Source organism: Crotalus tigris, unplaced genomic scaffold, assembly GCF_016545835.1.
Source record: "Crotalus tigris isolate CLP2741 ecotype Arizona unplaced genomic scaffold, ASM1654583v1 scf7180000018684.1183181, whole genome shotgun sequence".
NCBI classification, from domain to species: Eukaryota; Metazoa; Chordata; class Lepidosauria; order Squamata; family Viperidae; genus Crotalus; species Crotalus tigris.
In genome coordinates, this window is record NW_024097145.1 from 273,859 (window position 1) to 395,754 (window position 121,896).

The following is a 121,896-nucleotide window of genomic DNA, read 5'->3' on the forward strand; positions in this document are numbered from 1 at the left end:
GAGGAGCTATACTATCTCAGACAAGTGACTAGGACAGTGGTTCTCAACCTATGGGTCGGGACCCCATTTGGGGTCGAACGACCATTTCACAGGGGTCGCCAAACGCAGTCCGCCATTTTCTTTTCCCCTTTTCTTTAGCTGTGCTACTCCCTTTTATTCTATTGGCTTTTGAAAGCCAATAGAATAGACTCTCTTGAATAGAGTCTAATTCTATTGGCTTTCAAAAGCCAATAGGAATTGTCCAGGCTGTCTCTGCCCTGCTGAGCCCGCCAAAAGTCCCATTCTGCAAATGGTGCTGCACCAGTTGAGTAGTCCTCAACTTACGACGGTTGAGTGGTCCTCGACTTACGACGGGTTGGGGTCGTGGCATTAAAAAGGTTGAGAACCACTGGACTAGGATCTCCTGCCTGAGCAAGGGGTTGAACTAGAAGACATCTGAGGTTCCTTCCAACTCTTGATATTCTGTTAATCAGTGGAACGGTCTGCCTCCAGAAGTCATGGGTGCTCAAACACTGGACGTTGAACTAGAAGACCTCCAAGGTCCCTTCCAGCTCTGTTCTTCCGCGATCCTGTTCTTCTGTGTTTGCTCTAGAAATTGGGGTTTTTCTACAAAGGAAGCCCTCCTGGTGATTTTTTTTGGTCTTGCACAAAGGCTGGTGCACGGATGTTGTCTGCATGATCCTTTAATGACTGGGAGGAAACATGCAATTATGCATGACAAGAGTCTTCTCTAGGGGGCATCCGTTTTCTCAAATGAATGGCTGTGCCTTCCCACGCATTGTGGCCTTTTGCTTAGGCAGACTTTTAGTAGCACTTCACGTCTACCAAACGGCAAAGTGTAACGGCACCCGGTTTGCACTTAAGAACTTCCCTTCAGAGATGTTTTATTTTTTCATTTCAGCTAACGGTGGCACTCCGTTTTTGTCGTGCGTTTGGCAAGAATGGTTTATTCGTCTTTCCATTATTAATTCCCCTGTTGTTCTGTCCTGTCTGTCGTTTTGGTTTTACCAAAGACATTTTAATTGGCTGTAGGATCTGGAGTCCTGGAAATTGTTACCATCAGTTTTGGACTTGGAGGTATACCCAAAGGAAGGGATGGAGGCTAGAAGAGAATGGGATTGTACTCGGCTGTACATCACGATCCCAGCCTGGAGATGCTGTCAAAATCTTGCCCTGATGCCTGGAGGCTGTGGGGATTAGATCTGTGATGAGCCAGGGCACAGCACAGAGGCAATGCAGTCCGCTGGCAATTCAAACAGTTCTTTTATCGCTCCCAATTTTCCCCAAATACTCCCACCTTGGCTGGCAAGCCTCCAACAAAAGATCACACACACATCCCTTCAGCTGACTCTGGTTGAAAGTAGATTCAAATACAGGCTGATTAGCATAAGAAAGCACTCGGGGCCATAGAGAGAACAGTTTCCAAAAGAGAGAATCCGAAATACAGTCCGATAGTCAAGGTTTCCAGGTTTCCAAACAGAAGGCACAGAACCGGAGCAATAATACACAACACTCCAACGAATCAGCATTTGTTCCCGACAAATGCCCCATCCCACAGCGTCTCCTTAAATCTCAATCCCCAGGTGTGCCTTGTGGAGAGGGGCAGGACGCTCTCCTCCTGAATAGTTGAGCCTACCTGCGTTGTTCCCTCCTCTCCACTCTCCCTGCTCTAGGATCAGGAGGGGGGGGGCTTGCTCCTCGCCTGAACTCTGTCTCCCCTGTTCCAATCCTGATGGGCCCTGGCCTGCCTCAGCCTGCTCTTCCTCACAGTCCTCTGAAGCCACAGACACCTCTCCCTCGGCCTCCATAGGGTCCTGTTCCAGCTCCATTTCCTCCTCAGATTCAGGCCCAGATGGAGGCATGATAGGGTCAAAACCAGCAGCCTTAACCTAAACACTGGCAAGAACAAGACACCGTGTATATACACTGAGGTTCCTCAGTGTGTTCTGTTTTGTGTCTGGATGGTGCTGCACTGCCTTGGAAAAAACAGACCCGTGTCTTGGAGATCCTCCTGGACTCGCTCCATCCATCCATCCGTCCGTCCATTCGTCCATCCATCCACCCACCCACCCATCCATCCACCCATCCACTTACCCACTCTATCTATCCATCTACAGAAGAGATGGCAAAAGCTGGAGATGGAGTAAAAAGAGGAATCAGCCTAGAATCCCTACATAGTCACAAGTAAACTAAATACAATCCCCCCTCTTGAGTGCCGTTGACCTTTATCTAACTCTTAGCAGGTGCTGATCGTTAGATGATGATGATGATGATGATGATGATGATGATGATGATGATGTTGTTGTTGTTGTGAGGGACCTTGGAGGTCATCTAGTCCAACCCCCTGCTCAAGCAGGAAACCCTATACCATTTCAGACAAATGGCTGTCCAGTCTCTTTTTTAAAACTTCCAGTGTGGGAGCATTCACTGCTTCTGGAGGCAGGTTGTTCCATTGATCAATTGTTCTAACTATCAGGAAGTTTCTCCTTAGTTCTAGTTCTTGCTTCTCTCCTTGATTAGTTTCCATCCGTTGCTTCTTGTCCTGCCTTCTGGCGCTTTGGAGAATAGCTTGACTCCCTCTTCTTTGTGGCAGCCCCTGAGATACTGGAACTCTGCTATCATGTCATCCCTGGTCCTTCTCTTCATTAGACTAGATATACCCAATTCCAGCAACCGTTCCTTATATGTTTCAGCCTCCAGTCCCCTAATCATCTGTGTTGCTCTTCTCTGCACTCTTTCTAAGAGTCTCAACATCTTTTTTTATATCGTGGTGACCAAAACTGAATTCAGTATTCCAAGCGTGGCCTTACCAAGGCCTTGCAAAGCGGTATTAGTACGTCACGTGAACTTGTTGAGAAGATTCCTGTGCATAGGCTTTTAGCAATAAAACTGAACTTTCACTTATGGACTCGGTCTTTTGGGCCTGACGGGAGCTACTTCCCTCCTTGTCCTTATGATATGGTCCAGTTGCAGCTGAAGACCCCTTGCGTTTTGGCATTGTTAGTCTTCCTCGCCTACCGACGAGAACCCTCTGGACTTGCATTCTGTGACCGTTCTGGAAGGTCATTCAAGGCCATGGCACAAAAGGACATCGGACAGGGAATGGGGGGGGGTAAAAAAACGAGAGTGCCAAATTTGAGACCGCCGAAAAGCAGCTAGAAGACGCTTCCAGTCGTGAGGGACAGATGGATTCATTTCTTCCGCTCGTCTATCATAAAAGAAATTTTTGCTGTGGAAAAAAAAATCAGGGAAGGCCACTTGGATGGAATGAATATTCCTAGCTTTGGGACAGCTGGGGAAAAGACCTAGCTACAGGTTAAAATTGCATCAAGACATTGAAACTGTAATTCAGTTATAATTGAATGGTAAATTATGAAAAAGTGGGGCAGATGGAAATATTAACACCAGCGGGAAAAAAAAATCTTGATCCAGCCAACTCAGCAACTGACATTCTCCACAGGGCTGGTCCAGTAACCTGCTGGGCAAAAATGTTTCTGCCCAGTTTTGGTTTGCCCTGAACATCCTAAGACCCAATTTGCAAGTAAAGAGCAGAGGATGAGCGTTGAAGCTCTTCCCTTCATTTGCCAGTTTTCTTGTTTTCCTGTCTGCTTTGATAGCAACCCTGGTCAATGCGGGTGCAGGTAGCCCTCAGTTTACAACCGTTCCTTTAGTGACCGTTTGAAGTTACAACGGCACTAAAAAGAGACGTATGACTGTTTTTCACACTTACAACCGTTGGAGCATCCCCGTGTTCGCGTGATCAAAACTGGGACACTTGGCAACTGATTCACATTTATGATGGCTGTCCCCGGGTCATGTGATTCTCCTTTTGCGACATTCTGACAAGCAAAGGGGGAGCCAGCTCCACTTAACGACTGTATTACTAACTTAACAACTGCAACGATTCACTTAACAGCGGTGGTAAGAAAGGTTGTAAAATGGGGCAAAATTCACTTAACCACTATCTCGCTTAGCAACAGAAATTGTGGTCATAAATCAAGGACTACCTGTATATCTTCTTAACAGCGAGGACAATTAACTAGTGCAGTGGTTCTCAACCTGTGGGTCGGGACCCCATTTGGGGTCGAACGACCATTTCACGGGGGTCGCCGAACAATGCAGTCCGCCATTTTTCCCCCTCTTCCTTAGCTGTGCTACTCCCTTTTATTCTATTGGCTTTTGAAAGCCAATAGAATAGACTCTCTTGAATAGCGTCTAATTCTATTGGCTTTCAAAAGCCAATAGGAATTGTCCAGGCTGTCTCTGCCCTGCTGAGCCTGCCAAAAGTCCCATTCTACAAACGGTGCTGCACCAGTTGAGTAGTCCTCGACTTACAACCGGTTGAGTAGTCCTCGACTTACGACCGGTGGGGGGTCGCGGCATTAAAAAGGTTGAGAACCACTGAACTAGTGGAACAACTTTGCCTTCAGATATTGTGCATTGATTCATCTCTGGAAGTTTTTTTAAAAAAGACTGGACAGCCATCTATCTGAAATAGTATAAGGCCCCCTGCTTGAGCAGCGGGTTGGTCCAAGGTCCCTTCCAGCTCTATTCTGAATGATCGATTGACCTCTGCCTATCAAAGAGAAGGATTGGGGGGGGGGAGACATGATAACTGCCTTCCAGTATTTGATGGGCTGTCACAGAGAAGACAGAGTTGATTTATTCTCCAAAGGGCAGGACAAGAAGTAATAGATGGAAGCTTGTTAAAGAGAGATCCAACCTAGAAGAAAGGAAATTTTTTTTGACAATGCAGAAAATTAATGGATGGTATAGAGCAGTGATGGCGAACCTTTTAGAGACCGAGTGCCCCAAAACCGCCCCCAGCCCCTGCTCCGCCTCCCACCCTGCCTGTTGTGATTCCGTGCCAGCCTGTGCTCCCAACAGCGGAGTCTGAGGAATCTGAGGAGGAGGTGGAGAAGGCGTTTGAAGGGCCATCAGGGGCAGAGGGAGGCTCTGATGAATTACAGGACTCACGGTTTGATGCAGAGCCTGGGCCCTCCAGTCGTGTTCCTGATGAAGCTCAGCTGTGAGGAGAATGAGTCAGACTCGGAGGACTCACACCTGATGGACATGCTAATTGATGCTCACACACGTCGTCAATTAGCAAGAGTAAATCAGCAGCAGTCAATACGGCAACTCCAGGGTAAAAGGAGAAGGCACTGAGAGGCAACGCCTTGAGACTGCTGTATAAAAAGAGGAGGTGTGGGCGGTGCTGGTTGCTGAAGGCAACCGTTTGCAAAGTGTTTCTTGGAATCCTGGTCTGTTCGTCTTGCTTGTGACTACTCTTCTGTTTGCATAGTGTTTCCTGTGGACTATTTCCTTCATTTGGACTTGAGTTTTGCTGTTTGTGTTTTGGACTATTTGACAGGTTTGTCATCCATATTAAAAGGGGTTGGTTTTGTTTTAAAGTCTCCAGCCTATTTTATCAACAGGGGTTTGGTCCTTGTGCCTTTAACAAGGACGGCAATAGGCTGGGATAGAACACTGCCTGCTCCGCCCCTGCCCGCCCCACCCACCCACAGGGCCACTCACCGCGTCCGTGGCCCACTGCAGATCACCCAGGCAGCCCTGCAGCACCATGGCAGCCACGCCCTCCGCCCACACCCCTCAGCATCATCTGCACGCTATGGGATGTGAGGGTGGAGTCTTGTCCCTGTTGCCCAGCTATGTATTTGGCTGTGCTGCTCTGTGCGGGCCGTGCCCGGGAGTGATTCTCCTCCAGGGGGGCTGCTGGTGAGGAGAGAGCCGCAGGGGAAGGTGGGGCTGGGACAACAGCGCGTGTGCCCAAAGAGAGGGCTTGGGCCACCTCTGGCACGCGTGCCATAGGTTCGCCACCACTGGTATAGAGTCTCCTGCCTGGGCAGGGGGTTGGACTAGAAGACCTCCAAGGTCCGTTCCAGCCCTAGGGTTCTTTGATTCTATGAACAGAAGCAAGAAACCTTCAGGGCATTGAGTTGATTCTGGCTCCTTGTGCCAGTCCATCTGAGCTGCAGTCAAGGAAGAGTGTTAGCAATCTAATCTGCCTGCTTCCGAAGAAGAGCCACAGCTTAATTGTGCATTATCCTAAAATTATCTTCCTTGGAGTAGATCAGGATAATTCTAACTTCACCTGTCAAGGGGGTCAACGAGCATCCTTCAGAGTGATTAGCTGGAGCAATGCGATTCTTAACTCTATTTTGCCAACAGCTCTCTGAGCAATTTGCCACAGTTCTTCTTGCAGAGATTTATATTGCTCCTATAACCCCAGTTCGTTCTCCTCTGACTCACCACATCATCACACCACAATCAAAAAGCTATAAATATAATGAGCAACAGTGAATAGCCCTAAGACTACCTTTGATTGCAAACTGGGTTGTTTGGAGACTGCAGGGGTGAACCAAATCAAGGAAGCTTGACCTGAAGAGTCAGGTTGACCTGTCCATCAGGACAATGCATGATAGTGGGTTCCTGGTCATTTCTTAATAGAATAGAATAGAATAGAATAGAATAGAATAGAATAGAATAGAATAGAATAGAATAGAATAGAATAGAATAGAATAGAATAGAATAGAATAGAAAAATAGGATAGGATAGGATAGGATAGGATAGGATAGGATAGGATAGGATAGGATAGGATAGAATAGAATAGAATAGAATAGAATAGAATAGAAAAATAGGATAGGATAGGATAGGATAGGATAGGATAGGATAGGATAGGACAGGACAGGACAGAACAGAACAGAACAGAACAGAATAGAATAGAAAAATAGGATAGGATAGGATAGAATAGAATAGAATAGAATAGAATAGAATAGAATAGAATAGAATAGAATAGAAAAATAGGATAGGATAGGATAGAATAGAATAGAATAGAATAGAATAGAATAGAATAGAAAAATAGGATAGGATAGGATAGGATAGGATAGGATAGGATAGGACAGGACAGAACAGAACAGAACAGAATAGAATAGAAAAATAGGATAGGATAGGATAGGATAGAATAGAATAGAATAGAATAGAATAGAATAGAATAGAATAGAATAGAATAGAACCTTGGAGGTCTTCTAGTCCAGACCCCTGCGCGAACAGGAGAACCTATACCATTTCAGATAGGTAACTGTCTAGTCTCCTCTTAAAAATCTCCAGTGATGGAACACCCACGATTTCTGGGGGTAAGCTGTTCCACTTGTTAATTGTCCTCACTGATAGGAAGTTTCCCCTTAATTCCAGGTTGCTTCTCTCTTTGGTCGTTTCCCAGCCTTTGATTCAGAGTCTAGAATTGTTTCTCAGCACAGACCGGGTTCTCTAGTCAAATTCACATGAGGGAGTTTGCCCCTAAGTCTGTTTAATGTGGGATCCTTGGTCATCTCTGAGTTTAGTGGTTTTCTTGCAAACATTTCATGACCTAACTAGGCAACATCATTGGTGCTAGAAGGGAGAGGACTTTGTGGAGAGGAGGAAGAGGAGGAAGAGGAGGAGGACTGTGGGGTCCTTGGTGCTCTCTGAGCTTGGTGGTTTTCTTGCAGATGTTTCATGACCCAACTAGGTAACATCATCAGTGCTAGAAGGAAGTGGTATTTGGGAGGAGGAGGAAGAGGAGAAAAAAGAGGAGGAGGAGGAGTACTGTGGGGTCCTTGGTGCTCTCTGAGCTTGGTGGTTTTCTTGCAGATGTTTCATTACCCAACTAGGTAACATCATCAGTGCTAGAAAGGAGTGGGATTTGTTCTCTGTATATATACTTGCAGCTTGCCCTGCCAATATTCATGGGACTGTGGATTTCTTCTTGGTGGTTCCTTGATAAGGATATTGTTTTCTGCTTGGTCGTTTATCTGGAGTTAATCCCTGCTTATCTGGGTCTTGGCTCCTGGAGATGATGTATTATAAGACCAAAAGAATAGAGAGCAAACCCCACTCCCTTGTAGCACTGATGACATTAGCAGATTTAGTGATTTTTCAGTGAGGAATGGTGCCACTGGAGCTTCTGGGGCATTGCAGAAGACTCTCTGGGAAGGAGTCATCATTAAGGAGAGGATGTCTTCTGCCTGTCCTTCAGTAGTTCTCCTCTTGTAAAGCAGGAGCTGCTGGTAGAAGGGAATCCAGCAACTGTCTAGAGCAGGGGTAGGCAACCCAAAACACTCAAAGAGCCACTTGGACCCGTTTCCCACCAAAAACAAAACACCGGGAGCCGCAAAACCCTTTTGATATCTAAAATGAAGATAACACTGCATATATCCTTTTTTACCTTTATTATAGGTGTGTGTGTTTGTGTGTGTGTGTGCATGTATGTGTGTGTGTATATGTATGTATCTGTATACACACACACACACACACACACACACTAAAAATAAAAGTAAAAATATGACTCTTGGGAATATCTATACTATTAAAACAATGATCACCAAGAGAATGCTTTAAGAGAATAAAATTACATACACACACAGGTTAAAAAAAGGATACATGCAGTGTTATCTTCATTTTAGATGTCAAAAGGGTCTCTTTCTCTCTGTCTCTCTCCCTCCCTCTCTCTCTATCTGCCCTTGGTCTGCCCCCCACTCTCTTTCTTTCTCTCTCTCTTTTCTCTCTCTCTCTCTCTCTCTCTCTCCCTCCCTCCCTCCCTTTCTCTTTCCCTCTTTCTCCCCCCCCCTCCTATCTCTGCTCACCTAGCAAGCTTCAAGCTGTTGTCCAACAAGCTCAGGGGTAAGCAACCTCGGCTCTTTTATGACTCATGGACTTCAATTCCCAGAATTCCTGAGTCAGCCTAGCTGGGCTAGCTAGCTCTCTCCTGCCCTTCCTGCTTCTTGCTTCCTGCAGAGACGCAGCAAAGGGAGGAGATCCGCCCAGTAAGCTTTTCAGGTCCTCGGAGAACACTGTGAGTGCACTCTCTTTTACACATACACACACACACACACACAAAAACACAAACACACACACACACACACACACACACACAGAGAGAGAGAGAGAGAGAGAGAGAGAGAGAGAGAGAGAGAGAGAAGCAGGGAAGCGCACGTGCCTCTCTCTGTCTCTGTCTCTCTCTGCAAAGGCAGAGGAGGCTGGGAGCCACAGGGGAAGGCTCAAAGAGCCGCATGCGGCTCCGGAGCCGCAGGTTGCCGACCTGTGGTCTAGAGAAAAGAAGTCCTAGAGGTGACATGATAGCACTATTCCAGTATTTGAGGGGCTGCCACAAAGAAGAGATAAACTTATTATCCGAAGCACCAGAAAGCAGGACAAGAAATGATGGAAACCAATCAAGGAGAGAAGCAACCTGGAATTAAGGAGAAACTTCCTAACAGTGAGGACAATTAACCAGTAGAACAGCTTCCCTTCAGAAGTTGTGGGTGCTCCAACCCTGGAGATTTTTAAGAAGAGACTGGATAGCCATTTGTACGGACTGGTTGAGGGCTTCCTGCTTCAGCAGGGGGTTGGACTAGAAGGCCTCCAAGGTCCCCTCCAACTTTGTTATTCTGTTAATTAATCAGTGGGATGGTTTGCCTTCAGAAGTTGTGGGTGCTCCATCACTGGAGGTTTTTCAAGACGAGATTAAACAGCCACTTGTCTGAAATGGTATAGGGTCTCCTGGTTGAGCAGGGGGTTGGACTAGAAGACCTCCAGAGTCCCTTCCAGCTCTATTCTATTCTGAAATCCGCTTTCTTACAAAGAAACAGGGCTTGTGATGGTTTTGCACATTTTAACTGCCATCTCCTTACAAATGTTTGCCTGCTGGAGTCAGTCTCCAGGCTTCGGGGAATCAAGTATGTTTTGGCCTAGGGCGAAGAGAGCTGCTGCTCTTGTCTGAAACCCTGTTGTGTTTATGTGTGTTTGCGTGTCTGTGTGTGTTCATTCTGCCACCTCAGGCCAAATCTGCCTCGAGAAGTATGAATGAAGCCCTTTCTTGTGGGCTCTGCTAACATTTCCTTCAAAACAACAGGCCCCGTGGGCAGGAAAGTTCCAGTCACACATTCAAAAGCTAACTTTTAAGTTTTAAAATATTTACCCCTTGCTGCTCTGAGCAAATAGCTCTCTACACGGAGACTTGCGTCTCAAACCGAATTTAAAATGTCAACTACATCAGGGTTTCTCAACCTGGGCAACTTTAAGACGAGGGAGACTTCAACTCCCAGAAGTCCCCAGCCAGAATGGACAGCGTGGAATTCTGGGTGTTGAAGTCCCCCCCCCCCATCTTCAAGTTGCCAAGGTTGAGAAACACTGAACTCCATGATTCAACTGTTTTGTTGCTTTATCCCACTTTACCACACTTACCACAATTGAAGCAAATCCTTTGTAGTTTACACAAGATAGACAAAATTATAGCGTCCAAGGTAAAAAAAAATATATACGATGAAACAATTGAAGGATGATGTTATCTAGTTGGGTCATGAAATATCTGCAAGAAAACAACTAAGGTCAGAGGGCACCAAAGACCGTATAGTTCTCCTCCTCCTCCTCCCCCTCCTCCTCCTCCTCCTCCTCCTCCTCCTCTTTCTCCCCCTCCTCCTCCTCCTCCTCTTCCCAAACTCCACTCCCTTCTAGCACTGAGGATGTTACCCAGTTGAGTTATGAAACGTCTGCTAGAAAACCATCAAACTCAGAAACCACAAAGGACCCCACAACTTAATCCTCACGTGCAAATATTCTTTTCCATTGATGTTCAAGTTTAATATCTTTCATATGTTTATTTCTTAGTTCCTTTTCTGGGCTATCTCTGAACCAAGAGCAAGGCCTCTGGCATTCTCGCTTCCCCCATGGCTGCTAGAAAGCCGAGTTTTAGCCTTTTTATATCTATCTATATAAAGCTTCTCTGTGATTTTTTTTCTACTTTGTCTCCAATAATTGGATAAGTGTAATTAGTCGAGATGAGCAAATGGCAAATTTGCATTCCAGAGCTTGTTAAGTGAGCAACAGGATGAATGGCTGGCAGATCCTTTAATGATCACAGTCAGTTTCTCGCTGGGCCCATTCATCTGTCATTGTTTTGAATTTCTGGTCCTCTGAAAACAGGCTGATCCCTACAACCTGGTTGAGCAAAGTTCTTCTGCCAAGCACCACTCATGGTGCTCAGCATTCTTCTCACGGAGTCAGAGGCCCATTGAGGTCATGTAATCCTACCCCTGCTCAATGCAGGAACCCCAAGTTGGTGAGTTCTAGTCCCAGTTTAGGCATGAAAGCCAGCTTGGGGCCAATCATTCTCTCTCTCTCAGCCCAGTCCTCCTCACAGGGCTAGTATAAATGTGTGCATTTGTGTATGTAAGAAAGAAATATTTTGCCTTGTATCAGCTCAAACTAGAGCCATCCATAGGCATGTCAGTCACAACTGCGACATCGTATACATTCTAAAATTTGGATTGCTAGCAAAGAATTAAAGGAGAACTGGAATAGCTATTTTGAACTCTTTAGTTCTTATCAACCAGACATACCTTTTCTGAGATTTGAACCTGGGCTGTCTGCATGTTAAGCAGCTATGTTTAACCTATAGGCCACAGGCTCTTTCTCACTTTGCCAGCTGTATTAGGGAGGGAAGAGACAGGGGAGGAAAATTATCTTGAGTGCTATTTGATACACCCTGTCGACCCATGCCTGTGGATGGCTCTAGTTTGAGCTGATACAAGGCAAAAGATTTCTTTCTCCCATGTTTGGGTGAAAGTGAGAAAGAGCCTGTGGCCTAGAGGTTAAACACAGCTGCTTAACATGCAGACAGCCCAGGTTCGAATCTCAGAAAAGTATGTCTGGTTGATAAGAACTAAAGAGTTCGAAATAGCTATTCCAGTTCTCCTTTAATTCTTTGCTAGCAATCCAAATTTTAGAATTTGGACGGACAGACAGACAGACAGACTCTGTAGGTAGATAGGTATGTAGGTAAGTAAGTAGGTCGGTAGATAGATAAGTAAGACTGGGAGTGAGAGTGTGTGTGTGTGTGTGTGTGTGTGTGAGAGAGAGAGAGAGAGAGAGAGAGAGCTTACAAAGAACCAGCAGAGACTTGGGTAATTGCTGCCTTTTTGGGAAGCAAACTCTGGCCAAAACAGGAGATTCGCCCCTCCATTCTGCATTGTCTCCTTTCTGAAAATCACCTGGATTCTGACTCAGCACCTGCTTGATGACCCCTTTTTGTCCCTCTCAGCCTCTCTCTGGCAGGAGGAGAACGAATATGTAGGTCAGGCAGGCCACCAAAGGTCCATGTTATTTGCCTGCGAGGGAACGTTCCCTCTTGCTCTCTCCTGCCAAAGTGAATCTGCTGAAAATGAACATTCAACTTTAAACAATAAAACAGGAGGGCACGTTCGTCAGATAAAATGGGCTTGATTTAACAAAGAAGCTGCCCATCGGAGTGTAAATAAGTTGTTGTTTTTTTGGTACACTCCTGGGGCTACAATACACAGGAAGAATTAGGACACCGTTCTAATATGCTCCTGGAGTTGCTTCCTCCAAAAAAACACGTTCTTAAGCGTGTGACGGGAACCCGGTACACACAGGAAAAGCGTCTGACTTAGAATAGTTCATTTAGTGACTGTTCAAAGTATGATCTTTTTCACACTTACGACTGTTGCAGCATCCTCATGGTCATGTGATCAAAATTCAGACACTTGGCAACTGGCTCACATTTACAGCAGCTGCAGCGTCCCGGGGTTCCCAAAGATTCCTGAGACCTGTTCTGCCATCCTTTCCACTTTTGGCATTGTGATCCTTCTTGGAGACTTGCACTTGTTTCAAGTAGCTAAATCCTCTCTTGCCCTCCCCTTGCCCTCCCTAAGAAGCGATGCAAAACAGGAGTTAAATATTTCTGCCATCACGACCACCCATTCCTAATTCGCCCCTTTCTCCTAGCAACGGACTGACATTCTGTCTTCTGTTTGATTTCTAACCTCTCCAAATGGCTTTTTTTTTGTGTTTGTACGTAGATCTTTGGTTGTTTGGGTTTTCTCCCGCGTAAAATTGGAAGTGTCTTAGCGACGTTTCGACGAAGTCCCATTCGTCATCTTCTGGCTGGTGTTTTCAGCTTTGTGCTTCGAGGAGCAATGTGTGGTCTTAGCTGTTTCTTCCTTTTAACTGCCAGTGGGGGTATGAACTGATTGGGTGGGAGCTTGGCTGTGTTCTGATTGGGTGGAGGTGTGTTCTGATTGGTTAGGGGCTTATAACAGCTAAGACCACACATTGCTCCTCGAAGCACGAAGCTGAAAACACCAGCCTGAAGATGACGAATGGGACTTCGTCGAAACGTGGCCAAGACACTTCCAATTTTATATGTTTTTATTGAGTTTTATGGGGTTAGGGAAGGGATAGGACTAGGATAGGGATTAAGGTTCAGGGTGGGGTTAGGATCGGGATTGGGACAGGATTGGGAACAACATTGGGGTTGCCCCCCAATAACATTTTCACACTTTAGCAAACAGACTATTGCCCAGATACATATGCTCAGTTTACACTAATTAATACAATAGTAAATAGCTGTAGTGAATATGATAAACAGTAATCATAAACAATATCAGTTGGACAATACATATCATTCTTCTTGCTAATATATATTCAAAATAACATATCACATTCATTTCTCACCAGTTCGTTTTCCTAACCATTGGTAAAATTTATCCTACATTTTAAAATAAACCGAATCTTCTTTCTCTTTAATCTCTAAAGTTAGTCTATCCATTTCTGCACATTCTAAAATTTTCTTAATTAAAATCTCTTCAGTTGGTAAGTTTTCATTTTTCCAGTATTGGGCAAACGCTATCCTCGCTGCTGTCAAAACATGCAATATTAAATACTCATTCTCTCCTTCTCCCTGACCTCTAATATTTCTAACAAAAACAGTTCTGGTTTAAATTCTATCTGCATTTTAGTCATCTTTTCCATATCTCTTTTAAGCATCGGTTCCTTCCAAGTTCCAACTGTTTCTGCTCAGCTAGACGATATTTAAGAAAAACTCAAAAAAGGCTCCATGGAGGATTGTTAACCTCTCACTGCCAGAATAACTAAACCAAACCTCTAATTTCAGATAAAAGTCCTTGCAGCCTAGAATTTTGGGGGTGAGTGGACCAGAGGCAAGTAGGAAGAAAATTGCATAGTTCCCAGGGAATTCATTCAGATCAGCTGAAAATTCACATCAATTGACCTGAAATGTTCCTAACACACTTCTAGGCATCGTTCTTCAAACACAAATATCATGTACCTATCATATCCTCAGCTTATGGCCACAATTAAGCCCGGAATTTCTGTTGTCAGTGAGAAATGTCTTAAGTGAGCTTTGCCCCATTTCTTGTACTTTTTTGCCAGATTTGTTAAGCGAATCACCGCAGTTGTTAAAGTAATTAACACGGATGATAAGTGAATCCGGCTTTCCCATTGACTTTGGGGTCAGAAGGTCACAAAAGAGGATCACCTGAGCCCGGGACCCTGTGACCGTCATAAATGTGAGTCAGCTGTCAAGCATCTGAATGTAAATCACTTGACCATGGGGATGCTGCAGCGGCTGTCAGCGTGAAAATGGTCATGTCACTTTTTTTTAGGGCTGGCGTAAAACGCGGCAAACCTCACTTGACAAATTTCTCACTTAGCAACACAATTGGGGCTCAGTTGTGGCGGTAAGTTGAGGACTACCTGTAGTTCCTTGCTCTTTTGTGGCACTTGAGGACCATGTTTGTTGGCCTCAGTAACTAGGCTTAAAACAGATTTTTCAAAAGGGATCTCCAAAAAATGACGAACAAAAGGAAAGTTGTTTTCTAAAATGTTAAGATGAAGTCCTCTAGATCAATGTTGCCCAGTGGTGGGATTCAGCCAGAGATAGAGATAGAGATAGAAGTAGAGGTAGAGATAGAGAGAGAGAGACAGACAGACAGACAGACAGACATAAATAGAAAGACATAGATAAATAGATAAAGAGATAAGATAGATAAAGAGATGAGATAGATTAGATAGGGATAGGGATAGAGACAGAGAGAGAGAGACAGACAGACAGACAGACAGATAGATAGATAGATATTAGATAGAGGGATGGGGATAGGGATAGGGATAGGGATAGATAGATAGATAGATAGATAGATAGATAGATAGATAGATAGATAGATAGATAGATAGATAGATAGATAGATAGATACGGTGGTGGGATTCAGCCAGTTCGCACCAGTTTGGCAGAACCGGTAGCTAATTTTTTGTTGCCCAGGCCCAGAATGGACTTCCAGAAGTGGCGTCCACACAGAGAACCGGTTCACATATTTGAATCTTACCACTGGTGTTCCTCAATCTTCCAGGTGCCAGGGACCAGTTCCATGGAGGGTGGGATTTTGTGGACCGGATTGATAAGATTAAGATTAGATAAAATAACCTATTGTCATTTTTTTACTGTAGGCACCTTAGCACACGTTAAAAATGAAATTTAGTTGCTTGCTCTCAAGAGCGTACACATACATAACAGACATTTAAACATGCTATGTACAACGTATGTATAAACCTTCACCCTTACATATAAGTAACATATAAATATTAGTCACTGAGCATCTTGAATACGTTGCGGAAAGAGGAAGCTTTAGAGTTCACAAAGTTAACACTGTATGGAATGAAACTATGACTGAATCTCGATTGCATGCTCCGGTTTTAGGCAGGAAATAATATCTTGCTTAAATAAAAGAGAATCTCAATTGCGCAGGAACGAAATCTAAGTGTCAGGACAGAGAAACCATTGAGGGGGGCATAAACTTGGAAGAGAACCCTCCCTAGTTATTTTCTGTCTTTCTTTGATAAAATGTGTTCCCATCCCATGTTTTCCAGGACGATGAGACACTTTTGAAAGACTAGCTTCTTGTTCAAAACATTGGCAGGCCTTTAGGTTGAAGATTGAAAAGGATTTGGGCCCCTCCAAGAATGCCACTGACAGCACCATAGAAACTTAGAAAAGTGACAGCCAAAAAAGACCCCGTGGGTCCGTCAAGTCTGCCCTTTGAGTTTTTTGTTCGTTTGCTTTTTAATTTAATTTTGATCGACTTACGACCCCCAAATTGAGGCAAAAATTTCTGTTGCTGAGCAAGTCAGTTCAGGGTTAAGTGAATTTTGTTCCATTCTACAACCTTCCTTGCCCCGGTTCTTAAATGAATCCCTGCAGTTCTTAAATTAGTCCTACAGTCATTAAGTGAATCTGGCTTCCCCATTGATTTTAATAATGATGATGATGATGATGATAATGATAATAATAATAGTAAAGTTGGAAGGGACCTTGGAGGTCATCTAGTCCAACCCCCTGCTCAGGCAGGAACCCTGCACCATTTCGGACAAATGGCTGTCCAGTCTTTTCCTAAAAACTTCCAGTGTTGAGGCATTCACAGCTTCTGGAGGCAGGTTGTTCCACTGGTTAATTGTTCTAACTGTCAGGAAGTTTTGCTGGCCAATGGATTGCAAAAAGGGATCACCTGACCCCGGGACACTACAACCGTCATAAATACGAGTCAGTTGCCAGGGGTCCGCATTTTGATCACGTGACCCTGGGGGATACTGCAATGGTCATAAGTGTGATAAACGATGTTAAGTCATTTTTTTCCCCAGTGCTGTTGTAACTTGGAATGGTCACTAAACAAATTGCTGTAATTCCAGGATGACCTGTAAAGTATTCTAGTCTATCCGAATAAAGCATTCTAGTGTCATCCAGGACAATCCCAAGACTGGGAAAGGACAGCAGTGGATGTCTTAAGCTTAATTAACCCAGTTTCCCCCTCTTTTTCCCAATTCCAAAGCCTCTAATCCAGAGCAAGGCGTTACCCGGGCATCTGCTTCTACCCTTCCTGGATCCAAATTGTCAGATGGCATTTGTGAAGGGAAGTTGTGGGCTTAGGCAGCTTAACCTGATTAAATATATACAGCACCAGCAAGGCCCAAAGCAGATGGCGGCGGGGGGTGGGTGGGGGGTGTTTGGCAGGATGGCACTCCGAGATAATAAATCCGATCATACAGTTTGCAGAGCCTGCCCTACGGCCAATCTGGACGAAGTGCTGCACTGAGAGATGGCAGAAGGGGAGGAGGATCACCTCTTTGCACCTCTTCCTGTTTACTGCAGAAGTGAGTTAATGCAAACATTAATGCCACTCAGCTCAGCCTGGCGCACCTGAGGATACGGCCGCTTTTCCACAGGTGAAGCACCGCCTCTTTTGCTCCCGGGGGGCCTGTAGACAGCCGGACGCCCTCAGTCCCGATTCGGATGCAGGCTGCCATGTCTGACCCATCTCACCTCCGACGATCCCTATCGCGTTTATCTAGCACCTTGCACAGACCCAGTACAGCTGATCCTCGACTTAAGACGGTTTATTTAGTAACCGTTCAAAGGAACAACTGCACTGAAAAAAAAAGTGACTAAGCGCCCTTTTTCACACTTATGACTTCTTCAGCATCCCCATGGTCATGTAATTTACATTCCGATGCTTGACAACTGACTCACATTTATGATAGCTGCAGTGTCCTGGGGGGTCAGGTGATTCCCTTTTGTGACTTTCTGACCAGCAAAATCAGTGGGGAAGCCAGATTCACATAATAATAATAATAATAATAATAATAATAATAATAATAATAATAATAACAACAACAACAACAACAACAACAACAACAACATCCACATCTGCCTATCCCAGGTCCTGGGTAAGGACTCAATAGGTAGACAAAATGCCAAATCCGGTCTGAACATCTGGCTGACTGTACGATGATCCATAATAATAATAATAAAGTTGGAAGGGACATTGGAGGTCGTCTAGTCCAACCCCCTGCTCAGGCAGGAAATCCTATACCATTTCGGACAAATGGCTGTCCAGTCTCTTCTTAAAAACTTCCAGTGTTGGAGCATTCACCACTTCTGGAGGCAGGTTGTTCCACTGGTTAATTGTTCTAACTGTCAGGAAGTTTCTCCTTAGTTCTAGGTTGCTTCTCTCCTTGATTAGTTTCCATCCGTTGCTTCTTGTCCTGCCTTCAGGCGCTTTGGAGAATAGCTTGACTCCCTCTTCTTTGGGGCAGCCCCTGAGATATTGGAAGACTGCTATCATGTCCCTCCTATTTCTTTTCTTCGTTAAATTAGACATACCCAATTCCAGCAACCATTCCTTATATGCTTTAGCCTCCAGTCCCCTAATCATCTTTGTTGCTCTTCTCTGCACTCTTTCTTAACGACCATATGCCTAACTTTACAACTTTACAGTGATACCCTTAACAACCGGGCGAGAGTGGTCGTAAAATGGGGCCAAACTGACTTAACAAATGTCTCGCTTAGCAATGGAAATGTAGAGGTACAATTGTGGTCGTAAATTGAGGATTTACCTGAAAAACCCACCAGGGGAGAATTTAATGCCATTAGCCATCCTGACCCCCAAAATTGTGCTCTGGGGTGCATAATGTTCTTGCCGTTGTATTTGTTTTGCTGGCCCTTCCAAGCCGTCGGCGAGAGGGGGCGTTGGGGACTTTGCCTTTACTTGGAGAACAATCGGGGGGGGGGGCTTTTAGGAAATTAAAAAGGGGTATTACGCTACTCAGAAATGTGGTGTTAATCCTCTGCTTATCTGGGTGTTAATTACTAGGAAGAAATTTTTTCTGGCATTTTAGATTTCTGATTATCTGCTTTGAATGGAGTGTAGATGTTCTTTATTTCAGTGTGCCTGTTGATGGCCGATTTGTCTGACTGCTAGGCTTCCAGGAATTCTCTAGCATTTTTAGATTTAGCTTGGTCTAGGACAGTGGTGGCGAACCTATGGCACGGGTGCCAGAGGCAACATACCGTTGCCCCAGCCTTGCCTCCCCCGTGACCCCCTCCTCTCCAGCAGCCCCCCTGAAGGAGAGTCGCCCCCGAGCGTGTCCCACAGGGAGCAGCGCAACCAAGGACATGGCAGCCAGGCAGCGTAGACAAGACTCTGCTGTCACGCCCCATCATGCAGTTGATGCTGCAGGGTGCGGGCAGAGGGTGTGGCTGCCATAGTACTGCTGGGCTGCCTGGGCGATCTGTGGCAGGCCCTGGAGGCGGTGAGTGGCCCTGTGAGCAGGTGGGGCAGGGCAAGGGGATGGAGTGGGGGTGGAGCCAGTTTTTGGGTACTCGATCTCTAAAAGGTTCGCCATCACTGGTCTAGGATGCTCACAAGTTTCCCAGTTGAAACTATGGTGAAGTCTGTCCATGTGCTGTGCAATTAAGGAGGTTTTAAACCACTTGAATGTAAGTGAGCAAACCCCACTCCCTTCTAGCAGTGAAGATGTTACCTTGTTGGGTCATGAAACTTCTGCAAGAAAACAACCCAGCGCAGAGAGCACTAAGGACCCCACAGTCGTCCTCCTCCTCCCCTCCACAATCCCCCTTGCCTTCCAGCACTGATGATGTTACCTAGTTGGGTCATGAAATTTCTGCAAGAAAACAACCCAGCGCAGAGAGCACCAAGGACCCCACAGTCCTCCACCTCCTCCTCCTCCTCCTCCTTCTCCTCCTCCTCCTCCTCCTCCTCCTGCTCTCCACAAACCCCCTTGCCTTCCAGCACTGATGATGTTACCTAGTTGGGTCATGAAATTTCTGCAAGAAAACAACCCAGCGCAGAGAGCACCAAGGACCCCACAGTCCTCCACCTCCTCCTCCTCCTCCTCCTCCTCCTCTCCACAAACCCCCTTGCCTTCCAGCACTGATGATGTTACCTATGTTCATATTGTTCATATGTTCATATTAGTAAAGTTGGAAGGGATCTTGGAGGTCATCTAGTCCAACCCCCTGCTCGGGCAGGAAACCCTACACCATTTCGGACAAGTGGCTGTCCAGTCTCTTCTTAAAAACTTCCAGTGTTGGAGCATTTACTGCTTCTGGAGGCAAGCTGTTCCACTGATTAATTGTTCTCACTGTCAGGAAGTTTCTCCTTAGTTCTAGGTTGCTTCTCTCCTTGATTAGTTTCCACCCGTTGCTTCTTGTCCTGCCTTCAGGTGCTTTGGAAAATAGCTTAATTCCCTCTTCTTTATGGCAGCCCCTGAGATATTGGAACACTGCTTTCATGTCCCCCCTTGTCCTTCTCTTCGTTAAACTAGACATACCCAATTCTAGCAACCGTTCCTTATATGTTTTAGCCTCCAGTCCCCTAATCATCTTTGTTGCTCTTCTCTGTACTCTTTCTAGAGTCTCAGCATCTTTTTTGCATCGTGGTGACCAAAACTGGATGCAGTATTCCAAGTGTGGCCTTACCAAGGCATTGAAGAGTGGTATTAATACTTCACGTGATCTTGATTCTATCCCTCTGTTAATGCAGCCTAGCACTGTGTTGGCCTTTTTGGCAGCTGCAGCACACTGCTGGCTCATATTTAGGTGATTGTCTACTAGGACTCCGAGGTCCCTCTCACAGTTACTACTATTGAGCATGGTGCCACCTATGCTGTACTTGTGCATTTGGTTTTTCTTGCCTAAATGTAGAACCTTGCTTTTTTCACCATTGAATTTCATTTTGTTAGTTAGTGCCCAGTGTTCAAGTCTGTCCGGATCCTTCTGTATCTTAAGCCTGTCTTCTGGAGTGTTGGCTATTCCTGCCAGCTTGGTGTCGTCTGCAAATTTGATGAGTTCCCCATCTATCCCTTCATCCAAATCGTTGATGAAGATGTTGGAGAGTACTGGGCCCAGAACAGAGCCCTGGGGCACCCCACTACACACTTCCCTCCATATAGTTGGGTCATGAAACGTCTGCAAGAAAACAACCCAGCGCAGAGAGCACCAAGGACCCCACAGTCCTCCACCACCTCCTCCTCCTCCTCCTGCTCTCCACAATCCCCCTTGCCTTCCAGCACTGATGATGTTACCTAGTTGGGTCATGAAACGTCTGCAAGAAAACAACCCAGTGCAGAGAGCACCAAGGACCCCACAGTCCTCCTCCTCCTCCTCCTCCTCAAGCAACGGATGGAAACTAACCAAGGAGAGAAGCAACCTAGAACTAAGGAGAAACTTCCTGACAGTGAGAACAATTAACCAGTGGAACAACCTGCCTCCAGAAGCAGTGAATGCTCCAACACTGGAAGTTTTTAAGAAGAGACTGGACAGCCATTTGTCTGAAATGGTATAGGGTTTCTTTTCCTTCATTAAAACGGTTAATTTTGCCCTCTCTGCCAGCTCCATCACTTTTTCCATCTGTTCTTCCACTGTGGGAATTGACATACTTTCCCATTTTTGGCAAAAAAAAAAAAAAAAAAAAGTCTCGCTGCCATCAGCATACATAATAAGAAAGATCCTTTTTTTTTTTTTAATCCAGCAGTCCTAAAAGAAAAACCTCTGGTTTCACTTGTACATTTGTTTTGAAGATCTTCTGAATTGGGCCCAGCAGTTCCTGACTTTATCACAAGTCTACCACATATGGTTTTAAAAAAAAAAATACCTTCTTTATAATTATATTTCCACAAGGACTGGTCATGGAAGGGTCATTGTGGGGGACATGAAGGCCTGGGAGGGGAGGGACCCTGGTTCTAAAACAATTGGGGGGAGGGGGTCTTTCAGTCCAAGCTTGGGTGGGGAGTTGCTTGGAGGGAAATAAGGGAAGAGGGAACACTACACAGACTGGCCTGGGCTCTTGGGACAAAGGTAGGACAGAAATATTACACATCAAATATATAGCAGGAGTTGGGGGTGGTTTTCATAATGAGAGAAAGAGAGAAAGAGAAAGAATGTGAAAGAGAGAAAGAGAGAGAAAACAAGAAAGAGACAACAAAAGGGAGAAAGAGAGAGAACCAGAGAATGACAGCAAAAGGATGAGAAACAGAGAGATAGAACAAGAAAGAATGAGAAAAAGGAAAGAGAGACAGAAAGAATGCGAAGGAGAGGGAGAATGACAGAGAGAATGAGGAAGAATGAGAAACAGAGAGGAGAGAAAGAACATGAAAGAGAATGAGAGAGAGAGAGAGAGAACAGGGAGAAAGAGACTGAGCCGAGGTGGCGCAGCAGTTAGAGTGCAGTACTGCAGGCCACTTTAGCTGACTGTGTTCAGCAGGTCAGCGGTTCAAATCTCACCGGCTCAAGGTTGACTCAGCCTTCCATCCTTCCGAGGTAGGTAAAATGAGGACCCAGATTGTTGGGGGCAATGTAAATATATATATATACATTGCTTACTGGTGTACACCGCTTAGAGAGTGCTTGCACTTAAAGCGGTATATAAGTCTCATAAATAATAAATAAATAAATAAACAGTGGAAAGAATATGAAAGAGAGAATGAAAGAGAGAGAAAAACAGGAAGAAAGAGAAACAGAAAGAGAAAGAAAGAATGAGAGAGAGAAAAAATGAGAAAGAGAATGGTGGACAGATGGACAGACGGACGAACTAGAGGATCAGGGCCTGAGCTGAGTGATCAGCCCAGCATTTCCCCACCTGCCCCTCGTTCAGACGTGCCAGGAAAAAAAAGCAATTTTGGGATTCACAGTTTGGCAGCCCTAAGTTAAAAGAGCCTTTCCAATCATCCAGAGAATCCCAGACTCGGTCACGCTCTCCTCTGTCCGTGCTAAGAAACAGATCCTTAGGAAAGGATGAGAAGAAAGCAGTTGGGACTCTGTGTCCATGTGTCTGTTGTACGTGTGTGTTCTCATCCAAGCCTCAGAAATCCGGTCCGCCCTCTTGGCTGCCAAACCCCCACTGGAACAAATAAGTGGCCCCAGATGTTTAATAGCTGCTCCATTAAGGCGGATGAAAAGCAGAGGCTGGATTACAGCCTGCATCTTAATGGGATTGCCGATTCACTCGGTGGTTCATTACATGCATCTCAATCAACCAATCAACTAATCAAAATAGAGCTGCAAGGGACCCCCTGCTCATACAGGAGACCCTGTACCATTTTAGGTAAATGGCTGTCCAGCCTCTTCTTAAAAACCTCCAGTGATGGAGCATCCACAGCTTCTGAAGGCAAGCCATTCCGCTGGTTAATTGTTTCCACTGTTGGGAGGTTTCTCCATAACTTCAGGTTGCTTCTCTCCTTGATTAGTTTCCATCCGTTGATTCTTGTCTTGCCTTCCGGTGCTTTGGAGAATAGAGTATTGAACCCCCTCCCTTCTTTGTGGCAACCCCTCAAATATAGGAAGACTGTGTGGGAAATCAGCCCCCCAGAGAAGGAAATATTAAAAGGGCAGGAAAATATATTTCCTCAAAGGATCTTAAAGAGAAAGAAAAGCATGCCCAGTTTTTCTTAATAGCCCCAGGTCTCCCTCCCCCAAGCAGAAACCAGCTCTGTAGAAATGCCAATGGAGCCCCAGCTAGAAGATCAAGAAGACCTTGGCCGAGGTGGCGCAGCAGTTAGAGTGGAGTACTGCAGGCCACTTTAGCTGACGGGACTTTGTTAGAAGGGACTTTGAAGATCTTCTAGTCCAACCCCCTGCTCATACCATTTCAGACAAATGATTGTCCAATCTCTTCTTGAAAATTTCCTGTCTTGGAGCATTCACAACTTCTGGAGGCAGGTTGTTCCACTGGTTAATTGTACTCACTATCAGGAAATTTCTCCTTAGTTTTTGATTGCTCCTCTCCTTGATTAGTTTGCTTCTTGTCCTGCCTTCAGATGCTTTGGAGAATAGCTTGACTCCCTCTTCTTTGGGGCAGACCCTGAGATATTGGAAGGTTGCTATCATGTCCCCCCTCGTCCTTCTCTTCGTTAAACTAAACATACCCAATTCCTGCAACTGTTCTTTATATGTTTTAGCCTCTAGTCCCCTGATCATCTTTGTTGCTCTTCTCTGCACTCTTTCTAGAGTCTCAACATCTTTTTTATATCATGGCAGCCCAAACTGGTTGTATCACTTCTCATGATCCTGATGCTTTCTCTCTCTTGAGGTAGCTTAGGAAGCCATCGACCTTTTTCGAAATATCTTGGAAAGCTGGAGGGCGGGCTCCCTGCTGATACGAGCATCCCTCCTGCAGTTGTTGCCCAGAAGACAACACAATGCAAATCCTTCTAGTAATCAGGACTCAAGAATTCTCTGCCTTTCCTTGATTGCAGTCGAAAGCACATCACAGGATGCTGGCCATTTTGTCTTGAATTCCGAGGATGGAGAGCCTCTCCTTTTGGCATTTCATTACAGCAGTTCATTCGTTCATGAAGCTCTCGGCCTTGGAGACGATTGGCTGCAGAGAAACCTCCGTTCATCTCACACCTTAACAGAATAACAAGAGTCGGAAGGGACCATGGAGGTCTTCTAGTCCAACCCCCTGCTCAAGCAGGAGACCGTATATCATTTCTGACAAATGGACATCCAGTCTCTTCTTAAAAACCTCCAGTGATGGAGCACCCCGAACTCCTGGAGGCAAGCTGTTCCACTGGTTAGTTATCCTCACCGTTCTCCTTATTTCTAGCTTGCTTCTCTCCTTGTTGAGTTTCCATCCTTTGCTTCTTGTCTTGCCTTCTGGTGCTTTGGAGAATAAGTTGACCCCCTCTTCTTTGTGGTAGCCCCTCAAATATCGGAAAATTGCTACCATGTTACCCCCAGTTCTTCTCTTTGCTAGACTAGACATACCTAATTCTTGCAACCGTTCTTCGTATGTTTAAGCCTCCAGTCCCCTAATCATCTTTTACATTCTAGAAACCATGTTCCCCGTTTGTTTGCCTGGTGGTGGAACTGCTCCCAGGAACCTGGTTTTTTTTTCTTCTAAACTGACTTTCTGCAGAAAGCATATAACTGTGAGGCCTGGGGGGGAAACACCTGCAAAGGGTTACAGGCAGAGATGATATGATATGCAGCTCTACTGTCGATAAGGTCTCTGATGGAGGCAGATGGTTTTACTCACAGGCTGTATTCACCAAACCCCAAAGAATAACCCCACCTTTCAGCATTCAAGACCTTTGCAACCAAAATTTCTGCTTATTTAAAGGATCATACACAAGAAAGATATATTACTGTATGGAGAAGATGATAGATTATATTCAAAAAAAGTATGGAACTAAAAAGTTTCATTTATTTTATGAATGAATATTATAGTAAATATTATAGAGAATTGTCTTATAGGTTATTGGAGTTAAAGGTTAAGTATGATATTTTCTTTTTTCTTTTTTTCTTTTTCTTTTCTTTTTTCTTATTATTATAATTTTTTTATTATTATTAACCCTGTATTCTGCTCTGGGAAGTGAAGGGAGGGGGGTTGGGGGTGGGAGGGAGGAAATGTGTGTGTCGGGGTAAGTGTAATATAGATAATGGTTGCTTATAGGGGAGCGGCCTGGGCACTCCCCTTATGCTGCGGTCATGGGTTTGATAGGGATGAGAGGTGAGCAAGTGTAGAGAGGAGGGGGAGGGGAAGAGAGTAGGATGGGAGGTGAGAAAGAGGAGGGAAGTAGGGAATGTTTTAAGAGAGGGTGGACGCGGCCGGGGGGGGGGGAGTGGGCAGGTCGTACCAATGGTTATGAATTTATTTTATTTCAAAATTGTATTGTACTTTCTTTTTTTTATATAATGTTTATATGGAAAAAATAAAAAACTTTTAATAAAAAAAAAAGACCTTTGCAACCAATGCTGAGGTCATTTCCTTCTGGGAACGCCAGTGAAACTGAGAACCACCCATTAATTTAAGGATAGCCTGCGGCCTGAACCCAGAACTGAAGAATGTTTCCCACCTGGAATCTTGGTGGTGCCAGATTTTCCCTTCCCTCTGCACTTCTCACCACGCAGGTGAGAAACACGCTGCACACACACAGGCGAGCTCTCTGGAATGGAACCATTTCAACAGGAAAAAAATAATAATTAAAGGTTTCCTTGTTGTCTCTGCACCTCCTCTTCAGTGACGTGGAATTAAATTATACGCTCCGGTAAATCAGAGTAGCACATTCCCCCCCCCCCCGAACGGGGTGCCCTCGGGATGGAACGTTGCAAATATGGAAAAAGAAAAAAAAAATGGATGGCAAAAGGGGAGAATTACTCTCCTCTCTCAGACGGTGCTGAATGCAGTTTCTGGCTGTTGAATTTCAAAAACTGACCGTTGGATATGGCTTGGTAGGAGGAAGAGGGAAGGAAGATGGCAGATGGAGGAGGAGGAAGAGGAAGAGAGAAAGAGAAAAGGAAAGAAAAAGGAAGAGGATGAGGAAGAAGAAGACAGAAAGGGAAGAAGAGAAAGAGAAAGGAGGAGGAAGAAGGAGGAGGAGGAGAGGAGGAGGAGGAAGACAGTGAAAGAGAAAGGAGGGAGGAGGGTGGAGGGTGGAAGAGGAGGAGGAGGAGAGGAAGAGGAGGAGGAGGAAGACAGTGAAAGAGAAAGGAGGGAGGAGGGTGGAAGAGGAGGAGGACGACGACGAGGTAGTAGTGTCTGAAAGGACTGTGTTGTAGACTGGAGATAGACGATGTTGTATCCCTCCCCCTCTTTCTACAACACCATCCTTTCAACAGTTCCAAGAAGGCTCTACATCCATTTGCACCACTCAGGTGACCTTGAGGATACAGATAAGCCTCCAGGTAGCATTAACAACTCTCCAAAAGAATGCAAATGACCAGCTGTCTGCAAGGGATATAAATCCTTCCATTCCCCCACCATCCAGTCAGAGCTGAAAAAGCTTCTTGGATAAGAAATGAAATATCTTCAAAGAAAAACAAACTCTGGTTGCCTCATGAAAAAAAAGCACTTTGGGGATAATTTCAGCAAAGGAGCACCCACAACTTCTGGAGGGAAGCAGTTCCACTGGTTAATTGTTCTCACTGTCAGGAAGTTTCTCCTTAGTTCCAGGTTGCTTCTCTCTTTGGTTAGTTTCCATCCGTTGCTTCTTGTCTTGCCTCCAGGTGCTTTGGAGAATAGCTTGACTCCCTCTTCTTTGTGGGCAGTCCCTGCGATATTGGAACACTTCTATCATGTCCCCCCTCATCCTTCTCTTCATTAAACTAGACTAGTGGTGGCGAACCTATGGCACGGGTGCCAGAGGTGGCACTCAGAGCCCTATCTGTGAGTACACGTGCCCTCGCCCCAGTCCTAGGCCTTCAGCTGGGTTTTATAAAACCTTTTCGCTTTAGGCCTCCGCCGCCGTGTACAAAAAAAAAAAAAAGGTTCAATCAGTCAATTTCAACTTCTCGCGGGAAAAAAAAAGATCTTGCAAAATTGGAATTGATTGATCGAACTTTTTAATCCCACCCAGTTTGCAGTTACCACCGCAGCCATGCCCACCCAATGGGCCACACCCACCCGGCACCCGACGATGCATAAGTGGGTTTTGGGTTGCAGTTTGGGCACTTGGTCTCTAAAAGGTTCGCCATCACTGAACTAAACATACCCAATTCCAGCAACAGTTCCTTGTATCTTTTAGCCTCCAGTCCCCTGATCATCTTTGTTGCTCTTCTCTGCACTCTTTCTAGAGTCTCAACCTCTTTTTTTTATATCATGGCAGTCCACAAGTCTTAAAGTGGCCCAGTTTGAAGACCCCTGCTCTAAGGGTACAACGCCGAGTTAAGCGCCCCTTGAGTTAGCTCCAAAGCTCCCCGAGCAAAGTTGGCAGGCAGGTCTTTGAAAAATTCTCCCGGCTGAGCCAATGGCAATGAAAGAGAACGTGTCCCCAAGAAGGAAGGCCAAAGGGACACAGATGGGCATCAGTTTTCACCATTCTAATTTATACGCCTGGCGGTGCATTTAAAAATTATTGCCTTTGATGCAAAATAGAAACCCTGTCCAAATACATAGCGGCGTGTATATATATATATATATATATATATATATATATATATATATATATATATATACACACACACACACCTTCTAGCACTGATGATGTTGCCTAGTTGGGTCATGAAATGTCTGCAAGAAAACAATCAAGCTCAGAGAGCATCAAAGATTCCACAGTCGTCCTCCTCCTCCTCCTCCTCTTCTTCCTCCTCCTCCTCCTCCTCCCGCTGTCTGTAAATCCCCTTCCTTCTACCACTGATGATGTTCCCTAGTTGGGTCATGAAACAACTGCAAGAAAACAACCAAGCCCAGAGAGCACCAAGGAGCAACACAGTTCAGCTCAGAGCTACAAATATTCCTTTCTAGCGGTATTTCAGCTTTGACCTGATTTGCGACTTCGGCTTGCTTTGCACATAAAACCTAGGTGGAACTTCATGGTGGCCCCATCTTGGACTTTTTTTGGACCATGCCCTGCAGGCCGCCTGCCTGTGTGTGTTTCTGCCCAATTCCCGAAGGAGCCCAGCAGCTCCACTCTCCTGGCAGAACTACAGAAGTCAAGCTCCTTGCCAGAGAAGAAAGAGGGGTCAGGCAGGGCGCGAAACCCGCCTGCAGCTTCCCTCCAGTCTCTGCATCCAAGGGGGTGCTGCAGTTCACCCCTTTCCTGGGGCAAATGGGCGTTTTCCACACCTTGGTGTCTTCTGCACCAAGCATATCCTTTGGCTGCCCCAAACCAAGATTAGCCTAGCCTGGTCTGGCTTGCTGCAAGCTGCTGCCGCAGTGAAAATCGCTGGCATCAGCAACATGGTTAGCCATGGTTAGCTCCTGACTAGCTTCTCTTCTGCAAGTTAAACAAGTCGTGGAGCAGGCAGGCTGCCTGTTTCGCAAAGGGCAGGAGCCGAGGTGGCTTGGATCCCCACGTAGCTTCACGAGTTGCCCCCGACAACCAATAAAGCACTGCTGTCTCATGGCCACGTATAGTTTTGCAGGCGTTGCAATTTGGAGTACAACAGCCAGCAATTCTCTGGCCCCGGCTCAGGTTTCTGCTGCCTGTTTGTATAACGGAAGAAAGCAAAAATGGTGTTTAAAAATAGTTATTCAGCTTCCAGAAGGTAGTTAAAGGCCCCCTTGCCATGAAACTGCAGGGTTTGGAGGGGGGGAGGGAGCTGATGTCCCCATCCTTCAGAGAGATTCAGAATAACAGAATGAGATAGTCGGAAGGGATCTGGGAGGTCTTCTAGTCCAACCCCTTGCTCAGGCAGGAGACCCTATACCAGGGGTAGGCAACCTGGGCTCTTTTATGACTCGTGGACTTCAACTCCCAGAATTCCTGAGCCAGCCCTGCTGAGGGGAAAGGGAGAGGTTTCCAAGCTGAGCCAAGCTGGCTCAGGAATTCTGGGAGTTGAAGTCCACAAGTCCTAAAAGAGCCAAGGTTGCCTACCCCTGCCCTATACCATTTCAGACAAATGGTTGTCCAATCATTTCTTTAAAATCTCCCATGATGGAGCACCCACAACCTCTGAGGGCAAGCCATTCCCCTGGTTAATTGTTCTCACTGTCAGGAAATTCCTCCTTAGTTCTAGGTTTATTGTCTCCTTGATTAGTTTCCATCCATTTGTGTGGATGATTCTTGTGTGGGTGAACAAGCCCTCTTGATGTGGAGCCACATGCTGTGGCTTCTGGTGGGGGGGCAGGTAGGAATGAAAGAGGGGGAAGCTGAACTTGTTTTAACTTTTATTGTGGTTTGCAATAGCTTTACGTATAGTCCAGGCCATGGCTTTCCCAGTCACAATGTATGGCTGTGAAAGTTGGACCATAAGAAAGGCTGAGCGCAAAAGAATTGAGGCCTTTGAACTCTGGTGCTGGAGAAGACTCCTGCGAGTCCCTTGGACTGCAAGGCGTTCAAACCGGTCAGTCCTAGAAGAGATCAACCCCGACTGCTCTTTAGAAGGCCAGATCCTGAAGTTGAAACTCAAGTACTTTGGCCACCTAATGAGAAGGAAGGATTCACTGGAGAAGAGCCTAATGCTGGGAAAGATTGAGGGCAATAGAAGAAGGGGACGACAGAGAATGAGATGGCTGGATGGAGTCACTGAAGCAGTAGGCGTGAATTTAAATGGACTCCAGAGGATGGTGGAGGACGGGAGGACCTGGAGGAATGTTGTCCATGGGGTCGCGATGGGTCGGACACGACTTCGCAATTAACAATAGCTTTAGCTCAGGTGGAGAAGGAGGGTGAAGGAGAAGGTGGGTTGGTTTCTGAACATTTCGCTACCAGATTAGATAACGTCTTCAGTGGAGTTTAGGGGACGTCAGCATTTTGCTGCTTGTAAGAGTTTTGTGTGGTCAGTGATGGGTCTTGTGATGGGTCAGGTGTGGATCTAATGAGGGTTTTGTGATGGGTCAGGTATGGGTCTTGTGATGAGTCAGGTGTGGATCAAATGAGGGTTTTGTGATGGGTCAGGTGTGGGTCTTGTGATGGGTCAGATGAAGATCTAGTGATGGGTCAGGTGTGGGTCATGTCAGGTGAGGGTCTTGTGAGGGGTCTTGTGATGGGTCAGGTAAGGGTCTTATGATGGGCAGTCACATCAGGGGAGGGTCACTGGTGGGGAACTGTTAGTGGGGGTGAAGGGGGCTTGCATGGGATGGTTGAGGATCGGTCCATCGCTGGTTTGGATCCTGAGGGGTCCGTAGGCTGTTTGTGGGTCGATGTGCTGGTTGATGGAATTGTTTGTGGAGTGCCAGGCTTCGATCAACTCACGAGCGTGGCGGGTAGTAGCGCGGGCGATGACTTTAGTGTTGCTCCAATTGAACTGGTGTTGTCAGTGTGGATCGAGATAAGGATTTGGGATCGTGGGACTGCCAGCCGGGGTTCGTGGATCCTGGTTTTCAGTCGAGATGAAGTTTGTCCCAAGTAGAATCAGTTGCAGCTGATTTTGTAAATTACATTGGTTCTTTCATCCTTCTTTGGTTCTGGATAATTCCTGGCAGAGTACAGCTGTGGCTATTGGTATTGTTAAATGTGTGGCTATTGGTATTCCTAGAGGTTGGGAGAGTTTTGGCTGTCATTTTTGTTTGTGTGTATCCTTTATTGTGGTTTCACCGACTGTGGCAACCTAGCCCAATTTATCACTTGGCAGTCTTGTGCAAAGCGAACCTCATAGTTAGTTCCCTAACCAGATGAACCACACTGAACAAACAGCAGTCTTGTCCTCCTCACTGGGGTGCCTCCTCTTCAGCCCTCTCCAACAACCAACACACACACACAGAAACACACACACAAACGCACTGTGATTCCAGTTTTGCACCGTGGTCTCATGTTTTCTTTGCAAAAGGGGAAAGAAACGCTGACAACTTCCTGCTTCTCTCCTTGCAGGAGAAAAAGGGTCAAGAGGTCCAGAAAGGGCCCGAAGTGGAAATCACAAAACTGGACAAACTCTTGAATTTGGTGAGAGAACCGGCAGCCAAAACCAGCAAGTGAGCCACGTCCAACCTGCCCTTCTCCCCACGGAAGGGAAGCACCCCCCGAGTCCGGACGCGAGAACGCTTTGTCCAGGGGGTGGTGTGTGCGGCTGCGTGAAAGTGGCCTTTATTTCCAACACAAAAAGGTGGTGGGTTTTTTTTTTGTTGTTGTTGTTCAAATGCAGAAAAATAAAAGTGGAGATTTGACACCATCCAGCTGCACAAATAGTCTCCTTGCCCCCGAGGCCCCGTTTTGCACAAAGAGCCAGTGTGCAGCAGGCCTCAATCCTCCGTGCTTTGCCAACACTTCCCCCCACTCGCTTTGGTGAAAAGCGATTCGAAAACTCAGGGAGACATTCCTCTTTTTCTCGCGCTCGCCATCCGGGTCCTGGTGGTCCCGAAGCTGCTTTTTCCAAAAGGCACCTGGGCTCTCTGGGTTTTACTTCTTGGAAAATGTTTCTCTTCTCCCCCAAGAAGCTGCGTCAGAACTTCAGTCAGAACCAAAGAAGCTTCTTCCACCAGAGGTGGAACATTTTTGAGGGGGAAAAAAAAAACCTCTCAAAAAATGTCCAGTTGCCTTTTGCAGGAAGCACTTTGGGGGCAGCTTTGAGTCAAAGGACTTGGTGGCCACCTCCCTGTTTTGCTCTGCTGGCCATCATCCTGCTTTTTTTCCAGCTTCCTTTTGGGCTGACTTTTCCCCTTTCGCGGTCTCTCCCACAGCCCTGTAATTTGTTTTTCTACCTGGCCTAACTCAGATGTGGGCAACTTTACGACCTGTGGACTTCAACTCCCAGAATTCCCCAGCCAGCATGGCTGGCTGGGGAATTCTGGGAGTTGAAGTCCACAGGTCGTAAAGTTGCTGTGCTTGCTACCCCTGGCTTAAAACGCCGCCGTGTAAGCTTGGAGGAGAATCGCCCAAAGTCTGGTGGGGGTGCAACAGAGACCCCCCTCCCCTTAAATGAAAGCCAGATAACCTGTCCCCTGCCCCATTGCTCCTCCCCACCAGCCCCTCCCCCTCTGTAAAGGCACAGGTGTGTCTGCAAGATGGAAGAGCAGAAAGCAAAGCCTGCCCCTTGCTTTGGGGGAGACCCTCCCATAGCTCCCCATTGCCTCGAGAGGGGGCCAGAGGGGGTGGGTTGCAGCAGCCTTTATACACACATAAACACAGTGTGGGTGCCGGCTTTTTTACAGGCAGTCCTTGACTTATGAACCACAACAGCCGAGGTGGCGCAGCAGTTAGAGTGCAGTACTGCAGGCCACTTTAGCTGACTGTGTTCAGCAGGTCAGCGGTTCAAATCTCACCAGCTCAAGGTTGACTCAGCCTTCCATCCTTCCGGGGTAGGTAAAATGAGGACCCAGATTGTTGGGGGCAATGTAAATATATATATATATATATATATATATATATATATATATATATATATATATATATATATATATATATATATATATATATATACACATACATACATACATACATACATACATACATTGCTTACTGGTGTATACCGCTTAGAGAGTGTGCTTGCACTTAAAGCGGTATATAAGTCTCATAAATAAATAAATAAATAAAAACAGAGCCCCAAATTTCTGTCGCTAAACAAGACCACTGTTAAATGGGTTTTGCCCCATTGTTCGACCTTGCTAGCCAGTTATTAAGTGAATCACAATTGTTCAGTGAATAATAATAATAATAATGTTGGAAGGGACCTCGGAGGTCATCTAGTCCAACCCAGTCACTGCAGCTGTTAAGTTAGCAACACGGTTCTGGAGTGAATCTGGCTTCCCCATTTGACTTTGCTTGTCAGAAGGTTCGCGAAAGGGGATCAGGTGACCCTGGGGCACTGCGACCATCATAAATGTGAACCGGTCGCCAATTGTCCGGTTCCTATAACCGTAGAGATGCTGCAATGGTTGTAAATGTGAAAAACGGTGATGACTCATTTCCCCCCCCCCGGCCATTATAACTTTGAATCGTCACTAAATGAACTGGGGTAACTCGAGGACTCCCGTATACCCTCAGTATGCCAAGACCCTTTCACAGCCAGAGGAGCCGCTGGAAGTCCCTTTTAAAATAAATAATAAAAAGCACTCCTGTTTTGGAAAATCCAGATTTATTTTATTTTGGAGCCCAGATCCAAGGCAGCTTTGAATGTTTCCAGTTAGAAATGGTGCTGTCCTTTATTAGCCGGGAAAGTCAGTCTCGAGCAAGGAGGCTTTACTTCCGTTGAGCAGGAGAAGAGGAAAAAAACGCTTCTGTCTTTGCATCGGAGGAAACCCCGAGCTCTCTGGTCCAGGGAGACCCCCCCCCTCAGGCCCCCACCAAAGGCGGGACAAAAATACGAGAGCCCATCCCAAGCCTTCGACAGGGTCCTACTGAACATTGACAGGGTCAACTACTTGTATATAAACAGGAGGCAAAAGCCACTCCCTTCCAGCCCTGATGATGCTACCTAGTTGGGTCATGAAATGTCTGCAAGAAAACCACCAAGATCAGAGAGCACCCAGGACCCCAAGGACCCCACAGTCCTCCTCCTCCTCCTCCTCCTCCTCCCTGCCAACCCCACTCCCTTCTAGCCTTGATGATGTTACCTAGTTGGGTCATGAAACGTCTGCAAGAAAACCACCAAGCTCAGAGAGCACCCACGACCCCAAGGACCCCACAGTTCTCCTCCTCCTCCTCCTCCTCCTCCTCCTCCTCCTCCTCCTCCTCCTCCTCCTCCTCCTCCCTGCCAACCCCACTCCCTTCTAGCCTTGATGATGTTACCTAGTTGGGTCATGAAACGTCTGCAAGAAAACCACCAAGCTCAGAGAGCACCCAGGACCCCAAGGACCCCACAGTTCTCCTCCTCCCTGCCAACCCCACTCCCTTCTAGCCTTGATGATGTTACCTAGTTGGGTCATGAAACGTCTGCAAGCAAACTACCAAGCTCAGAGAGCACCAAGGACCCCACAGTTCTCCTCCTCCTCCTCCTCCTCCTCCTCCCTGCCAACCCCACTCCCTTCTAGCCTTGATGATGTTACCTAGTTGGGTCATGAAACGTCTGCAAGAAAACCACCAAGCTCAGAGAGCACCCACGACCCCAAGGACCCCACAGTTCTCCTCCTCCTCCTCCTCCTCCTCCTCCTCCTCCCTGCCAATCCCACTCCCTTCTAGCCTTGATGAGGCTACCTAGTTGGGTCATGAAACGTCTGCAAGAAAACCACCAAGCTCAGTAAGCACCAAGGACCCCACAGTTCTTCTCCTTGCCAACCCCACTCCCTTCTAGCCCTGATGAGGCTACCTAGTTGGGTCATGAAACGTCTGCAAGAAAACCACCCAGCTCGGAGAACACCAAGGGCCCCATAATCAGCCCCTTCCCCGTGCCCCATCCTAAACACACACAGACCCCACTTTGGCATGCTAAATGGGTCTTGTTTCTTGGGATCCTTAGAGCTGCCAGCAACTCTGCTCCCTGCCATGTGGGGAAGACGATGGAAGGGGCTCTCGTTGATTTGCTGTCCCCCCCTTCCCTCCGCACTCATCCCCTGCCTCTCTCAAAGCTGACCCCGGGCTTCAAGTTAGTGAGCCCCGGGCCCCGACTCAGCCCCCCCTGGGGAATTATCACCTGGAGATGAAAACAAAAGTCCAGTGAAGAGGTGGGAGACCACCTGCCCTCCCCCTGGGGGGCAACCGAGCGAGGTTTCTTTGCCAGAGTGCACCCCTCTTCTCTTCTCCACCCCCAAAGCATCTCCTGCGCCCAAGTCTTCCGAGTTCCCATCCTTGGACCACCTCTGTCCTGCTGCTATTGCTGGTTGCCTTCAGGTCTCTCTCAGCCAGCTGGGAGAAGACAAGGAGAACCTCTTTGGGGCTGGCGTCAGAGGAAGGACTCCAAGTTGCTCTTCCACGGCTGGGCTAGCCTTCTGCTTCGGAGATGGCCATGGCTATGAATCCTTGAACGCTGGCCGATCGGTTCCAGCTGGCTGGTCCTCTCGGTTCCCGAGCCTCACTGCAGTCCCCCGCCTCCATGGTACCGAGATGCCACCAGTCCACCCAAGGCGAGGTGAAGGCGGCAGAACCAACGCAAGCCCAGTCCTGGGCTAAGTCAGGGCTGCAGCAGGTACCTGTCTTCGTTGCCTCTCTCATCCGATTCGGAAGGCGGACTCTGATCGGGACAGGATGGCGTCCGGCAGGCCTTGCAAAGGATGAGCAGCAGTGCCAGGACAAGGAAGGCAATGAGGCAGTTGAAGGCGATGGCAATCACGGCCCCGGTGGAGAGGCCTGCCCCCATGCTGGGTCCACGGCAGGGCTGGAGGAAGAGGATGGCCGGGATGAAGATCCCTGTCCAGGCGGGTCCTTCTGAGCAGGGCCACAAAATAGCGGCCTCCTTGGTGGCAGGTCCTCTTCCGAGGCCAGGATGGTTGCCAACCTCTCAAGCCATCCAGAATTACAGAATAAGAATTGGAAGGGACCTCGGGAGGTCCTCTAGCCCAACCCCCTGCTCAAGGCAGGAGATCCTAGGCCATCCCGGAACAAACGGCTGCCCAATCACTTCTTAAAATCCTTAAAAGTATGACAGGTTCGCCTGGGGCACTGAGGCAGTTCGAAGGAGGAGCAGAAACGGATCAGGAGGATGGACTACGGAGTAGTTCTTCTGGGCCTCCTTCATCCCCAGGGGTAGCTAGACTCACCTGCAAGAAAAGAAAGGCTGAATTCCGAAGGATTCCCCACCTGAGCCAGTTAGATTAGTGTTCCTCAAGCTTGGGCACCTTTAAGCTTTGCTGGCTGGGGAATTCTGGGAGTTGAAGTCCACGCCGCTTGAAAGTGCCCAAGTTTGAGAAACATTGCATTAGATCAGGGGTGTCAAACTCAATTTCATTGAGGGCTGCATCACCATTGCAGTTGCCCTTGGGGGCGGGGGGCAGGTGTGGCCTACTGGGTGGGCGTGGCGAGCTCTACATCATTCGTGTCAAGGTGCCTGTGGGGGCCTGGGCAGGAGTGGGACAGATCTGAGGGTCTCTGGCAGAAGGGGGTGGGACCAGAGCAGAGCCCATCAAGCCAGATATGTGAAGTAGGCGAGGGCCATTTGCTGGCCACTTCCAGGCGATGATGCATTTCTTCATTCCTCACAAAGGGTGACCCCTCCCCAGCATGCACCCAAGAGGCGGGGCGGACACGGCAGGGGCTGGTTCCTCGCTGTTTCCAGACGGCCTTTTGGAGCTAAGACTGGATGCGTTTCATCATAGATGGCCACCACAAAATTGTACATTGGCTCTTGACTGGCTTGGGCCAGGGCAAAGGCAGCAGGGGCCGTTCCCTCATTGTTTCCAGGATAGCTTCGCGGGCCACATGAAACCACTTTGCGGGCCGCATCTGGCCCCTGGGCCTTGTGTTTGACAGGTCTGCATTAGATACAGCAGCAATTTGCATCACATCAGCTTTGGATACGCTGGCATTTTCATCTGGGTTAAATAAACCTCAACCTACTCAATTCCAGCTACTGGTTCTCCAGATCTGGCTTTGCGGTTTGCGCATGTTCCCAGGCATGTGGCCCCATATTCACAGCACCATGCCCTGAAATGAAACTCATTTTACACCCCACACCTGTAAACTAAATCTCAGACACTCCCCAGTAGAGGAAGAGACACCGGTACATGGGTTGACCATGTAGAGAATAATAGGATAACAACATTGGAAGGGAACTTGGAGGTCTTCTAGTCCAACCCCCTGCTCAGGCAGGAAACCCTATATCATTTCAGACAAATGGTTGTCCAGATGCTTCTTAAAACCTCAAGTGATGGAGCACCCACAACTTCTGAAGGAAAATCATTCCGCGGATTAATTACCAGAATAACAAAATAACGGAGTTGGAAGGGACCTTGGAGGTCTTCTAGCCCAACCTCCTGCTTGCGCAGGAAACCCTTTCCCAATTCAACCAAGAGTTTGGTTGTCAAAATTTCTTCTTAAAAGCCCCCAGTGATGGAGCACCCACAACTTCTGGAGGCAAATCATTCCACTGGTTAATTGTTTTCACTGTCAGGAAATTTCTCCTTAATTCCAGGTTGCTTCTGTCCGTGATTAGTTTCCATCTATTGTTTCTTGCCCTGCCTCCAGGTGCTTTGGAGAATAGGTTGATCCCCCCCCCCTTCTTTGTAGCAGCCCCTCAAATACTGGAACACGGCTATTATGTCCCCCCTCATCCTTCTCTTCGTTAAACTAGACATACCCAATTCCAGCAACCGGTCCATATATGTTTTAGCCTCCAGCCCCCTAATCATCTTTGTTGCTGTCCTCTGCAGTTTTTTTAGAGTTTCAACTTTTTTTTATTTAGTGGCAATGACACCTGGATATAATATTCCAAGTGTGGTTTTACCATGAGGACCCAGATTGGGGGGGGCACTACTGACACTCTAAAAACCACCCGGAGGGGGCTGTAAAGCACTATGGGGTGCTGTATAATTGCTATTATAAAGTGGTATTAACACTGCACGTGATCTTGAGTCTAACCCTCTTGTTAGTGCAGCCTAGGACTGCTTGACAAATGAACCCAGGGCTCTCTGGCACCGGTGTGTGTGTTTTTAAGGAGGGTGAGCGCTGTTCGTGCCAACCGCCTCTGCCATGTGACCCCCAGGGGCCCATCTGAGTCATGCCAGGCCCTCCAAATACTTGTCAAGAGAGAAGATCTCCCTGGAAACATCAACATCAATGGGGTCATTCATAAGCCACAATGCAGCTTTTGTTCCAGTAACCAAGAGGGATTCACAACACAAGGCCATCCCTTCGAACCCCCATCCCCCTCACCACACACACACACACACACACACACACACACACATTCCTTCTTTAATCCAATCCGCTCATTTGAGGAATTTTTGGCCTGGACCACCGGCTCTCAACCTTGGCCACTTGAAGTTGTGTAATCTTCAAATCCCAGAATTCCCTAGCCAGCCAGAGAGGGACTCCCTCAAAGACACCCGGACAGCTTTCATGCCCAAGGCAGGACTAGAATTCAGGCAGGACTAGAACTCACTGTCTCCTGGTGATTGGCCCAAAGTCACCCAGCTAGCTTTCATGCCTAAGGTGGGACTAGAACTCAGAACCTCCTGGTGACTGGCTCAAAGTCACCCAGCTGTCTTTCATGCCTAAGGCAGGACTAGAACTCAGAACCTCCTGATGATTGGCTCAAAGTCATCCAGCTAGCTTTCATGCCTAAGGTGGGACTAGAACTCAGAACCTCCTGGTGACTGGCTCAAAGTCATCCAGCTGTCTTTCATGCCCAAGGCAAGATTAGAACTCAGAGTCTCCTGGCTTCTAGCCTGGTGTCTTCGCCACTAGGCCAAACTGGCTTCTACATCACTTCCAGAGGCCTCTGTGAAAGTACCAGGAGTCAAACTGGGATGAAGGAGGCAGACAGAATTCCTGTCCTTTCCAAGCCACAAGAAGCTCACATCCCAAGGAAAGAGTGCCAGGGGCTAACCCTAAGTGCCACAGCCCTGAGAACGCCCTCTGCTTGGGCACTTTCGTCTTGGGGCTGTCGGGAAGAACTGCTCACAAATACAAAAAAACTAGACACGTAAGACATTTTTTATAAAAAGTGTGCAGTTTTTATATGTTACTTATATGTTAAGGGTGTAGGTCTATACATACGTTGTATACGGTATGTTTTAAACGTGTGTTATGTGTACACTTGGAGAGGAAGCAACTACATTTCATTTTTAATGTGTGCCATTGTGCCCGCGGGGGAAAAAAAAATGACAATCAAGGTTATCTAATCTAATCTCATCAGTTAAAAAACACCATTATTTTGTAAAAAAAAAAATAAATCTTTTTGGGCCTTTTCTTTGGCAGTTTTTTTATTTTAACTTTTTGAATAAAAATAAAAAGTTGGGGGGTGGGAAGGAAAGAATTCCTCACAAGATAGCGGGGTGGGCATAGGTGCCAATTCTCCAGCTCCCAAGAGCCCCTTCGGCTTGGATCGCTTGATCCCTGGGCAACATCAACACCGAATTCTGAGATTCTCAAGCTGAGCCAATTTGGGGTGGCTGATATTTTTCCTCTCTGGGGGGCTTGGCCTCAAATTCAAATCCAGAGACCCAGAGATGTCACCAGACGGACAAACAGATTCCAAAAACAGGGACAGGAGGTTAATTATAATGATGATGATGATGATGATGATGATAATAATAATAATAAAGTTGGAAGGGACCTTGGAGGTCCTCTAGTCCAACCCCCTGCTCAGGCAGGAAACCCTATACCATTTCAGACAAATTGCTGTCCAGTCTCTTCCTAAAACTTCCAGTGTTGGAGCATTCACCGCTTCTGGAGGCAGGTTGTTCCACTGGTTAATTGTTCTAACTGTCAGGAAGTTTCTCCTTAGTTCTAGGTTGCTTCTCTCCTTGATCAGTTTCCATCTGTTGCTTCTTGTCCTGCCTTCTGGCGCTTTGGAGAATAGCTTGACTCCCTCTTCTTTGGGGCAGCCCCTGAGATATTGGAACTCTGCTATCATGTCACCCCTCATCCTTCTCTTCATTAAACTAGACATACCCAATTCCAGCAACTGTTCCTTGTATGTTTTAGCCTCTCATCTTTGTTGCTCTTCTCTGTACTCTTTCTAGAGTCAATGCCATTATAGAGCCATGCCCACAAAAGTTCTGTCTACAGGTGTCCTCGGTTTACTACCGTTCAAAGTTACAAGGCCACTGAAAAAAAGAGAGTTTAGTTTACTGCAGTCCTCACCCTGCAGTAACCCCACAGTCACATGATCAAAATTGGGACACTAGCAACTGGCACGTATTTACCACCATTGCTACGTCCCAGGTTTTCACCTTCGCCATTGGTGACCGTCCCAGCTGTCTTCTGACAAGCAGAGTCAATGGAGGGAGCTGGATTCGTTTAATGACCGTGTGATTCACTGAACTGCATTGATTTGCTTAACAGCCACGGCAAAAAGGTCGTAAAATTGGGCACGAATCTTTTCACCACCTTGCTTAGCAATGTTTTGCTGGATGGGGAATTTTGGGAATCAAAGTCCACACCAAACGAAATTTAAGGGGGGGAAAAACAAGGTTTTACACCTGGGCAGGAAAAACTAGAGGTACAAGTACAGATTAGGCGAAACCTGGCTCAAAACCAATAACTGTGAAAGGGACCTTGGAGTCCTAGTAGATGATCACTTAAACATAAGCCAGCCGTGTGCGGAAGCAGCCAAAAAAGCTAATACAATCCTGGGTTGTATAAACAGAGGCAAAGAATCAAGATCACGCGAAGTATTATTACCGCTTTATAAAGCCTTAGTAAGGCCACACCTGGAATACTGCATCCAGTTTCGGTCACCACATTACGAACAAGACCTTGAGACTTTGGAAAAAGTGCAGAGAAGAGCAACTAAGATGATTAAAGGCCTGGAGACTAAAACATACGAAGAACGATTGCAGGATTTGGGTATGGCCAGTCTAAAAAAGGACTAGGGGTGACATGAGAGCAGTATTCGAGTATTTGAAGGGCTACCCCAAAGAAGAGGCAGTCAAGGTATTCTCCAAAACACCTGAAGGCAGGACAAGAAGCAAGGGATAGAAACTAATCAAGGAGAGAAGCAACCTGGAATTAAAGAGAAATTTCCTGACAGAACAATTAACCAGTGGAACAGTTTGCCTTCAGAAGTTGTGGGTGCTGCATCACTGGATAGTCAAAAAGTGACTATCATTTGTCTGAAATGATATAGGATCTTCTGCTTGAGCAGGGGGTTGGACTAGAAGACCTCTAAGGTCCCTTCCAACTCTCTTATTCTATTATTCTCCAGAGGGCATTGGGTTGCAAAGCCCAGAAATAAATATATTTTTAATTTGTTGGCTTACGGTGGCCTTTTGATGCTTGACTTTATTGCATGTGTAAGCCATTGAGAGATCCTAGATTCCACAGGATTTTTTACGTGGTTGGGTCTTGGAGCTATGATTTGATATTTTTCAATTGCCTGGACTGTTGCAAGGTTGAGTAGGCAGCGGGATCAACTCGAACTCACTACCTCCCACGAGCTGGAAAAACAACTCTGAAGCTTATTTCCAAGGGAAAGGCACTCCTAATCTGGAGCATCAATAGATGTCAGATCTAATCTTCCAACAAGGATTGTGTTGGTTTGATTTCTGGTCCATCTCAACCCAGAAAACCCCGCAAATAAATTCTAGTCTTCAACTTACGGCCACAATTGAGCCCAAAATTTCTGATAACAATTGTTAGGTGAGTTTTAACCCTTTTTACGACCTTTCTTGCCACAGGTTAAGCGAATCATTGCAGTTGTTAAGCCGGTAACACAATTTTTAAGTGAGTCTGGCTTCCCCTTTCTTTGCTTGTCAGATGGGGATCACATGACCCCGGGACACTGCAACCGTCGTAAGTACATGCCAGTTGCCAAGTGTCTGAATTTTGATTACGTGACCACGGTCATAAGTCACTTTTTTCAGTGCTGTTGTGACTGAATGGTCACTAAACGAATGATTGTTACGTGGAAGACTAGCTATTATTTCCAGTAAAACTGCACAGACTTTCTACTAAGCTGCTCCAGCAGAAGATCTCACAAAGCACATACACAAACACACACACACAGAGTGGCACTTGTGGCATCCACCAAGGATAGTTCAGCCCCTCCCCCATCGCAGGACAACTTCACCCAGGATGCAACCTATAACTTTAAGGAAACAAAAAATGTGTATGCGTGTGTGTGTGGGGGGGGGCGGAAGATGTAGGAAGATTGCTTGTGGACTAGTAACTTCAAGAGGAGTTCTAGAAAAGCCTAAAGCCCCCAAAGGCCCCTTTGCCATCTCTGCTATACCTGCAAGTCTTCTTCTGCATGTGTGAAGTCCTGACAGGGGGACTCCTTCGAGGGTGCAATTTGGGGCAGAGTTTCCTAAATGTTTCTGGGGCGGGCGGCGCCCCATGGCGCCCGGATCAGAAGGACTGTGCCACCCCCCACCACCCGCGTCCTCATCTCCCAGCCTCGGGCCAGTGAGGGATGGGAGACCACGAGGAAATCCCAGCTGGAAGCCTTCTGGAAGAAGCCGCTGACCCCTCCCCTCTCCAAAGGGTCCCGAGGAAACAACCCGTTGGGGGGGGGGTGTCCCGAAATCTCAGAGTGGATCTTGGCGCAAAGAGGAATCACCCCTCTTTTCTTTCTTTCTTTCTTTTTTTACAGCTGAGAAACTTGGCACAACTTTGAGCCCCGACTCGCTTTCCGGCCCGAAGCGAAGCGGCCCGGCCCGGCCTTGCAGGAGGGTCACCCCGAGGTCCAGAAGTCGTGCCCCGCCAGGGCATCGGGGGCACCGGGACCCTCCCGCAGTCGCGACTGCAATGCGAGCCCCACTCCACGCCGAGCCTTCCCAGCCAACACCTCCCCACCCCACCCCACCAGGTCCCCGGGCAGGGGCCGAGCGAGCCTCCAGCAGCAGGGACAGTCTACCTGCGAGGCTCCCCCGGGAAAGACCGCCGCTTCGGTGCTCGGCAGGTGGGGGTTCCGGGCCGAGAAAGGGCCCGATCCTCCGCCCCGCGCCCTCTGCACTGGCTCAGAGGCACGCTCGCCACTCCCCGCGTCCCCGCCCCGCCTACTTACGGGAACCACCGACCGTCGCCTCTGGAAGTCGCCGCCGCCGTCTCGGCTCGCCCGGCCAGGCTGGGCCGGGTCTGTGGCGCCGCCGCTGATCCCCGCCCCTGCGTGTCATTGGCTGCGGGCGAGCCCGGGGAGCGGTGATTGGCCGCCCGCGCCGGCGCCTGCCCCCCCGGCTCCCTCTCTCTGCACGTGAGCCGCCGCTGGTCGTGTGAACGCGCAAGGGAAGCCGCCCCGCGCCGGGGATGCGATTGCAGGCGAGCCTTCCGACCCAGGTCGGCCCGAGCCGGAGGATGCGTGGCGCAGCGGTGTCCGCTTCGCCGCACATGTCCCCCGGGAGCTGGCTTTGCAGGGCAGGGTGTTTCTGAGCATGTGCAGAGCTCTGGCGGGCCCGGAGGAGGAGGGAGAGAGGGAAGAGGAGGAGGAGGAGAACTATGGGTGCTCTCTGAGCTGGGCTGCAGATGTTTCATGACCCAACTAGGTAACATCATCAACGGTAGAAGGAAGTGGGGTTGGCTAAGGAGGAGGAGGAGAAGAGGAGGAGGAGGAAGAGAGGAGGAGGAGGAGGAAGAGAGGAGGAAGAGAAGAGACGGAGCGTCCAGGTCTCTTGGCCCCTTTGCCTGCGAAGGGGCCCAGCTGTGGAACATGGGTTGCCTTTGCCCAGCCCTGCAAAGAGGCCACTTGGCCCTGGAGGTCCCCCTTGAGCGAAACCCCCGCGGAGCCTGCTCAGCCCTCTGGGGATCCGCTGTAAGTCCAGGGGAAGGGAGCGGCCATCTTGACTTCTTTGACCCCAGGAGGCAGGAGTAGGGCATGCCTTGGGACGGGGAAAAGCTGGCTGGAGGAGGAAGGGCCAGTTGGGTCCAGCGAGCCAGTTCTGAAAGAGGCTAACCCGGTTACAGAACGAACCCCTTTTCTGGGTCTGGGCCAGACCTTGAACCCCGGACTATCGATGGTTGCAGCCTTCACTAGGCACTCAGGCTAAGCCCTGACATGGGTAGGAGGGCAAGGTAGCTGGCTGTTGGGTGAAGAAGTCTGGGGGGGGGGGGAAGGCCAGATGCCAGGTGCTTCCTGAGTGGTCCAGCTGAAGATGGATGACCTTTGACTCTAGATCAGTGTTTCTCAACCTTGACAATTTTAAGGCATGTGGACTTCAACTCCCAGAATTCCACAGCCAGCATTGCTGGCTGTGGAATTCTGGGAGTTGAAGTCCACATGCCTTAAAATTGTCAAGGTTGAGAAACACTGCTCTAGATGGAGATGCCAAAAGGCAGCCAGGAACTGTTGACCCAGTTGAGTGCCAGGGCTGGGGTCATCCCAAGAGGAGTAGGATGGAAGGATCTCTGCTGGCCAAGAATAAAATAAATTCCAAATTTGATAGTAGTCCGTGTCTTCTTTGTTTTTCAGCCTCATAGTTAGTCTGTCCATCTCTGCACATTCCAATGTTTTCGTGATTATTTCTTCCTCTGAGGGCAGTCCTTCATTCTTCCAGTATTGTGCAAAAATTATTCTCGCTGCTGTGGCAATAGGTAGAATTAAATATAATTTCTGCGTATTAGTCTTTTCAGACATAATTTTATTCTTGGTTAGAGGAAAGAATGAAGGATTAGGAACTGAACATGTATTAGCTTAGCAAACTCCAGACAACTTGTTGATTGGAAAAATTAACATAGGTTGATGGGAAAAAATTAATAAAAAAGATTGATATCATAAGGATCTCTGCTGGGAGGTGCCAGGTAGTGCCTCATAAAAGTGGGTGCCAAAAAAGATACTGCCCCCCCTCCTCCTGAAGTCCTCCCTCTCTCCTAGCACTGATATTACCTAATGAGATATGTCTGCAAAGAAACAGCCAAGCTCAGCACTAAGGATCTTCCCTTCCCTTTCCCAGTGGAACAGCTTGCCTTGAGAAATTGTGGGTGCTCCGTCACTGGAGGTTTTTAAGAAAAGACTAGCAGTCATTTGTCTGAAAGGGTATGTATTCTCCTACTTGAGCAGGGGGCTGGACTAGAAGACCTCCAAGGTCCCTTCCAAATTCCATTCCATTTCCTTCCTTTCATCTCCTTTCCCTTCTCTTTCTTTCTTTCTTTCTTTCTTTCTTTCTTTCTTTCTTTCTTTCTTTCTTTCTTTCTTTCTTTCTTTCCTTCCTTCCTTCCTTCCTTCCTCTGTCCTTCTTTCCTTTCTTTCTTTCTTTCTTTCTTTCTTTCTTTTCCTTCCTTCTCCCTCCCTCCTTCCTTCCTTCCTCTTATTCCTTCCTTCCTTTCTTTCTTTTCCTTCTCCCTCCCTCCCTTTTATTCCTATCTCTTTCCTTCCTTCCTTCCTTCCTTCCTTCTTTCCTCCCTCCCTCCCTCCCTTCTTTCTTTCTTTTTTTTCCTTCCTTCCTTCCTTCCTTCCTTCCTTCCTTCCTTCCTTCCTTCCTTCCTTCCTTCCTTCCTCACACCACCTTCAGAGCAGATGAGGGTCCCAGACCACAGACCCGGCAAGGACAGCCACTCTCTCTGACTCTCACCATTCTTTATGGCAAGATTCTGAACATGTTGGAAGTCTCTGATTCTCAGTCTCTTAGCAGGGTGTTTGTGTCAGAGGAGTAGCCTTCGGGACACGTAGTATCGTCTGTCTGCCTGTAGGAAGGGAGTCAGAAAGTCACGATGGTCAAGAAGGAACCAACCTGGAACTAAGGAGAAATTTCCTGACAGTGAGAACAATTAATCAGTGAAATGACTTGCCTTCAAAAACCTGGAGGTTTTTAAGAAGAAATTAGCCATTTGTCTGAAATGGCATGGAGTCTCCTGCTCAAGCAGGGAGTTGGACTAGACTAGAGGACCTCCAAGGTCCCTTCCAACTGTTATTCTGTTTTTCTGACATGAATACAAAATTAAATAAAATGGCATTTGTCCTCTTTCCCAAACATCTCCCTAAAATGAAAGGCTCTGCTAACCAGGAAATGTTAGAAAAACAAGGGAAAAACATGAGCAGGAGACTTTGGTCTTTTTTTCTTATTTTAATTTATTTATCCCATTTTTAAACTGGCCATCTCCCTCCCTCCCTCCCTCCCTCCCTCCCTCCCTCCCTCCCTCTTCCTTTAAAAGCTTTGGATAATAAGATTGGACAAGGATTATCCTAACTCCACTGCCTGCCTTCTTCGCTCACCCTCCAGGAGCTGTATAAAAATGAGGAATTCAATTAATAAAGTGCAAAATAGAGGGTTTTCCTGAAAAAAGTCCTTGGCTTTCCAGGCCACGGGAAAAACTTTGATGGCCAAGGCATCTGGAAGACATCTCTGACTAGGGGGAAAAACCATGGGATAAAATGCCAGCAAGTCCCCTGTCAATAATTCGATGTGACACTGGCCTACATTTTCCCGCATGCGCATGTCGACGCAAGCATCGCTCGGCCTGGGACCGCTTGGCTCCCCCGTGGAGGAACTCAGCAGTCACCAGAGCTGTGAATTGCACCTTCACCCTGTCCCCCAAAGGCAGATTTTGAAGGCTATAGGAAACGTGGATAATCTGAATTAATGAAACAGAAATCTTAATAAATAGACTGACGTGCCCGGGTTCTCAGCCTAGATCAGTGATTCTCAACCTTTCTAATGTCGTGACCCCATAATACAGTTCCCCATGTTGTGGTGACCCCCAACCACTTATACATCACCAGGTGCCAGGGGTGTGGCCAAAGAAAAGGGGGGAAAAATGGCAGACAGCCTTGTTTGGCGACCCCCGTGAAATGGTCGTTCGACCCCAAATGGGGTCCCGACCCACAGGTTGAGAACCACTGGCCTAGATTCAGGCAAAGCAAACAAAGGGACTTTGGGTGTCTTGCATGGAAGAAATTTAGCCATTGTTTCCAGGTATTTCCTGAAGGCCAGATGGGTGGATGTGGATCCCACCTTGGGGGGGTGGGAGATATTCCAAAGGGCGGGGGCCATGGCAGAAAAGGCACTTCTGGACCCCACCAGCAGCAATTCCTCCACTCACAGCATTTGGAACATGTTCCCTGTGCAAGTAGGGCAGGCCAGTCCCACTGGGCAAAACGGGTCCTTGGGTAACCTGGCCCCATGCCATGAAGGGCTTTAAAGATAATCCCAAAGTGCTTTTTCACGAAGCAACTGGACTTTCTTGTTTTTCTTTGAAGACGTTTCGCTTCTCATCCAAGAAGCTTCTTCAGCTCTGACTGACTCACAATCTGGTTTGGAAGGATCCCTGCTTCAGACAGGAAGGCGGTGCAGAGAGTGGTGAAGATGGCCGAAAAGATCATTGGCAGCTCCCTCCCTCCCATCCAGGACATAGCACAGAAGTGCTGCTTGAGCAGGGTCCGCAACATTGTCTGGGACACTACACATCCTCTTCACGACCTGTTTTCCTTGCTACCTTTTGGGAGGAGGGGGCTTCGTGGTATCCATAGCAGAACATCCACATTCAGCCACAGTTTCATTCCATACAACATCAACCTTGTGAACTCTCAAGCTTCCTCCTTCCATTATATATTCAAGATGGACAGTGTTTAATATTTATTGCTACGTATATGTAGGGATGTGGGTCTATACATATGTTGTACATAGTATGTTTAGGTGTGTGTCATGTACGTGTTTCACTTTGAGAGCGGGCAACTAAATTTCAGTTTTGATGCGTGCTGTTATGCCCACAGTAAAAAAATGACAATAAAGGTTATCTTATCTATAATGGGGGAAATGGAAGGATTTATACTCCTTGCAGACAGCTGGTCCTTTGCATTCTTTCAACCTTGACAATTTTAAGGCATGTGGACTGCAACTCCCAGAATTCCACAGCCAGCAATGCTGGCTGTGGAATTCTGGGAGTTGAAGTCCACATGCCTTAAAATTGTCAAGGTTGAGAAACACTGGTGAGTTTAGAGAATCATTGAGGCCACTCAGATTCTCTAAAAGAAGGCAAATGACCGGCTGTCTGCAAGGAGTATAAATCCTTCCATTCCCCACCATCCAGTCAGAGCTGAAGAAGCCTCTTGGATGAGAAGCGAAACGTCTTCAAAGAAAAAACAAGAAAGTCCATTTGCCTCTTGAAAAAAGCACCTTTGGGACAACCATGACCTGGATGACGAAGAATCTCCATAGGCTTTAAAGGGAAGGTCCAACGCTTTGAAATGAACCCGGAAGCAGATCGGCAGCAGGGCAAGCTCACCCAACAGTGATGGGGTCTGGGTCAACCAGGGGGCCTCTATGGAAGCCAAAGTCAGATTCTTTTTTTTTTTTTTTGGGTAAAAATTTTTATTTTCAACTTTACAATACATAACAATCTTACAAATACTTCAGATAAAAAATAAAACAAATTGATATACACCACTTTCGGTCTTGCCCGCCCATTTCCCCCCAAACCGTATCCCACCTCAAACCAACTTACTTCTTTCCCTCTTTTTCTTCACTCACCCCCTCTCCCCCTTCACCTCCACCTTCCTACTTACTTCTCACCCTCTTCTCCTCCCTCTTGATGCGGTCCAGGGGAAATGCCCGAGCAGTTCCTCTCTCAAAATTAAAACATTAATATTATATACAATAAGACTATTTCTACTTTATCTGAACTACTTAAACTTCAACCCATCCACCCCCACCCCCTCCCCCCACCCCTTCCCCCCAACTTCCCAGAGCAAAATACAGGATTATGCAAACATATTAAACATAATCTATTTAAGTTTACTAATTATACAATGAACAAAATCATAAAAACCCCTAACTCTCTTCAAACTTTGACATCATAAGTTTATAAACAAAATCATTTCTCATAGAATAAGTGAAACTTTGTAGTTCCATATTTCTTCTGAACATATTCTATCCATCTTCTCCATACATTAAAATATCTCTTTTGTGATTGGTCCTTTAAATAAGCAGAAATTTTCGCCATTTCTGCTAAATTAGAAACCTTAAACACCCATTCTTCTAAAGAAGGCAGAGTATCCTTCTTCCAATATTGACCCACCAGTAATCAGATTCTGAAGATGTAGGAGAGGAAGAGCGTCTATGTATGGAGACTCTCAAATCGGTCCAGGTCATGGTTGTCCCAAAGATGTCCCCCCCCCCAAAAGGCACTGGACTTTCTTGGCTTTTTTCCCTTGAAAATGTTTCACTTCACTCATCCAAGAAGCTGAGCCGAACGTTTTGGGGGGGGGGGGAGGCAAAATCCAGTTGTCTTTTGGAAAAAAGCACCTTCGGGATAGGATAGGAAAGAGTATTGATGTCCTGGACATTGATGTTGGAAAAAACACCTGAGAAGACTTCAGACAGCCACGAAAACAAACCGATGGATTATCGAACAGATCAAACCAGAGTTCTCCCACAAAGCACAAAAGTCCAAGCCGAAATGACCCTACAGGTAATCCTTGATTTAAAACTGTTCATTTAATCAGGGCTGTTCAACCTTTTCACCCATTGGGCCACTTTTAGGATATGGCAATATCCGAGTACCAGCAGTCGCCTAGCAAGGTGTCACAAACTTGATGACCCAAAAAAAAAAAAAGTGATGAAGTACAGGTAGTCCTCGAGTTACAACAGTTTGCTTAGTGACTGTTCGAAGTTACAATGGCACTGAAAAAAGTGCCCCCCAAGTCACAGCCGTGGAGCAAGACACCTGCCTGCCCACCCAGCGGCGCTCTTCCTCCTGTCCGAGGTTTTCATTGTTGTAATAGTAGTAAAGTTGGAAGGGACCTTGGAGGTCATCTAGTCCAACCCCCTGCTCAGGGAGGAAACCCTACACCATTTCTGACAAATGGCTGTTCAGTCTCTTCTTAAAAACTTCCAGTGTTGGAGCATTTACTGCTTCTGGAGGCAGGCTGTTCCACTGATTAATTGTTCTCACTGTCAGGAAGTTTCTCCTTAGTTCCAGGTTGCTTTCTCTCCTTGATGAGTTTCCACCCGTTGCTTCTTGTCCTGCCTTCAGGCGCTTTGGAAAATAGCTTGACTCCCTCTTCTTTGTGGCAGCCCCTGAGATACTGGAATACTGTTATCATGTCCCCCCTTGTCCTTCTCTTCGTTAAACTAGACATACCCAATTCTAGCAACCGTTCCTTATATGCTTTAGCCTCCAGTCCCCTAATCATCTTTGTTGCTCTTCTTGTGAGCATTTCTGTTGAGGATTGGCAGTGGGGGTGGGGTGGGGAGGTGTTTGGTTTTTATTCCCCCCGTCTGCTGGGTGGTTGCAGCAGGTTTTGGTCACTTCACATGACCCTGGGACACTGTTGCCGTCATAAATATGAATCAGTTGCCAAGCATCTGAATGTAAATCACAAGACCCTGGAGATGCTGCAACATTCCAGCTGATCGGCGCTTCTTCTGGGCTCAGCAGAAGCGCCAGAATCAGCGCCGAGCTCCAGCTGGAGCCTGGCGCTCAGCCCTGACAGCCCTGCAGCTCCAGCCATCACTCAGGCTTGTGCAGTGCTGCCACTGGTTCAGCTCATTCCCCTCCCCCACTACTTTTCTAGGATAGTCGCGTACCACCTGCCAGGTGCCAATGTACCACAGGTGGTACCCGTACCACTGGTTGAAAAGCCCTGGTGTAGCTAACTTAACAACTGCAGTGATTCACTTAACATCTGTGGCAAGAAAGGTTGTAAAATGGGGCAAAATTCACTTAACATCTGTCTCGCTTAGCAACACAAATTTTGGGCTCAATTGTGGTCGTATGTTGAGGGCCACCTTTACTTCAGACACATATGGTGAAGGTCCATTTTTTGGAAAAGGCTTTCTTACCAGGAAAAGGAGAAAGAAGACAACCAGCATCAAGAAGGAGGGACTCGGTTATGGCCACGTGAATTGTTAAGAGATTAAAAGGGGCTGTAGGAAGAATGTTCTGAAACAGATAAATAGGGCTAAACTTTTATCTGTTTCTGAGGCTTTGGCAGTTCCTGTTTGCAAAACATGTCTCAGCCGGCAGATCTGACTCTGTATCCAAAACTTGGCATTTTCCAAACTGGATCCAGAAGAAAAAAACATATCAGTGAGATGTGTGGGACCAACATTTCCCACCCCCCAAAAAAACCTCCAAAAGAGAACCAAGGAGACTGAGTGCCATCAAACTGCACCCAGCTGCGGAATAATTTGTTAAGTGGATTCCAGAACATTCTGCTTGGCTGAGATGTTTCCCTGTTTTAATTAGCCTGCAATTTTAGGAAAGTGTTTTGTGTTTAGCCATTTTATCAAAAACTGCCAAGATCTAATACCCTCTCAAGAGGAACGTGGCTGCCGGATAGCAAAACTGAAAAGCCGCCAATTACTTATTGTGTACTCAAGACTATCTGCAACCCACAAGGGCGTCATCTGAGCACGTCGTCTTGTCTTTTTGCGTGACGGGCAGGCAAACACAGATTTACTCAATTATTGAGTAAAAAGGGTGCAATTAATTGACTGGGCTGGCTGGCAGGATTCATCTGTATAGCAGGCTGAAATAAATTAGGGATGCTCGGCTTCTATTTCCTGGACCAGAAACGGCCTCTGAGGAATCCTTTCAGGAACCCAAAGCTCTGATTGGCCAATTGGTCAGCAGCAACGCAGCAGCAGCCGTGGATGCCTCCGAGCTATTTATGTGTCCTGCACATGGGTCTCGTGACTAATTAGTGCCATGTGGTGGATTGCGAAGTTGCTTGAAACGTTGTGTTCCTCCCCAAGATCTGGAGCTGCTATTCTGCACGGGGGAAGAGGACTATGATGTTCTGAAATTTCTCCATCACTGTCGCTGGAAGCGCCACCTGATTGGATTTTGGCAAACTCGTTTTAGGAATATTGCTGGGGTGTGTGTTTTCCACTAAGGACAAAAATGGTGCAGCTTATGAGGAAGCAGCCCAGAAGTAGGATGAGGAAAGATGCATGTGCCCTGTTGCAGTTGTCTGGCTGATGCAGCACAACACATTCAGGTGTCTGTTATCATTTCTGCAAAATCTGGAAAAAGCAGGGCTGTTTGTGAAGTCTTGTAAGACACCAAGGGGACGTGGCGGTCATCTCCCCAGACATCCACCAAATAGGCTGGAGAAGGCCAGTTGGTTTAGTTTCAGAAGCTTCCCCACCACCAACCAGATCAGGGGTTTTCAAACTTGGCCCTTTTATGACTTGTGGACTTCAACTCCCAGAATTCCTCAGCCAGCGTGCCTGGCTGAGGAATTCTGGGAGTTGAAGTCCACAAGTCATAAAAGGGCCAAGTTTGAAGACCCCTGGCCTAGATGTTCAGCCTAGACTAGTGATGGCGAACCTTTTAGAGACCGAGTGCCCAAACTGCAACCCAAAACCCACTTATTTATCGCCGGGTGCCTGGTGGGCATGGCTGTGGTGGTCATGGCAGACTGGGTGGATGTGGCCAAGGTGGGCATGGTCAAAGGGACGCCTGTGGGGGCTGGGCAGGGTTGGGAGAGATCCAGGGGGTCTCTGGCAGGTGGGGCGATGGCCAGGAGGCTCCTCCTGCGGGGTGAGGCAAGGCAAGGCGAGGCAGGGCTGGGGTGCCACTGTTGCAGGGCAAGGCGATGCAGGGGCCGGGGCAGTTGCTGCCTGACACCATCGGCCCCCGCACATAGAGGCCAAAGAGTGCGTGGGGGCCGACAGTGTTCGTCCACAGCCACAGCCTGCCGACTCCTCGACCAGCGCACTCTGGGGCTCCGCAGCCCGGCTCCAGTAGTTCAGAGAAACCGCCTCTGAGCTGGACTGACAGCTGAGGAGGCGATGCAGTGGGTTGTGCCCGGGAAAAGGAGAGCATGCGAGGCCAGGAGCGCTGGGACGGGGGGGGGGAGGGAAACCAGCCGTGCTGAAATGCATCCAGACACATGGGACCTCGGCGAGTTAGCGGGCAGCTAGTTGAAGAGGGACAGTTGCCATCTCCGGGGCATGGCGTGCGTGCCCACAGAGAGGGCTCTGATTGCCGCCTCTGGCACACGTGCCATAGGTTCGCCACCACTGGCCAAGATCTTGATGGCCTCCATCCAGCGTGACCTGAGGAAATCAGAAAGAGGAGGTGCTACTTTTGGCCTGCTAAAACCTTGCTTCATGTTCAGGGGGATCCCAAGGACACCCCCCCAGGCACACCCAGAAAGTAGCCAGTCTTAGCAAGGGCCATCGGGACTCAGGAGCCTCCCAAATGGACAATGGACCTCAACAAGGTGCCTGATCAAGAGCCATCTTGAAACAACTGGTATTGTCTGAACTCAATTTGTATTCCTGGATTTGCACAAGGCGTAGAAAAAAGGGGGACGGAAGGAAATTGCTTTGAATGGAATGCTGAAACTCCCCAAAACTATACAGCCTTGTTTTGGGTAACACGTTGAGCAAAAGTTGCTGTCAAGTTTGAAACCGACTTGTGGAGTTGGTTGGGGCTCTCTGGATTGATGGGCTTATTGTTGACGTTTCATAACCCAACCAGGTCACATCCTTCGTACCCTTCAGATGCACTGATGCTGCTACGTAGTTGGGTGGTGAAATGTCTGCAGGAAAAAAAGCCAAGCTCACAGCGCACTGAGGACCACACAGTCGTCTCCGTCTGTTCCTCACAAACTCCTTTCCTTCTAACACTGATGATGCTATATAGTTGGGTCATGAAACATGCAAAAAAACAACCAACTCAGAGAGCGCCAAGGATCCCCAGTCCGCCTCCTCTTCCTTCCCTTCCTCCTCCCCTTCTCTCTCTCTCTCCTCCTCCCTTCTCCTCTACTCTGCAAACCCCACTCCCTTCTAGCACTGATGATGTTACCCTAGTTGGGTCATGAAACATCTCCAAGAAAGCAACCAAGCTCAGAGAGCACCCAGGACTCCTCATTTCAACCCTGAACTACATTCTCTTCCTTTGTAACTGACGTGGTTAAATTATTGTATGGATCCTCCATTGGGAAGAAAAAGTGGGCAAAAGGGTTGGAACCAGAGCTTGCTGGTTGCGCTCCCCTCCCCAGGCAATTTGCAAAGCCCTTTTTTCCACCACCACCTGCCCTGTGAGGTGGTCCAGTGGGCCTCCTTAGCTGATGCAGATTTTTTTTTTTAAAAAAAGTTGCGTCTTGATGCCAGCTGCCTCAGAAGGATTTTTATTTTGAAAGGCGGATCTAAAAATAACAGTTGAAGAACAAAATCATACCGGCGGAACAAATATCTGAGCATTCTTCAAAGAATGAACACTGTCTGGATTTACTGGGATCCAACTGTTTCTCTTCCCGTTGCTTTGCCTTTTTAGTGAGAGAAGCAGCCAGGAAGGAAGAGGAATAAAAAGGACCCAGAACAATGGGAATAACACACACAGACACACAGTCCTCTGTTCTGGATCCCTTCCAAGCTCATTGTTGAAATTCAGCAGCAAATGTGTGCTTTTCCAGAGTCTTTGTGTGCGAGGTGCGTGCAAGTATGTGCGTAGCTTTTTAAAAAGGAGATTAAGTTGCAAAGAGGTGTGTTGAAAGCTTTGTTAGGCTTGACACCCCTATTCTGAATTTAAAATCATCCTGGTTCCTCTTGACACAAACAGGGCGACGATAGGCTCGCCCCATTTCTGTGATATTCTTACTCTCCTTTGGAGGGCACAATTAAAAATAATAATAAAGCTTCACCTCCTTGCCTTTCCTCAGGAGCAACCTGCGTACACTCGGTCTAGTGTCGGTTTGAAACTTCTTTTATATTTTAATTGAAAACCTGTTTGGCTAGAGAGGCGTTTTTTGCTTTATCTCACTTTTATTGTTGTGTTGGAATTACATTCGATTTTTGTAAATACTGCCTGGAGATGCCCTTTGGAACAAAAGGGCAGCTTCTAAATTCTCAAAATATAATCGTTAATCAATGGACAGACTGGAAATCTTTCCCACGGGAAGTGTGGATGTTTTCAGACAGATCTATCCAGGAGGTGAATGATTGTTTGTGGTTAGTTGGCCAAAAACCTGGTTGGCCCTTGGAGTCTGAGCTGATGGACAGTAAGAAACACAGGGATCCCTTCTGCTTGTCCCTGATACTTTCCATCAGCTGTTTCACCAGAAGTGTCCCAGGAACACAACACAGGAGGAAAAGCAAAGACCTTTCAGATGGAACCAAAGAACTCAGCAAGGTTGACCAAGCCTTAATGCTCTTTTGCAAACCAAACAAGGAGTCATCTTAATGTGGTGTTTCAGGTACTCTATAGGTAGTCCTTGATTTACAACACTTTTGTTTTGTCATAACATAGGCACGTATTATCATTATTTGGTGGATATGTGGGAAGGCAAAGGCCTATTGGAAAAACATACATATGGGGTTAGAAAAAATATTGGGCGAACAAGTGGATTTTAAACCTGAACTTTTCTTACTAGGCATTATGTCTGAAAAGACCAATAAGCAGAAATTATATTTAATTCTACACATTACCACAGCAGCGAGAATAATTTCTGCACAATACTGGAAGAATGAAGGACTGCCATCAGAGGAAGAAATAATCAGGAAGATATTGGAATGTGCAGAGATGGACAGACTAATTATGAGGCTGAAAGACAAAGAAGATACAGACTACTATCAAATTTGGAACTTATTTTATTCTTGGTTAGAGAAAAGAATGAAGGATTAGGAATTGAACATGTATTAGCTTAGCAAACTCCAGACAACTTGTTGATTGGAAAAATTAACATATGTTGATGAAAATAAATTAATAAAAAAATAAATATAGACAACAGTTTTGTTTTGTGACCGTCTGAAGTTAGAACAGCACTAAAAAAGTGATTTATGACCACTTTTCACACTTAGCAACCGTTGCAGCATCCCCAGGGTCACGTGATCAAAATTCAGCCACTTGGCAACGGGCTCATATTTATGACAGCTGCCGCATCCTGGGTAATATGATCCTCTTTTGCGACCTTCTGACAAGCAAAGTTAATGGAGAAGCTAGATTCATTTAGCAACCATGATAGTAACACTGCAGTGATTGACTTAACTGTGGGAAGAAAGTATAATGGGGTGAAACTCACTGAAAAACTGTCTTGCTTAACAATGGGATTTTGGACTCAATTGTGGTCGTAAGTCAAGGACTATCCGGTATTAAATTCCAGCATTCAGTTCCAGAGGAGGGACTGAAAGTAGCCTGAATGCTTTTTCAATTGTTTTCTGTAATCATCTGGGCTGCGACAACCTTACTTTTTTAAGAGACATAATTCAGACCCCAGGTGTGAAATTTCCCTGTGTGAGCTTCCAACGAATGACATTTATTTTTATGCACTCCCCTTAAATCACCTGGGAGTTTTAAGATTTCAATCATGACCCCCTTTTCCCTTCTGTCCTTCAAGCTGTCCATATTCATGTTTTATCTGACCTTGCATCATTTTTGTTGCCCGTCTCTGGACTTGCCGCTCAATCTTATCAATATCTCTTTTTAAGTGAGGTCTCCAGAACTGGACACAGGACTCCAAGTGGGGTCTGACTAAATCCCCAGAGTCCCTTTTCCTGCTGGTGATTCTTTTAGTGATATATCCCAGGATTTTGGTTGCCTTCACAGCTGCCTGGCCATACCGATTGCTCATTCTGCAGTCATCCAGAAGGATAGAATCAAGATCACGTGAAGGGTTAATACCACTCTACAATGCCTTGGTAAGACCACACTTGGAATCCTGCATCCAGTGTTGGTCACCACGATGTAAAAAAGATGTTGAGACTCTAGAAAGAGTACAGAGAAGAGCAACAAAGATGATTAGGGGACTGGAGGCTAAAACATATGAAGAACTGTCTAGTTTAATGAAAAGTAGGACTAGGGGGGTGACATAATAGCAGTCTTCCAATATTTGAGGGGTTGCCACAGAGAAGAGGGGGTCAAGCTATTCTCCAAAGCACCTGAAGGCAGGACAAGAAGCAGTGGATGGAAACCTATCAAGGAGAGAAGCAACCTGGAATTATGGAAAAAAATTTCTGAGAGTGAGAACAATTAACTGGTGCAATAGCTTCCCTCCAGTTGTGGATGTTCTACCACTGGAGGTTTTTAAGAAAAGACTGGGCAGCCATTTGTCCAGAATTGTGTAAGGTCTCCTGGGGGTTGGACTAGAAAACCTCCAAGGTTCATTCCAACTGTTATTCTGTTATCTGCAATGAGTGCTTCTAAATCTTTTATTATTCTAACGCTGCACCCCCAGTGCTTGTTTTTCCCCAGTTGTGTGATCTTACATTTAGAAACAATGAACTACAATTTCCACATTTCTGACCAATTTTTCAGCGATGCCAAATCATTTTCCATGTTATGAATACCCCATCGACTCTATTACACACTTTTGTGTCATCAGCGAAAAACAAACAAGCAAATCTTACCTAGCAATCCTTCTTTATATCACTTATAGACACACTGAACAGGACGTAGGACTGAGCCTTGTGGTACCTCACTTGTGACTGGTCTCTGTACAGACACTGACCCATTAACAATCACACGCTGGGATTTATCCCTGAGCCAATTTCTTATCGATTGAAACACACGCTGGCTAAAAGCTAGCCTGTACAACTTTTTAATGGGCTTGTTAGGTGGAACTGTATCAAATGCTTTGCTAACATTCTTATCAAGATTTACTAAAATTCTTCATGAGTTCACTCAAGGGCCGAATGCTTTTGCATCTGTGCATACCGTTACAGCAAATAGCCTCCCTCTGATCTCTCCTGCACTTTCAGCCTGAATTCAAGCCCAGTCTCAAACTATGATTGTAGAAGCAGAAATAAACGTTCCCAATTCTGCAATTGGATTGCACTAAATCCAAACCTACTAGATTCAAGAAAGCATCAAGTTCAGCAAGAGATAGAGCAAGCAATGAACTGGACTTTTTTTTAAAAAAAAAAATCAGATAATCCATCAGGCCATTCATAATTTCAGTGGAGAGGAAATGTTAGATGTCGGGGGGCACTGGGGGATTGAGAACAATTATTGTGGGCAAAGACTAGCTTGGCAATTGGCATGTCCTTTTGATGTCATGTGATCCCCTTTGAGACCTTCCAACGGAGAAGCCAGATTCCACTTTACAACTGTGATACTAATGCCTGAGTAATTTACTTAACAATGGTGGTAAGAAAGGTTGTAAAATGAGGAAAAACTCACTTAACTGTCTTGCTTAGCAACATACAATTTTTGGCTCAAGTGTGGTCGTTAAGTCAAGAAATACCTGTCATTCTTATTTCTCAATTCTTTCTGTTCCCTTAGTTTTTAGCTACGTGTTGTCAACCTATGACTGCTAAATCTTTGGGACAGTATATTTGAAAATTCAACGTCATGAACTATAGAACATTATTAAGAAAATCTAGAAAAAGAAGAGCAAGACTGTTTCATTTAGCAGAGATTACCTATAGCAGTGGTTCTCAACCTGTGGGTTGGGACCCCATTTGGGGTCGAACGACCATTTCACGGGGGTCGCCAAACAACGCAATCCGCCATTTTTTTCCCCTTTTCCTTAGCTGTGCTACTCCCTTTTATTCTATTGACTCTCTTGAATAGAGTCTAATTCTATTGGCTTTCAAAAGCCAATAGGAATTGTCCAGGCTGTCTCTGCCCTGCTGAGCCCGCCAAAAGTCCCATTCTGCAAACGGTGCTGCACCAGTTGAGTAGTCCTCGACTTACGACCGGTTGAGTAGTCCTTGACTTACAACTGGTTGGGGGTTGCGGCATTAAAAAGGTTGAGAACCACTGACCTATAGGCTGGATTCTAATAATTGAAGTATTTACTGTTTGGGCATTCAAGAACATTCACATTGACAGAATTTTACAACATGCTTAATTAACTAGGTCAAATCTGCAGTTCCACCACCATCCTAAGCTTGCTAAGTAGACTTACTATTATTGTTTTGTGCCACTCATAATGTTCTGGAAACAGGCAAACTGGGTTTTTTTTTTCTTTCAGCAGCAACCTCCCAACTCTTATCTGAAATTTGTTTCAGTTGTGAAATTTTATCTCAGAACCGTGAGAGAAAAGTCACTTTTTGAGCAGAGATGACATTACAAACTCAGCTTTCTTAGCTCAATCTATTAGCTGCTCTGACTGATCTTGAAACAGTTAAGCAGCAAACTGTTTGGAAAGTGAATGGAAGACCGCTAGAATATTCCAGGAGGGCTGTAGGCTAAACTGGAAACTTGGAACACACATCCTACAAATTATTTTTGAGTGGTGGCCAAGAAAAGAAGATCAAATCTCCTTGTTTCAACTCAGAAAATTGTGGTTGGACACTGAGAACAGAATGCTAGACAGCTAAAGCTTTAGGCTTCGAGGTTTTTGTAATGTTGTTAATAACAAGATGCGAGCCTCGAAAGTACTAAGAATGTGATTTTTTTTTAATGGTTTGATTGAATACAAATAATTCATCAGTATTGTCAATGCAGTCAAACAGATAAAATTCCTGCCCCATGTAGGATCTCTGGAGCATCAGTGCTTTCAGAGATACATGAAGTTATATCAGCTAAAAAGGGGAAAGGCTCTCCATAACATCTTACATTTCCTCAGGCAACACTCAGGCACCACTTATGGAGGGAAACAGAATTACTGGAGATAAGTATCAGCAAGTAGCAACAACTCTTTCATAGACCAAAGCAGCCTTTTCAAATGTTGAAAAAAAAATTAACTAAAAATAAAAAAAACTAACAACAGTATTGTTGTGCAATCTTATGTTTTTTAACAATCAAATAACCTCAGCATTTTTCCAACTGTCTTTAGACATACTAAGCTGCACCCTCTGCACGTCTGGCAATCACAATAATCTTGACTATACAGGTAGGCAGATGCTTATGTTACAACGGGGAGGTCTCCAAACTTGACAACTTGTGGACTTCAACTCCCAGAATCTCCCAGCCAGCGTGCGCCCTGGGAATTGAAATCCACTAGTCTTACAGTCGCCAAGTTTGGAGAGCCCTGTGTTAAAGCCAAAGAATACCACAAAAAACAGGGCCTCCTTCCTGTTACCATCAAATTTTGGAACCAGAAAATACCTGCCCTTTCACAGTATTAGATCCAAAGGTAACATCCAAGTCATCCACTGAGGAAATCAGGCAAACGTCATAGCTACCTTCTTGGTAAACAGGCACAGATTTTCCACCACATCTCCCCCAACCAGAAGGCTCTTTTTAATCACTATTGTTTCGACCACTAGAACAATCCACCAGAGCATTTGTTTCCTTCTGAAAGGAAAAAAAGAGCCCTTTTACCAGATACCGATGATCAACCTGACCCAGGCAGTTCTGAAATCTCAGCCTCTTTTCTTCCGCTTCCTTTAAATCAGCCTCTTTCCATTCCAAGATTCTCCATTTTCCTCTCTCATCACGAAAACGGTCCGGCTTTCTTTTGCTCTGTAGGTTAAGTAATTCAGTCAGCTTATTTTGGGATTATCAAAAGGCAGAGGAAGGGTGCTTTCCTGCATGGCCTGCCCCTCTCCCGCCCCCCTTCTTCCTTTTCGGCTGACTTTGGGACTCCGAATTCAGCGTTTCCAACCAGAAAGCATCGAAGGATCCCGGAGCCTGATAACCTGGCTCCTGATGATCTAGGGGGTCTTTGCTCAGCAAAACACAAATGGCAGGGATATTTCGTTTCACAGTCAAGGGATCTAGACCGGCCTCTGGCACAATCGGTTCCCAGATCTCCTCTATTTGCTGAAAGAACACTTTTGTGATCTGATGAAGATCTTTGAGCCGCCGCTTCATAATCTCCACGCACGTGATGGTCTTGTTGATGGCTTTGCCAACTCCGCTGAAGAGCATCTGTCTCGTCGTCTCTTGCTCCATCTTGCCAATGGCATAGCCCATCAGGTTCCGGATTTTGCTTCCATCCTTCACTTTCATTTCAATGATGTCTGAGGGCAAGCTGGTGAAAGGGAGAGGAGAAGGCTTCTCCACTGCCTTGGACTTCTGGTAATTCTCCATGGTTTGCAGTGCTGTAAGGAACAAATAGCATTTCAGGATCTAATTATGCTATAGGATTACAGATGCAAAGTCTTAGAACAGGGCTTTTCAACCGGTGGTACGGGTACCACCTGTGGTACATTGGTACCTGGCAGGTAGTACATGACCATCCTAGAAAAGTGGTAGCGGGGGAGGGGAATGAGCTGAACCGGTGGCAGCACCGCACAAGCCTGAGCGAGAGATGGCTGGAGCTGCAGGGCTGACAGGGCTCAGTGGAAGTGCCAGGATCAGCACCAGGCTCCAGCTGGAGCTCGGTGCTGATCCTGGCGCTTCCACTGAGCCCAGAAGAAGCGCCGATCAGCTGGAATGTTGCAGCATCTCCAGGGTCTTCTGATTTACATTCAGATGCTTGGCAACTGATTCATATTTATGACGGTCACAGTGTCCCAGGGTCATGTGAAGTGACCAAAACCTGCTGCAACCACCCAGCAGATGGGGGGGAATAAAAACCAAACACCCCCCCACCCCACCTCCCCACCCAACAGAAATGCTCACAACAAAGGAAGAGCGCCGCCGGGTGGGCAGGCAGGTGTCTTGCTGTGTGGCTGTGGCTTGGGGGGCACTTTTTTCAGTGCCATTGTAACTTTGAACAGTCACTAAGCAAATTGTTGTAAGTCAAGGACTACCTGTACTATATCACTTTTTTCCTTTTGGGGGGGGGGGGTCATCAAGTTTTTGACACCTTGCTAGGTGACTGGTGGTACTCGGATATTGCCATATCCTAAAAGTGGCCCAATGGGTGAAAAGGTTGAAAAGCCCTATCTTAGAAATCTGGGAATTTACCCTGCTGAACAAATCAAGGTCTATCCCCAGTCCCTTGTTCCATCTTCAAGGGTGATAAAAACCCTTCAGGCATGGGCCCAGGTTTGTGCTAGCAGAAGGGGTCTGCTGTAGACCATAGTAGTCAAGACATTCCAGCTGGTGGGGTCCAGGAGAAGAGCGTTTTCTGCTGTGGCTTCTGCCCTTTGAAATATCATCCACCACCCCCACCACCCTGTAGGTGAGATTTGCACACGTCCTGAAAGGGCCTGAAGATCTGGCTCTGCCAACTGGCCTGAAGCCTCAATTGGGGCATCTCACTCTGGAGGTGGCTAACGTGCTAAGACCCCCCCCCACCTCCTCCTTTTGTGCATTTTCTTCCCTTCCTTCCCAGCTTGCAATTTTAACTTAATTCCAGTGTTAATATGTATGGTTGTTATGCTTAAACGTTTTATCTTGTGCTTTTTATTGTAAGCTGCTTAGGGTCAGCTCTAGATTAGAGGGGTGGCATTTAAGCCCAATAAATAATAAAAATAAAAGAAAAAAAGGGAAGAAGATAACTGTACAATGAAACAATAATTATCGAAAACACTGTTTAGCAAAGATCAACGTTGTAACTCACTCTAAGGTCCCTTCATCACATTAAAGCATCCTTACTCCTGCCCTTATTCACACCCTTGTTAATAATGCATAAGGGGAAGCTTCAGTCACCCATATATAACTAATGCTTTTGGCTTGCTTTCAAATGTTGTGGGTGTCGCATCACTGGAGGCTTTCAAGAAGAGACTGAACAGCCATTTGTCTGATATGAGCCGAGGTGGCGCAGCAGTTAGAGTGCAGTACTGCAGGCCACTTTAGCTGACTGTTCAGCAGGTCAGCGGTTCAAATCTCACCGGCTCAAGGTTGACTCAGCCTTCCATCCTTCTGAGGTAGGTAAAATGAGGACCCAGATTGTTGGGGGCAATGTAAATATATATATATATGTTGCTTACTGGTGTACACCGCTTAGAGAGTGCTTGCACTTAAAGCGGTATATAAGTCTCATAAATAAATAAATAAATATGCTATAGGGTCCCCTGCTCAAGCAATGGGTTAGACTAGAAACAGATCATTGGGACTTTGAGAGTCCCAGTGGACGATCACTTAAACATGAGCCAGCCGTATGTAGCAGCAGCCAAAAAAGCTAATACAATCCTGGGCTGTATAAACAGAGGTATAGAATCAAAATCACATGAAATATTAGCACTGCTTTATAAAGTCTTAGTACGGCCACACAGCATCCAGTCTTGATCAGCACATTACAAAAAAGAGCAACTAAGAGGATTAAAGGCCTGGAGACTAAAACATATGAAGAATGGTTGCAGGAATTGGGTATGGCCAGTTTAGAGAAAAGAAGGACCAGGGGTGACATGAGAGCAGTATTCCAGGATTTGAGCGACTGCCACAAAAAAGAGGGGGGTCAACCTATTCTCCAAAGGACCTGAAGGCAAAACAGGAAACAATGGATGGAAACTAATCAAGAAGCGAAGCAACCTGGAATTAAGGAGAAACTTACTAACAGTGAGAACAGTCAATCAATGGAACAACTTGCCACCAGAAGTTGTGGGTGTTCCAACACTGGAGGCTTTTAAGAAGAGACTGGACAGTCACTTGTCTGAAATGATATAAGTCAGGGGTCCCGAACCCCTGGTCCGTGGACCAGTACCAGACCGCGGCATGCCAGCAACCGGTCCACACAAACAAGCAAAGCCTCATCCGAGGGATGCAGGCAGCACACAAAACCACACACCCTCCGGTCCGTGGAAAAACCTTTCTCCGTGGAACCGGTCCCTGGTGCCCAAAAGGTGAGGACCTCTGGTATAAGTGCTAGAAGACCTCCAAAATCCCTTCCAACTCTGTGATTCTATGTAATGTTGCTTATGTGCAGCAAGTGAATTTTAATTTTAAGCCACCCACAGACACTTTGCAGATTGAGATGGGGCAGAATATAAATGTAATAAAAATAAATGTTTTATTAAGCAGAGCAGGCAAACAAGTGTGTGCTGGTTTACCTTTAAGCCTTCTTCATTAATATCTCATGTTCAACAATCAGTGCTATGCAAATCTAGAAGAAAATGTTCTGTCATTTAAACCATCAATTTTAATCAGTTGATGCAATCAGTATTCAATTAATCACACAACTCCATCCTGCTCTCATTTCCTTTGAAAGAGAGGAAGAGTTGCTGATGTATTTTTAAAGGTAATATTAGGGAAAGCTTTGTAGCGCAGGTAATCTTTGACTTACAATCATTTATTCAGTGATCATTTGAAGTTACAAGAGCAGTGGAGAAAAAAATTGACAAAATCATTTTTCACACTGCAGTCTCCCCAAGATCACCTGATCAAAATCCAGGCACTTGGCAACTGTCTCACATTTATGACAGTTGCAGGACCACGTGATCCTTTTGTAACCTTCTGACAAGCAAAGTCAATGGGGAAGCCAGAGTCACTTAGCGACCGGGTGACTAATTTGCCACTGTTTTGCTTAACAACAGTGGCAAGAAAGGTTGTAAAATGGGACAAAGCTCACAACAGCTGTCTTGCTTAGCAATGGGAATTTGGGGCTCAATCGTGGTCGTTAAGTCGAGGCTTACCTATATTAGTAAATTATGATTGTGAAATATTAATTGGATTGCTACCTTTTACACATATTATCTGGATTGCAGTGAAACAATTCACTAATATTCCTGAATTACTGTAGTGAAATAATATTACTTAAGACTGTCACTCTGTGCATATTATCTGGATTGCAATGAGAACCATTCACTAATATTCCTGAATATATTCGCGAATTATTGTGGTGAAGTAAACTCACCAATATTAGTCAATTGCTGATAATGAAATAATATCTCAGATTATTATTTGTTTGAATTGGATCCCCATCTTTTGCAGTGTATTGTATAAATGGTCTTCATGGGGGGGGGAATTTTGGCTCGGTCTTTCAGGTCAGGCAGGCCCACCTCACAGGGTTGTTGTGGGGAAAATAGGATCAGGCAAATTTGCTACCTTGAGCTATCCCAAATATATAAAAAGCAGGATAAAAATACCATAAAGGCGAAATAAAAATTAATAAATTAAATAAAAACGCACCTCACGGCAACGCGCCGAGCCGCGGATTCCCCTCAGAACTGCTGAGGGAATAACCCGGGTTGACCCAGAAACATGTGAACGCGGTCCAGGACCTTCTTTGCCCCACCACTGGTCTCCCTAGGCCTCGGGCACTCACTCCCATCATCCCCAGCCCACACCTTCCTCCGCTCACCAATTGCCGCCGCCACCGGGCCGCAACCAAAATGGCGTCCTCCCGGCTTCCTCAGCGCGAATGAAGGACCACGCATGCGCCACAACGCAGAGTGCGGGAAAGACTCGCGCCTGCGTAAAGAGGGAGGGCCGCCCTTTTCTTCTTATTGGCCAGAATTGCTGTGGGTGGGACTCGCTCCTCCGGAACGCCTCCGTCACGTGGCTTTAGAAACTTGTAAAAACTATGCAAGGTTTGTTTCCTCCTTAACCAAGAAACGTGGTTTAGCGTGACTCAGGTTTTTCCTATAGTTCAGCTTTTGTATAAATCTGCTTGGGGATTGATCTTACTGCGGTGATCGCTTTCATCAATATTTTGAATTGTTTGCAGTCAAGGCTCTTGCAATTGTATTTGGGTATATTGGAGGTGGTTATCTTTTGAGAGCTGTATGCATTTTAATGTATGCTGATTAGTGTACATTTAAAGTACACATTTAAAGTCACGATGGTTTGGATACGGCTTCGCAACTAACAATAACAAAAGTACAATAAAATTATTATTCTATTTTCTTTAAACATAAAAGGGTGCAACTTGGACTTCAGTAAGACATTTGATAAAGTAGACCACAACCTACTTCTTGATAAGATAGAAAACTGGGCTAGCTGTTAGCATCACCACCAGATGGATTTGTAGCTGGCTGACCGGCTGGCGGTACTCAGCCTGTGGTCCTCAATGGAATTACATCTACATCAGTGGTTCTCAACCTGTGGGTTGTGACCCCATTTGGGGTCGAACGACCATTTCACGGGGGTTGCCAAATAATGCAGTCCACCATTTTTTTTGAATAGAGTCTAATTCTATTGGCTTTCAAAAGCCAATAGGAATTGTCCAGGCTGTCTCTTCCCTGCTGAGCCCGTCAAAGTCCCATTCTGCAAACGGTGCTGCAGGTTGTCTGCAGCGAAGGCAAGCTGTCTGGAAGTTTCCACCCCTCCCTGCTAAGCAACTACTAATGGGGGCGGCAGGGGGCGGCACCATGCATGTGCAGCGCCCCCGGGCAGGGAAAGTCCTCGATTTACGACCGGTTGGGTAGTCCTCGACTTACGACCAGTTGGGTAGTCCTTGACTTACGACCGGTTGGGGTCACGGCATTAAAAAGGTTGAGAACCACTGGGCTAAAGCATATAAGGAACGGTTGCTGGAATGCTTAATGAAAAGGACGGGGTGGGGTGGGGGTAACATGATAACCAGTGTTCCAATATCTCAGGGGTTGCCACAAAGAAGAGGCAGTCAAGTTATTCTCCAAAGTATCTGAAGGCAAGATGAGAAGCAATGGATGGAAACTAATCAAAGAGAGAAGCAACCTAGATCTAAGGAGAAATTTCCTGACAATTAGACTATCAGTGGAACAATCTGCCACGAGAAGTTGTGAATGAGATTTGACTCGATTTACCAGATGGAGTACTATATGATTAAACACTTGTTTGAATATGGTTAAAAGAATAGATAAATTTTGGATATAAAGGAGCTCTACAGTAAGAGGGATAAGATATATAAGTAGTATAGTATCTTTTATAATATATGAAATGTAAAAATAATTGGGATGGTGTATGTGAATGAAAAGTTTAGATATTTAAAGGTAATTAACTTTGAGAAAATCATGACTGATAAAAAGTGGTTTGAACACTGAGGGGAAACTAAGCTTTAATAAGAATCTTGAAAACAGGACACATAGTGACTCACTAAGATGACCTTTATAAATACAATTGAAACATAAGCCAATTAGAAAAGATGTTTTATGTTGATCTTATTGTTATTTGTACAAACACAAGAAAAATGTTTATATTCAACCTTGTATTGGAAGGTATTGAAAGTATTAAGAACTGTATTTGTTTAATGTTGACAAAAGGAGAATACTACTGGAAGAAGATCAAGGAAACATATCATTAACTAATATATTGACTATGGAATTATAGAAATTAATTATTGTTTTTAAATATATGAACCAGACAACACGCTGTTTGCTAAGCATTAAAGATTGTTATTGTTAAAAATCAATAAAATATATTAAAAAAAGAAGAAGAGGGGGGGTCAATCTACTCTCCAAGGCAGAACAAAAAGCAACATGGAAACTAATGAAGCAGAAAAGCAGCCTGAAATTAAGGAGAAACTTCCTAACTGTGGGAACAATTAACCAGTGGAACAGCCTGCCTCCAGAAGCAGTAGGTGCTCCAACACTGGAAGTTTTTAAGAAGAGACTGGACAGCCATTTGTCCGAAATGGTATAGGGTTTCCTGCCTGAGCAGGGGGTTGGACTAGATGACCTCCAAGATCCCTTCCAGCTCTATTCTGATTTTCTAAGATGATAAACTCCAGAAGATAAATGTATAGACATGAGGGTGGAGCACCATGAATTCTAGCAAGTACATGAGGGGTTTTCTATGTGACAATTTCCAGGAAGAGGATAATGAGGGACTTGTGAGATGGGACTGGCATAGTGTAGCGTGGCGACCTTTATGATGCGCTCAGAACACATCATACTAAGACCCTCTTCGTATTTAAAACCAGCCCAGGACTTTAGCTATCGGGGTTTTCTTCCAATATGGAACTGGCAGCTCCATGTGGTGGCAGTTTTGCCCTTCAGAAATTTATTCTACTTCTCGGCAAAAATGCCCCTTTGATCTTAGTTTTCTTTATTATCTGGAAAATCTTGAAAACCTTCACGGTGTGGCATGTGGCTTTTGAGCTGCTCCAAAGAAGCTTAAAATTCCTCTTTGACCCTCGTAAATGCTTCTCCAAGGCAGAATCCGTAAGTTTTTGAGACACCTATGCCATAGGAAAGAAGTCATAGGGAGGAAATTGTGACTTTTATTTATTTATTTATTTATGAGACTTATATACCGCTTTAAGTGCAAGCACTCTCTAAGCAGTGTACACCAGTAAGCAATGTATATATATATATATTTACATTGCCCCCAACAATCTGGGTCCTCATTTTACCTACCTTGGAAGGATGGAAGGCTGAGTCAACCTTGAGCCGGTGAGATTTGAACCGCTGACCTGCTGAACACCGTCAGCTAAAGTGGCCTGCAGTACTGCACTCTAACTGCTGCGCCACCTCGGCTCCTCCTTTATGTCTGTAGTTGAGTATGCTGAAGAAACCTGGTGTATAACAGAATAACAGACTTGGAAGGGACCTTGGAGGTCCTCTAGTCCAACCCCCTGCTCAGGCAGAAGACCCTATACCAGTGATGGCGAACCTTTTAGAGACCGAGTGCCCAAACTGCAACCCAAAACCCACTTATGTATCGTCGGGTGCTGGGTGGGCGGGGCCCAATGGGTGGGTGTGGCCCATTGGGTGGGTGTGGCTGCAATGGTAACGGCAGACTGGGTGGGACTAAAAAGTTCAATCAATCAATTCCAACTTTGCAAGATCTTTTTTTTTTCCCATGAGAAGTTGAAATTGACTGATTGAACCTTTTTTTTTTTTTTTTTTGCACACAGCAGCGGAGGCCTAAAGCGAAAAGGTTTTATAAAACCCAGCTGAAGGCCTAGGACTGGGGCGATGGTGCGCGTGCCCACAGAGAGGGCTCTGAGTGCCGCCTCTGACATTCGTGCCATAGGTTCGCCACCACTGCCCTATACATTTCAGACAAGTGGCTGTCCACTCTCGTCTTAAAAACTTCCAGTGCTGGAGCATTCACAACTTCTGGAGGCAGGTTGTTCCACTGGTTAATTATTCTAACAGTCAGGAAATTTCTTCTTAGTTCCAGATTGCTTCTCTTCTTGATGAGTTTCCATCCGTTGCTTCTTCTTCTGCCTCCAGGTGCTTTGGAGAATAGCTTGACCCTTCCACTCTTCTTTGTGGCAGCCTCTCAAATGCTGGAAGACTGATCATGTTCCCCCTAGTTTTCATTAAACTAAACATACCCAATTCCAGCAACCATTTTTTTATATAGTTTAGCCTTTAATGTATGTGGCGCTCTCTCTATCATCTATATACATCTCTATCAATCATCTATCATCTGTCAAATATCAATCGTATATCAATCCTATCTATCCATCTACAGTAGCTATCAATCATCTATCTATAAACTATATCATTTATCTGATAAGGACAGACATGGCCCACAGAATTGCCAAGAGTCGGACAGGAATGAATGGTTATTATTAACCATTTATCAATCAATAATCTACTGACAGTCCTCGATTTACAGCACATTTGGGCCTAAAATTTCCACTGCTAAGCAAGACAGTTGTTCAGTGTGAATTTTGCCCCATTTTACAACCTTTCTTGCCACAGTTGTTAAGTGAATTACTCCCAACATTGGATAATTAGGAGAAAAATTACATTTCCAATTTGGCTTATTTGTTTTCAAAGGGAGAATTTAACATCAAGAAAGAGAAGGGTCCTTGGTGCTCTCTGAGCTTGGTTGGTTTTTTTGCAGACGTTTCGTTATCCAACTAGGTAATACCATCAGTGCTAGAAGGGAGTGGGGTTTGCAGAGAGGAAGGGGGGAGGAAAAGGAGGGAGAGAAAGGAAGTGGGAGTGGGGGGGAAGAGGAAGAGGAGCAGAAATTTAGGGTCCTTGCTGCTCTCTGAGCTTGGTTGGTTTTTTTGCAGACGTTTCGTTATCCAACTAGGTCAGTGGTTCTCAACCTGTGGGTCGGGACCCCATTTGGGGTCGAACGACCATTTCACGGGGGTCGCCAAACAACGCAGTCCGCCATTTTTTCCCCTTTTCCTTAGCTGTGCTACTCCCTTTTATTCTATTGGCTTTTGAAAGCCAATAGAATAGACTATCTTGAATAGAGTCTAATTCTATTGGCTTTCAAAAGCCAATAGGAATTGTCCAGGCTGTCTCTGCCCTGCTGAGCCCGCCAAAAGTCCCATTCTGCCAACGGTGCTGCACCAGTTGCGTAGTCCTCGACTTACAACCGGTTGAGTAGTCCTCGACTTACAACTGGTTGGGGGGGTCGCGGCATTAAAAAGGTTGAGAACCACTGAACTAGGTAATACCATCAGTGCTTAGAAGGGAGTGGGGTTTGCAGAGAGGAAGGGGGGGAGGAAATGGAGGAGGAGAGAGGGAGTAGGAGTGGGGGGGGAAGAGGAAGAGGAGCAGAAATTTAGGGTCCTTGATGCTCTCTAAGGTTGGTTGTTTTCTTTCAGACATTTCATGACCCAATTAGGTAACACCATCAGTGCTAGAAGGGAGTGGGGTTTGCTCTCTATTTGAATACTAGTTGCTTGCCCCATCAGTCTTGGAAGGAGTGATGTTTTCTTCTTGGTGGTTCCTTAATTAGACTGTTGTTTACTGTTGGATTGTTTGTCTCAGTTGGGTTTCTCTAGATTGGGGTACCGTTTAATTATTGATTGTTGGTCTAGTGTTAATTTTGGTGTTAGTCTCTAGTTATCTGGGTGTTGATTGCTAGCCAGGAGGTGTTTTGCTCTTTTTGATCATCTCTTTGGAATAGTGAATGGAATGGAATGGAATAGAATGGAATAGAATAGAATGGAATAGAATGGAATGGAATGGAATGGAATGGAATAATAGAATAGAATGAGGCCACTTGGATCCTGAGAACACACATTCTTTTTTCTTTTTTCTGTCTCTTTGCAGGTTCAGCAGAAAATTGAGGCCAGCCTGCAGGAAACTAAAACCGTCGGAAAAGGTTTTAAGTTTTTCCAAGCATTTAATCCACCAGTTTGTTGCAGTACTTTTTCTATCTATTATATCTATCTATCTATCTCTACCTATATCTATCTATCTATCTATCTATCTATCTATCTATCTATCTATCTATCTCTATCTATCTATCTATCTATCTATTTATCTATCTCTATCTCTCTCTCTATCTCTATCTATCTCTATCTATCTATCTATTTCTATATCTGTCTATCTATCTATCTATCTATCTATCTATCTATCTATCTATCTATCATCTCTATATCTTTATTTCTCTATCTCTCTATCTCCCTAGCTAGCTATCATCTTCTCCTTTCCGCTCTCTCTCTCTCTCTCTCTGTCTCTTTCTTCTGTTCCCTTGTGTCCGCTTCTGGACAAGGCCCTGTAGTTTTCTCGCCAAGGTTTTTCATAAGTGGTTTGCTATTCCCTGCTTCCAAGGGCTGAGAGGAAGTGTCTGGCCCAAGGCCACTCAGTTGGCTTTGTGCCCAAGGCAGCATTAGAACTCAAGATCCCTGATTCTAGCCTGGTGCTATCATCATGATACCAAACTGGCTCTCAAAATATGAACCACTTCACCAATGGACCTGTCATCCTTGTCGAGGGGCGATCCTTTCTGTTTCGTTCCAATTTTGCTTTTCTCTAAAAACGCTACCCAGGACAGCTTACCTTGTATTAATCAAGGCATATCTATCAAAAACAATCAACAGGACCTTACTCCAGGACTAACCATTTAAAATGGACGAGAGGCACCATTTGACTTAAAACAAAGGCAGTAGAACTGGGCATACAACTACTCCTCAAGCTATAACCATACTCAAAACTGCGATTATGGCCGGAAGTCATTGTGCTTGTCAGTCAAGGCATCACAAGACTGGATACGCTTTTCTAACATTTTATGCGGCAGTTGTTAAGTGAATGCTGTGTTCGTTAAGCGGAGTCCACAATTTTAAGTGAATTAGTTTTTCTCAGTGTGGAAGTCAGATTCACTTGACAAGTGTGTGACCAACTTTACAACTGCAGTGCTTCATTTAATAACTGTAGCAAGAAAGCTCATAAATTGGGGCAAAAATCACTCAACCAATGTCTTAGCAACAGAAATTTTGGACACAATGGTAGATGTAACCTGAGGACTACCTGTAATCAATGTAAGGGTTTGGCTCCCAGAGTTTTCAAGAAAAGACGGGACAATCATTTGTTCAGGATGGTATAAGGTCTCCTGCCTTGAGCAGGGGGTTGAACTAGCGGATCTCAAAGGTCCCTCCCAGTCCTAAGATTCCTTGATTCAGCTGAAACATTCATCCCCTGCCCTCTTAGAGAAATAGCTTGCAAGCAGTCCTCTTCAACTGAGCATGGAGCAGAATAACAGAAGAGATCTTGGAGGTCTTCTAGTCCAACCCCCTGCTCAAGCAGGAGACTTCATCCTGCACAAATAGTTGTCCAATCTCTTCTTAAAAACCTCCAGTAATGGAGCACCCACAACTTCTGGAGGCAAGCCATTCTACTGGTTAATTAATTAATAGAATAACAGACCTGGAAGGAACCTTGGAGGTCTTCTAGTCCAACCTCCTGCTCACGCAGGAGACTGTATACCAGTGATGGCGAACCTTTTAGACACTGAGTGCCCATACTGCAACCCCAAACCCACTTATGCATCGTCAGGTGCCGGGTAGGTGTGGCCCATTGGCTGGGCATGGCCCATTGGCTGGGCGTGGCTGCGGTGGTAACGGCAGACTGGGTGGGACTAAAATCAATCAATTCCAACTTTGCAAGATTGTTTTTCCCCGCAAGAAGTTGAAATTGACTGAATCTTTTTTTTTTTTTTTGCACACGGCGGTGGAGGCCTAAAGCAAAAAGGTTTTATAAAACCCAGCTGAAGGCCTAGGACTGGGGCAACGGCACGCGTGCCCACAGAGAGGGCTCTGAGTGCCGCCTCTGGCACCCGTGCCATAGGTTCGCCACCACTGCTGTATACCATTCTGGACAATTGTTTGTCCTTAAAAGCCTCCGGTGATGGAGCACCCACAACGTCTGAAGGCCAGCTGTTCCACTGATTAATTGTTCTAACTGCCAGGAAATTTCTCCTTAGTTCTAGGTTGCTTCATGTAGCACCATCTGGGCCATTTTACGTTTAGATGGGGCAGGCAAAGGTGTTCCCCAAAGAGATCCAATGTTGGGACAATTCTTCTCCTCTGCAGGGACCACCGAAGACGGTGTCCATCAGACGCCCTACCAGCGTCTCCGTCAATTGCTCTGCAAAGAACTGGCCTGCCAGGTGTGCCTGCGGGTAGCTCAGGAGGCATGGCAGCTCATTTATTGGCAACGCACAGAGCATTGTGGCTACGCCAAATCCAGATTCCGGCTTTCTCCCAGGCCTTGCAAGGAAGCCAAAGTCTCCACTGCCACCTCAGTAGAGGAAGAACAGGAGTCCTGCATTTGGACCTCCAGTGTGACTTCTGCCTGCGTGGGACCTGTTTCCTTTGGCCCAGAGGGCACAGCATCCACTGATACAACACAGCATGTGGCAAGTGTCGCAGCGGGGAAGAAGGCCTCGAAACGTAGCCTCCAGGATCAAAAGACACAGGGCAGTGTCTCTGGGGAGCTGGATGTTTATATGGAGGACCTCTCGAGCTTGTCCTCCAGCACTTATGAGACCTCCTCCATCAGTAGCTGGACAGATTCTTCTGGCCACTCTACCCTCATCTTCAGCAGACTGAAGAGCTGCAGGTCCCGTAAGCACCACAAAAGTGTCCTTCAAAAGCAGAAGAGTAGCAGAAGCTCACCCAAGCAAGCTTCTCCTGAGGCTGCCAAGGGAGAGGAGATACACTTTCCATCTGTGCCCGTCTCCTTCATGAAAGAAGCTATGATTCAGAGCTTAGAGTCTCATTGGGTAGCCAAGAGGCTCCAGCATCTGCTGGGGATGTCCTGGATTCTCCTCAGGTCCCTCCGGAGCTTCATGCCCTCGGCTCCAGCTTCCTCCTCGGAGAGGCCCCTGGGGGTCAGGGTTGTGGTGAGAAGGCCTCGGGTCCTCGCCTTTGTGGCCGCCAAGACCAAAAAGAAGCTGGAGCTTCATCTCAAGAAGAGAGTCCAGCTGAAGCTTTGGCAGCTGCCCAGGAGGGTCCAAGAGGCTCTCAGGCACATGAAGCCACTTCCTCTGCCCAAGAGTGAAACTTCTCTAGTACAGAAACCGGGCAAGAAGGCCAAAAGGTCAGTGGTCACAGGTCCACCATTGCTCCAGAGATCGTTGGATGTAATTCAGATGAAGGTGAAACTCCACCTGGCTAAGAAGTGTGTCGAAATACAAGCAGAGGTGTTTCCAGATGTGGCCCTTCGCTCCTGGAGGCTCTTGGTGTGTTCGAACGTGCAACCTCTGCCCAAGCTGGTATCTCGTGCGGACAAACCCTTGCAAGCTCGCCTGGTCTTCCTCCCCTTTGTGCTCCCCCAGGATGCTAAGAAGATGGAGATGGTTGTGCAGAGATGGCGCCTGAGTTCCTGTTGGGACCTGGGAAAGCGGTACGTAGAGTCCCTGGTTGCAATGGCCCCTCCTCCATCTTCCTCCAAGCCCTTCCCATGCAGAAGGGAAGCTTCTGAATTCTCAGGGGCGCAGACCCCATTTCTCCAGCAGGGGGGGCGAGAAACCTTGGAAGCCCATGTGAGAAAAAAGAGGCTGCAGCATGAGTGGGGTCTCCCGAGTGTGATCAGGAGATCTCTGAAGGCTTTCATGCCGAGTATAGTCCCACGTTTTTCCGTCCTCCACAAGACCAGGAACCGCATCGAAACTCTGCCACAGAAACTTGCCTTTCTTCCCGAGGACACCTGCATCCTCCTGGAGTTCCATCTTCAAAGATTGAAGCTCCAGCAGAGGTGGGGCTTGCCCAGAAGAGTCCTGGAAACCTGTCGACGGCTGTTTCCAGAACTTCTTTATAAAGAGAAGAGAGTGGCAGCAAAGCCCTTTTCTCAGCAGCCCAGATTGGGGATAAGAACACCACCAGGGCACCTTGTAAGGCCCAAGAAGGAAGAGGAGAAAGTTAGAAAAAATCAGGGTCTTCCATTATGTCCAGCTCAGCCACTCCTCATGTTAAAAACGAAAGTCTTGAAGAAACTACAGGTCCACCTGACGAAGAAACATTTGGAGGTGCGCTTGGAAAGCTTTCCTGCTGCCCCACAAATCTCCTGGAAACGTTGTTGGTGGTCTCAAAGGCAACCTCTCCCCAAGCTTATCCTTCCGGGTCTGAAGACTCCCCAAATCCGTATCTTCTGCTCCTCCTGTGGCTTGGCAGCCATGAGTCGGATTGAATCGGCGTTGCAACGGGGCCACCTGGCCTCTCTCTGGGGGCTCGGTCTCAAGTACATGGAAGCTGTTACTGAAATGGCCACCATCATCCAGCAGGATGCAGAGAGGCCACATCCATCTGATGGGACCAGGGAGTTTGGCTTTCAATTTGCAGAAGGGAAGACCCCGTTCTTCCAACCATCAGCCAGGGAGGTCTTGGAGATGCACCTTAGGAAGAAAAGGATACAGCACCAGTGGGGTCTTCCTTTCATGGTCCAGAGATCCCTGAGGAACTTCAGTGGCCACATGTCCCCACTGCGTCCTTCAAAGGCTGTCACTCAAGCCTCCATCTTCCCTCAAGAGCTACTTTTCCTTCCTCCAAAAGTCACCAACTTCCTAGAGTTCCACCTTCAGAGGATGAAGCTCCAGCAGAGATGGGGTTTGCCCAGAAGAGTTCTCCAGTCATGCAGATGCCTGTTCCCAGAACTTTTCTACAAAGAGAAGACCAAGCTGTTGGTGAAACACTATTCACGGAAGCCCGGTCTAGGGATAAAAACACGGGCAGGGGGCCTTGTAAAACCTCAACTGGACATTCAAAAGATGCAAGGAGTTGGATTATGTCCAGCTCAGTCACTTCGGAAGTTAAGCCTTCAGGCCCTGAAGAAGCTGGAGGTCCACCTGACTAAGAAACATTTAGAGGTGCGCTTGGAAACCTTTCCTGCTCTCTCACGAATCTCATGGCGCTGTGTGTGGTTGTCTGCAAGCCAACCCCTTCCCAAACTGATCCTTCCTGGTCTCAAGACCCCACAGACTCGTAGCCCCTGCCTCTTCTTTGACTTGGCAGCCATGGGTCGGATCGAAGTAGCTTTGCAACGGGGTCGCTTGGTATCCCTCTGGGGCCTGGGGCTGAAGTATGTGGAGATATTGGCAGCTATGTGTCCTGGAGGACCTTTGTCTTCAGTCAAGTTTAAAGAGATCCCCGTTGAATTTTCAGAAGTAAAGTCCCTGTTTTTCAAAAATGCAGTCAGAGAAAACTTAGAAATGCATGTTAAGAAGAAGAGACTACAACACGAGTGGGGATATTCTACCCTGGTCCAGAGGTCACTTAGAAGCTTAATTGGAGAAGCACCCAACTGGCATCGTGATCTTCCAAAGGAGGTGACTCAGATCTCCTTGCTTCATCTAGAGTTGCATTTCCTTTCTGAGACGGTCAAACAAAACCTGGAGCTCCACCTTCAACGGCTAAAGTTACAGCGAAGGTGGGACATCCCTCAGAAAGTCCATCGGTCTGTAAAGTTTTTTCACTCCCTCGTTCCAGAGGAGAAACCTCAAGCCACATTTGGAGAAACTCAGGTGGACAGTGGAAGGTGGGAAGAAACCAATGCTCTCCTCCCAAAGAACAAGGGATGTCTAGAAGATCTGCTTAGATATACTCTGGAGACTCACCTCAAGAAAAAATCTCTGGAGATTAAGTTCCAGTTAATAGGATATAAGAAGTTTTCTGGTCCCATCAAACATGCTTTCCTTCCTAAATGTTCCCTTGTGTCCTCAGAAATCAAACCCAGACCATCTTGCTTGTATTTTGTGGAACAGGATGTTGTGGAAAAGATGAACTTGAACATTAAACACAAGCAATTAATGCATCTTTGGGGTCTTCCCAGTATCTACACTAAATCCTTGAACAAGATGTTTGGCAATGTTATTGTAGGAAGCCCACTACTAGAGATGTCCAAGCTCAGGAGATGGACTCTGGAGAAGAATGTTGGCCAGGAGAATCAAACAGTCAATGCAATGGGTTCCAGAACAAAAGAATTGAGATTCTCAAGGAAAGGTCCATGTTTTGTCCAAACAGAGATTTTGGACCTTCTGGAGATGCACGTTCGGCGCAAGAAGTTACAACATGAATGGGGATTACCATCCATGGTTCAAAAATCTCTTCAGGCCTTTGCTTTAGAACCAGAACAGCTTTTGGAGGGATTTGGCATTGCCATTACCGGTTCATGGGGTGTATTAAAAGTGACAATTAAAATAACCACGAGCTTGTTTTTCGTGGCTCTTGCGACGCAGAAGCTACTGGAGGCTCACATGAAGAACCGAACTGCAGCCCATCGATGGGGTCTTCCCAAACGGGTCCAGGAATCATTGAAAATGTTTCTGCCCCCTGCTTCTCATTCCCAAGTTGAGGGCGACCAGGGTCAAGCCAAAACCCCATGGCATGCCTACAACCGACTCTTCCAGACTGCCTCAAAGCAACGGCACAAAGCAGAAAACATACATCATGTAACCACAGTCAAGAGGGCTCTCCCCAAAGCTGATTTTCTAGGAAAAATGTCCCAAGAAAAAGTCTCAAGGTCTGGGAGAGAAAAGATGGCACTTGACAAACAGACCACCCCCATGTCCCTTAAACAGGAAGACCTGGAATTTATGGGATTACATGTACAATACAAGAGGATCCAGCATGAATGGGGATTACCTGCTCTTGTACACAAATCTCTACAGGCTTTTGCACCGGTCCCACCTGAGCCTCAGAAGAGGTCCTTCAGAGGTCTGCAGAGATTGGGAGATGGAAGAAAAACACATAGGGGGGTACAAGTGCCATCGTCTCTGAGTAAAGTGCTGGTCGCTCCCCGTTGTTTGCATTTTTTTAGTCAAGATGCAAAAGATCGCCTGGAATCCCATGTGAAGTGTTGGACCAGGGAACATAAATGGGGCCTTCCTCAACTGATCCAAGATTCATTGAGAGCAATGGTTCCTCCTCCACAGGTCACTGATGAAAAACCCCACTGTGAACGTCATTTGGGATTCCACCTGCAAGAGGCAGCTCATACTTCCCATTCCAGAAGAGAAGGATCTCCATCCTGGAAAGAAGCCACCATAAAGCCTATGAAGAACATCCACCAGAGGAAACCAGATGCAAGAACTAGTTCCAGCTTTCCAGTGGCTGCCATCAGATCCCCTGAGGTGAGGCTGCTTTTCTACATCCATACGTCCTGGGATCTTTTGGAGTTTCATGTCACCCACAAGAAGATCCAGCACGCATGGGGACTGCCATCCGCCATCTTGAAATCTCTGCGAATATTTGCTCCTTTTCCGCTTGACCTACAGAAGCACACCAGAAAGAGAACCCAGAGGAGTCCAAGAGACAAGGCAGATTTGGAAACGAAGGCCCAGCAGCTTTGGTTCCTCAACACAAATACACAGGAACATCTGGAGACCAGCGTGAGGACCATGGCCATAAAGCATAAGTGGGAGATTCCAAAAAGGATTCAACATTCATTTCATCCATTCCTTCCTCCTCTCCCCTCTTCCCAGGTTCCAGGACAGTCTGTCTGGCCTTGCAAGCATAGACCATTTCAAGACATATCATCTGCTCCCCAAATTTCAGTGCCATTGCAAAAGGCAAAGCACCATTTGGGGGTGATGAAGACACCTCCAAAAGCATTACCAGTTAAGACAGGAGGGGCTACTGAAGGAATGAGGCGCTTATGTCCCAAAATAGTGCTCTCTTTCCTCCCCATTGAGGAGAGGGACCTCCTGGAATTCCACATCCAACGAAAGAAAATCCAACATGCATGGGGCCTACCATTGATGGTGCTTAGATCTCTCCACGTCTTTGCCCCGTATCTTCTTCAATCAGAGAGGACTATTGGGAAGACCACATCTAGGACACCCAGAAGGGAGATAAGAGACTTGCAAATCCTTAGCCAAGAACTCAATTTCCTCAGCATTGAGGTAAAGCAACGCTTGGAGGCCCACCTGAGACATCGCACATCAGCGCACAGATGGGGCCTTCCGGAAAGGGTTCAGCAATCTCTGAGGGCATTCCTTCCACCCGGATCTCCTTCTCGTCCTGAGGTGACTGGATCCCAGCCTCATTTGCTTTTACCACCCAAATCCTTACAGACAACTGAAGACATCTACGAACTGGTGATTTTTAAGCCAGAGGCCAAGACGAAGAGGACTCTAGGAAAGCCCAAGAGCAAAATTGGCAATAAGAGACAAAGAGCAACAGGTAGGCCTAGCCAAACTAAAGCCCAGACTTGCTTTGGTACCAAAATGGTGCTCTCTTTCCTCGCAGAGAGTAGCCGGAACCTTCTGGAATTCCACATCCAACGAAAGAAAATCCAGCATGCATGGGGCCTACCATCGATGGTGCTTAGATCTCTCCATGTCTTTGCCCCGTATCTTCTTCAATCAGAGAGGACTACTGGGAAAATCACATCTAGGAAACCCAGAAGGGAAAAAATAGACGTGCAGATCCTTAGTCAAGACCTTCTTTTCCTCAGCATTGAGGTGAAAGAACGCTTGGAGGCCCATCTGAGACATCGTACATCAGAGCACAGATGGGGCCTTCCAGAAAGAGTTTGGCAATCTCTGAGGGCCTTCCTACCACCCGGATCTCCTTCTCATCCCGGGATGACTGGATTCCAGCCTCTCTTGCCTTTACCACCCAAATCCTTACAGAAAAGTGGACCTGATTTGCAAGCCGCAGACATCTATGAACCGGTATTGTTTAAGCCAGAGCTCAAGCAGAAGACCTTAGAAAAGCCCAAGAGCAAAGTTGCCAATAAGAGACAGAGGGCAACAGGCAAGTCTAGGCAAACTAAAGTCCAGATTTGCTCTGGTACCGAGCTCTCTTTCCTCCCAGAGAGCAGCCGGAACCTTCTGGAATTCCACATCCAGTGGAAGAGAATCCAGCATGCGTGGGGCTTGCCATCAACAGTGCTAAAATCGTTGCAAGCTTTTGCCCCACATCTCTTTAAAGCAGAGAAGATCACCGCAGAAACTGTGGGCAAGTTTCGCCCACGTGATAGAGGAGAAGTGCAAATCCTTAGTCAAGACCTCGATTTTCTCAGCGTTGATGTAAAGGAACTCTTGGAGGCCCACCTGAGACATCTTACGTCAGAGCATCGATGGGGACTTCCAGAAAGGGTTCAGCGATCTCTGAGCGTGCTCTTGCCACCTAGATCTCCTTCTTGCTTTGAGATGACTGGATCCCAGCCTCTCTTGCCATATCTACCCCTAGCCACCTCTGTGCAGCCTTCAAGGATTTCTAACGGGACAGAAGATCCTCAGATCCTGCCACCTTCCTCTCCTTCTGCATACACCACCAGGGATTACATGTCCAGTGTTGAAAATATAGCCAGCTTCCAAAAAGTGAAGATTGGAAGTGGAAGGACCACACCAAGGGTGAAGAACAAGATGCCTCTCCCAGGCTTTAAGGCAAAGATGGTCACCTGGCAAATGGAAGACGGTTCTCAGAGGACAACCAAACAGAGAGGCACTCCTGTGAAACCTTCAGCTCCTAGCAGGGAACTGAAAAAGTCTCCTAAGATATCCAGCTGTCTTTCCTGTCATTCATCAGCCCCCAAGAAAGCCTCAATCTCCTCGTCAAAGTCTGATAGACAACCAAAATGGCCAGAAAAAAAGAAGAAAAAGAAGCAAGTCTTAGGGAAGAGAGGGGAAGCTGTAGTAGACGATTCCTCTCTACTAGCAGAAGACAACGAAGCTCAGGATTCTCCTTGGTCCTCAGGAGACAACATGGCAGAGTTGGAAGAGTCCTCAGGAGACAACATGACAGAGTTGGAAGGGTCCTCAGGAGACAACATGAGTCGTTCTTCTCTTCAAGAGTCAGAAGCTGCCAAGATGTATTACAGGCCTTGGGAGGCACACGTTCAACCGTATCATGCTCCTATTTCTCAACAAGTCTCATATTTTTTCCCACACCATGTTCTTGTTCCCAATTCCTGCTATGAGGATGTTGTAGCCAGATGTTACAGGCACATCAGGAGGGGGCATCATGCCAGACAGAGCAGTAGACTACAAAGGAGAGGAAGTAGGCTTACGTGGAGAGAGTTCCTTGACCATTCTCTGGAACAAGCAACCAGGTGCCAAACATTTTTTAGAACCCAACTGCTGGACCGTTGGTTCTCCGACTGCGAGAGATTCCTCTACCTGCAACATCCTTCATCCTCTAGAGGAAAGAGGTCCTCCACAGAAGACCAAGATGTTCAACCTCCCAAGGAGAGTAGAAAGGGCCTCCATCAAAATCAAGACTTTGTAAGGACAGATGTTGAACTTCAGGTCCATCATGAAAGTTGTAGCTTGACCCTGAAGACAGATAGTAAGGAAGAGGGGAGAAAGGAGAGAGTCACCTTTTCCATCGCTAAGGAGCAGAGCCTTTTGTCCCTAAAGACCCTGTCCCAAGGCAGCACAGAATGTAAAGTCATGAGGGAAGATGACTGGGACCAAGGAAGAAGGCTGGAAGTGAAGTGGGAAGATCAGAACAAGGGAGCAGAAGAGTCCTTCAGAGAAGAGATGGGCAGCTGGACATGGGCTAATTCCTCAGTAGTGAGACAACCCCCTTTAGCTGAGGACTCTGCCCCATCCTTGGTGGCTCTCTCAGAAGAAGCAAGAGTCATCACCGGTGATCGGCTTTGCAGCGGACTAGCAAAAGTAGTTGTGGGATCACCTAAAGATCATGGTGTCCTAAAACCAAGTGAAATTCCAGAGGGTAAGGATGTGGTCATCTGGCAGAAAAGGCAGATTCCAGTAGACCTCATGCAAGCAGGAACTGTGGGGCAGAAGAGTGGGGTCCAATGTCCTCTCCCTAGAAGGATGAGGCCTATCAGCTGTTCACCTGGAAGGCCCCCAAAAGCTGGGAAGAAGAAACAGGTGAAGGTAAACTGGTCTTCCAAGGAAACACACCAAGAACGTCTTGTCATCAGAAGGCTGGCCTTTGACCCAAAGCTCAGCCAGACCTTGGAGGTTCCTAGACAAGGAGCCCACAAGAGACCTCAAGAACAGAGGTCTTCGGGTAGTGAAAAGATGACCATTTTGGGTAACATCCTGGAGAAGAAATTGAACTTGCAACAGGGACTGTCCATTTGGAGGCAGAGCCCCAGACCGAAGGAAGAGGATGGAAGAGGCCGAAAGAGAGACAAAAGGGAAGGCAGAGGAGGACAGGGAGGGAGACCACCACAACCACCATACGCTTCCGTGGACAAGCAGAGCTCCACCCTCAGCAGCATCCTGCAGGGGAAACTGCATCTCTGCAGGAACATCCTAAAAGGGAAGCTCTGCTTCTGGAAGAAAAGCCAGGAACTTTCCAAAACCAGGAGAACTGGGAAATACGGTGGGGTGCAGGGAAAAAAATTGGGGGCGGCTAAGTAGATGGGCTCTATTCTGCAGTACCTTTTCACCAATAAATCTTCATTTTTGGCAGTGTTGTGTTTAGGGTCTGCAGTGCCTGAAAGAACATAGAATAATGTTGGAAGGGACCTTGGGAGGTCCTCAAGCAGGAGACCCTATAGTATTCTGGACAAATAGCTGTCTAGTTTCTTCTTGAAAGACTCCAGGGATGGAGCACCCACAATTTCTGGAGGCAAGCTTCCCGCTGATTAATTAAGAGAGAAACAGAGCTGGAAGGGACCTTGGAGGTCTTCTAGTCCAACCTCCTGCTCAAGCAGAACTCATACTATTCCTAACCAATGGCTGTCCAATCTTTCCTTAAAAACCTCCAGGGATGGAGCACCCACTAACTTCTGAAGGCAAGCCTTTCCACTGAATAACAGACTTGGAAGGGACTTGGAAGGTCCTCTAGTCCAAAGATCCCCAAATCCAGGCTACAGCCCACTACTAGGCTGTGGCTTATTTGGAACTGAGCCATGTGAGCAGTGGGCTGGCATGCGCATGCAGCTCAGCTCATGCAAGCAGCAGGCTAGTGCACACTTGCAGTCAAATTGCACTGTGCACATGCATCGGCCTATTGCTCGTATGGCCTGGTTCCTGTCTCCCCCACCCGTAGCCGTGCCACCAAGCCGCAAAGGTAGGGGACCGTTTGTCAACTGTCCAGTTGGCATTTATTTATTTATTTATTTATGAGACTTATATACCGCTTTAAGTGCAAGCACTCTCTAAGCGGTGTACACCAGTAAGCAATGTATATATATATTTACATTGCCCCCAACAATCTGGGTCCTCATTTTACCTACCCTGGAAGGATGGAAGGCTGAGTCAACCTTGAGCCGGTGAGATTTGAACCGCTGACCTGCTGAACACAGTTAGCTAAAGTGGCCTGCAGTACTGCACTCTAACTGCTGTGCCACCTCGGCTCTTTTTCCAGAAAAAGAAATTCCTCGGACATGATTTTACCAAGAGTCTAATACTTTACTGAAAATTTACATTGGCACAGAAGAAGCAAAACCAGCTCTGATTTTCCGGCTCGAAGGCTTGCTTAGTTAAACAATAAACTCCCTCATCCCCACCCACCAGGTGTTCATATTGTCCAATAGTAACATTTGTTCTTGTTATGGAAACAGTCCACTTCTCTGCTGAGCAGCTGCATTAGTGACCTTGACTCTCAGAAGCCTCGATTGCCTAGATACCACTCCTTCCGGTGCTGCATCCCATCCCACCCGTAAAGCTATGAGCGAGGGTAAAAGGGTGAATCAATCTGGACACTACTGCTCTAGTCCAACCCCCTGCTCAAGCAGAAGACCTTATACCAGTGATGGTGAACCTTTTAGACACCGAGTGCCCCAAAACCACCCCGCCTGCCCCCACTCTGCCCCTGCCACGCCCATGCCCCCATACGTCTGCAGGGCCACCTACCGCCTCCACGGCCTGCTGCAGATCACCCAGGCAGCCCTGCAGTGCTATGGCAGCCATGTCCTTTGTCCGCACTCCACAGGATCATCTGCAAGCTGTCCAGCTGCCATGTCCTTGGCTGCACTGCTCTGTTTGGGCCGTGCCTGGGGGCAACTCTCCTCCGGGGGGCTGCTGGTGAGGAGGGGTCCATGGGGGGAGGCGGGACTGGGACGATGGTGCGCGTGCCCACAGAGAGGGCTCTGCATGCTGCCTCTGGCACACGTGCCATAGGTTCGCCACTACTGCCTTATACTATTCTGGGCCACTGGCTGTCCATCTGTTCTTGAAAGCCTCCAGTGATGAAGCTCCACAGACTGGTCACTCGTCTGCTCCTCGAAGGGGAGGGGTCATTTTTTACCGCTGGTTAAGTCCTCGATTTATGACCACAATTGGATCCAGAATTTAGCTGCTAAGCAAGTTGGCAGTTAAGGGAGTTGCACCCAATGGTTAAGTGAACCATTGCGGTTGTTAAACGAATCGGCTCCTCCCCGTTGACTTTGCTTGTTCGAAGCCAGCTGGGAAGGTTGCAAATGGGGTTCTCAGTTGTGGTTGTAAGTCGAGGACTATCTGCACAACAATCCTGCAAGTCATGAGTAGCACCAATTTGGTTGCTGGTCAGCATCCCAGTCCAGTTCAGAACGCTGGCCATTCCCCCTGAAGCTCTTTATGCTTGTTGAAATAATTTTACAACTCGGAGTAATTTTATTCTTCCACTCCCTGTGAACTTTGTTAATCATATACGTGCCTGTAGCCAGAAGACAGTATATTAATAAGTATTAATAAAGGAGAATATTTGTAGCTCAGGGTTGAAGTGTAGGGGGTCCTTGGTGCTCTCTGAGCTTGGTTGTTTTCTTGCAGATGTTTCAGGACCCAACTAGGTAACATCATCAGTCCTAGGAGGGAGAGAGGTGTGCAGTATGGAGGAGGAGGAAGAGGAGGAGGAGAACTGTGGGGTTCTTGGTGCTCTCCAAGCTTGGTTGTTTTCTTGCAGACGTTTCAGGACCCAACTAGGTAACATCATCAGTGCGAGGAGGAGGAGGAGATGGAGGAGGAGGAATATCGGGTCCTTGATGCTTGCTGAAGTGGGTAGTTTTCTTACAGACATTTCAGGACCCAACTAGGTAACATCATCAATGCTAGAAGGAAGGAGGAGGAGGAGGAATGTGGGGTCTTTGGTGCTTTCTGAAGTGGGTTATTTTCTTGCAAATGTTTCATGACCCAACTAGGTAACATCATCAGTGGTAATCCTAGTCTGGGTTGTGAAACATCTGCAAGAAAACAACCTCAGAAACTATTTTGCAAAGACAATATAAGGTTGCAAATACTCTTCAACTAGTTTTAGCCGATAATTGACAGCCAGGCTGAAATTGATTAAATCAAGCAAATAATAATAATTGTATTATCAGGAAAATCCCTGATAATACAAACTTCCCTGAGCGTATAGATGTGGCATTCCAGAATCAGCACATAGACACACGTCAAAGAAAAGATCAACACACTCAGCAAAATAAAATAAGGCCATCCCTACTGCAGCTGCATGTCCACCAAATTAAACATTACAAAGGGCACATTCACACACACATCTCACAAAGGATCATCATTACCAGCCTCTATATCCAAAATTGTAGCTACCTCAAGGGCTGCTTCTATGCTCTTGAAAAACAGAATAACAGAATTGGAAGGGACCTTGGAGGCCTTCTAGTCCAACCCCCTAGTCAAGCAGGAAACACTATACTATTCAGGACAAATGGCTGTCCAATCTTTTCTTGAAAACTTCCAGTGGTGGAGTAACCAGAACTTCTGCAGGCAAGTCGTTCCACTGATTAATTGTTCTCACTGTCAAGAAATTCATCTTTAGTTTTAGGTTGAATCTCTCCTTGATTGGTTTCCATCCATTGGTTTTGCCTTGCCTTCTGGTGCTTTGGGGAACAGGTTGAACCTCTCATCTTCGTGGCAACCTCTCAAATACTGGAATATTGCTATCATGTTGCTCCAGGTCCTTCTTTTCATTAAACTAGGTCAGGGGTAGGCAACCTTGGCTCTTTTATGACTCGTGGAACTCCCAGAATTCCTGAGTCAGCCATGCTGAGGGGAAAGGGAGAGGTTTCCAAGCTGAGCCATGCTGGCTCAGGAATTCTGGGAGTTGAAGTTGCTAGAAGTAAAGTCTTCATCCTGGTTCATCCAAGCCGGGAATAAATAAGCAAGCATGGTGATTGCTTTGGGAAGAAGGTTACAGTTTATTGCAGAAAGATGGTTCTTCAGGAAAGTGCAGAGGAGAGAGAAGGGCAGAGAGCACAGAGAGAGAGCACATGGGGCAGTAGGCTTTTATACCCCCTCTAGCCTTGTTTGGAATAGTTTCCTGTTCCTGTGGCATGAACCTTGAGGCTGTTTCTGAGTGTTTGTCTAGGCCTTGATATCTGTGGTTTAATTCTATTATCATATCCTGCTTCCCAGGTGATGGGGCTGACTCCTAGAGTTTGGGTGGGGTATGCAGATCTTCTCTTTTGTCTTCTTGATTGCTCTGGCTCCAACTTTCTGATGGTTTTACATTTGCATTTGTATGGGCCTGGCTCTTGCTTGGGGCAGAGAGATAGATTTGGGGCCAAGTTTGGTTTTAAAAAGTCCTTTTGAAGAAAAATATATTTTTCTGCCCTTTTTAATATTTCCTTCTGAGCTAACTTTCATCAATCCCCCGCTTTGTGCCTTAAGTGTATATTTATGACACACTTATTGGCACAACATTAAAATTGATCTGGTCAGGGAGACTTGGTAGACAAGCTTTTAAACTGTTAAGCAAAAAAAAAAAAAAGAAAAATAAGACATTAATGGAGGCAGCAGAAAAAGATCCCTTTAGTGGCTCCCAAAAGGGGAGCTTGCACCTATAAAGTTCTAAAAGTCAGGGCAAAATTTTGTTAGGTGGAAAAGAAATTTATAGTATCCAATATTCTGTGCCAATCATTTTCAAATGTTGGATGTCACCTTTAGCTTCCAGTCAGGTTTGCATACCTCCCAAAATTCTTCACAGCCATGGTTTTCCTTAGTACATGACCACTGGCTGCCCAATTTCAAGGGTTGTTTCCTGCCTTAGCTCTTAATTCAGTGCATCCAGGTTTGTAATGTCCAATATGCCAGGCTATTAAATTTTTCTTTAAATTGCACATAATGAGCTCTAGGAATCCCAATCTGAGCCCAACAGTGCAAGATATTCAGGGCTGAAGTTTGGGATTTTTCCTGTTGCTTCCTTAGTCAGGGCATATGAATTGCAAATCACCTGAGGGGGCCTAGTTCCCTCCCCCTTGGAATCTGTTGGAAGTTGGTCCCACAAAGCTTTGGTGCAATAGAGCAAAAATCAGCCTGGGGGGAACTTTACTAAAGGTAGGTGGAGGGGATAGACTCAAGTATGATTCTGAATGGTGTGTGTGTGTGCACTTTTACAAAATAGTCAATACAAACATTCTGGATAAATTTTCCCTCCCACCAGATAGAAGTCCAAGGTGTTCAGTACTTGTTCTGCCACCTATTCCTAAATGCCATCTCTCCATTAATACATTCAACTGGCTTGTTACAATACAAATGGGGCAAGAAAGAAAAGTTTACAATGAGTTTCCACCCTCCCCCCATAGTCTAATTTTCTCTTCTGAGGCTTCACATGGCACCACCTTCCTTCTGCAGCTCTCACAGGCATCTGGGTAAATGGTAGGACTTGGGAAGATGTTCCCCTTTAGATTGCATGGTGGCTTTTTAGTGGATGGCTGGATTCAAAACTCAATTCCATGGCTCACACGGATGGAGGCAGCATCTGGGTCTGTGTGTTCTGCTTCCAAAGGCTTGCGAGAGGGTTTCAGGGCTGAAAGATACAAGAACAAGGTCTCCCCCCCCCCCGCTTTCTGGGTGGACTCTACCAGGAAAGGCAGACAAAAGGTATGGAGAACAAAGGGCAGGAAAAGAATTGGAAGGGGGGTAGCTTGCAGGCAGTTTGAAAATGCTGAAAACTCCTAATAATTTTAAAAGCCTAATATTTTAAGGTGTGCAACTTGCCAAGGGTAGGAGAACATTTATTCTAAAATAGACCACATTATTTTAGAGATTAGAAAATGCTTATTTGTTTCAGAAAAGTTTCATAGTAGTTTCACCAGTAAGTTTTAGGATATGAAAAGTAACTTAGGAAAATTATTTCCCCACACAAGCAGACTTGAGCTTCAAAAGGCTCTTGTAGATAGACACACATTTTTCAGGGAAAGGATAGATAAAACACATACAGTAAATGCAAGTGAAACTTTTCCAACAGATAAACTTAAAAAACAATCCCTCCTGGTAACTTAAGGCTGTTCTTGAGCGTACACAGAGAAAGAGGAAAACAAACAAACAAACAAACACAATTCTTTTTCTTCACTCTGTTTGTTGGCCAGACAAACAGAGTGAGGTATTTCCTTTTTGTGGCTTATTTTAAGCAGAATTTCTAGCAGAATTTAAAATTCTTTTTCCTTTGGATTTGAAACAGTTAACAGTCACATTTACCTCTCACACACAGACTTTGACAAACATATATACACAAATACAAGAGAACAGAAGTCTTAATTTTACACATCCTAGTCATTCCCACCATAAATTTCAGATAACTCAAGTTAGGGAAGGCACACATTTTAAACATACCACGTGGTTGCATAGAGAAGAGAGGGATAGAGATAGAGAGAGGGAGAATAACTATTTCTTATTTTCCCTTTTTAGTACCTTTATTTAGCCAAATTGGTTTCCCAGCAAAGCCCTAAGCAAAGTCTATTTTTTTCTATACACTACACAGTCAAAGTCTCCTTGTGAGACTTCTTCCTAACACAATCGAAGTCTCCTTGTGAGACTTCTTTCCTAACAGTCGAAGTCTCCTTGTGAGACTTCTTTCCAAACACAGTCGAAGTCTCCTTGTGAGACTTCTTTCCTAACACAGTCGAAGTCTCCTTGTGAGACTTCTTTCCAAACCTAAAGGGCACTACACAGTCGAAGTCTCCTTGCAAGACTTCTTTCCTAACTTTGCTTTGCTTACAGGGCCTTACCAGCTAGTTGCCCAAATCCATTTTTTTTTCATTCACTCATTCCATTTCATTTTCACACACTCTCCCTTTTCCCTAACAAAAGGTTCTGTGCTCTGGCCAACCCCCATGCTGTCCAGGTTCTGCCAATCAAACAGATCCTTTCTGTGGCTAGGAAAGACCAGAAGCAGCAAAATCCAACTGTGATTGGGAAAAAAAGATCTTCTCACTCACACAAACAGAAATACACACATTTTCTTTGTTCCCCTGGGCTTTTAACTTAAAATTTAGAGGTACTCACCTTCACCTTCTTTCCAAAGCAGCCCTTGAGCTCAAACTCTCAAAACTCCCTTTACTACCCTAGCTCCACATGGGCAAGGCCTGGGAAACCCATCCACAGACACAAGGGGGTCTGCTGCCGGCAAGATGGGGCTTACCAGTCTCAGTCCATTGGAGAGGTTAGCTTGGAGTCCCATCTGGGGTGCCAAATTGCTAGAAGTAAAGTCTTCATCCTGGTTCATCCAAGCCGGGAATAAATAAGCAAGCATGGTGATTGCTTTGGGAAGAAGGTTACAGTTTATTGCAGAAAGATGGTTCTTCAGGAAAGTGCAGAGGAGAGAGAAGGGCAGAGAGCACAGAGAGAGAGCACATGGGGCAGTAGGCTTTTATACCCCCTCTAGCCTTGTTTGGAATAGTTTCCTGTTCCTGTGGCATGAACCTTGAGGCTGTTTCTGAGTGTTTGTCTAGGCCTTGATATCTGTGGTTTAATTCTATTATCATATCCTGCTTCCCAGGTGATGGGGCTGACTCCTAGAGTTTGGGTGGGGTATGCAGATCTTCTCTTTTGTCTTCTTGATTGCTCTGGCTCCAACTTTCTGATGGTTTTACATTTGCATTTGTATGGGCCTGGCTCTTGCTTGGGGCAGAGAGATAGATTTGGGGCCAAGTTTGGTTTTAAAAAGTCCTTTTGAAGAAAAATATATTTTTCTGCCCTTTTTAATATTTCCTTCTGAGCTAACTTTCATCAAAGTCCACGAGTCATAAAAGAGCCAAGGGCAGGCCTACCCCTGAACTAGGCATCCCCAATTCCCGCAACTGTTCTTCATATGTTTTAGCTCCAGTTCGCTAATCATCTTTGTTGAATATACTTCTTCCTCTTCAAGCAGTGACTCCAGTATCATTCTTATGCCAATCCCGGTTCAAACCGGAGCAGGATATTCTTCTGACATGCTAGTTGGGGATTATCCCCCCTTTGGGGATCCCAGTTGAAAAAATCTTCCACATGGCCAAGTCCCACTTGCTCTAAGTCCAGAGGGCAATCATAAGCCTCATAGCCAGGCATGTGAATCAGATATATGACTGCGATGCAACAGGTAATGCAAAAGGTGAGCTGAGCTGAGCTGGCCTTTGAAGGTTTCCCGATCTACCACCCACCTCACCAACCTTCCAATCCTTGAGGGGGCCCAAGGAAAGCAGGTGTGAACTCCACCTTTACTCTTCATCACCTGGGAAGCGGGGGAAATCCGGAGGATAGTAGGGAGTCAGAACTAAGCCAGGATGCCTCGCACAAGCTGCCCGCAATTTCCACTTCGTGTTTTGGTTTAACGATTTCATTGTAAGTCTGGAAGGAGGAGAAACAAAACAAAGCAAAGCATCAGAATTGGGACACTCTCAAGAATACAACTTGGCTTGCAAATCTCTGCTCATCAGCAGCTCTGCAGGGAGTTGGGGGTGTGTGTGTCAAGCTATTCTCCAAAGCCCCTGAAGGCAGGACAAGAAGCAATGGATGGAAACTAATTAAGAAGAAAAGCATCCTGGAACTAAGGAGAAGTTTCCTGACAGGGAGGACAATTAATCTGTGGAACTACTTGCCTCCAGAAGTTGTGAGTGCTCCATCACTCAAGGTTTTCAAAAAGAGATTGGACAGCCATTTGTCTGGAAAGGTATAGGGCAGTGATGGCGAACCTTTTAGAGACCGAGTGCCCAAACTGCAACTCAAAACCCACTTATGCATCGTTGGGTGCCGGGTGGGCGTGGCCCATTGGGTGGGTGTGGCCCATTGGGTGGGCGTGGCTACGGTGGTAACGGCAGACTGGGTGGGACTACAAAGTTCAATCAATCAATTCCAACTTTGCAAGATCTTTTTTTTTCCCGCAAGAAGTTGAAATTGGTTGATTGATTGAACCTTTTTTTTTTTCACACAGCGGTGGCGGCCTAAAGCGAAAAGGTTTTATAAAACCCAGCTGAAGGCCTAGGACTGGGGCGATGGTGCACGTGCCTGTAGAGAGGGCTCTGCGTGCCACCTGTGGCACGCGTGCCATAGGTTCGCCACCACAGGTATAGGATTTATTCCTGACCTGAGTGTTAGACTAGAAGAGCTGAGAGACATGTCGAAAGAGGTCAGTCTTTTGAGCAAAGATGCCAATTCTGGCATAAATTCATGAGCCACGTGGCCTTGTTTTGGAAGCTGATATGGGTGTTGCCCATCAGCCAGGTGGTTGGGAGACCTCTTGACAAAACATTATGCAGAGATTAAATCATCTTTATTTTTCATAGCAGCTTTTGGGAGACTGAGAAATTCAGCGAATCTGGGCTGGAAGATGAGAGTCAACTTAAGATGGCAAGGTTGTCGCTTCTGTTCCACTCAAAGCTCAAAGGACTTTATTTCGGTCGTTGACCAAGATCCGCTCAAAAAAACAAAAAGACAAGCTAAATGTCCCATTCCCAATGATAACATAGTTGGAAGGGCTATTATTTGTTTATAATTATTTATTATTTATCATATTGATAGCAATATTCCAATATTTGAGGGGCTGCTACAAAGACGAGGGGGTCAAACTATTTTCCCAGGTCCCTGGAAAAACTGTACACTTACATCAACTTTTGAACCTTGCAGTGCCTTTGTCTCAACCCCTGGCATAGCTGCCTGACTCCTTCATCTCCCAGGCTGTTATCGCCCAGGTTCAGCTCCAAGAGGGTCTGGCTGGTCTCCAAAACAGAGGCCAGGTCTTCACAGGCAAGGGCTGTCATGCCACAGGAGTGTAAACTGTAATAGAAGACAAGGACATGTAAAAAAGATGCTGAGACTCTAGAAAGAGTACAGAGAAGAGCAACAAAGATGATGAGGGGACTGGAGGCTAAAACATAAGGAACGGTTGCTGGAATTGGGTATGTCGCGTTTAATGAAGAGAAGGACGAGGGGGAACATGATAGCCATGTTTCAATATCTCAGGGTCTGCCACAAAGAAGAGGGAGTCAAGCTATTCTCCAAAGCCCCTGAAGGCAAGACAAGAAGCAACGAATGGAAACTAACCAAGGAGAGAAGCAACCTAGAACTAAGAAACTTCCTGACAGTTAGAGCAATTAACCAGTGGAACAATCTGCCTCCAGAAGTGGTGAATGCTCCAACACTGGAAGTTTTTAAGAAGAGACTGGACAGCCATTTGTCTGAAATGGTATAGGGTTTCCTGCCTGAGCAGGGGATTGGATTAGATGACCTCCAAGGTCCCTTCCAACTTTATTATTATTATTATTATTATTATTATTATTATTATTATTATTATTATTATTATCATCATCATCATCATCATCATCATCATCATCACTTGAGGCTTTCAAGAAGAGACTGGACAGTCATTTGTCTGGAATGGTATAAGATCTCCTGCTTGAGCAGGGGGTTGGACTAGAAGACCTCCAAGGTCCCTTCCAACTCTGTTATTCTGCTGAGTACTTCGCAATCTGCTTGTATTTATGGCTGGTTGCCAAACACACCGTGATAGCATGATTATTATTATTTTTTTTGCCACTTTCCCTGCTGCAAACAGAACGACGGAAACTGCTGGTGACATCTGAGGGCAAGGGTGCCTGTTTGGATCTCATCCTACTTCCGACTCATACAAAGGACTCCAAGAAGCACAACTATGACATTCACACAACCAGCTACGTGCTCTGTAGGATGGTTATTATAAGGATGGTTGAGACAGCAGTGAAGGACCAAGGATGAAGGCGTTGCCAGAGGGCGTGTGCAGAATGCAAATATTGTAAGCTGCCCAGAGTCACCTTGGACAATGAGATGGACAGCCTATAAATTGGATTAAAAATAGTTACTTATTTTTGCATCCCACCTCTATTAATTTTACAAATAAGGCAGTGAGCATATCCAACATACCTTCCTCCCCCTGTTTTCCCAAAGTCATCCAGCTGGCTCTCGTGCCCAAGGCAGAACTAGAACTCGCCATCTCCTGGTGACTGGCCCAATGTTGCCCAGCTGCCTGTCATGCTTAAGGCGGGGCTAGAACTCTCAATCTCCTGTTGATTGGCGCCAAAATCACCCAACCGGCTTTCATGGGTAGGGTGGGACTAGAACTCACTGTCTCCTGATGATTGGCCCAACGTGACCCAGTGGGCTTTCCTGGCTGAGGCAGGACTAGGACTCACCGCCACCTGCTTTCTAGCCAGATGCCTCCACCACTGGATCAAACAGGCTCTTTCTGGGTGGAAGACAAGAGTGTAGCCACATGTAATATGGCGCTCAGCCATTTGCTCAGGGGATCCAACCAGGAGCCAAACCTTCCTATAACCTCTTAATCTCCTAATAAACTTCTTTTCATTTTCAGAATTAAAATTCAGAATGTTGGTTTTTTTTCCATTTTCATTTCTGCTCTGGAATGAACTTTTTGCTTCTGAAACAAGCTTGAGAAATTTCCTGGGAGAAGAATATCCTGGTCGCTTCCCTACTCCCTTTGCTGCTCTTGGTGGTGGCTGAAGGAGAAATTTGGAAGGAGGGGTGTAAGCTGGCCTCCCCATGCCCAGCTGCCAACCAGCTCCAAAAGCTGTGAGAAATCCAGGGGCTGAGATCAGGAAATCCCTCACCCCACTGTGGGAAGTCAGCTCCCCCAGAGAAGGAAATATTAAAAGGGCAGAAAAATATATTTCTTCAAAGGATCTTAAAGAGGCAGAAAAGCATGTCCAGTTTTCTTAATAGTCCTAAGTCTCTCTCCCCCAAGCAGAAACCAGCTCTGTACAAATGCAGATGTAAATAATCCAGGAAGGTTGGAAGCCCCCAGCTAGGAGATTAAGAAGACAAAGATACCTAAAATCTACATACCCCATCCAAAGTCTAAGACAGGACATAATAGGATTAACTCACAGATGCCAAAGGGCACACCCAGACTCAGGTCAGAATACATGACACAGGAAATACAAAGCCTCAAACAGGAACAGGAAACAACTCCAAACAAAAGGCTCCAGAGGGTATAAAAACCCACTCCCTACATGTGCTCTCTCTCTTTTCTTCCAGAGCCGTCTTTCTGTCTGGCTCTCCTCTTCAATAAACTGCAACCTTCTTTCTAAAGCAGTCGTCATGTTGTTTATTCCCGGCTTGGATTGAACCATGATGAAGACTTTTCCTTCAACACCACTTACATGAGTCTCTGCAGCCCAGAAGAGGGGTGCTTCAGCCCTTGGCACAGCTGCTTTGCTCCCCCATCACCCAGGGGGTTCGCCCCCAGATTGAGCTCCAGAAGGGAATGGCTGGATTCCAGGACCTGTGAAAGGAGCTGGCAGATAGCGGCTGTGAGATTGCAGGAGTACAGCCTGTAGGAGACAGAGAATGGGAGGGGGGAGAATTTGTACTGGGGTTATAGAATCATAGAATCCTAGGCCTTGAAGGGATCCTGGAGGTCTTCTACTCTACCCTTTGCCCAAGTCCTTATACCAGGGGTCTTCAAACTTGGCCCTTTTATGACTTGTGGACTTCAACTCCCAGAATTCCTCAGCCAGGCACACGTGCCTTATACCATCCCAGGCTGCTCACCTGAGGCTTTGAAGTTGGCAGGTGGGCTGAAGAAACCATTCACACAAATAGGTGACCCCGGGATCCTCCAGGGGATTCTCACCCAGGTCCAGACTGGTCAGCCTTGTGTTGGTCATTGCGATGGGTGTCAAGTCTTTGCATGCAGTGGGGGAGAGGCCACAGCGGTTCAACCTGTGGAAATTGGGAGATGCACAAACATAATTATGGAGGAAATTGGTAGACAACACCATCTGCAGGCAGAACTAGAAGCAACAGATGGAAACTAATCAAGGAGAGCAGAAAGTTAGAACTAAGGAGAAACTTCCTAGCCGTGAGAATAATTAACCAGTGGAATGACTTACCACTAGAAGTTGTGCATGCTCAATCAATGAAGGTTTTAAAAAAGAGATTGGACAACCATTTATTTGAGATGGGATAGGGTCTCCTGCCTGAGCAGGGGGTTGGACTAGAAGATCTCCAAGGTCCCTTCCAGCCCTGTGATTCTAAGTGTAGCCTTCCCTTCAAAGAAGAGCAGGGGGTCATGCTATTCTCCAAAGCACCAGAAGACAAGACAAGAAGCAACAGATGGAAACTAATCAAGGAGAGAAGCAACCCAGAATTAAGGAGAAATTTCCTGACAGAACAATCAACCAGAGGAAGAGACTGCCTTCAGAAGTTGTGAGTGCTCCCTCACTGGAGGTTTTTAAGAGAATAGACAGCCATTTGCCTGAAATGGTACGGGGTCGCCTGTTTGAGCAGGGGGTTGGACTAGAAGACCTTCAAGGTCCCTTCCAACTCGGTTATTCTGTTATTCTCCCATTCTTCATACTCTATTACCCACCGGATCAATGTTTCTTCATTTGAAGATGGGTAACCTTCAATTCCCAGAATTCCCCAGCCAGCCGTGGAAAATTCTGGGAGTTGGCTGGCTGAGAAATGCTGGCCGGAGAATTCTGGGAGTTTATTTATTTATTTATTTATGAGACTTATATACCGCTTTAAGTGCAAGCACTCTCTAAGTGGTGTACACCAGTAAGCAAAGTATGTATATATTTACATTGCCCCCAAACAATCTGGGTCCTCATTTTACCTACCTCGGAAGGATGGAAGGCTGAGTCAACCTTGAGCCGGTGAGATTTGAACCGCTGACCTGCTGAACACAGTCAGCTAAAGTGGCCTGCAGTACTGACTCTAACTGCTGCGCCACCTCGGCTCATGAGTTGAAGTCCACCCATCTTCAAGTGCACAAAGTTGAGAAACGCTACACCAGATATTTTTATAGGGTTTTTGTTATATAATACAGAGAGTTCTCAACTTACAACCGTTCACTTAGTGACCATTCAAAGTTGCAACAGCGCTGAAAAAAGCGACTTATGGCCATTCTTCCTAACTGCAACCTTTGTAGCATCCTTGATGATCATGTGATCAAAATTCAGATGTATTTAGTCCGTACTTATGACCAATGCTGTGTTATGTGATCCCTTTTGCGACTTTCTGACAAGCAAAGTCAGTGGGGAAAACAGATTCACTTAAAAACCGAGTTGTAAGTCAAGGACTATCTGTCTTGATTGGGATCCTGGACAATCAAGTGTTAAGTTTTGAACCCATTGCCTATTCCTTGGATCTCTTTCTACTTACTGGATCTCTGAAGATTTCAAGAATCCTGGTAAAAGTTGTTGAAATCTTTGAAGGCCAAACTCATAGCCCGAGAGCTGAACTGAATTCAGAGTTTCAGCAGCTGACAGGCAAAATGATAAAGCTTCAAAGTCCAGCTTGGTCAGAAGTTGTGTTCTGAGATCCATATTGTGGATATGCTTCATTGTTGTCTGGGCAAAGACGATGTCCTTCATTTCATAAATACAATGACACAATTCCAGCAGATCCTCTTGTCTTCTGAAGGAGTGAGCCTTGGCTTTCTGATCCACCCAGCTTAGCAATTCTGACCGAACCTTAGTCGTGGATATCTTGAAGGACCACGATTCTTGAAGGACACTCATCCTTTCCACGTTGGACAAGCCGTAGAGAAAATGGATTAACATGAGGTATCTGTTGCTGCTCTCCTTCTTATCACCAAATATCTCACTCAAGTCTTGGTAAGGTGTTCGGGTGGTCTCCTCAGTGTCCAGCAAGTAGAACAAGGCAGCAAAGAACTCCTGAAAACTCAAGTGGGTGAACCTGTACAAAGTTCCCACCTGAACATCTTGGAGGAAAACTTTCTTATTTGCAGAAGAAGAGTCTGAAGTCAAGTAATCCAAGCCACGTTGCTTCAGCTCTTCTTCATGGAAGACCATTGTTCCGTGGATCATCCCATCTTTCGCTAAAGAGCAAAGGTCTTCCAGGTGACCTTGCTTGGAAAAGGTACCCAAGAAACTCAGGAGGAGACGCAGGTGAATTTCGGTGAGTGTTGCAGTTTCTGGGATATCTTGAAGAAGTTCTGTCTGCGGGTTTTGTTGAAAAATGGAGCCAATGACCCAACAGGTTGCAGGGAGAAAACACAGACTGAAAAGAGTTTCATTTTTTTGAATCAGTTCAAAGATCTGGTTGGCTTGTTCCATATTTTGAAAGAAGTGATGAAAATATTCCTTCCTGTGCACAGGATGAAAACCCAACACCTCTACCAAGAGTGGTGATCTCAGATACTTCACCATTGGGCTTACACCCATGGGCCTTGTGGTCACCAGGAGATGACACTTCGGAAGGATCTTTTTCTTGAGCAGACCCATCAACAGCTTCATCACCTCTTGCCTTCGGTGGGGATCCTTGTCCAGCATATCAACTGAGACATCAGAGAGCTTCAGGTCCTCCAAACCATCAACAATGAGGAGGAGGTTGTCTTGGTTGGCCAAAACATCCTCCATGGAAACCATTCCTGAAGGACAATTGTTGAGGATCAAGTCCGTTGCACTCATAAACTTGGCGCCACAGCGGAGCGCATCACAAGAGATATAAAAGACGTAATCAAACTTGGTCTGCCATAGTTTATCTGATGCCCAGTCCAACATAAACTTCCACGTGGCTGTGGTTTTTCCTACCCCAGAAGGTCCAAGCAACAAAAGAGTTTTGGAGTTTTCTCCTTCAGGATCTGGATGAAATAAATTCTCCAGATCAACGTTCAGGCCATCTTCTGGATGGGTCTTCATCTCCCAGTACTTTCTTTCCACAGCCATAATCTCATGACCTGTTTTGGGCAGAGCTGGTCTCCTCTTCAGAAGAAGGTCTACGTAGGTCTCTTGGAAGGTCACCTTTGGATTGGGCTGCGGGCCCAGTTGAGAACGATTTTGAAAAACCTGTCGGATGTGCCTCTTATATTTCTTCTTGCGATCTAACGAAATACATCAAAAGAAAGCATTTGTAGTTCAGTGGCAGAAACAAAAGAGGTTCCCCTCATTTTACAACAGTTCATTTAGTGACCGTTGAAGTTAACAGCGGCACTGAGAACAGTGTCTTATGACATTTTTTCATACTTACAATCATTGAAGCATCCCCATGGTCATGTGATCAAAATTCAGATGCTTGGCAGCTGACTCATAACGGTTGCACTGTCCCAGGGCCAGGTGATCCCCTTTTGTGACTTTCTGACAAAGTGAATGGGGAAGCCAGATTCACTTAACAACTGTGTCACTAACTTAACAACCAAAGTAATTCAGCTTAACAACTGTGGCAAGGAGGGTAGTAAAATGGGGCAAAACTCACTTGACAAATGTCTCACTTGACAACAGAAATGTTGAACTCGGTTGGCCGTAAGCCAAAGACTACTTGTACTTTCTAAGCTAAGGTCTAAATTGTTTTGACGGGGTGGGCAAAGGGAACACCAGGTCAGATAATCTGGGTAGTTGGTTTGTTTAAAAGAGACTTGTAAATCTGACTTTGGAAAAACACAGCTAGTCCTCGACTTACGACTGTTCATTTAGCGACCGTTCGAATTTACAACGGCACTGGAAAAAGTGATTTATGACCATTTTTCACGTGACCATTGTAGCAGCCCCAGGGTTGTCTGTATCTCGGGGTCATATGATCCCCTTTTGCGAAGTTAATGGGGAAGCTGGGGAATTCTGGGAGTTGAAGTCCAAACATTTTCAGGTTGCCAAGTTTGAGAAACATTGGCCTAGACCAGGGCTAGGCAATCTTGGCTCTTTTATGACTCATGGACTTCAGCTCCCAGAATTCCTGAGCCAGCCATGCTGAGGGGAAAGGGAGAGTTTCCAAGCTGAGCCATGCTGGCTCAGGAATTCTGGGAGTTGAAGTCCACGAGTCATAAAGTGGCCTAGGCCTAGGCCAGAGGTAGGCAACCTTGGCTCTTTTATGACTCGTGGACTTCAACTCCCAGAATTCCTGAGCCAGCCATGCTGAGGGGAAAGGGAGAGTTTCCAAGCTGAGCCATGGTGGCTCAGGAATTCTGGGAGTTGAAGTCCATGAGTCATAAAAGAGCCAAGGTTGCCTACCCCTGGCCTAGACTTACTGGCAAAGGCTAATAAGAAGGCAGTGGTATTTCAGAGTATAGCGGCCATGACAGAGAACCCACACACACATACCTGTTCTCCCAAATTCTGCTAAGGATGGGACCTCAATAGGCATCTTCCACTTGATGGAGATGGTCCCTTCTAAGGTATCCTAAAACCAAGCTATGGAGAGCTTTCTAGCTCCACACCGCCATTTTGTGAGGGTGTCATCGTCCAGCTCGAGATTCCAAATAAATTTCCAGGTTCATTCCATTTCCGAAAATCTTATTGTTTATTGAATACACAGCATGGTAATGTCAAAGCAAAACTAACTGTGAGGTTCCCAGACACTAGTTCCCAGAATTAAACAATAATTTCTCTGGCCAAACCCCCCACTCTCTCACATAATCCATGTAAACAATTTCACTTTGTTAGGGGAACGTCTGCTTACTCTCCACACCTGCTGCAGTGTCCTTGGAAAGGTTTCAAGCTCTCACAGTCTTCAGCGGAATCATAGAGGTTTTGTTTCTTCATCTAACCCAGTGGTTCTCAACCTGTGGGTTGGGACCCCATTTGGGGTCGAACGACCATTTCACGGGGGTCGCCAAACAACGCAGTCTGCCATTTTTTCCCCCTTTTCCTTAGCTGTGCTACTTCCTTTTATTCTATTGGCTTCTGAAAGCCAATGGAATAGACTCTCTTGAATAGAGTCTAATTCTATTGGCTTTCAAAAGCCAATAGGAATTGTCCAGGCTGTCTCTGCCCTGCTGAGCTCTCCAAAAGTCCCATTCTGCAAACGGTGCTGCACCAGTTGAGTAGTCCTCGACTTACGACCGGTTGAGTAGTCCTCGACTTATGATCGGTTGGGAGTCGCGGCATTAAAAAGGTTGAGAACCACTGCTCTAACCCATTCTAAAGCAACACCTCCCCCCTTTTACTCTAATGGCAAGTTGAAATGAAGAGGCACGTAGCTGCCAAAGTTTCATTCTTAACAGATGGATCCAGAGGCTCCTGATGACCAGGACTTGGGGGACAGTCTCAATTGTGAATACGTACAGATGGCTCCTCTCTCTCTGGTCACTTGCAGGCCTATGAATGCAGAGTCATGAAAGGACAGCAAAGAAAACACCCAAACCCATCCCAGGACAGCTGGTATCTTAGGGAAACACCTAAACCACTCAACAGTGAACATATGGTCTTCGGGGAAACACCCAAAAGGGAACATACTAGCTATTTCTGCTTTCTTATCTACAGGGCGAAGTTTTAATCTTATGTGTGTCAGCTTTGCTGGCTGAATTGCTTATGTCAGTGGTGGCGAATATATGGCACAGGTGCCAGAGGCGGCACGCAGAGCCCTCTCTGTGGGCACGCGTGCTGTCGCCCCAGTCCTAGGCCTTCAGCTGGGTTTTATAAAACCTTTTCGCTTTAGGCCTCTGCCGCTGTGTACAAAAAAAAACAAAGGTTCAATCAATCAATTTCAACCTTGCGGGGAAAAAAAAAAGATCTTGCAAAGTTGGAATTGACTGATTGAACTTTTTAGTCCCACCCAGTCTTCTGTTACCACCGCAGCCACACCCACCCAATGGGCCACATCCAGCCAATGGGCCACACCCACCCGGCCCCTGACGATGCATAAGTGGGTTTTGGGTTGCAGTTTGGGCACTCAAGTCTCTAAAAGGTTCGCCATCACTGGCTTATGTAATCAAAGTAGCTATAAGAATAAGGTTTTTCTGCTATTTGGAGCTTTTGATCTTTTTGTACTCAAGCCCGTCTCTATTCAGCTGAATAAACATGTAAGCTTGAAGGCAACTTCTGGTTTCCTGTATGCTTTTTATCAAGCAAAACCTCAGAACCTGCACATCACTCCTTGGAAGTCAAAGCACCAAGCACAAGAGTGACATAACACCTGCCCACCGTCTTTCATCCAGTAACAACCTGGCTGCCAGATTTTCTACTAATGGTAGTGTTTGAATCATTTTTACAGCCAGTCCCAGCAGAGCAATAATCTAACTGAGAGGTGATAAGAGTCTGACGTATGGTGGCCAAGATTATTCTGGTGCAGATAAGCCGTAAGAGCAGCAGGGACAAAGGTTTCCTGGCCATTCCTTCTCCTGCAGTTCCATCTGGAGCCGGCTGTTCAGACGTTTTTCCTTTAAGAGGACAGCAGCTATATCCAGACCTAGTTCTGGAACCATCTCAGAGCAGAATGTTTTCAGACAAACAACATCTTGCTAGGGATCGAGTTGGTTTCTACCATCCAGACCTTCACAGTCTCAGAGACAGGGTTTTGAATGTCCATAGCATTTCCAGTTTAACAGAATAACAGTAAAGGACCTTGGAGGTCTTCTAGTCCAGGGGTGGAGACCCTTGGTTCTTTTATGACTTGTGGACTTCAACTCCCAGAATTTCTCTCTCTCTCTCTCTCTCTCTCTCTCTCTCTCCAGGGGTGGAGAACCTTGGTTCTTTTATGACTTGTGGACCAACTCCCAGAATTTCTCTCTCTCTCTCTCTCTCTCTCTCTCTCTCTCTCTCTCTCTCTCTCCAGGGGTGGAGAACCTTGGTTCTTTTATGACTTGTGGACTTCAACTCCCAGAATTTCTCTCTCTCTCTCTCTCTCTCTCTCTCTCTCTCTTTCTCTCGGGGTGGAGAACCTTGGTTCTTTTATGACTTGTGGACTTCAACTCCCAGAATTTCTCTCTCTCTCTCTCTCCAGGGGTGGAGAACCTTGGTTCTTTTATGACTTGTGGACTTCAACTCCCAGAATTTCTCTCTCTTCTCTCTCTTTCACTCTCTCTCTCTCTCTCTCTCTCTCTCTCTCTCTCTCTCTCTCTCTCTCTCTCTCTCTCTCTCTCTCTCTCTCTCTCTCTCTTTCAGAGGAAAAGAATCACATGTTGGAAATGTCATCAGATACCAGGTTCCTTCTACCATATGTGGTGGACATGTGTAGAAGCTAAAGCTTATTGGAATATAATTAGAACATGGATAGAAAAGATGATACAACAACGTATAGAACTAAGACCAGAAATATTCCTGTTGGGTATTCTACCAGGGAAATACAATAAAGAGAAAACATATATAATTATTCATATAATTACGGCAGCCAGGATTGTGTTTGCACAAAATTGGAAAGCACTGAAAGCTCCCCCCCCCAGAGGGAGAGGTAATTGGGAAAATACTGGAATGGGCAGAAATGAATAGACTAACAATGACAATTAAAGATAAGACAGAGTCAGACTACTATGAAATCTGGGGAACTTTTTATGATTGGCTGAAAAGAGAATACGGTTAAAAGATAGTTAACATCAATTTAGATGGAAGAAGGAGGAGCAGATAAGGAGGGAGACCCAGGTGACACAGTATTGAATAACTGGAGGTTGTATAAATATTTATAGAAATATATACCGAGAAGGTTAGATAAATAGAAGTATTAATGTAAGAGAAAATTAATCTTATTGTATATAATACAGATAGGGAAATTTGGAGAGAGGAGTTGCTCGGACATTAGCCCTGAATTGTATCTGAAGAGGGATAAGAGGGAAGAAAGGAGAGGAGAGAGAAAAGAGTAAAGGAGGGGAGAAGGAAGTAGGAAGGTTAGAGGAGAAGAGGAGAGTGGTGAAGGAAAGAGGAGAGGAAGAAGAGGGAAGTAGGGAAGAAAGGGAGAAAGAAGGTAGAGAAGAAGGAGTGTGGATACAGTGAAAGGGGAAATGGGCGAGCAACACCAAAAGTCATGTGTATGTATTTATTTCATCTTATATATGAATGTAAAAAGAATGTATGTTAACATCTGATAAATATCACAGTATATGTATGGGGGAGAGTTTGGAAAAATAAAAAATTATTAAAAAAAAAAAGAATCACATGAAACCCCTCCCCACTTTCTCCTTCTCTTTTTCTTTCCTTCTGCCCGATCCATGCCTGCTGTGCCCAAAGCAGCTGCAGCTGTCTGACCTTCCTAATTCCCACTCTCCGGCCAGGCTCCTACAAAGCTTTTCGGCCAAGGCTGTTTGAGCACCATTTTTCACACTTACAACCATTGCAGCATTCCAGGTTCAGATTATAAAAATTCAGACACTTAGCAACTGACTTGTATTTATATGACAGTTGCAGTGTCCCGGGGTCACACGATCCCCCTTTTGTGACCTGACCAGCAAAGTCCAGGGGGGAAGCCAGATTCACTGAACAACCATGTTACTATCTTCACTGCTGTGATTCACTTAAGAACAGTGGCAAGAAAAGTCGTAAAAACGGGTAAAACTCACTTAACAAATGTCTCCCTTAGCAACAGAAATGTTGGGTTCAGTTGTGGTTGTAAGTCGAGGATTATCTATAAATAAAATAAAAGGAAAACATCTGTGAACTGCTGATCAAGTTATTGGGAAACTTAGAGATTGTAACCATAGGAAGGCGTTGTGTGTGTGTGTGTGTGTGTGTGTGTGTGTGTGTGTGTGTGAGAGAGAGAGAGAGAGAGAGAGAGAGAGAGAGAGAGAGAGAGATGCAAAAGGGCAGCTTTACAAGAAACGTTGGAGTGGCTTCTTGTATTATGAAACCCTGTTGGAAATAATGACAATATAATGACTTTACTACGGACAAAACACTCTTGTTCCCTCTTCCAACCTGCTCCACTTCCTTCTGTGATGCTGGTCAGATACTCCTGAGCTAGAGAAGGGATGGCCTTGAACGCGGAGGAGAAAATGGATGGGACGTTGCGACAGTTGTGAAAGAAGTCACTCAATGCTTTTGTGGGAAACACAGAAGGAAGATTGGGGCCATCTTAATTCAGACCTCTTGTAGGAAAATGCTAGGGCAGTGTTGTCCAAACTTTGCAACCTCAAGATTTCTGGACTTCAACTTCTAGGAGTTGAAGTCCACAAGTTCTAAAAGGGCCACCTCTGTGCTAGAGAATGGATGACTAGGAATGGGGAGGAGAAAGTTGATGGGATGTTGTGAAAAAAAAAATTCATTCAATGACCAGGATGTTGAGATGCCCCCTGAGGCTGAGCCACCAAATCTGCACAACAGTTGATTGTGCCCAAGCCACAATCAAGACATGCGTATAGGAGTTTTCTTCTGAAGACCTGAAAAAGAGGAAGGAATGGAGTCTTCAATTGCTTGAGCATCACAAACATCTACTGTGGAGATGCAGGACATCTTAGCAAAAATGTGAAGAACATACGAAGAAGAGTTGCAGGAACTGGGTATGTCCGTTTTAATGAAAAGAAGGACTAGGGGTGACATGATAGCACTATTCCAGTATTATATTTGAGGGTCTCCAACAAAGAAGAGGGAGTCAAGCTGTTCTCCAAAGGCATGACAAGAAGCAATGGATGGAAACTGATCAAGGAAAGAAGCAACCTAGAACTAAAGAGAAACTTCCTGACAGTGAGAGCAATGAATCGGTGGAACAGAAGTTCCTTTAGAAGTTGTGGCTGCTCCATCACTGGAGGTTTTTAAGAAGAGACTGGACAGCCACTTGTCTGAAATAGTATAGGGCAGGGGTAGGCTATAGCTGACTCAGGAATTCTGGGAGTTGAAGTCCATGAGTCCTAAAAGAGCCAAGGTTGCCTACCCCTGGTATAGGGCCTCCTGCCTGAGCATAGGGTTGAACTAGAAGACCTCCAAGGTCCCTTCCAACTATGTCATTCTGTTATTTAATGGATGGAAGCTCCTCAAAGGGAGATCCAACCTAGAACTAAGGAGGAATTTCCTGACAGTGAGAACAATTAACCAGTGGAACAGAAGTTGCCTTCAGAAGTTGTGGGTGCGCCAACACTGGAGGTTTTCAAGGAGAGATTGCACAGCTGTTTGTTTAGAATGGCATAGGATCTCCTACTTGGAAAGGTGATTGGAGTAGAAGACCTCCAAGGTCTGTTCCATCTCTGTTATTCTGTTAAGAAAACCAAAGCTACATCAACCATGCTTTGCTCCAGTCCCACGTGGACATTAACAGCCTCCTCACAGTCCCATGATCAGCATGTATTTCCGACCGGCAAAATCAGTGGTGGAAACTTCATGACCATGTGCGTCATTTAACAACTGCAGTGATTCACTTAACAATCATGACCAAAAAGGCTGTAAAATCAGCTTCCATTCACTTAATAACCAAATTGCAATTCAACAGAAATTCTGGGCTAATTGTAGCTGTATGTCCAGGACTATTTGTACTTAAAGTAAGAAAACATTCACAGCAGCTGAACACTTTTGGTGCAACAGTCAGAAAAATCAACAGCTGATGTTTCCTCCCTGGCCAGCCAAGGCCTGTTGGATTTCTGCCTGCCAAGAAAAAGAATGGAAAATAGGAGGATGGCACATTCCAAACAGAAGAAGCCTGCTTACCATTATATCTCCATTTTTGAAGTCGGGAGGCGGAATTTCGCATGTTGATAGCGCGTAGGACTTGGATGGTGACGTCTTGCGCGCCCTGATCTCCGTACGTTTCCAAAAGGAGCCGCAATACGTCCAGTGTGTGGGCATCCTTTAACTTGCCCCATGGGATGGGGTCCTTCTCCTCAAAATAGGAGAAGCTGAGTTTATTCTTGAATCTCTTGAAATCTTCTCCAGAGAGATCATCTAGGGCGAACAGCAAAACATCTTCCAGCGATTCATGAAGTTTTTCCATTCCGGTTTAGGAAACCAGTCAAAGGAAGCGGTTACAACTCCTTTGAGAGAAAGCAGGAAAAAGCTACTTGTAAATCATGTCCACATTGATCACTGATTAACCACTAAGTGGCTAATTATCAACTGAGATCACACAAAGTGACAGAGGAACAAAAGACAAAGAGTAAGCCTGGCAGTACAGCTCTGGGAAGAGAATGCTTGCAAACCTTGGGGTTGAATTCACACAACCGGCTGGCCTTGGCTAGGTTTTAACCTTGACTGGCATTGAGGAGAGTATGGTTGTGTGAATCCAATGTGTTTCAGTTTGTGGCCCAGCATATTCTATAGACACAGAAGAAGGGTTAAATTACTTGCTTAGGAAGTAGCTATACACTGTGAACAAACACATGGACAGACTTAACCATAGTTTCAACTGGGAAGTTGTGCACATCCTAGACCAGTGATGGTGAACCTTTTAGCGACCGAGTGCCCAAACCGCTACCCAAAACCCACTTATTTATTGCAAAGTGCCAGGGCTGCATCACCATTGTGGTGCCCTCGGGGGGGGGGGGAAGGAGGCGCCTCTGAGTACTGCCTCTGGCACGCAAAACCTGGGGGTGCAAAAATGGGCTGCCACGCTGCAAGGCCCCAAAAAGACCACCGCGGCGCCACGGGATGGAGATACAAGACGCTGCACCACGCAAGAACGGAGCAGGGCTAGTGAGTATCATGCAGGCACTAGCCCCGCCCCATTTGCAGCACGTGCATGCTTGTGGCCCCATGTGCGCATGCACATATGTAAAATGCTTCCCCCTCCCTTTTCTTCAAGTCCACCAATCGACAATGGTTGGTGACCTCTGCTCTACCACTTCTACTTGCTAGTCGGCCGCTTCGCCTCCTTTGTGCTAGGTGGGGCTCCTGCTCTGGGTGGCAGTGATGGCCTGATGGACCTGCTGCTGGCGGCGGTGGTGTGCATGCCAACAGAGAGGGCTCTGAGTGCTGCCTCTGGCACACGTGCCATAGGTTCGCCACCACTGTCCTAGACCTAGACCAAGCCGAAAACATTAGAGAATTCCTGTAAGCCTGGAATTCAGACATATTGACTCTCAACAGGAATATAGAGATAAATAAGAACTAGATACCATTCAAAAGAGACAATCAACAAGCCAAGAAGGGAACAAAAACACATCAAAACATATCTTCATCAGCAATTAACACCTTGATGAACAGAGATTAACACCAAGATCAACATTAGACCAATCACGAAGCAAACAATACCCCAGTTGGGGAACTGCCAATCATACAAACATAATCAATAGGCTAATAAAGAGATTATGCCTCACCCCCAACAATGACAGGACAAGTCACTTGTATACAGTATAAACAGGGAGAGAGCAGCTTTTAGCAATCAATGTTACCTAGTTGGGTAAGGAAATGTCTGCAAGAAAACCACCAAGCTCAGAGGACACCAGGGACTCACAGTCCTCCTCCTCCTCCTCCTCCCCCCCCCGCAAACCCCCCTCTCTTCTAGCACTGATGATGTTACCTAGTTGGGTAATGAAACATTTGCAAGAAAACTACCAAGCTCAGAGAGCACCAAGGACCCCATAGTCCTCCTCCACCCCCCAAAATTAGAAAACACATTTTTTTAATTAAAATTTTTTAAAATTTTACAATAAGAACCCTTCCCCATTCCCTCCCAACCCACCCCAAAACCCTCCCCCATTCTTCCCAGAGCTGAATATAGGCTTCACTAGAACTTAAAAGAAAAAAAGTTTTAAACCCAAATAAACCTTAAACAGATATAATTACACTCAATAAACAAATTATGAAATACTTTAATTCCATTATATATAAAAAACAAAAAGAGGAAAAAAAGGGGGGGGGATAAAAAAAATAAAAAATTAAAAAATAATAATAATTACACTTCTAAATAATATCTTAAACTTTAAATATAAATTATTCGAAAGCTAAATGGTATTTTCTTATATCATACTTATACTGTATAAAGTTTATCCATCTTTTCCACACCAAGAGGTACTTCTCTTGCGATTGATCTTTCAAGAAAGCCAAAATTTTTGCCATTTCCGCTAAATAAGAAACTTTAAAAAACCATTCTTGCAAAGTAGGCAAAGATTCCTTCTTCCAATATTGCCCTATTAACAACCTTGCCGCAGTAATTAAAGAAAACACATTTTTAAGACCGAAAGACACACCTTTCATTTTGAATTATGAACGGTGGCATCCTGTGGGTTTCCCCCTTCTTAATCCTTAATGCCTTTCCAAACATTTTGGTGCCCCTCCCACATGGGAGATACCGTCCCACAGCACAAGCAGTGGGGAAAGTCTCCGATACAAAATCCAGGGCTGTTCCAGAGCCGTTTCAGAACTTTCTGAGTGGTGATGCTTCATAGAGCGGTTTGCTGACTTCCCCTCCATAACTAAAAGCACCAAAGCCTTTAGTTCGCGCCTCCAGGCCACATTACCAATATCCGTTCTTGCCTTCCAGTTTCTAAGCTAGGAAATTCTCCATTTCCTGAGAAAGAGGGACTGAGGCACACTCACTGTGTACGGGTGTTGAGGATGGAGTAAGGGACTGTGGTGACCTTCTGGATTTGTTTGTTCAGTTCCAGCCAGGCATCTGACAGACTTCAAAAGCAGAAGTGAAAGTGATACTTTCTCCTGTCCTCCCCTCATCTCGTCCTCCTTCTCCAGCGAGGGGAGCGCCAAGATGAGATAATGGCTCATAAATCTCCACCACGATCCCTCCCACTTTAGCTGGGAAAGGATCAGATCTTCACGAAAGGGCCAGAGACAAAAGGAAGAGGACATTCTGGCTGTCTTAGGGTTTCTGAAGGAGAAGGCATGTGCTATTATGGGAATTTGCATGCGCCTATGGACTTCCACGGCTGGAGGTTTTGGGTCCTCAGGTTGACCACATTGACTTACAGCAGTGTTTCTCAACCTTGACAATTTTAAGCCGTGTGGACTTCAACTCCCAGAATTCCACAGCCAGCAATGCTGGCTGTGGAATTCTGAGAGTTGAAGTCCACATGCCTTAAAATTGTCAAGGTTGAGAAACACTGACTTACAGGAGCAAGCAAGGCTGAGCCAAGGTGGTGCAGCAGTTAGAGTGCAGTACTGCAGGCCACTTTAGCTGACTGTGTTCAGCAGGTCAGTGGTTCAAATCTCACCGGCTCAAGGTTGACTCAGCCTTCCATCCTTCCGAGGTAGGTAAAATGAGGACCCAGATTGTTGGGGGCAATGTAAATATATATATTCATTGCTTACTGGTGTACACCGCTTAGAAGTGCTTGCACTTAAAGCGGTATATAAGTCTCATAAATAAATAAATAAATAAATTTGGAATATTATGTTCAGTTTTGGTCACCACGACAGAAAAAAAAAAGATGTTGAGACTCTAGAAAGAGTGCAGAGAAGAGCAAAAAAGATGATCAGGGGACTGGAGGCTAAAACATATGAAGAACTGGATTGGGTATGTCTAGTCTAGTGAAAAGAAGGACTAGGGGTGAGATGATAGCAGATCTGAAGGGTTGCCACGAAGGAGAGGGAGATCAACCTATTATCCAAAGCACCTGAGGGAAGGTCAAGGAGCAACAGATGAAAACTAATCGAGGAGAAGAGCAACCTAGAACCAAGGAGAAATTTCCTTAGTGAGAACAATTAATCAGTGGAACAGCTTGACTTCTGAAGTTGTGGGTGCTCCATCACTGAAGATTTTTAAGAAGAGTCTGGACAACTATTTGTCTAGAACAGGGGTCTTCAAACGTGGCCCTCTTATGACTTGTGGACTTCAACTCCCAGAATTCCTCAGCCAGGCACGTGTGAAGACCCCTGGTCTAGAATGATAGAGTGTCTCCTGCTTCAGCAAGGGGTTGGACTGGAAGACCTCCAAGATCCCTTCCAACTCTGTTATACTCTTAGTTACTTTTTGCAATTGGAAAAGTGAAGGAGTGGAAAGTCCTTCACATACATCTACCTTTTCTCTCCTCTAAGGTTGCTTCTAAGAGTGAAGGAGCCCATCTGTATGAAATCCAGCATCTTCTGGATCACTGGGAAAAGGCGATAGCTGATAGGTAGGACTTGCTTTCTAAGGAGTGGAGGTCTCAATCCTCAACATCTCCACAATTGAAGGAATCCACTTCAAGGAAGGGCTCTCTAGCCAGGTTTTGCAAACATCCAGTGAAGGGACACCACACCAATATGGACCAGTGGTTCCAATGTTCTTCCTACAAGAATTCCTAACCTTCAACCACCAACTTTGGGCTCAGAATCCAACCTTCAACTCAGTACAAGAATCTAACACAGGGGTCTTCAAACCTGGCCCTTTTATGACTTGTGGACTTCAACTCCCAGAATTCCTCAGCCAGCATGCCTGGCTGAGGAATTCTGGGAGTTGAAGTCCACAAGTCATAAAAGGGCTTAATTTGAAGACTCCTGATCTAACTCAACTCTCCCAATCTGACCACTGTCCAGCCTTTGATGAGCCCATCCAGCACAAGGGAGCCCTGCTTAGCTGATTCTCTGCTTGGCTGATTTCATTGACTGTTCTTCCGCCAAGACATTTTCTCCCATTGAGTCAGAACCTCTTTTCTTGCAACTTAAATGCCTTATTTTATATTCTACACTCTGGAACAGAAAGTCTCAAGTCTTCTTCTGGCGTCCTTTCAGCATTTGTAAAGTGCTGTAATATCGTATAAGCGGTTACAAAGAGTCTATACCAGGGGTCTTCAAACTTGGCCCTTTTGACTTGTGGACTTCAACTCCCAGAATTCCTCAGCCAAGCACACGTGCCTGGCTGAGGAATTCTGGGAGTTGAAGTCCACAAGTCATAAAAGGGCCAAGTTTGAAGACCCCTGGTCTATAAACATCCCTGTCAAAATGCCAGCTTTTTGAGACCTAAAAAAAAAAAATATCAGACCAAGATTAATCACTTCAGAATTTTTCCCCACCCTTAATATAACATGCAAGCTGTACAATTCAACTGAAAAAGAAACTGAAATCTTTTAGGGCGAAAAAAACAACACTACAAAACTTACAGTAAGGCAGTTGTGTGAGTGTGCACAGCCTCTTAGAAATAGGGGATGTGACTGTGTTCAGAATTAATCATATCCAAACTGATATCTTAAATTCCATTTGTATTATTTTACTTCTGTTTTTTTTTTTTTTTTTGGCTGATTCTTGCTTTCAGTAAGACATTGTGTTACTTACGGATGTTTTACATTCTACATAAGCTACCAAACAAGGATCTTTTTAGCAACAGCGCTTAGACTTATATAGAGCTTCATAGTGTTTTACAGCCCTCAGCAGTTTACAGAGCCAGCCAATTGCCCACAACAATTGGGGTCCTCATTTTACCGACCTCGGAAGGATAGAAGGCTGAGTCAACCTTGAGCTGGTCAGGATCGAACTGCTGGCAGTTGGCAGAATTAGTTTGCAATACCGCATTCTAACCACTGCGCCTCCATAGCTCTTTCTCTTTCTCTCTCCATCCATCCATCCATCTATAGCAATAGCACTTAGACTTATATACCACTTCATAGTGCTTTACAGCCCTCTCTAAGCAGTTCACAGAGTTAGCATCTTGCCCCCCAACAATCTGGGTCCTCATTTTACCGACCTCGGAAGGGTGGAAGGCTGAGTCAACCTTGAGCTGATCAGGATCGAACTGCTGGCAGTGGGCAGAGGTGGCCTGCAATGCTGCATTCTAACCACTGGGCCAACACGACTCCTTTTCAATCCCACTAGGACAGAAAAATGCGTTTAAGAAATAAAATAAATTCTATTATTTTGAACATACTTAGAGAAAGCCTTTTGCTGTTTGTTGCATTGTTTGCTAACTTCAGGTTTTTCAAGTGGCAGAGTTCCTGTTGGGTCCAATCCTTACGTTGCATGAACTAATTCAATATTTTGTATTTTGTCACATGGCAAGTACAGTGTCTTCCCTTGGCTGGAACTGACTCTTGGTTTGAACTGTGCACTAGGTCAGCCTGAAACGAGGTTGTGTAGTTTGTGGTTCAGGACGTTTTGGGGATCTCAGCTTTCATCTGAGCATTCTGTGTAAACCCAAGTAAGATATTCTGCCATCTTGTGGTTGGTTTGGGAAGAACATGTAGAACAGAGTAGTTGCAGCTGATTAACTCCGAGTTAGGATTTGAAGACAGTCAATCCTTAGTCACTCAGTAGGGATGGGATATGATCAATAGAATAAGCCTCAGTTCACAAAAATCTGCAGAAGAGGGCTGGAAATTCCAGGAATCTGACCTAAAATATGTGGAAATTCAGAGAGACAAGAACTGAAAGAGGATGTTTATCAGAGTTGTTCAATGCAGCTGCCTATATGAGCGGGGGGGGGGGGGAAGAGGAAGAGGGAGGGGGGAAGAAGAGGAGGAGGAAGAAGAGGAAGGAGGACGAGGAGAAGAGGAAGGCAGAGGATGGAGGAGGGCAGGGAGGAAGAGGAGGAGTGGAAGAGAAGAGGGAGGAGGAGGAAGAGGGAAGAGGTCTAGAAGAGGGAGGAGGAGGGAGGAAAACTAGAAGAGGGGGGAGGTGGTAGAGGAGAGGAAGAGAAGAGGAAGAGGAGGAGGGTGAGGGACAAAAGAATGGAAGAGAATGGGAGGGAAAGGAAGAAAAAAGGAGGGAAAGAATAGGAGAGGAAGAAGAGGGAAGGAAAGAATGGGAGGGAGAGGGAGAGGATGGGAGGGAGAGGAAGAAGAAGGAGGGAAAGAATGGGAGGGAGAGGAAGAAGAGGGAAGGAAATAATGGGAGAGAAAGAGGATGGGAGGGAGAGGAAGGAGGGAAAGAATGGGAGGGAGAGGAAGAAGAGGGAAGGAAATAATGGGAGGGAGAGGAAGAAGAGGGAAGAAAATAATGGGAGGGAGAGGAAGAAGAGGGAAGGAAATAATGGGAGGGAGAGGGAAAGAATGGGAGGGAGAGGAAGAGGAGTCACACCCAGAACTGTAATATGGATCAGCATTTTGTGCCTCTGGGATGTCTGATGAATCCAAACGGCAGAGCTTGGCCGCAACTGATTTCAGGGCACTTTCCCATCATCCCCTTCAAGATCTCGACAATCTTCTTGGAAGTTTCAAGGTTCTGTAGGAATTCTCTCAAGGAGGCAAATTCTTGGTGGCTCTTTCTCTTTAGTCAAAAAATCTCTTCTACTATTCTATTCTCTCCTAGTCTAAGGAACCATCTGGAAGAAACACCACAGATATTGTGAGAATGAAATGGGCAGCATCTAAATTTGATACATACAGTAAATACAATTTTGCTATCAAAGGACCAAGAACTGCCAGCAAGAAATGTAATTTCCTTATTCTTATTCTGAAGTGACTAAGGGTAGTCCTCAACTTAGGACCACAATCACGAATCCAGAATTTATGTTGCTAAGTGAGACATTTACTAAGTTGAGTTTGGCCCCATTTTATCTTTCTTGCCACAGTTGTGAAGTGAATCCACACAGCTGTTAAGTTACACAGTTGTTAAGTGAAGCCGGCTTCCCCATGGACCCTGCTTGTCAGAAAGTCACAAAAGAGGATCACATGACCCCTGAGGCAGAGGAACGGTCATAAATATGAGTCAGTTGCCAAGCATCTGAATTTTGACCACGTGACCGTGGGGATGCTGCATCGGTCATAAGTGTGAAAAATGGTCATAAGACACTTTTTTCAGTGCCGTTGTAACTTCGGTCACTAGGTGAACTGTTTGCAATGTACTTCCATCTCTCTGCTGCCCTTCAGAGCAGAATATTTTAAAAGGAATGAGGTTTTTGTATGGTCTTAAAGAAACAAACGCTGGCCAGACTGTTGAGGATTCATGAGGATTTTATTATTATTATTATGGTCCACAAGTACAGGTATTTTGACAAGTCATGCATTTCCCTACGAATTGGCTGAATGAAGACTGAAAATAAATTAAACAGTAACCTTAAAAGATGATCTAGAGATTATTTAGACCCATAAGGTCAGGGGGTAGCTTCCAGATTGAAGCCACCAGGGGTGTCCAACCTGGGCAACTTTAGGACTTGTGGACTTCAACTCCCAGAATTCCCCAGGCAGCATGTTGACAAGATTGGACACCCCTGATTGGCCACCCCAGGCACTACACTAGCAAATGAAGCTCAACAGTGCTACCAGTTCCTAAGCCAGGGACAGGCAACCTTGGCTCTTTTATGACTCGTGGACTTCAACTCCCAGAATTCCTGAGCCACCCATGCTGAGGGGAAAGGGAGAAGTTTCCAAGCTGAGCCATTCTGACTGAGGAATTCTGGGAGTTGAAGTCCACAAGTCATAAAAGAGCCAAGGTTGCCTACCCCTGGCCTAGGCAACTGCTATTAATATGGAGATTTGGGATCTAAAGCAGGAGATTGGCCGAAGTCCGACGGAATGACTCCGAGGCCTGGTCTTCACTCCGGTGTGGGCTTCACCTGCTTTGCGGCTTCCAGCTGAGTCAGCATCTCATCCCATTGGATAAACTGTTTGGAAAGGAGGAGGGTCTGCAGGAGGTCTTTAAGGAAAAGAGAAGCTGAGAAAAGCTAAAAAAGCTGGCAGGAGAAATGTTTAGCCTCATGAGGAAAAGGATGAGGGGACGTATTATAGCATCTTCCAATAATTGAGGGGCTGCCACAAAGAAGATTGGGGGGGGGTCAACCTATTCTAAAAGCATCTGAGGGCAAAGACAAGAAGCAATGGAAGAAACTAATCAAGGAGAGAAGCAACCTAGCACTATGGAGAAACTTCCTGACAGGGAGAACAATTCATCAGTGGAACAACTTACCGTCAGATGTTGTGAGTGCTCCGTCACAGGAAGTTTTAAAGAAGAGACCGGACAGCCATTTTGCTATAATGGTATGGGGTCTCCTGCCTGAGCAGGGGGTGGACTAGAAGACCTCCAAGGTCCCTTCCAAGTCTGTTATTCTGTTAATAATTAATCAGTGGAACAGGTTGTCTTTGGAGTTTATGGGTGCTCCATCACTGGAGGATGATATGAGGTCTCCTGCCTTGGGCGGGGGGGGGGGGGTTGGATCAGAAGACCGCCAAGGTCAGTTCCAGCCCTAGGATTTTTTGGTTCTGTGAATGCAGAAGCAAGCAAGTGAAATTCTAATGGACAACCCAAGATACCTCAAAAGTTAGATCAAAGCTTTAAGGCAGTCGAAGGAAAGCTGAGGTAGTGAACCAGGGGCAGTTGTGTGTGAGTTGCACAGTACTACGAGCTCCAAACATAGTGAGGAAAAAGGATATCATTTTGTTGTAATCGTCTAGAAGTAACCGGACGTTCTCTGTCACAGCTTCACACTGATCCTGCAATATGAAAAGAATTCGGTCAATCTGTATTTCCTCATCTGTGGGATTTGGTGTTTTAAGTGCTAACCGCTTCAAATGCTCCATTCCACCTCACAGACAGAGTTTACTTCTTAAATCATGCAAACGCTCAAGATTTGTGGTTACTAGTTAAAACAAAATGTGGGAGATTCAACATCAGTGGGGAAAAAAGGACTTTGTTGGCACCATGTAGATAAACAGTAAAAATTTCTCGGCTCTCAGATATATATATATTTAGTTTTTATAGGGTTACAGATAAGGTGGATTAGGATTGGGATTTGGGTTGGGGTTTTCCCAAATAACATTTTCAATATTTAGCAAACAGCATAGTGTCTGGGTATATGTATTGAACTAATAGTATAGATATAGTTAATCATCATAAACTATATGTTAATTACTCACTCAATAGCCTTTCTTACTAATATATATTCAAAATTACATATCGTGTTCATTTCTCTCTGACTGGTTTTTCTAGCCATTGATAGAAATTATCCCATGTTCTAAAGTATACTGAGTCTTCTCTCTCTTTAATCTCTAAAGTCAGTCTATCCATTCCTGCACACTCTAGAATTTTCTTAATTAGTACTTCTTCAGCTGGTAAGTTTTCATTTTTCCAATGTTGGGCAAATACAATTCTTGCTGCTGTTAATATATATAGTATTAGATATCTGCAATCTTTCTCGTAATTGGCTCCTATTATTCCTAACAAAAACAATTCTGGTTTAAAGTCTACTTGTTTTTTAGTCATCTTCTCCAACCATAAATGTATTTTAACCCAAAATCTGTTTGCTTTAGGGCCTATCCACCAGATGTTATAATAAGTACCTGGTCTTTGATGTTGAGAGACATCTTCCAAATGAGACGGATTTTAATTTCCCAAAGGAAATTTGCTACTTAGCAACTTCTGAATCACAGAAAGTAACCTTTTAATAGCGCCTCTTCCTGTCCTGTGAGTTTCCTGATATAGCCACAAAGCTTTATATTCAAACAAGAGATCTTTCTACAGATCCTGTTTACAGATTTGAACTTCTACAAACTATTTTAGGGATGTTTGAGGTAACCAGACTGGATCAAGAAGAGTTAGTGGCTGCATTCATATACCACGTGAGCAAGTTTGGTTGGTTTTAAATTGGTTTACTATTAATTTATGGTCCGCTGTACAGTGCAATGATCCCCCGCCCCCAATGAAGAAATTTGCCTACATGTAGTCTGTCTGACCCCAAGGCAACACCAACAGTTTGATTTGTTTGTCAAAAAATACAAGAAGGCAGTTGTGTGACTGAAGATTCGACTGAATTTTGAAGGAGGTCCACTCATAACGAAAGTAATGTCTCTGCCACAGACAGGTGGGGCCTTAGGTGGGAGTGGACACAGGCTACTTAAAAAGAGGGATTTGAATTTGTAGCATTTTCCAGCCTGGCGCTTACCTGCTGCTGAAGGTGTATTTGTGAAAGTCGCTGGAGCTTGGTGGCATGATCAGAAGAAGCTGCAAGAGATTACAAAGAGGAAGTCAGCCTCTAGTTACGACTGTTCAAAATGGAAATGGGGGGGTCCCACCTTCCCAAATGGCCCCTGGGGCCTGTCCAGGGAACCGTTTGGCTCCTAAAACTCCCCCATTACTATCTTCTCTGTTCAAACTACAAACAAAGGTTTTGTAAAGCTCAGAAGCTGAATCAGTGCCCAGGAAGCCTCTCCACTATTAGGCGAATCTGAACAAATGGTTGTAAATCGAGGACCACCTATATTGAACAGTGAGCAACCAATACTTGGGAAAAGTGTAACAGTCACAGGACTCGGCATAAGTAACAGAATAACAAGAATTGGAAGGGAACTTGGAGGTCTTCTAGTCCAACCCCCTGTTCAAGCAGCAGACTCTAGTCTATGCCATTCCAAACAGGTTTCTTAAAAACTTCTAGTGATGGAGCACCCACAACTTCTGGAGGCAAGCCGTTCCACTGATTCATTGTTCTCACGGTCAGGAAATTTCTCCTTAGTATCAGTGTTTCTCAACCTTGACAATTTTAAGGCATGTGGACTTCACTCCCAGAATTCCACAACCAGCATTGCTGGCTGTGGAATTCTGGAAGTTGAAGTCCACATGCCTTAAAATTGTCAAGGTTGAGAAACACTGCCTTAGTTCCAGGTTGCTTCTGTCCTTGATTAGTTTCCATCCATTGCTTCTTGTCCTGCCTTCTGGTGCTTTGTAGCAGGAGTCCCCCAGGACCAGGCCACGGCCCATTCGGAACTGGGCCACAGATACGGCAGGCAAGCACATGAACACAGGAAGCTCCACTTGCACTTGTGTGAGTGGCAGGTGGGCATACCCGCCACTTGTGCAAATGGAGTTGCACACTCACCCACCGCACAGACGAAACCATCCTCTCTCTCCCCCCCCCCACTGCTGGTCCACAAAGCCCCAGAAAGGTTGGGGAACGCTGCTTTGAAGAATAGATTGACCCCCTCTTCTCTGAGGCAACACCTCAAATATCGGAAGACTGCTATCATGTTCCCCCTGGTCCTTCTTTTCACTAGACATGTCCAATTCCTGCAACTGTTCTTCATATGTTTTGGTCTCCAGACCTTTAATCATCCCAATTGTTCTTCTCTCCACTTTTTTCCAAAGTCTCAATATCTTTTTTTTATATTGTGGCGACCAAAACTGGACGCAGTATCCCAAGTGTGGCCTTACCAAGGCTTTATAAACTGGTACTACTAACCCTTCACATGATCTTGATTCTCTCAGGGATAAAGGACAGGGTGTCACTCACCTTTGATATGTGCGCTGTCTAAATAGGGCTGCAGGCTCTTCACCTGTTCCAGAAGTGCTGCTTGGGCCACGATGGATTGTTCTTCTGGTGATGGGAAAAGCACGACATAAGTCAGGCAAAAACTATTTGCTGGTCCAGGAGCAACAGATCATGTGACCTGTGCTTAGATGCAGCAGGTTAACAAGCGCTGATGATGTTATCTAGCTGGGTAATGAAATGTCTGTGAGAAAACCATTAAGCTCAGAGAGCACCAAGGACCCCACAGTCCTTCTCCACCACCTCTTCCTTCTCTTCCTCTTCTTCGCCAACTTGATTCCCTCCTAGCACTGATGATATTACCTAGTTAGGTCATGAAATGTCTGCAAGAAAACCACCAAGCTCAGAGAGCACCAAGGACCCTACAGATGAACAAGTAATCAACAACTGGCTGCCAAAAAACAAACGTTAAAATAGCTTAAAACTGATCTGTTGAGAACTATGCACCACTGAGTACCATAAGGATCACTGCCAGGTAAAAGTGCATAGCATTATGACCTAAAAAACAGTGTTTGAAATATAGGATTCGGATCGTTTCAATTTAAAGCAACTGACCAAAACCTAGTGCAAGAAGCATTTTATACATGACAATCTACTGCTAAAAAACCCGTAATATAAGGGCTTATAATAGATCTACCTGCCAAGATGAACTGTAGCTTCATGGCATCTGGCACAGCCATTCGATCAATGTACTGAGGATCCAGGTATTTTAGGATGTCTTCAACTTAAGAGGAAGGACAACATAAAATAGAATTAGAGTTTTAGACTGCAGCAATGATAGACGCATATGCTGGATGCATAAAAGGATTGAACTGCACATTCCTATCCCTTTTTTTTGTTCCCATTTCTGTATATAGATAATCCCTGACTTACGACAACTGAGCCCAAATTTTCTGTGGCTAAGCGAGGCACTTCTTAAGCGAGTTTTATGACTTTTCTGGCCACCGTTGTTAAGTGAATCACTGCAGTTGATAAGTTAGTCACCCAGATTGTTAAGTGAATGCAGCTCCTCCACTGACTATGCCTGTCAGAAGGTCCCAAAAGGGGATCACGTGACCCCAAGCGTCTGAATTTTGATCACATGACCACGAGGATGCTGCAATGGTCTCAAGTATGAAAAATGGTCATAAGTCACTTTTTTCAGTGCCGTTGTAACTTTGAATGGTCACTAAATGAGCTGTTGTAAGTCAAGGACTACCTGTAATGGAAAAAAAGAAGGATCGTACAATGTTCATTTAGTTACATTACTAGGCAGCTCCCAACAGACGCTGGGCAGCAAATATGGTGAAATAAAAATAAAATCATCAAAAGATTCCAAAAACCAATGTTCTAGAACAGTGGTTCTCAACCTGTGGGTCGGGACCCCATTTGGGGTCAAACGACCATTTCACGGGGGTCGCCAAACAACGCAGTCCGCCATTTTTCCCCCCCTTTTCCTTTGCTGTGCTACTTCCTTTTATTCTATTGGCTTTTGAAAGCCAATAGAATAGAGTCTCTTGAATAGAGTCTAATTCTATTGGCTTTGAAAAGCCAATAGGAATTGTCCAGGCTGTCTCTGCCCTGCTGAGCCCGCCAAAAGTCCCATTCTGCAAACAGTGCTGCACCAGTTGAGTAGTCCTCGACTTACGACCGGTTGAGTAGTCCTTGACTTACGACCGGTTGGGGGTCGCGGCATTAAAAAGGTTGAGAACCACTGTTCTAGAAATTCATAAATTCATATTTATGAATTTCTTTGCCATCGATTGTGGGCAAAGAGCATATTACATTAAAAAAAAACAATTTGGAAACTTTCATCAGTTTAAAACAGACTTCGCCAACATCTAGCAATTATCAGACCTCTTTTAAGACAGTTGATAGGACAGAGCAGCATTTTGTTTTAGAAAAAAAAAGAAAACCACTTACTTTTTTTGAAAAGAATTTTAACTCTCTCCCTTTTGCTTGCAATGTTTCCCAAGGCACCTTGAACTTTGCCTAAGCCATCTGCTATCTAGAGGGAGAAAAGGCCATTTATTCAGAACTGGAGACAGGGAGAAAAAAAAAAAAGCCAAAAACAGGTTGCTTTGAGTGTTTTTTAAAATTGGCAGTTTTAAGATGAGTAGATTTCAACCCCCAGAATTCTCCGGATAGCATTTGTCCACCTGTCTTAAAGTTGCCAACTTTAAGAAAAACTGCTTTAAATTGACTTTGAATAAGGCCATGGTGGCGAACCTATGGAACGCATGCCACGGGTGGCACACAGAGCCCTCTCTGTGGGCACGCGTGTCGTCACCCCAGTCCCGGGCCTTCAGCTGGGTTTTATAAAACCTTTTTGCTCTTGGCCTCCGCTGCCGTGTACAAAAAAAAAAAAAGTGCAATCAATCAATTTCAACTTTTTGTGGGAAAAAAAAAGATCTTGCAAAGTTGAAATTGATTGATTGAACTTTTTAATCCCACCCAGTCTGCGTTACCACCGCAGCCACGCCCACCCAATGGGCCATGCCCACCCAGCACCCGACGATACATAAGTGGGTTTTGGGTTGGAGTTTGGGCACTCGGTCTCTAAAAGTTTCACCATCACTGGAATAAGGAGTAATAAATGAAAAGGTACTTTACTAAACAGCGGACACTAGAGGGAACTAAAGAATACAATTAAAGGAGAAGAACTCGATTTAAAATTACAGAATTTGAGCAAAATATTTCAACACTGGACACACTGAAGGATACTTTTGAACAATGGACCCAGAAGTTAATTTTAATAGGGTCTTCCTCGATAGACTAACTTGTGTCTAAAAGATGTCATGAAAGAGGAACACGTCCTAACCGACAAGATTGAGAGTGGATTTAAAAATGAGAGGCTACAAGAATGACATGGAAAAAGTGGTTACAGTGGACATAAAAAAGAAACTGGCTGATGTCTTAAAGAGATATATACAGGTAGTCCTTGACTTACAATAATTGGGACCAGAATTTTCATTGCTAAGCAAGGCAATTATTAAGTTGCACCTGATTTTATGATTTTTTTTTCTATAATTGTTAGGCAAATCACCCCAGATATTAAGAGAATCATGTGGTCGTTTAGAAAAATCCATCTTCTCCCATTGACGTTAATTGTTGGAAACAGGTAAGGAAAGTGTCAAATGGCGATTACGTGACCATGAGATGCTGCAACAACTGATGAGATCCTGCAACAACTGTAAATACTTGCCATCTGCCAAATGCCTGGATTTTGATCACATGATCGTCGGAATGCTGTGATGGTTGTAATGATGGGTGCAAGAACTGGTTGTAACTTTTTCAGTGCTTTTGTAACTTCAAATGGTGGCTAAACAAATGGTTGTAAGTCAAGGACTACCTATGCAAATTACAAACTGAGAGAATGACTTGGATAATTTGCCTAGATAGGATTTAAAAAAGAAGCTTGCTAAAGTTTTCAAGAATTTTGTGAGGAGGGACAAAGAAGAAATGAAAAGAAATCAAGTTTTACGACGTTTGAAGGGACTAAAGATTAAGATGGTTAGAAGTAAAAGGAAGAAACATAAAGTTGACTTAGTTGATCAAGGTTAAAATAGGTATGTTCTCTGATTACTTTTAATGGATTTTTGACAATGACAATGCTTAAGTATTTGTTAATAGATAAGAGATGAGATATGGGAAGAAGAGAATACATTTGTTGTTATTTTAAGAGATGATACTAAAACTATATTTGTTGTGATGAAAGCAGGAAGTTATTTCTTTATATTTTTATTTACCATATTGTTAGGCTTTTTTTCTTTTGAATTCCTCAATTTTCCCCTTTGCATTCTTTTCTGCACTTTCTACTCTTTTCATTCTTCTTTCCCCTCCCTCCCGTTTGCATTAGTTTTTACTGTTATAATAATAATATTTAATATAATTATCACACACACGTGCACACTACACATATAGGGCACATTTACCTAAATGAAGGCAAGGAAAATAAAGATATTCCAAAGTGGAGAATTGTAGTCAGATTCACTTTTTCTGAAAAGCTCAAAAAAGAAAATAACCAGAAACTAAAAAAAAATATTAAAAAAATCTTCAGATCCTATTCTCTGCCCAGGAAGCCTGGCAACAGTTGTGCAGGATGGGAACTGTTGTCCTTTGGGCAATATTCAGAGGCAAAAATTGTCATTTTTGGCATGGGGGAAAAGGAAATTCCTCATTCAACTGACAGGCCAGCTGTTCCCACGCCAGACCTAGATGGAGGTTAGTGCACCCGAGCAGTGAACCTCCTTTCTGACGTTTCCCCAGTTTATACGTGTCGTCGTGGGAACAGAGACATGAAATGTGTCAAGTTTAAAAGAATAAAAAATAAAAATAAAATAAAACGCCGTCCTTCTCTCTTTCCTTGTCGCCCCGCACCTCAACTAGCGGCTGCCAGGGGATGATGGGCTTTGTGATACCTGCCCCCCCCCCGATGGAGGAGACACCCCTCCCCACCCTCAGCCCCAGCCCTTACCTTCCGGGTGCCCCCCGCAGACGCGGCTCCTGCGGGGGCCCCGAACATCCGCTCCTCCAAGGCATCGAGGCGGCTTTGAAGCTGCTGCACCTCCGCCACAGCCATCTTGGCTCTCCACCCGTCAACGGGAGCCGGGGAGCCAATCAGAATCATCAGACCTCAATGCCCGCTCTAGCCTCCGACGGCACACCTCTATGATTAACCCCCCTCGCGTCAGGGCGGAACGGGAGGAGAGTGACGTCACAAGAGAGGCTAAACACCGGCCTTTCAGAACTCTATGGCCGCTCCTTGGGATGGATGGCCACGGCCCGGATGTTTCCCTCAGGAAGCCGGAAGCGAAGGACTTTGGACTCGGCGTCGCCATGGAGACGCGCGGAAGCGTCTCGTCGGCT

General features: G+C 45.8%; 5 protein-coding genes across 11 annotated transcripts in view; 2 read left to right on the forward strand and 3 right to left on the reverse strand.

Annotated features, from left to right (window-relative positions):
- DNAI1 (dynein axonemal intermediate chain 1) overlaps positions 1–31,213 on the forward strand; it is a 205,599-nt gene extending 174,386 nt beyond the window's left edge. The window contains exon 20 of the mRNA XM_039355382.1: positions 30,916–31,213. Within this exon, the coding sequence (XP_039211316.1) occupies positions 30,916–31,020 (105 nt within the window). The 3' untranslated portion in view covers positions 31,021–31,213. The remainder of the gene's footprint in view (positions 1–30,915) is intronic.
- Positions 31,214–58,776: 27,563 nt separating this feature from the next.
- Positions 58,777–64,582, reverse strand: RPP25L (ribonuclease P/MRP subunit p25 like). Of its 4 annotated transcripts, none has more exons than XM_039355387.1 (3): positions 64,475–64,505; positions 63,225–63,277; positions 58,777–60,386 (listed from the first exon to the last, which is right to left on the reverse strand). In XM_039355387.1, the coding sequence occupies exon 3, from the start codon at positions 60,373–60,375 to the stop codon at positions 59,845–59,847; it is 531 nt and encodes a 176-aa protein (XP_039211321.1). In that variant the 5' UTR covers positions 60,376–60,386; positions 63,225–63,277; positions 64,475–64,505; the 3' UTR covers positions 58,777–59,844. The 4 variants fall into 4 exon arrangements, with proteins under 4 accessions (XP_039211321.1, XP_039211319.1, XP_039211317.1 ...); XM_039355385.1 differs by lacking the exon at positions 64,475–64,505 and adding an exon at positions 64,303–64,466; XM_039355383.1 differs by lacking the exon at positions 63,225–63,277 and having other exon boundaries at positions 64,475–64,582.
- Positions 64,583–66,788: 2,206 nt separating this feature from the next.
- FAM205A (family with sequence similarity 205 member A) lies at positions 66,789–81,618 on the forward strand. Its single transcript, XM_039355400.1, has 3 exons — positions 66,789–67,256; positions 70,068–70,119; positions 72,329–81,618. The coding sequence occupies exons 1-3, from the start codon at positions 67,050–67,052 to the stop codon at positions 81,574–81,576; spliced, it is 9,507 nt and encodes a 3,168-aa protein (XP_039211334.1). The 5' UTR covers positions 66,789–67,049; the 3' UTR covers positions 81,577–81,618.
- A 7,476-nt stretch (positions 81,619–89,094) lies between these two features.
- Positions 89,095–107,606, reverse strand: LOC120313469 (NACHT, LRR and PYD domains-containing protein 12-like). 4 transcript variants are annotated; one of them, XM_039355396.1, is made up of 7 exons: positions 107,469–107,606; positions 104,643–104,965; positions 95,509–97,192; positions 93,892–94,062; positions 93,501–93,671; positions 90,952–91,122; positions 89,095–89,697 (listed from the first exon to the last, which is right to left on the reverse strand). In XM_039355396.1, the coding sequence occupies exons 2-7, from the start codon at positions 104,923–104,925 to the stop codon at positions 89,568–89,570; spliced, it is 2,610 nt and encodes an 869-aa protein (XP_039211330.1). In that variant the 5' UTR covers positions 104,926–104,965; positions 107,469–107,606; the 3' UTR covers positions 89,095–89,567. The 4 variants fall into 4 exon arrangements, with proteins under 4 accessions (XP_039211330.1, XP_039211331.1, XP_039211333.1 ...); XM_039355397.1 differs by lacking the exon at positions 107,469–107,606 and adding an exon at positions 107,120–107,448; XM_039355399.1 differs by lacking the exons at positions 104,643–104,965; positions 107,469–107,606 and adding an exon at positions 97,339–97,394.
- A 5,123-nt stretch (positions 107,607–112,729) lies between these two features.
- DCTN3 (dynactin subunit 3) lies at positions 112,730–121,660 on the reverse strand. Its single transcript, XM_039355388.1, has 7 exons — positions 121,505–121,660; positions 118,951–119,035; positions 117,686–117,772; positions 117,013–117,096; positions 115,672–115,730; positions 114,164–114,223; positions 112,730–113,418 (listed from the first exon to the last, which is right to left on the reverse strand). The coding sequence occupies exons 1-7, from the start codon at positions 121,655–121,657 to the stop codon at positions 113,329–113,331; spliced, it is 618 nt and encodes a 205-aa protein (XP_039211322.1). The 5' UTR covers positions 121,658–121,660; the 3' UTR covers positions 112,730–113,328.
- Positions 121,661–121,896: the final 236 nt, after the last annotated feature.

Coding starts and splice junctions, on each gene's coding strand:
- RPP25L (XM_039355383.1), bottom strand. CDS start 64,550: ATGCGTGGTCCTTCATTCGCGCTGAGGAAGCCGGGAGGACGCCATTTT. Junction 60,387..64,474: donor CCCGGTGGCGGCGGCAATTG/GTGAGCGGAGGA, acceptor TGTTCCTTACAG/CACTGCAAACCATGGAGAAT.
- FAM205A (XM_039355400.1), top strand. CDS start 67,050: ATGGAACTGGCAGCTCCATGTGGTGGCAGTTTTGCCCTTCAGAAATTT. Junction 67,257..70,067: donor GCTTCTCCAAGGCAGAATCC/GTAAGTTTTTGA, acceptor GTCTCTTTGCAG/GTTCAGCAGAAAATTGAGGC. Junction 70,120..72,328: donor AACTAAAACCGTCGGAAAAG/GTTTTAAGTTTT, acceptor TCTCCTCTGCAG/GGACCACCGAAGACGGTGTC.
- LOC120313469 (XM_039355396.1), bottom strand. CDS start 104,925: ATGGAAAAACTTCATGAATCGCTGGAAGATGTTTTGCTGTTCGCCCTA. Junction 97,193..104,642: donor TCAAAAATGGAGATATAATG/GTAAGCAGGCTT, acceptor GTATTTCGTTAG/ATCGCAAGAAGAAATATAAG. Junction 93,672..93,891: donor TGCCAACTTCAAAGCCTCAG/GTGAGCAGCCTG, acceptor TGTCTCCTACAG/GCTGTACTCCTGCAATCTCA.
- DCTN3 (XM_039355388.1), bottom strand. CDS start 121,657: ATGATTCTGATTGGCTCCCCGGCTCCCGTTGACGGGTGGAGAGCCAAG. Junction 117,097..117,685: donor GCTACAGTTCATCTTGGCAG/GTAGATCTATTA, acceptor TCCCATCACCAG/AAGAACAATCCATCGTGGCC. Junction 114,224..115,671: donor AAATACACCTTCAGCAGCAG/GTAAGCGCCAGG, acceptor TTCATATTGCAG/GATCAGTGTGAAGCTGTGAC.